This window comes from Erythranthe guttata, chromosome 10 (assembly GCF_056151865.1).
Source record: "Erythranthe guttata isolate IM_541 chromosome 10, IM_541, whole genome shotgun sequence".
Taxonomy (NCBI): Eukaryota; Viridiplantae; Streptophyta; class Magnoliopsida; order Lamiales; family Phrymaceae; genus Erythranthe; species Erythranthe guttata.
The window spans coordinates 11,136,776-11,280,954 of record NC_142542.1 but is presented as its reverse complement, the minus strand read 5'-3'; the positions used below and the strand labels follow the sequence as shown (position 1 = coordinate 11,280,954).

Here is a 144,179-nt window from a genome sequence, read left to right as displayed (position 1 = left end):
TCAAGGTGGACTGCATGGCACGTCTCGACCTCGATCTTTTTCGTTAGAAATCTTTGTGGATATGGGATTGGTTCCACCCATTCAGCTACAATGACTTGGGGCTTTATTTGAATTTCTTTCCTTTTCTCGATCTTGACATCGATAGCTTGGCACGTCTCGAACTTTTGCTTTCGAGGATCTTCCGTATTCGATGGCAATGCTCCCGCCGGACGGTTCTCTTGATTCACAACGAATTGAGCAAATTGATTCAACAAATTCCGCAGCGAGGCTTGGGTAGCGGTCATAAATTGGGCCAATATCTCATCCGTGTTTGATTTTTGGGCCAGTGGATTGTTGCCTTGATAGCTTTGTTGAGGAGGGGCTTGATTTTGGAATTTACCTTGAGGTCTTTGATATCCTTGGCCTTGTTTATTTCCTCCATATTGCCCTTGTGATCTCCACCCTTGATTTTGGAATTGACGAGGTGCGTTATTAACGTAATTGAGCGATTCCACATCTTGTTGGAATTGGAGCGTGTAGTGATTTCCACCGCAAATTTCACAACATGGAGAATCAACGGCTTGGACTTGTTGTGGTGGATTTGCTTTGATGTGTTGTAGAAGGAGTTGATTTTGTTGAGAAATTTGGGTCACTTGAGCTTGAAGGGCCGTAATTGTTGGGGATCGTGCATGTATACGCAGCGGAATTTAAATTTTTTAGATCGAACTAGTTTCGATTACATGCATAAACTAATCACATAGCCAACGTACCTTAACGCTTCCGCCATACACATGGTAATTATCGATTTTTATCATGGCATATAAATCCGAAAAATATAAAACATGCCAGTTCACATAATTTCGTAAATCATGATAACAATTAATTCACAACATCAACATGCTTGCAAATAAATCATAAATCCAAATTTACAATATATTACGAGAGGTTTCGGTTTACCTTTTGAAGCGTGGGGTTTCGACGAATCGAAACCTAAAACCGAACACGTACAAGCTGCGAATTACCAATCCTCGGGGCAGCAACTCACGGCTGGAGCAAACTGGTCCAGCAGGTGGCGGACGGCGGCGCGTGCTGCGTAACGGCGGCGCGTGCGACTTCAGCGGCGGGGCAGCGGTGTTCCTCTCCTCCAATCAGGTTTCACCTCGTATATTTTGACCCACTTGAACTACAGCACTAGATGTAAACGAGTTAGATAAACAACAAAGAATAAACGAAGGAGTAGAGAGGAGAAAACCGGCGACAAGCGGCGGCGATCGGCGGCGGCGCGGCAGGGCAGCGGCGGCCGAGAGAGCTGAGCGGCTAGGGCTGGACGGCTAGGGTTTTGGGGTGTAAAAATCTGATCTCAAACTCTTGTTTGAGGTCTATTTATACTAAGGTTTTCAACCCTTGTGGGTTTAAGTCATTGGGCTTGACCCACTGATGCATTAAGCCCATTCCCTCGTCGGCCTTGTTTCTAACAAACGATCGTTCACAAAATTATAACAAAATTATATTTGTGACGAGCTTAAAGTCCTCGTCGATACGAGTGCCTCTTCGAAATTTCCAATTTCCAAAATTGGAAACTTCCACTTCAGTGGACCTGCTAAATCGGGAAACTTCCCAATTTAGAAAGTTCACTAAATTCCGCATGTCTCTCTTTCTCTACGTTTATTCCGATTCGCAATCCACAATTACGAATATTGGATTCAATCATATCGACATCCAATCGTTCAAAGATTAACATATTAATATATGCTTGTTGTTATCAAGGATCTATATTACACGAGAAGTGTGACCCTCAATGGTTCAGGTGTATGCTAGCCGTGGGCTCACAACTCTTTGTGATTCGAACAACACATTGTTCTTATACGAACTCCTCCCAAGAGTCCGGATTAGAGTAAAACTCATTTTACCTAATCCCCGATCAAATCGGTGCCCAACGAATCAAGATTGGCGTCTAGCAACTACGCATCATGATTCCCTAGATACAAGTGAAGTGCCTGCAAGAACCTTATGATATAGTTAGCGTACAGTACGATCCCTTCGCAGCACATGTCCCGATTGAACTAGAGGCATTGGTTCACCGAGACCTCTTATAAAGTTCAATAACCGTGCGAACGTTCTAGGTATTATAAATCCGTTCGTGTGCGACTTAGGGAAACACATTTCCCTAATCACCCCACTATCAACTCTGGCCAGAGATTCCTTGGACTATAAACCGTCAGAACACACAGGACATCCATGACTACTCAAGCGCTCGAATCCCCTACTACAATGCACAGACTTCACACTAGATTTCGGATTGCACGAACGTTGGCCCTTGGAGTGGTCCGCTGTGGGACTTAGGGACAGGTCACGATACAATCGGTCCTCTAGTGAAGTCACGGTGATGTCTGGGTCTTACGGAATAATGGTGTACAACTATATCTTAGAAACCTATTACTCGATGAATGAGAACCACTTATAGATTTCTAGGGCGAGGGAGTTCAGTGAACTCATCTAGTATGAGCACCCACTCAAGTATGCCGATGTCACAACACCGAGGACTGATGAGACACATTACACATACACTAAGTGCTAGTCTCAAAAGGGAAAGACCGGTATCCTCATTATTGGCGTAACCCATTGACTAGTAACAAGGTTTAACAGTTACATTACATTGCTGAGTTATCTCACGATTCTACTAGATCAACTCACAGTAATAGAGTAACTCGTTAGGACTATATCTATGCTGCTTGCATGGGATAAGAGATATAGAATGCCAAATGAAATATTTTATTATTACGAACGAAAAACGATTGTTTTATTATAAGAAATAAGATAAAGACCACAGCCACAAGTTGGCTTCTTGGTCACCTACTCTAACAATCTCCCACTTGACCTAAAGACAACTACTCATAAATCTAAGTCCCATCGACTCTCGATGTTTCTCGTGGACTGATCCTGACAATGGCTTGGTGAAGGGATCTGCAATATTGTCCTCCGAGGTGACTTTGTCTAGCTTGACTTCACCTCTCTCTATGATCTCTCGGATCACATGGTATTTTCTCAGCACGTGCTTCGACTTCTGATGAGCTCTTGGTTCCTTAGCTTGCGCTACAGCTCCGTTGTTATCGCAGTACAGCCGTACTGGATCGCTAGCGTTTGGAAATACACCCAACTCTTGGATGAATTTCCTAATCCATGATCCTTCCTTTGAAGCATCTGATGCTGCAATATATTCAGCCTCGGTGGTGGAATCAGCCGTCGTGCCTTGTTTGGAACTCTTCCAACACACGGCACCCCCGTTGACTTTGAATATATACCCCGAGTTTGACTTCGAGTTATCCACGTCCGATTGAAAACTAGAATCCGTGAAGCCTTCTAATTTCAACTCGGTATCCCCATAGACCAAAAACAAATCTCGAGTTCTTTGCAAGTACTTGAGAATGTCCTTCACAGCCTTCCAATGGGCTGCGCCGGGGTCGGACTGATATCTGCTTATGACGCTCACAGCATACGCAATATGAGGTCGTGTACACAGCATGCCATACATTATGCTTCCTATAGCGGATGCATAAGGTGTCCTTTTCATCTCCTCGATTTCCATTTGCGTTTGAGGACGCATGGATTTCGAGAGACGAACCCCATTGGACATTGGCAAGAATCCCTTCTTGGATTCTTCCATGCTAAACCGTTTAAGAACGGTGTCTATGTACATGGATTGGGACAAGCCAAGCAATCTCCTCGATCTATCTCTATAGATCCGTATTCCCAATACGTAGGATGCTTCTCCCAAATCCTTCATCGAGAAACGTGTGGATAACCATACTTTAGTTGACTGCAACATCCCTACATCATTCCCAATGAGTAGTATGTTATGAACATAAAGTACAAGGAAAGTCACTGCACTCCCACTAACCTTCTTGTAGACACAAGGTTCCTCCGGGTTTTTCACAAATTCAAACTCTTTGATAGTTGTGTCGAACCTTTTGTTCCAACTACGGGATGCTTGTTTCAATCCATAAATGGATCGCTGGAGTTTGCAAACCTTTTGCTCATCTCCAGAAGATATGAAGCCTTCCGGCTGCGCCATGTAAATTTCTTCCTCAATGTCCCCATTAAAGAAAGCGGTCTTCACATCCATTTGCCATATCTCGTAGTCATACCACGCAGAAATGGCCAGCAAAATCCTAATGGACTTAAGCATAGCAACTGGAGAGAAGGATTCCTCATAGTCAACTCCTTGCTTTTGAGTATAACCCTTCGCTACCAATCTAGCCTTGTAGGTCGATACCTTTCCATCTACTCCAATTTTCTTCTTATAGATCCACTTGCAGCCTATGGGAACAATTCCCTCGGGTGGATCTACCAAGGTCCATACCTTGTTGGAGTACATAGAGTCCATTTCGGATTTCATGGCATTTAGCCAATGTCCCTTGTCTGTATCCGATACAGCTTCGTTGAAAGTTCTAGGATCACATCCTTGGTCAACTTCATCAACGAGGAATAACCTATCGGGCGCTCTCCGAACTCTTTCGGATCTACGCAGCGACGGTTCAGGAGGTATGTTAGTGGTTTGTTGAATTGGTTCATTATCTGATTGTTGTGCTTGAACATCAGATTGTGGTTCTCGAACTTCTTCGAGATCAACTACACTGCCCTTTCTATCCGATACAAATTCCTTCTCAAGGAACACGGCATTTCTCGAGACGAACACCTTAGCCTCGGAAACATAGTAGAATTCGTATCCCATGGAATCCTCGGGATACCCCACAAAATAGCATAGGTCGGATTTTCCATCCAACTTATCTCCCACTAGCCGCTTCACGTAAGCGGGACAACCCCATATCCTAATATGTTTAAATGTGGGTTTCTTGGAGTGCCAAAGTTCATAAGGTGTGGAGTTAACTGCTTTGGTATTAACCCTATTCAGCAAATACACGGCAGTTAGGAGTGCATGACCCCACAGGTATGCCGGTAGCTCGGTGAACCCCATCATAGATCGAACCATGTCTAACAGTGTTCGATTCCGACGTTCGGAAACTCCATTAAGTTGAGGAGTTCCAGGAGGAGTCCATTGAGACAGAATCCCATTCTCTTTAAGATAGTCTATAAACTCAGTACTTAAGTATTCGCCACCACGATCGTATCGTAGTTTCTTAATACGTCTACCGAGTTGGTTTTCTACTTGGTGTCTAAAATCTTTGAACCTTTCAAAAGTTTCAGACTTATACTTCATTAAGTACACGAAACCATACCTAGAATAATCATCGGTAAAGGTAACGAAGTAGTTAAAACCACCCCTAGCACTAACGCTTAGTTGACCACACACGTCTGAATGGATCAAATCCAAAAGACCCTCGGCCCGTTCCATCTTCCCTTTGAAGGGAGTCTTGGTCATTTTTCCTTTAAGGCAGGATACACAAGTTTGAAGTGATTTAACGTCCTCCAAGGAGAACATTCCTTCACTAACAAACTTGTTCATCCTTCTCAAGGAAATGTGACCTAGTCGAGCGTGCCAAAGTTGTGCGGGGTTAAGACTTATATCTTTTCGTTTTGCTGATATAACGTTAATTGGTATTTCACTTGGATTCAGTTCATATAAGTTGTTTATAAGTTGTCCCTTACAAATCATATTTTGTTCCTTTTGTATAATGCAAATCGAATTTCCAAAAACAAAAGTAAAACTTTCATTATCCAAAACAGGAATAGAAATAAGGTTTCGAATAAGTGACGGAACAAATAAACAATTGTTCAAAACAATGGAAAAATAGAATCCAAAACAGAAAGATAAATTGTCCCAATGGCTTCAGCAGCAACCCTTGCTCCGTTGCCCATTCTTAGGTAGGTCTCACCCACATTAAGCTTCCTACTTCTTGTCATGAGCTGCAAATCATTACAAAGATGTGAGCCACAACCAGTATCCAATACCCAAGCAGAAGATTTAACGGACAAATTAACTTCAACTAAATACGTACCCTTTTCAGAACGTTTCTGATCGAGGTAAGCCTTGCAGTTGCGTCGCCAATGGCCCTTCTTTCCACAATGATGGCAAGCGTCATCAACTTGCTTGGTGACCTTGTCATTCTTCACTCCGCTCGACACGCCCTTCTCAAGTTTCTTGCTCGGGCCGAAACTCCTTCCTTTCCTTTTCTTCTGGAAAGAACCTTTCTTTGCAGAAGGAGCAACTAGGAGAACTGATTTCTCCTTCTTGATCGTGGACTCATAGCTGACCAACATGTTCAACAACTCATCCAATGGTGGATCGAGCTTGTTCATGTTGAAGTTCACTATGAACGATTCATAAGAACTAGGAAGGGACAGTAGGATCAAATCCACCGAGAGCTCGGCCGGGAGGGTGACATCAAGGTTCACCAACTTCTCAAGGAGAGTGATCATCTTGAGACCGTGTTCGTGGACCGAAGCCCCTTCACGCAGCCTCATGGTGATCAACTCCTTGGTAGCTGAGTACCTCGATGCCCTAGTATTCTCACTGTACATGCTTTCAAGATGATGCTTGATATCATAAGCATGCACGTGAGACTCATACTTCCTCGCGAGCTCTGGCACCATGGATGCTAGCATGTAGCACCTCGCATGGAGGTCGTCCTTCTTCCATGCCTCGAAAGTGGCAGTCTCGTCAGCAGTAGCAGTCGCAGGAAGAGCAGCGGGGGGACGTTCATTGAGCACATAGAGACGCTCCTCGACTTGGAGCACAAGTTTCAGATTGCGAAGCCAATCCAAATAGTTTGGACCGGTGAGTTTGTTTTGGTCGAGGATTGAGGAAAGGGGATGTTTGGACATTGTTGCTGAGAAAATTTTAAGAAGACAATAATTAGAGTTTAGTTCGTAATAATCGTTACAATTAAAATTTTGGACTTTTATGTTTTAATTGTTCTCCCACTAATTTTATCGAATTCCACCACCCTCTAGCAGACAATCGAGAAAACTTATTTTTCTTTAATGGGCTTTAGGTCCAATAGCGCTAATGTAACCCGTAGTTAATCTATCCCGATTACATAAGCCTAAAGGTAGAGTACTATCAATCACATCACTATGTGACCCTAAAGTTCGATTTACCTCACACTTGATGATGACCTAAGTTAATCTAGCGAATATCAAAATCTTCGTGTGTCAAGTCTAGCCTACCAATATGAGATGTCATAGATCCAACTATATCAAACTAATGCAATCCCTAGTTAATCTAGCCGACCACATTAATCCAACATAATTTTATCTATGACCGTATCTCCATCTAATGTCAATTAAATTACAGCTTATCCCACAATAGCACTCCCCGCTAACACGGCTTACTGCACTATCATGAGAGGCTACACATAATTTAATTGTTGGTAGAAGGAAAGAAAAATTCAACAATTTGGTTTTTCTTTATAGCTTGATAATTATTCTTGATTAAGAATGAGGGATTTTGTTTTTAAATCTTATTAGCTCATCGGAAGTTTTCGGTTATGATCGTTTGTGATTCCTACAACTATGTTCTCTAGGTATGTGGAAACGCATATTGATCCTAAGAGAGACATACGATCATCATCGTACTTAATCACAATTATTCATCTCATGAATGAATTAATTAATACGATAAATTGCAAATATAATTAACGGACCTCCTTCATTCATAAATCATTCAAATAAGAATGAAGTCCATTAATTATTTGCTATCTAATTTGTGTTCCATTAATTAAACTAATTTAACGATTAAATTAAATAATTAATCCAACACTATTCTTTGAATTCAAATTAAATTAATGGATCAATTATCTAATTTGGGTTTAATTGATAAATAATTTCAAAAATTAAAAATCAATTAATTTTTAATATTAATTTCAGAAAATCAAATTAAATTTTTTTTTTTTGTTGTTGTGCTGACCGGACCGGTTCAGTCAGCTGAAAAACAGCAGCAAAAATCGAATTTTTCAAAAATTAAAATTTTTATATTTTCTGAAATATTCAAAATATTTAATTAATATTAAACCACCCAATTAGATAACACCAATAATTCAACAATTCAACAAATCGAAGCATGCTTTCGAAAACAATAAACACGTTGACAAATAAACGATTAACCCGTGGCTCTGATACCACTGTTGGGGATCGTGCATGTATACGCAGCGGAATTTAAAATTTTAGATCGAACTAGTTTCGATTACATGCAAAACTAATCACATAGTCAACGTACCTTAACGCTTCCGCCATACATATGGTAATTATCGATTTAATTGAAAAACGCGTAAAACCGAAAATTACGAAACATGCTTATACTTCATTTCACAAAATCGAAACATGTAATCACGTATTACTCATATTGATCCTAAGAGAGACATACAATCATCATCGTACTTAATCACAATTATTCATCTCATGAATTAATTAATTAATACGATTAATTGCAAATCTAATTAACGGACTCCCTTCATTCATAAATCATTCAAATAAGAATGAAGTCCATTAATTATTTGCCATCTAATTTGTGTTCCATTAATTAAACTAATTTAACGATTAAATTAAATAATTAATCCAACACCATTCTTTGAATTCAAATTAAATTAATGGATCAATTATCTAATTGGGTTTAATTGATAAATAATTTCAAAAATTAAAAATCAATTAACTTTAATATTAATTTCAGAAAATTCGAAAATATATATATATTTTTTTTTTTGTTGTGCTGACCGGACCGGTCGGACCGGACCGGTTCGGTCAGCTGAAAAACAGCAGCAAAAATCGATTTTTTTTCAAAATTAAAAATTTTAATATTTTCTGAAATATTCAAAATATTTAATTAATATTAAAACACCCAATTAGATAACACCAATAATTCAACAATTCAACAAATCGAAGCATGCTTTCGAAAGCGATAAACACGTTGACAAATAAACGATTAACCCGTGGCTCTGATACCACTGTTGGGGATCGTGCATGTATACGCAGCGGAGTTTAAAAATTTTATATCGAACTAGTTTCGATTACATGCATAAACTAATCACATAGTCAACGTACCTTAACGCTTCCGCCATACATATGGTAATTATCGATTTAATTGAAAAACGCGTAAAACCGAAAATTACGAAACATGCTTATACTTCATTTCACAAAATCGAAACATGTAATCACGTATTACTCATGCTCGCAAATTAATAATCATACAAACATGTTCGAATCGAATTACTAAAGTTCCGATTTAATTACCTCTTGTAGCGTGCGATTTCGACGAATCGAAATCCTAGAACGAGTCACGTACAAGCTGCTAATTACCAATCCACGGGGCTGCAACTCACGGCTGAACCAAGCTGATCCAGCAAGCGACGAACGGCAGCAGCAGCGGCGGCGCGTGGCAGCGGCAGCGGCGGAGCGTGAGCGGCGTATCGGCGCGTGCGGCGGTGCGTGGATTCGTCGGGGCAGCAGCTCCTCTCCAATTAGGTTTCACCTCGTATTTTCGACCCACTCGAACTACAGCACTAGATGTAAACGAGTTAGACAACAACAAGAATAAAACGAAGGAAACGAGAGAAGAAAAACCGGCGGTTTTCCGGCGGTGGTCGGCGGTGGCGCGCCGGTGGAGCAACGGCCGAAGAGGGGAGCGGCTAGGGCTTGAGCGGCTAGGGTTTGGTGCTGAAAATCTGATCTCAAACTCTTGTTTGAGATCTATTTATACCTAGGGTTTTCAACCCTAGCGGGCTTAAGTCATTGGGCTTGACCCACTGATGCATTAAACCCATTCCCTCGTCGGCCTCGTTTCTAATAAACGATCGTTCACAAAATTATAACAAAATTATATTTGTGACGAGCTCAAAGTCCTCGTCGATACGAGTGCCTCTTCGAAATTTCCAATTTCCAAAATTGGAAACTTCCACTTCAGTGGACTTGCTAAATCGGGAAACTTCCCAATTTAGAAAGTTCACTAAATTCCGCATTTCTCTCTTTCTCTACGTTTATTCCGATTCGCAATCCAAAATTACGAATCTTGGATTCAATCATATCGACATCCAATCGTTCAAAGATTAACACATTAATCTATGCTTGTTGTTATCAAGGATCTATATTACACGAGAAGTGTGACCCTCAATGGTTCAGGTGTATGCTAGCCGTGGGCTCACAACTCTTTGTGATTCGAACAACACATTGTTTTTATACGAACTCCTCCCAAGAGTCCCGATTAGAGTAAAACTCATTTTACCTAATCCCGATCAAATCGGTGCCCAACGAATCAAGATTGGCGTCTAGCAACTACGCATCATGATTCCCTAGATACAAATGAAGTGCCTGCAAGAACCTTATGATATAGTTAGCGTACAGTACGATCCCTTCGTAGCACATGTCCCGATTGAACTAGAGGCATTGGTTCACCGAGACCTCTTATAAAGTTCAATAACCGTGCGAACGTTCTAGGTATTATAAATCCGTTCGTATGCGACTTAGGGAAACACATTTCCCTAATCACCCCACTATTAACTCTGGCCAGAGATTCCATGGATTATAAACCGTCAGAACACACAGGACATCCATGACTACTCAAGCGCTCGAATCCCCTACTACAATGCACAGAATTCACACTAGATTTCGGATTGCACGAACGTTGGCCCTTGGAGCGGTCTGCGGTGGGACTCAGGGACAGGTCACGATACAATCGGTCCTCTAGTGAAGTCACGGTGATGTCTGGGTCTTAAGGACTAATGGTGTACAACTATATCTTAGAAACCTATTACTCGATGAATGAGAACCACTTATAGATTTCTAGGGCGAGGGAGTTCAGTGAACTCATCCAGTATGAGCACCCACTCAAGTATGCCGATGTCACAACACCGAGGACTGATGAGACTTAGTACACATACACTAAGTGCTAGTCTCAAAAGGGAAAGGCCGGTATCCTCATTATTGGCGTAACCCATCGACTAGGAACAAGGTTTAACAGTTACATTACATTGCTGAGTTATCTCACGATTCTACTAGATTAACTCACAGTAATAGAGTAACTCGTTAGGACTATATCTATGCTGCTTGCATGGGATAACAGATATAGAATGCCAAATAAGATATTTTATTATTACGAACGAAAAACGATTGTTTTATTACAAGATAAAAGGAAAGACCACAGCCACAAGTTGGCTTGTTGGTCACCTACTCCAACAGTAAACTTTCATGAAAAGGTTGAGGAGTTGAGGCCACGACGAGATAAAGTGGGGGGCTTGGGACATCGACCACTGGCGAGATCTTTCTTGTAAGGAGTTCTTGAAGAGAATTAATTGAAGCGCCTCTTGGGAAACGCCGTTTTGACGATGGGAATTACAGGTATCTAGAAAATTGGCAATGTGAAGATGGAGATCTTCACCCGCCAATCCACTAAATAGCCTGTTATTTTGGAGCATCGTCAAGAGGCCTTGCTTGATCTCAAAATTGTGCGCCTCAATGGGTGGATATTGGATGCTCGGGCGGAATCCGTCGAGAGTTGGGATTATGTAATCTTGAAGTGCCCGCGGCCTAGCTGCTGGCTGTAATGGAAGTTCAGGGGGTGGGTCTTGGATGCGAATTCCATTCGCATCGAGTAAATGACCCTGTGCGTCTCTGCGTTCTTCGTCCTCCATTATATTGTTTGCGCGTTGAAGTCTCCTAGCGGCTCGAAAAGTACGTTCGATTTCGGGATCAAACGGTTTTCTAGCAAGATCGAGTCTCCTGCGCATACACAGTACCTAAAACAAAAATAAAATAAAACAAAAATTAAATGGGTGAATCGTGAAAATTGTTCAAATCTAGAGCTAGAATAAAATAAATAATTAAAATATTCCCCGGCTACGGCGCCAAAAACTTGTTGGTTAAAATACCTACACGCAAGTGCACCTATCGTACAAGTAATATAAATGACAATTAAGTCCAGATATCGAACCCACAGGAAATATTTAATTACTTAATCCTAGATGCTAAATTCTAGCAATTATTATCAAGCCCACCCTACACAGTCGACTTTAGAGAGAATTAACTAAATTAAACTAAATTAAGGTGGTGTTTGCAAATGCTTTTGCAAACAGCTTATGAGCTTTTTTTGCCTCATAATCTATTTTTTGGTGTTTGTGGAACAAACTTCTACTTTTGCTTCTCTAAAAATAAGCTATTTTAAGCTATAATCTCAAAAGCAGGCTTGACCCAACTTTTTCGGTTGATGGCATTTCTGTAAATAAAAATAAGCTGTTTTAAATATTTTAATTCATTTTTACCCTTTTAATTAATTTAATTAATCCCCACGTTTACCCATCATTACCCTGTATTCACGTCAAAACCCTGTCACATAAAACCCTCCACCTCCACCTCCACCTCTACTCTGTTTAAGCAAGAAATTCACCGTCACAATCACAATAGGTATGAACCTTCATCTTTTTTTTTTCCGTGTTGTAGTTTAAGGATTAATAACATTAAATCTATATATTTGTGAATTACGCACCTGTGTTTTTCCTCAAATATATGTAGCAATTTGGCTTATATGATTTTGGGCTTTCTGATTTCTGTAAGAATATGGCTAAAATCTTGTTTCACTAACTTTGTGTTTTGAATATATATTTGATTTTGTTTTAATTTGAAACATTTGTCCTCATGTATTCTAACATGGGTTTTGCATATTTTTGTTTTCATGTACTTACGCAATATGTTGCAATCTTTGTGTTTAGCTATGGAAGCATGTATGAAAGGGCTTTTAGGAAGAAAGATATAATTTGCTTATCTGTAATCTACACATCAATATTAGTTTATCCAAATTATGGTCTATTTGATTATAATCATTCTTTAATATTAATCTTTAATTTTGTTTTATCAGCACAACACAGATTGTGTGTCTATGGGTTCTTCATTTAATTATTTTAACATCTCACCTACTGTTTCTGAGAATCTTTCATCGTATAACGACGAAGACTCGCATCCGATTAATGTCACTAGTCACAGAGTTCGTGTTGGTAAAAACTCTGACTCGGTCAAGGCTAATTGGGATAACAAAACTACAGAGGTATTCATTAGGCTGTGTGTCCAAGAAACCACAGCGGGAAATCGTCCTGGTAGCCACTTTAATAAAATCGGATGGGATAACCTCGTTAAAAAGTTCTCTTCAGCTACAAACCGCAACTACACAAGAATCCAACTTAAGAACAAATGGGATATAATGAAAAAAGAATGGGGTCAATGGAAAGCTATTTTACATGGTGAGTCGGGATTAGGCTGGAATCAAATAAAAGGCACCGTTGATGCAACTCCAGAGTGGTGGCATAAGAAGATACAGGTAGCTTGAATTTTAAAGAAATGTGTTTAATTTCTTTATTTTATTAAAGTAGTAATTTAAAATGTTTGGTTTGAATTTCAGGCAAATCCACTCGCAGCCAAATTTCGAGAGAGGGGTCCTTTGTGTCTATATGAGCAAGAGATGTTATTCTCGGATGTGATTGCAACTGGAACAAGTTCATGGACTCCAAGCTCTGGTATATTGCCACCCCACATGCAAGAGGAAAGAGAACAAGAATCTCAAGGTGAACCATTCGAGGATCTCGAAAGTGGATATCCGCAGTCCGAGCCTCCAATATATACACATACACCTACTGATGAAACAACCGAAATATCGACTGAAGTGCCAAGAGAAGCACCACCAACTAGTTCGATGAGAAAAAGCACTGAATTTCTTAATCGTATCCGTAAAAAGAAAATTAAGAAAGTCTCTAATGCTGACAAGATTTCAAAGTGTCTGGAAAGAATGGTTGATGCAATGGAATATGACTCATCTCGCCTTAATGGTGATACAAGGCGTCAATACAGCATACAAGAATGTCTCGAGATATTGGAGAATATGCCCGGAATTGATGAAGGTGGTCCTCTGTGGATGTATGCGACTCGCATTTTCTTAAAGCCAGCTATTCGTGAGTTGTTTTTGACCATAAAAAAAGATGAGATCCGCTTGAAGTGGCTTGAGGAACAAATGGAACGGGACATTAGACGCCGCACTACTTCAACTACATTAGTTCATGGTTCTCAAGAAAATGACCATGCATTATCTGGATGAAAGAGAACATTTGATTTAATACTCTAGAATTGGATGTTATTTTTTTTCTAATCTACTTTCTTGTTTGTTGTTGTTTGTTAAGAATTGAACTACTTTGGATGTTCATCCTATTTGGTTTGTTAAGATTTTTACGATTTATTTATTAAATGTCATGGCAGTTGAATTTATCTTTCTAAGTACTTTCTCTTATTATTGGCAGAATGGATGATACTGATGACGACTCAAACTCAAACATGGATTCTCTTTCTAAATCATCAGGTAGCCATGATTTAGATTCTTTAAGCAGTGATGAAGAAACAGAAAGTGTTATATCAACATCTAACAAAACCGGAGCTCAGGTTCTATATTCAATTTGTATCGCGGTCGTATCTTACTATCAAAACTATTTACATAAAACTCCGTGTCACAATAGAGAGTATAGCGGATGGGCTGCTTTGTTGTCTATTTTTAATGGAAATCCTCGACGTTGTAAGGAAAACTTAAGAATGAGAATAGAGACTTTCTTTCTACTTTGTAAGTTATTAGTTGATGAATATGGTCTTGTACCAATGAGAGGAGTTGCAGTTGAGGAACAGGTTGCTACATTCCTTATGCTAGTGGGTCCAAGATGTGGAAATAGGCAGTGTCAAGAAATGTTGCAAAGATCTGGATTTACAATAAGTAAATCATTTCACAGGGTCCTAAAAGCATGTACATTGATGTCCATCGACTGGGTTATTCCATTCACAGATAACTCTGTCACTCATAAGTACATTCGAACTAACAAGAGATTTTATCCTCACTTTAAGGTAATTTTCTTTGAAATAACGTTTTAAGTAAATCTTGTTCTTGTTCTTTATTTCTAAGCGACTAATATTCATTTTATTAAGGATTGTATTGGAGCAATTGATGGAACCCACATTAAGGCGGCACTTCAGAAGGAGCAACAAACTCCTTTTATTGGAAGAAAAGGAACTCCCACTCAGAATATTATGGTAGTATGTGACTTTGATATGTGTTTCACGTACGTATTTCCAGGTTGGGAGGGAAGTGCGCACGACACGCGAATATTTTATGACACTATCAGAAATCCGGAAAAAAAATTTCCAATGCCACCTCCTGGTTTGATTATTTTCAAACTCATATTTTTTTATATATTTTAGCTAATCTGTGTAGTGCATTCATTATATATGAGTCTTCTAATATTTGTGATAGGTAAGTACTATTTGGTTGATGCCGGTTATCCAAATATATCAGGATTTCTTGCACCATACAAAGGTGAGAAGTATCATCTTCCAGATTTTCAACGAGCTATTGCATATACTAATCAGTATGAAGTGTTCAATCATTTGCACTCGTCATTAAGAAGTACAATCGAACGAACATTTGGGTGCTGGAAAGGAAGATTTTATACAATAAAAGATGTGCCCGTCAATATTCCTTGGAAAGACCAAGTTGCGCTTGTCCCTGCTACAATGGCAATCCATAATTTTATTCGTAAAGTCGACGCACTAGATGAGGATTTCTTACAATATGACAATGACCCAAACTATTTGCCAAAGGACAGAAGTATTCCTCGATCTAATGCGAATTTTCATGGACCAGATTTGGGCGTCCGTGATGGTGGAATGGACAAAGTTAGAGACGATATTTGTACTTCTATTGCATTTTCTAGAATTGGATTACATATTCATTAGTGGTTAGGTGTAGTTATGTTTTTATTTTCTTATTGTTCAGATTTCAGGCTATTGTATTTGAATATATAAATTTAAATATTCCCCAACAATTATAAACTATTTGGTAGTAATCCATAATCGTATATAAAATCTAAAATAAGAACTTAGCAGAATTCATGATATATATATATATATATATATATATATATATATATATATATATATATATATATATATATATATATATATATATATATATATATATATATATATATATATATATATATATATATTCTTCCGTTGAAAAAAATAACAGAAAATTGATAATAAATGCATTAATTTATATATTTATTTGTTTATTTATCAGGGTATTTATGACATTTTATAAATAATAAGTTGAAATTTTAAGTTTGTTTGCAAACACTGCAACTTTTAAATTAACTGCTTAAAGTTGATTTTATAGGTGTTTTGCAAACACCCACAACTTTTGCAAATAAGTGATTTTTTAGAGCTTAACTCATAATCACCAACTTCTGATTTTACATAAGCATTTGCAAAAACCCCCTAAAAGGCAAGCAAAAACAAGAAAGCAATTTGAAAAAAAAAGATTTAATCAAGGTAAGCTAGCCTAGAATTTTATTCTTCCCCCTATGTGATTATTACTCCCCCAATTCCTTCAATTATGCAAGTAATTAACCCGGATTATTAACCTGAGATGCTAAATTAATCATAACCCGCTTCCGCGTGTATTATGATTCTAATACCCTAGATTCAATTGTTGTATTCCTAGGCAATTAATTCTAGAACATAGCATTAAGCACAAATCTCAATAATGGCTACCTAAGAGATTAACTATATTCCTATGTTAATACCACAGATGCTCTTCTACCACAGTTCTAATTATTAACCCAATCTTCCGATTCATGCGATTAACAATAACATAAAAGCGCATAAAGTGGCCAGTTTCATGAACTTAATAAAACAAGTAGAAGAAATAATTCGGAATTAAAACTTGCATAAAATCATAGAAAATGGTTCATAAATTCCACACAGGGTTCCAAATAAAATCCTAGAAATAAGAAAATTAGCTACTCATGATTAAAGTAAAAACGCAAATAAAATAAATCATAAACTATAAATATTTGCTTGGAGTCTTCGAATTCTTCGTCTTCGTTATTGCTTTGTTGTTCTTCAAATTGCGTAAAAGATGGATCCCCAATTGTGTGCTTGGCTTGGTCTTATATAGGGTGAAAAACTTGGGGAAGAAGACAGTTTCCTTGTGCAATTAAAATCCCTTTACCGCGCTGCCTCGTGATCTCGGACGGCCGTCCCACATTTTGAATAAAAACTCGGACGGCCGTCCGAGCTTTAAATCTTCATATTTTTGACTTTTTCACTTTTGGCCCATATTTTATCTAAAATTGCAGTTTTGACCCCATACTTTTCCAATTCTTCAATTTGTACCTAAAATACAATAAATCAACTTTTTAAGCACCAATTATCGTTAAAACACACCAAAAGCTCAAATAAAAAGGTACGATAAAGTGTAAAAATATACACTTAACCGCAACATCCTACTTGCACTTTCATCGTCGTTAAGACCCCAAATCGTATGACTTTCTCTCGGAGGAGTTGAAATTGAGTCCACAAAATAAACTTGCTCCTTCCGACTCTCGTTTCCGCCATCATCTCCTGCACTCCAAGATGCTTTCCCATGGTCCAAGATCAAAACATCAAAATTTTCATGGTTTGTAAAATCCATAAGGTCAATAGCAAAACAATCATTATTATCACATGGATTTTTATTAGCACTAAAAACATTGAATTTGATTGTTTGATCATGCACCGTCATTGTAAGATCACCAGTAACACAATCAATTAGAGTTTTCGACGTGGCTAAAAACGGTCTTCCCACAATAAGAGGTATCTCCCTATCCTCATCCATATCGAGTACAACAAAATCAATAGGGAAGATAATTTTATCAACTTTTACTAGCACATTCTCTAAAATACCTTTTGGGTAAAGACATATCCGCTAATTGAAGAGTTATAGCCATCGGTTCAATCTCACCTAACCCAAGATTTTTAAAAGTGGAATAAGGCATACGATTAATGGTAGCGCCTAAATTAATGAGTGATCTAATTTTTTTACCTCCTATAGTATAAGAAATAGTAAACTTACCTGGATCGCCGAGTTTTTGTTGAAGGGGTCGTGTAAGAATTGCACTGCATTGCTCGGTGAGTTGGATCATCTCTTTCCCTTGCAATTTCTTACCTTTCGTCACGAGGTCCTTGAGGAACTTCACCCGCTTTGGCATCTTTAGAAGTGCTTCGATGAAAGGAATATTTATGCGAATTTCCTTCAACTTGTCCAAAAAACATTGGTATTCGGCATCGAGCTTCTTCATTCGAAACTTTTGAGGATATGGAATTGGTGGGGCTCGTGCAATCACTATTGATGGTGGTTCTTCTTGAATTGATTCCTTTTCCTCAATCACCTTCGACTTCTCGATTACCGTATTTCTCTTCTCTTTTCGTGGGGCTTCGTCCAATTGCTTACCGTTCTTCAAGGTGACTACTTGGCACGTCTCGACCTCGATCTTTTTCGTTTACAATCTTTGGGGATATGGGATCGGTTCCACCCATTCGGCTATAGTGACTTGCGGCTTAATTTGAATTTCTTCTTTTTCCTCGATCTTGAAATCGATAGCTCGACACGTCTCGAACTTTTGGTTTTGAGGATCTTCTGTATTCGACGGCAATGCTCCTGCCGGACGGTTCTCTTGATTCATTGCTAATTGTGCGAATTGAGTCTTCAAATTTCGCAGCGAGGCTTGAGTAGAGGTCGTAAATTGGGCCAATATCTCATCCGTATTTGATTTTTGGGCCGGTGGATTGTTGCCTTCATAGTTTTGTTGAGGAGGGGCTTGATTTTGAAATTGACCTTGATGTCTTTGATACCCTTGGCCTTGTTGATTTGCTCCGTATTGCCCTTGTGATCTCCACCCTTGATTTTGGAATTGGCGAGGCACATTCTATACGTAGTTGAGCGATTCCACATCTTGTTGGCATTGGAGCGTGTAATGATTTCCACCGCAAATTTCACAACATGGGGAATCAACGGCTTGGACTTGTTGTGGTGGATTCGCTTTGATGTGCTGTAGGAGGAGTTGATTTTGTTGAACAATTTGGGTCATTTGAGCTTGAAGGGTCGTAATTGCATCTAACTCCAAAACTCGGGGAACTTTCTTAGCTCCACTAACCGTTCTTTCGCTTGACTTGGAAAACCGATTTTGCGCAATTTGATCCAACATAATAAATGCATCCGATATCGATTGACTCATAAAGTTACCCCCGGTTGATGCATCTAAGAAGGTTCTCGCATTCTCGTTAATTCCTTGGTAGAAGATGTGGATTTGCCGCCATTACTCTACTCCATGTGTTGGACACTGCCTCAAAAGGGTCTTAAATCTCTCCCATGCCTCGTATAATGGCTCACCTTGATCTGGGATATATTTGTTCAGATTTTTGACTTTTTCACTTTTTTCCCATATTTTCTCCAAAATTGCAATTTTGACCCTTTATTTATCCAATTCATCAGTTTGTACCTAAAATACAATAAATCAACATTTTAAGCACCAATTATCATTAAAACATACCAAAAGCTCAAATTAAAAGGTACGATTAAGTGTAAAAATATACACTTAACAACTGTCTCTACCCATTTGCTAAAATAGTCTACTGCGACTATTAAGAACTTTCTCTGTTCACTAGCGAGTGGTAAGGGTCCCACGATATCTATCCCCCATTGTATGAATGGGTGAAGTGATGTGATAATCGTCATGTCTTCGCCCGTGACAAGGATTAATGGGCCATGTTTTTGGCATTTGTCACATTTCTGGACAAATTTTATCGCATATTTTATAATTGTTGGCCAGAAGTATCCGCTTCTCAACACACGCACGATCAGAGCCCTACCCCCTTTATGTTCTCTTCTCTTGGAATTTGGGTCAGATCTATTTTCTCAAATTCCTTCATTAACGATCGCGCCTTCTCGCAGTAGCAGTACATCCTGCCGCTTTTTATTTTGAACTCGCCTTTTATCTGCTAGACCACTAACTAGGAGTCGGAGAAGAGGCTCACTCTTCTTGGGCCTGCTAATGCGGCTAATTTCATACCGTGTATTATTGCCTCTTATTTGTTGGGGATCGTGCATGTATACGCAGCGGAATTTAAAATTTTTAGATCGAACTAGTTTCGATTACATGCATAAACTAATCACATAGTCAACGTACCTTAACGCTTCCGCCATACATATGGTAATTATCGATTTAATTGAAAAACACGTAAAACCGAAAATTACGAAACATGCTTGTCCATCATTCAATAAAATCGAAACACGTAATCACATATTACTCATAATCATAAATTACAATTCATACAAACATGCTCGAATTAATTTACGAAAGTTTCGATTTATTTACCTCTTGTAGCGTGAGATTTCGACGAATCGAAACCTAGAACCAATCACGTACAAGCTGCAAATTACCAATCCTCGGGGCTGCAACTCACGGCTGGAACAAGCTGATCCAGCAAGCGACGAACGGCGGTGAGTGGCAGCAGCAGCGGCCGCGCGTGGTAGCAGCAGCGGCGGCGCGTGAGCAGCGTAGCGGCGCGTGCGGCGTTGCAGCAGCGGTACGTGGATTCGTCGGGGCAGCAGCTCCTCTCCAATTAGGTTTCACCTCGTATTTTCGACCCACTCGAACTACAGCACTAGATGTAAACGAGTTAGATAAACAACAAGTAAACGAAGGAGAAGAGAGGAGAAAACCGGCGGTGATCGGCGGTGGCGCGGCGGGGCAACAACGGCCGAAGGGATGAGCGGCTAGGGCTTGGGCGGCTAGGGTTTGGTGCAGAAAATTTGATCTCAAACTCTTGTTTGAGGTCTATTTATACTGAGGGTTTTCAACCCTAGTGGGTTTAAGTCATTGGGCTTGACCCACTAATGTATTAAGCCCATTCCCTCGTCGGCCTCGTTTCTAATAAACGATCGTTCACAAAATTATAACAAAATTATATTTGTGACGAGCTCAAAGTCCTCGTCGATACGAGTGCCTCTTCGAAATTTCCAATTTCCAAAATTGGAAACTTCCACTTCAGTGGACTTGCTAAATCGGGAAACTTCCCAATTTAGAAAGTTCACTAAATTCCGCATGTCTCTCTTTCTCTACGTTTATTCCGATTCGCAATCCACAATTACGAATCTTGGATTCAATCATATCGTCATCCAATCGTTTAAAGATTAACACATTAATCTATGCTTGTTGTTATCAAGGATCTATATTACACGAGAAGTGTGACCCTCAATGGTTCAGGTGTATGCTAGCCGTGGGCTCACAACTCTTTGTGATTCGAACAACACATTATTCTTATACGAACTCCTCCCAAGAGTCCCGATTAGAGTAAAACTCATTTTACCTAATCCCCGATCAAATCGGTGCCCAACGAATCAAGATTGGCGTCTAGCAACTGCGCATCATGATTCCCTAGATACAAGTGAAGTGCCTGCAAGAACCTTATGATATAGTTAGTGTACAGTACGATCCCTTCGCAGCATATGTCCCGATTGAACTAGAGGCATTGGTTCACCGAGACCTCTTATAAAGTTCAATGACTGTGCGAACGTTCTAGGTATTGTAAATCCGTTCGTGTGCGACTTAGGGAAACACATTTCCCTAATCACCCCACTATCAACTCTGGCCAGAGATTCCTTGGATTATAAACCGTCAGAACACACAGGACATCCATGACTACTCAAGCGCTCGAATCCCCTACTACAATGCACAGACTTCACACTAGATTTCGGATTGCACGAACGTTGGCCCTTGGAGTGGTCCGCGGTGGGACTCAGAGACAGGTCACGATACAATCGGTCCTCTAGTGAAGTCACGGTGATGTCTGGGTCTTAAGGAATAATGGTGTACAACTATATCTTAGAAACCTATTACTCGATGAATGAGAACCACTTATAGATTTCTAGGGCGAGGGAGTTCAGTGAACTCATCTAGTATGAGCACCCACTCAAGTATGCTCATTATTGGCGCAACCCATTGACTAGGAACAAGGTTTAACAGTTACATTACATTGCTGAGTTATCTCACGATTCTACTAGATCAACTCACAGTAATAGAGTAACTTGTTAGGACTATATCTATGTTGCTTGCATGGGATAAGAGATATAGAATGCCAAATGAAATATTTTATTATTACGAACGAAAAACGATTGTTTTATTATAAGAAATAGGATAAAGACCACAGCCACAAGTTGGCTTCTTGGTCACCTACTCTAACAATCTCCCACTTGACCTAAAGACAACTACTCATAAATCTAAGTCCCATCGACTCTCGATGTTTCTCGTGGACTGATCCTGACAATGGCTTGGTGAAGGGATCTGCAATATTGTCCTCCGAGGTGACTCTCTCTAGCTTGACTTCACCTCTCTCTATGATCTCTCGGATCACATGGTATTTTCTCAACACGTGCTTCGACTTCTGATGAGCTCTTGGTTTCTTAGCTTGCGCTACGGCTCCGTTGTTATCGCAGTACAACCGTACTGGATCGCTAGCGTTTGGAAATACACCCAACTCTTGGATGAATTTCCTAATCCATGATCCTTCCTTTGAAGCATCTGATGCTGCAATATATTCTGCCTCGGTGGTGGAATCAGCCGTTGTGCCTTGTTTGGAACTCTTCCAACACACGGCACCCCCGTTGACTTTGAATATATACCCCGAGTTTGACTTCGAGTCATCCACGTCCGATTGAAAACTAGAATCCGTGAAGCCTTCTAATTTCAACTCGGTATCCCCATAGACCAAAAACAAATATCGAGTTCTTCGCAAGTACTTGAGAATGTCCTTCACAGCCTTCCAATGGGCTGGGCCGGGGTCGGACTGATATCTGCTTGTGACGCTCACAGCATACGCAATATCAGGTCGTGTACACAGCATGCCATACATTATGCTTCCTATAGCGGATGCATAAGGTGTCCTTTTCATCTCCTCGATTTCCATTTGCGTTTGAGGACGCATGGATTTCGAGAGACGAACCCCATGGGACATTGGCAAGAATCCCTTCTTGGATTCTTCCATGCTAAACCGTTTAAGAACGGTGTCTATGTACATGGATTGGGACAAGCCAAGCAATCTCCTCGATCTATCTCTATAGATCCGTATTCCCAATACGTAGGATGCTTCTCCCAAATCCTTCATCGAGAAACGTGTGGATAACCATACTTTAGTTGACTGCAACATCCCTACACCCAGTGAGTAGTATGTCATCAACATAAAGTACAAGGAAAGTCATTGCACTCCCACTAACCTTCTTGTAGACACAAGGTTCCTCCGGGTTTTTCACAAATTCAAACTCTTTGATAGTTGTGTCGAACCTTTTGTTCCAACTACGGGATGCTTGTTTCAATCCATATATGGATCGCTGGAGTTTGCAAACCTTTTGCTCATCTCCAGAAGATATGAAGCCTTCCGGCTGCGCCATGTAAATTTCATCCTCAATGTCCCCATTAAGGAAAGCGGTCTTCACATCCATTTGCCATATGTCGTAGTCATACCACGCAGAGATGGCCAGCAAAATCCTAATGGACTTAAGCATAGCAACTGGAGAGAAGGTTTCCTCATAGTCAACTCCTTGCTTTTGAGTATAACCCTTCGCTACCAATCTAGCTTTGTAGGTCGATACCTTTCCATCAACTCCAATTTTCTTCTTATAGATCCACTTGCAGCCTATGGGAACGATTCCCTCGGGTGGATCTACCAAGGTCCATACCTTGTTGGAGTACATAGAGTCCATTTCGGATTTCATGGCATTAAGCCAATGTCCCTTGTCTGTATCCGATACAGCTTCTTTGAAAGTTCTAGGATCACATGCTTGGTCAACTTCATCAACGAGGAATAACCTATCGGGCGCTCTCCGAACTCTTTCGAATCTACGCAGCAACGGTTCAGGAGGTATATTAGTGGTTTGTTGAATTGGTTCATTATCTGATTGTTGTGCTTGAACTTCAGATTGTGGTTCTCGAACTTCTTCGAGATCAACTACACTGCCCTTTCTATCCGATAGAAATTCCTTCTCAAGGAACACGGCATTTCTCGAGAAGAACACCTTTGCCTCGGAAACATAGTAGAATTCGTATCCCATGGAATCCTCGGGATACCCCACAAAATAGCATAGGTCGGATTTTCCATCCAACTTATCTCCCACTAGCCGCTTCACGTAAGCGGGACAACCCCATATCCTAATATGTTTAAACGTGGGTTTCTTGGAGTGCCAAAGTTCATAAGGTGTGGAGTTAACTGCTTTGGTATTAACCCTATTCAGCAAATACACGGCAGTTAGGAGTGCGTGACCCCACAGGTATGCCGGTAGCTCGGTGAAACCCATCATAGGTCGAACCATGTCTAACAGTGTTCGATTCCGACGTTCGGAAACTCCATTAAGTTGAGGAGTTCCAGGAGGAGTCCATTGAGACAGAATCCCATTCTCTTTAAGATAGTCTATAAACTCAGTACTTAAGTATTCGCCACCACGATCGGATCGTAGTTTCTTAATACGTCTACCGAGTTAGTTTTCTACTTGGTGTCTAAAATCTTTGAACTTTTCAAAAGTTTCAGACTTATACTTCATTAAGTACACGAAACCATACCTAGAATAATCGTCGGTAAAGGTAACGAAGTAGTTAAAACCACCCCTAGCACTAACGCTTAGTGGACCACACACGTCTGAATGGATCAAATCCAAAAGACCCTCGGCTCGTTCCATCTTCCCTTTGAAGGGTGTCTTGGTCATTTTTCCTTTAAGGCAGGACACACAAGTTTGAAGTGATTTCACGTCCTCCAAGGAGAAAATTCCTTCACTTACAAACTTGTTCATCCTTCTCAAGGAAATGGGACCCAGTCGAACGTGCCAAAGTTGTGCGGGGTTAAGACTTATATCTTTTCGTTTTGCTGATATAACGTTAATACGTATTTCATTTGGATTTAGTTCATATTAGTTGTTTATAAGTTGTCCCTTACAAATCATATTTTGATCGTTTTGTATAATGCAAATCGAATTTCCAAAAACAAAAGTAAAACCTTCATTATCCAAAACAGGAATAGAAATAAGGTTTCGAATAAGTGACGGAACAAATAAACAATTGTTCAAAACAATGGAAAAACTAGAATCCAGAACAGAAAGATAAATCGTCCCAATGGCTTCAGCAGCAACCCTTGCTCCGTTGCCCATTCTTAGGCAGGTCTCACCCACATTAAGTCTCCTACTTCTTGTCATGAGCTGCAAATCATTACAAAGATGTGAGCCACAACCAGTATCCAATACCCAAGAAGAAGATTTAACGGACAAATTAACTTCTATTAAATACGTACCCTTTTCAGAACGTTTCTGATCGAGGTAAGCCTTGGAGTTGCGTCGCCAATGGCCCTTCTTTCCACAATGATGGCAAGCGTCATCAACTTGCTTGGTGACCTTGTCATTCTTCACTCCGCTCGACTCGCCCTTCTCAAGTTTCTTGCTCGGGCCGAAACTTCTTTATTTCCTTTTCTTCTGGAAAGAACCTTTCTTCACAGAAGGAGCAACTAGGAGAAGAGATTTCTCCTTCTTGATCGTGGACTCATAGCTGACCAACATGTTCAACAACTCATCCAATGGTGGATCGAGCTTGTTCATGTTGAAGTTCTCTATGAACGATTCATAGGAACTAGGAAGGGAAAGTAGGATCAAATCCACCGAGAGCTCGGCCGGGAGGGTGACATCAAGGCTCACCAACTTCTCAAGGAGAGTGATCATCTTGAGACCGTGCTCGTGGACCGAAGCCCCTTCACGCAGGCTCATGGTGATCATCTCCTTGGTAGCTGAGTACCTCGATGCCCTAGTATTCTCACTGTACATGATTTCTGTTGGAGTAGGTGACCAACAAGCCAACTTGTGGCTGTGGTCTTTCCTTTTATCTTGTAATAAAACAATCGTTTTTCGTTCATAATAATAAAATATCTTATTTGGCATTCTATATCTGTTATCCCATGCAAGCAGCATAGATATAGTCCTAACGAGTTACTCTATTACTGTGAGTTGATCTAGTAGAATCGTGAGATAACTCAGCAATGTAATGTAACTGTTAAACCTTGTTCCTAGTCGATGGGTTACGCCAATAATGAGGATACCGGCCTTTCCCTTTTGAGACTAGCACTTAGTGTATGTGTACTGCGTCTCATCAGTCCTCGGTGTTGTGACATCGGCATACTTGAGTGGGTGCTCATACTGGATGAGTTCACTGAACTCCCTCGCCCTAGAAATCTATAAGTGGTTCTCATTCATCGAGTAATAGGTTTCTAAGATATAGTTGTACACCATTAGTCCTTAAGACCCTGACATCACCGTGACTTCACTAGAGGACCGATTGTATCGTGACCTGTCCTAGAGTCCCACCGCGGACCGCTCCAAGGGCCAACGTTCGTGCAATCCGAAATCTAGTGTGAAGTCTGTGCATTGTAGTAGGGGATTCGAGCGCTTGAGTAGTCATGGATGTCCTGTGTGTTCTGACGGTTTATAATCCATGGAATCTCTGGCCAGAGTTGATAGTGGGGTGATTAGGGAAATGTGTTTCCCTAAGTCGCACACGAACGGATTTATAATACCTAGAACGTTCGCACGGTTATTGAACTTTATAAGAGGTCTCGGTGAACCAATGCCTCTAGTTCAATCGGGACATGTGCTACGAAGGGATCGTACTGTACGCTAACTATATCATAAGGTTCTTGCAGGCACTTCATTTGTATCTAGGGAATCATGATGCGTAGTTGCTAGACGCCAATCTTGATTCGTTGGGCACCGATTTGATCGGGATTAGGTAAAATGAGTTTTACTCTAATCGGGACTCTTGGGAGGAGTTCATATAAGAACAATGTGTTGTTCGAATCACAAAGAGTTGTGAGCCCACGGCTAGCATACACCTGAACCATTGAGGGTCACACTTCTCGTGTAATATAGATCCTTGATAACAACAAGCATAGATTAATGTGTTAATCTTTGAACGATTGGATGTCGATATGATTGAATCCAAGATTCGTAATTTTGGATTACGAATCGGAATAAACGTAGAGAAAGAGAGAAATGCGGAATTTAGTGAACTTTCTAAATTGGGAAGTTTCCCGATTTAGCAAGTCCCCTGAAGTAGAAGTTTCCAATTTTGGAAATTGGAAATTTCGAAGAGGCACTCGTATCGACGAGGACTTTGAGCTCGTCACAAATATAATTTTGTTATAATTTTGTGAACGATCGTTTATTAGAAACGAGGCCGACGAGGGAATGGGTTTAATGCATCAGTGGGTCAAGCCCAATGACTAAAGCCCACTAGGGTTGAAAACCCTAAGTATAAATAGACCTCAAAAAGAGTTTTGAGATCAGATTTTCAGCACCAAACCCTAGCCGCTCAAGCCCTAGCCGCTCCCCTCTTCGGCCGTTGCTCCACCGGCGCGCCACCGCCGACCACCGCCGGAAACACCGCCGGTTTTCTCCTCTTTTTCCTTCGTTTTATTCGTGTTGTTATCTAACTCGTTTACATCTAGTGCTGTAGTTCGAGTGGGTCGAAAATACAAGGTGAAACCTAATTGGAGAGGAGCTGCTGCCCCGACGAATCCACGCACCGCCGCACGCGCCGCACCGCCGCCCACGCGCCGCCGCTGCTGCTGCCACGCGCCGCCGCTGCTGCTGCCATTCGTCGCCGTTCGTTGCTTGCTGGATCAGCTTGTTCTAGCCGTGAATTGCAGCCCCGAGGATTGGTAATTTGCAGCTTGTACGTGACTCGTTCTAGGATTTCGATTCGTCGAAATCACACGCTACAAGAGGTAAATAAATCGAAACTTTCGTAAATTAATTCGAGCATGTTTTGTATGAACTATAATTTATGATTGTGAGTAATATGTGATTACGTGTTTCGATTTCATTGAATGATGAATAAGCATGTTTCGTGATTTTCGGTTTTATGTATTTTTCAATTAAATCGATAATTACCATATGTATGGCGGAAGCGTTAAGGTACGTTGACTATGTGATTAGTTTATGCATGTAATCGAAACTAGTTCGATATAAAAATTTTAAATTCCGCTGCGTATACATGCACGATCCCCAACAGTGGTATCAGAGCCACGGGTTAATCGTTTATTTGTCAACGTGTTTATCGTTTTCGAAAGCATGCTTCGATTTGTTGAATTGTTGAATTATTGGTGTTATCTAATTGGGTGTTTTAATATTAATTAAATATTTTGAATATTTCAGAAAATATTAAAATTTTTAATTTTGAAAAAATTCGATTTTTGCTGCTGTTTTTCAGCTGACCGAACCGGTCCGGTCGGACCGGTCCGGTCAGCACAACAACAACAAAAAAAAAATAAAAAATTAATTTGATTTTCTGAAATTAATATTAAAAATTAATTGATTTTTAATTTTTGAAATTATTTATCAATTAAACCCAAATTAGATAATTGATCCATTAATTTAATTTGAATTCAATGAATAGTGTTGGATTAATTATTTAATTTAATTGTTAAATTAGTTTAATTAATGGAACACAAATTAGATGGCAAATAATTAATGGGCTTCATTCTTATTTGAATGATTTATGAATGAAGGAGGTCCGTTAATTATATTTGCAATTTATCGTATTAATTAATTAATTCATGAGATGAATAATTGTGATTAAGTACGATGATGATCGTATGTCTCTCTTAGGATCAATATGCGTTTCCACATACCTAGAGAACATAGTTGTAGGAATCACAAACGATCATAACCTAAAACTTCCGATGAGCTAATAAAATTTAATAAATGAAATCCCTCATTCTTAATCAAGAATAATTATCAAGCTATAAAGAAAAACCAAATTGTTGAATTTTTCTTTCCTTCTACCAACAATTAAATTATGTGTAGCCTCTCATAATAGTGCAGTAAGCCGTGTTAGCGGGGAGTGCTATTGTGGGATAAGCTGTAATTTAATTGACATTAGATGGAGATACGGTCATAGATAAAATTATGTTGGATTAATGTGGCCGGCTAGATTAACTAGGGATTGCATTAGTTTGATATAGTTGGATCTATGACATCTCATATTGGTAGGCTAGACTTGACACACGAAGATTTTGATATTCGCTAGATTAACTTAGGTCATTATCAAGTGTGAGGTAAATCGAACTTTAGGGTCACGTAGTGATGTGATTGATAGTACTCTACCTTTAGGCTTATGTAATCGGGATAGATTAACTACGGGTTACATTAGCGCTATTGGACCTAAAGCCCATTAAAGAAAAATAAGTTTTCTCGATTGTCTGCTAGAGGGTGGTGGAATTCGATAAAATTAGTGGGACAACAATTAAAACATAAAAGTCCAAAATTTTAATTGTAACGATTAGTACGAACTAAACTCTAATTATTGTCTTCTTAAAATTTTCTCAGCAACAATGTCCAAACATCCCCTTTCCTCAATCCTCGACCAAAACAAACTCACCGGTCCAAACTATTTGGATTGGATTCGCAATCTGAAACTTGTGCTCCAAGTCGAGGAGCGTCTCTATGTGCTCAATGAACGTCCCCCCGCTGCTCTTCCTGCGACTGCTACTGCTGACGAGACTGCCACTTTCGAGGCATGGAAGAAGGACGACCTCCATGCGAGGTGCTACATGCTAGCATCCATGATGCCAGAGCTCGCGAGGAAGTATGAGTCTCACGTGCATGCTTATGATATCAAGCACCATCTTGAAAGCATGTACAGTGAGAATACTAGGGCATCGAGGTACTCAGCTACCAAGGAGTTGATCACCATGAGGCTGCGTGAAGGGGCTTCGGTCCACGAACACGGTCTCAAGATGATCACTCTCCTTGAGAAGTTGGTGAACCTTGATGTCACCCTCCCGGCCGAGCTCTCGGTGGATTTGATCCTACTGTCCCTTCCTAGTTCTTATGAATCGTTCATAGTGAACTTCAACATGAACAAGCTCGATCCACCATTGGATGAGTTGTTGAACATGTTGGTCAGCTATGAGTCCACGATCAAGAAGGAGAAATCTGTTCTCCTAGTTGCTCCTTCTGCGAAGAAAGGTTCTTTACAGAAGAAAAGGAAATAAAGGAGTTTCGGCCCGAGCAAGAAACTTGAGAAGGGCGAGTCGAGCGGAGTGAAGAATGACAAGGTCACCAAGCAAATTGATGACGCTTGCCATCATTGTGGAAAGAAGGGCCATTGGCGACGCAACTGCAAGGCTTACCTCGATCAGAAACGTTCTGAAAAGGGTACGTATTTAGTTGAAGTTAATTTGTCCGTTAAATCTTCTGCTTGGGTATTGGATACTGGTTGTGGCTCACATCTTTGTAATGATTTGCAGCTCATGACAAGAAGTAGGAGGCTTAATGTGGGTGAGACCTACCTAAGAATGGGCAACGGAGCAAGGGTTGCTGCTGAAGCCATTGGGACGATTTATCTTTCTGTTTTGGATTCTAGTTTTTCCATTGTTTTGAACAATTGTTTATTTGTTCCGTCACTTATTCGAAACCTTATTTCTATTCCTGTTTTGGATAATGAAGGTTTTACTTTTGTTTTTGGAAATTCGATTTGCATTATACAAAAGGATCAAAATGTGATTTGTAAGGGACAACTTATAAACAACTTATATGAACTAAATCCAAATGAAATGCCAATTAACGTTATATCAGCAAAACGAAAAGATATAAGTCTTAACCCCGCACAACTTTGGCACGCTCGACTAGGTCACATTTCCTTGAGAAGGATGAACAAGTTTGTTAGTGAAGGAATGTTCTCCTTGGAGGACGTTAAATCACTTCAAACTTGTGTATCCTGCCTTAAAGGAAAAATGACCAAGACTCCCTTCAAAGGGAAGATGGAACGGGCCGAGGGTCTTTTGGATTTGATCCATTCAGACGTGTGTGGTCCACTAAGCGTTAGTGCTAGGGGTGGTTTTAACTACTTCATTACCTTTACCGATGATTATTCTAGGTATGGTTTCGTGTACTTAATGAAGTATAAGTCTGAAACTTTTGAAAGGTTCAAAGATTTTAGACACCAAGTAGAAAACCAACTCGGTAGACGTATTAAGAAACTACGATCCGATCGTGGTGGCGAATACTTAAGTACTGAGTTTATAGACTATGTTAAAGAGAATGGGATTCTGTCTCAATGGACTCCTCCTGGAACTCCTCAACTTAATGGAGTTTCCGAACGTCGGAATCGAACACTGTTAGACATGGTTCGATCTATGATGGGGTTCACCGAGCTACCGGCATACCTGGGGGGTCACGCACTCCTAACTGCCGTGTATTTGCTGAATAGGGTTAATACCAAAGCAGTTAACTCCACACCTTATGAACTTTGGCACTCCAAGAAACCCACGTTTAAACATATTAGGATATGGGGTTGTCCCGCTTACGTGAAGCGGCTAGTGGGAGATAAGTTGGATGGAAAATCCGACCTATGCTATTTTGTGGGGTATCCCGAGGATTCCATGGGATACGAATTCTACTATGTTTCCGAGGCTAAGGTGTTCGTCTCGAGAAATGCCGTGTTCCTTGAGAAGGAATTTCTGTCGGATAGAAAGGGCAGTGTAGTTGATCTCGAAGAAGTTCGAGAACCACAATCTGAAGTTCAAGTACAACAATCAGATAATGAACCAATTCAACAAACCACTAACATACCTCCTGAACCGTCGCTGCGTAGATCCGAAAGAGTTCGGAGAGGGCCCGATAGGTTATTCCTCGTTGATGAAGTTGACCAAGGATGTGATCCTAGAACTTTCAACGAAGATGTATCGGATACAGACAAGGGACATTGGCTAAATGCCATGAAATCCGAAATGGACTCTATGTACTCCAACAAGGTATGGACCTTGGTAGATCCACCCGAGGGAATCGTTCCCATAGGCTGCAAGTGGATCTATAAGAAGAAAATTGGAGTAGATGGAAAGGTATCGACCTACAAGGCTAGATTGGTAGCGAAGGGTTATACTCAAAAGCTAGGAGTTGACTATGAGGAAACCTTCTCTCCAGTTGCTATGCTTAAGTCCATTAGGATTTTGCTAGCCATCTCTGCGTGGTATGACTACGAGATATGGCAAATGGATGTGAAGACCGCTTTCCTTAATGGGGACATTGAGGAATAAATTTACATGGCGCAGCCGGAAGGCTTCATATCTTCTGGAGATGAGCAAAAGGTTTGCAAACTCCAGCGATCCATGTATGGATTGAAACAAGCATCCCGTAGTTGGAACAAAAAGGTTCGACACAACTATCAAAGAGTTTGAATTTGTGAAAAACCCGGAGGAACCTTGTGTCTACAAGAAGGTTAGTGGGAGTGCAGTGACTTTTCTTGTACTTTATGTTGATGACATACTACTCATTGGGAATGATGTAGGGATGTTGCAGTCGACTAAAGTATGGTTATCCACACGTTTCTCGATGAAGGATTTGGGAGAAGCATCCTACGTATTGGGAATACGGATCTATAGAGATAGATCGAGGAGATTGCTTGGCTTGTCCCAATCCATGTACATAGACACCGTTCTTAAACGGTTTAGCATGGAAGAATCCAAGAAGGGATTCTTGCCAATGTCCCATGGGGTTCGTCTCTCGAAATCCATGCGTCCTCAAACGCAAATGGAAATCGAGGAGATGAAAAGGACACCTTATGCATCCGCTATAGGAAGCATAATGTATGGCATGCTGTGTACACGACCTGATATTGCGTATGCTGTGAGCGTCACAAGCAGATATCAGTCCGACCCCGGCCCAGCCCATTGGAAGGCTGTGAAGGACATTCTCAAGTACTTGCGAAGAACTCGAGATTTGTTTTTGGTCTATGGGGATACCGAGTTGAAATTAGAAGGCTTCACGGATTCTAGTTTTCAATCGGACGTGGATGACTCAAAGTCAAACTCGGGGTATATATTCAAAGTCAACGGAGGTGCCGTGTGTTGGAAGAGTTCCAAACAAGGCACGACGGCTGATTCCACCACCGAGGCTGAATATATTGCAGCATCAGATGCTTCAAAGGAAGGGTCATGGATTAGGAAATTCATCCAAGAGTTGGGTGTATTTCCGAACGCTAGCGATCCAGTACGGCTATACTGCGATAACAACGGAGCCGTAGCGCAAGCTAAGGAACCAAGAGCTCATCAGAAGTCGAAGCACGTGTTGAGAAAATACCATGTGATCCGAGAGATCATAGAGAGAGGTGAAGTCAAGCTAGACAGAGTCACCTCGGAGGACAATATTGCAGATCCCTTCACCAAGCCATTGTCAGGATCAGTCCACGAGAAACATCGAGAGTCGATGGGACTTAGATTTATGAGTAGTTGGCTTTAGGTAAAGTGGGAGATTGTTGGAGTAGGTGACCAACAAGCCAACTTGTGGCTGTGGTCTTTCCTTTTATCTTGTAATAAAACAATCGTTTTTCGTTCATAATAATAAAATATCTTATTTGGCATTCTATATCTGTTATCCCATGCAAGCAGCATAGATATAGTCCTAACGAGTTACTCTATTACTGTGAGTTGATCTAGTAGAATCGTGAGATAACTCAGCAATGTAATGTAACTGTTAAACCTTGTTCCTAGTCGATGGGTTACGCCAATAATGAGGATACCGGCCTTTCCCTTTTGAGACTAGCACTTAGTGTATGTGTACTGCGTCTCATCAGTCCTCGGTGTTGTGACATTGGCATACTTGAGTGGGTGCTCATACTGGATGAGTTCACTGAACTCCCTCGCCCTAGAAATCTATAAGTGGTTCTCATTCATCGAGTAATAGGTTTCTAAGATATAGTTGTACACCATTAGTCCTTAAGACCCTGACATCACCGTGACTTCACTAGAGGACCGATTGTATCGTGACCTGTCCTAGAGTCCCACCGCGGACCGCTCCAAGGGCCAACGTTCGTGCAATCCGAAATCTAGTGTGAAGTCTGTGCATTGTAGTAGGGGATTCGAGCGCTTGAGTAGTCATGGATGTCCTGTGTGTTCTGACGGTTTATAATCCATGGAATCTCTGGCCAGAGTTGATAGTGGGGTGATTAGGGAAATGTGTTTCCCTAAGTCGCACACGAACGGATTTATAATACCTAGAACGTTCGCACGGTTATTGAACTTTATAAGAGGTCTCGGTGAACCAATGCCTCTAGTTCAATCGGGACATGTGCTACGAAGGGATCGTACTGTACGCTAACTATATCATAAGGTTCTTGCAGGCACTTCATTTGTATCTAGGGAATCATGATGCGTAGTTGCTAGACGCCAATCTTGATTCGTTGGGCACCGATTTGATCGGGATTAGGTAAAATGAGTTTTACTCTAATCGGGACTCTTGGGAGGAGTTCATATAAGAACAATGTGTTGTTCGAATCACAAAGAGTTGTGAGCCCACGGCTAGCATACACCTGAACCATTGAGGGTCACACTTCTCGTGTAATATAGATCCTTGATAACAACAAGCATAGATTAATGTGTTAATCTTTGAACGATTGGATGTCGATATGATTGAATCCAAGATTCGTAATTTTGGATTACGAATCGGAATAAACGTAGAGAAAGAGAGAAATGCGGAATTTAGTGAACTTTCTAAATTGGGAAGTTTCCCGATTTAGCAAGTCCACTGAAAGTGGAAGTTTCCAATTTTGGAAATTGGAAATTTCGAAGAGGCACTCGTATCGACGAGGACTTTGAGCTCGTCACAAATATAATTTTGTTATAATTTTGTGAACGATCGTTTATTAGAAACGAGGCCGACGAGGGAATGGGTTTAATGCATCAGTGGGTCAAGCCCAATGACTTAAGCCCACTAGGGTTGAAAACCCTAAGTATAAATAGACCTCAAAAAGAGTTTTGAGATCAGATTTTCAGCACCAAACCCTAGCCGCTCAAGCCCTAGCCGCTCCCCTCTTCGGCCGTTGCTCCACCGGCGCGCCACCGCCGACCACCGCCGGAAACACCGCTGGTTTTCTCCTCTTTTTCCTTCGTTTTATTCGTGTTGTTATCTAACTCGTTTACATCTAGTGCTGTAGTTCGAGTGGGTCGAAAATACGAGGTGAAACCTAATTGGAGAGGAGCTGCTGCCCCGACGAATCCACGCACCGCCGCACGCGCCGCACCGCCGCCCACGCGCCGCCGCTGCTGCTGCCACGCGCCGCCGCTGCTGCTGCCATTTGTCGCCGTTCGTTGCTTGCTGGATCAGCTTGTTCCAGCCGTGAATTGCAGCCCCGAGGATTGGTAATTTGCAGCTTGTACGTGACTCGTTCTAGGATTTCGATTCGTCGAAATCACACGCTACAAGAGGTAAATGAATCGAAACTTTCGTAAATTAATTCGAGCATGTTTTGTATGAATTATAATTTATGATTGTGAGTAATATGTGATTACGTGTTTCGATTTCATTGAATGATGAATAAGCATGTTTCGTGATTTTCGGTTTTATGTATTTTTCAATTAAATCGATAATTACCATATGTATGGCGGAAGCGTTAAGGTACGTTGACTATGTGATTAGTTTATGCATGTAATCGAAACTAGTTCGATATAAAAATTTTAAATTCCGCTGCGTATACATGCACGATCCCCAACAATTTCAAGATGATGCTTGATATCATAAGCATGCACGTGAGACTCATACTTCCTCGCGAGCTCTGGCACCATGGATGCTAGCATGTAGCACCTCGCATGGAGGTCGTCCTTCTTCCATGCCTCGAAAGTGGCAGTCTCGTCAGCAGTAGCAGTCGCAGGAAGAGCAGCGGGGGGACGTTCATTGAGCACATAGAGACGCTCCTCGACTTGGAGCACAAGTTTCAGATTGCGAAGCCAATCCAAATAGTTTGGACGGGTGAGTTTGTTTTGGTCGAGGATTGAGGAAAGGGGATGTTTGGACATTGTTGCTGAGAAAATTTTTAAGAAGACAATAATTAGAGTTTAGTTCGTAATAATCGTTACAATTAAAATTTTGGACTTTTATGTTTTAATTGTTCTCCCACTAATTTTATCGAATTCCACCACCCTCTAGCAGACAATCGAGAAAACTTGTTTTTCTTTAATGGGCTTTAGGTCCAATAGCGCTAATGTAACCCGTAGTTAATCTATCCCGATTACATAAGCCTAAAGGTAGAGTATTATCAATCACATCACTATGTGACCCTAAAGATCGATTTACCTCACACTTGATAATGACCTAAGTTAATCTAGCGAATATCAAAATCTTCGTGTGTCAAGTCAAGCCTACCAATATCAGATGTCATAGATGCAACTATATCAAACTAATGCAATCCCTAGTTAATCTAGCCGACCACATTAATCCAATATAATTTTATCTATGACCGTATCTCCATCTAATGTCAATTAAATTACAGCTTATCCCACAATAGCACTCCCCGCTAACACGGCTTACTGTACTATTATGAGAGGCTACACATAATTTAATTGTTGGTAGAAGGAAAGAAAAATTCAACAATTTGGTTTTTCTTTATAGCTTGATAATTATTCTTGATTAAGAATGAGGGATTTTATTTATTAAATCTTATTAGCTCATCGGAAGTTTTAGGTTATGATCGTTTGTGATTCCTACAACTATGTTCTCTAGGTATGTGGAAACGCATATGGATCCTAAGAGAGACATACGATCATCATCGTACTTAATCACAATTATTCATCTCATGAATTAATTAATTAATACGATTAATTGCAAATATAATTAACGGACTCCCTTCATTCATAAATCAATCAAATAAGAATGAAGTCCATTAATTATTTGCCATTTAATTTGTGTTCCATTAATTAAAATAATTTAACGAATAAATTAAATAATTAATCCAACACTATTCTTTGAATTCAAATTAAATTAATGGATCAATTATCTAATTGGGTTTAATTGATAAATAATTTCAAAAATTAAAAATCAATTAATTTTAATATTAATATCAGAAAATAAATTTTTTTTTTTTTTTTTTTTTTTTTTGTGCTGACCGGACCGGTTCGGTCAGCTGAAAACCGAGTTTAAAAATAAATAAAATTTTATATTTTCTGAAATATTCAAAATATTTAATTAATATTAAACCACCCAATTTGATAACACCAATAATTCAACAATTCAACAAATCGAAGCATGCTTTCGAAAGCGATAAACACGTTGACAAATAAACGATTAACCCGTGGCTCTGATACCACTGTTGGGGATCGTGCATGTATACGCAGCGGAATTTAAAAATTTTAGATCGAACTAGTTTCGATTACATGCATAAACTAATCACATAGTCAACGTACCTTAACGCTTCCGCCATACATATGGTAATTATCGATTTAATTGAAAAACACATAAAACCGAAAATTACGAAACATGCTTGTTCATCATTCAATAAAATCGAAACACGTAATCACATATTACTCATAATCATAAATTACAATTCATACAAACATGCTCGAATTAATTTACGAAAGTTTCGATTTATTTACCTCTTGTAGCGTGAGATTTCGACGAATCGAAACCTAGAACCAATCACGTACAAGCTGCAAATTACCAATCCTCGGGGCTGCAACTCACGGCTGGAACAAGCTGATCCAGCAAGCGACGAACGGCGGTGAGTGGCAGCAGCAGCGGCGGCGCGTGAGCGGCGTAGCGGCGCGTGCGGCGGTGCAGCGGCGGTGCGTGGATTCGTCGGGGCAGCAGCTCCTCTCCAATTAGGTTTCACCTCGTATTTTCGACCCACTCGAACTACAACACTAGATGTAAACGAGTTAGATAAACAACAAGTAAACGAAGGAGAAGAGAGGAGAAAACCGGCGGTGATCGGCGGTGGCGCGGCGGGGCAGCAACGGCCGAAGGGATGAGCGGCTAGGGCTTGGGCGGCTAGGGTTTGGTGCAGAAAATCTGATCTCAAACTCTTGTTTGAGGTCTATTTATACTTAGGGTTTTCAACCCTAGTGGTTTAAGTCATTGGGCTTGACCCACTGATGTATTAAGCCCATTCCCTCGTCGGCCTCGTTTCTAATAAACGATCGTTCACAAAATTATAACAAAATTATATTTGTGACGAGCTCAAAGTCCTCGTCGATACGAGTACCTCTTCGAAATTTCCAATTTCCAAAATTGGAAACTTCCACTTCAGTGGACTTGCTAAATCGGGAAACTTCCCAATTTAGAAAGTTTACTAAATTCCGCATGTCTCTCTTTCTCTACGTTTATTCCGATTCGCAATCCACAATTACGAATCTTGGATTCAATCATATCGACATCCAATCGTTCAAAGATTAACATATTAATCTATGCTTGTTGTTATCAAGGATCTATATTACACGAGAAGTGTGACCCTCAGTGGTTCAGGTGTATGCTAGCCGTGGGCTCACAACTCTTTGTGATTCGAACAACACATTGTTCTTATACGAACTCCTCCCAAGAGTCCCGATTAGAGTAAAACTCATTTTACCTAATCCCCGATCAAATCGGTGCCCAACGAATCAAGATTGGAGTCTAGCAACTACGCATCATGATTCCCTAGATACAAGTGAAGTGCCTGCAAGAACCTTATGATATAGTTAGCGTACAGTACGATCCCTTCACAGCATATGTCCCGATTGAACTAGAGGCATTGGTTCACCGAGACCTCTTATAAGGTTCAATGACCGTGCGAACGTTCTAGGTATTATAAATCCGTTCGTGTGTGACTTAGGGAAACACATTTCCCTAATCACCCCACTATCAACTCTGGCCAGAGATTCCTTGGATTATAAACCGTCAGAACACACAGGACATCCATGACTACTCAAGCGCTCGAATCCCCTACTACAATGCACAGACTTCACACTAGATTTCGGATTGCACGAACGTTGGCCCTTGGAGTAGTCCGCGGTGGGACTCAGAGATAGGTCACGATACAATCGGTCCTCTAGTGAAGTCACGGTGATGTCTGGGTCTTAAGGACTAATGGTGTACAACTATATCTTAGAAATCTATTACTCGATGAATGAGAACCACTTATAGATTTCTAGGGCGAGGGAGTTCAGTGAACTCATCTAGTATGAGCACCCACTCAAGTATGCCGATGTCACAACACCGAAGACTGATGAGACGCAGTACACATACACTAAGTGCTAGTCTCAAAAGGGAAAGGCCGGTATCCTCATTATTGGCGTAACCCATCGACTAGGAACAAGGTTTAACAGTTACATTACATTGTTGAGTTATCTCACGACAAATGAAATGTTTTATTATTACGAACGAAAAACGATTGTTTTATTCCAAGGGAAAAAGAGAAAGACCACAGTCACAAGTTGGCTTGTTGGTCACCTACTCTAACATTATTCTGCCTCATTATTGAAGGCTCGGAAGGATAATTTGATTGCGTATTCCGCCACCTGGTTTTCGCCCTCTTTTTGCAATACCACTCCCGTTCCACTTCCTATTGTATTGGATGCACCATCCACGAATAGTCTCCATTATGCCTCTTCCTTGATCCTTGTGGTTTCTTGTAGGAAATCTGTCGGAGCTTGATCTTTAATTGCTAATCGCGGTTCGTATTCTATGTCAAATTGTCCTAACTCAAACGCCCACTTCACCATTCTGCCCGACACATCGATTTTCCCAAGAACTGTCTTCATAGGATGATTAGTTTGAACTACAATCGTATGGGAGATGAAATAGGGCCGTAGATTCCTTGCAGTGCTTACCAGTGCCAGCCCGATTTTCTCGATTTCGGTATAGCGACTCACGGGCCCACGCAACAGTCTACTCGCGTAATAGAATTGGGTTTGCCTCCCTTCCTTCTCTCGAATAAGCACCGAGCTCACCAAATGTTTACCCACGGATAAATATACATACAGCCTCTCCCCCGCGTTTGGTTTGGTTAAAAGCGGTAGTTGTGCGAGAAGTGCCTTCAGTTGTGCGAAAGCGACCTCGGACTCCTCGGTCCATATGATCTCGGTCCCTTTTCGCAAAATTTTAAAGAAAGGGTAACTAGTTTCCCCTGACCTTGATATAAACCTGCTTAAAGCTGTGATCCTTCCTGCAAGTGTTTGAACTTCTTTAATACTTCTTGGAGCCCTCATATCCATAACTGCTTGTACTTTCTCGCAGTTCACCTCGACTCCTCTTTCTGTCACCATATAACCAAGAAACTTGCTTATCCTAACCCGAAAGGCACATTTATTGGGATTGACCTTCATCCCATACTGTCGCAAGGAATGAAAAGTTTCTTCGAGATACCCCAAGTGTGTGCTCGCTCTCTTGCTTTTTGCTAGCATGTCATCCACATATATCTCCATGTTTCGCCCCAGCTGTGTTCTGAACATCCAGTCCACCAATCGCTGGTAAGTTGCGCCCGCATTTTTCAAGCCAAAGGGCATGACCGTGTAGCAGTAGGTGCCTGTCAATGTGATAAATCTCACCTTAGCATGATCCCCTCGATCCAGAGGGATTTGGTGGTAGCATTGGGAGGCGTCCATCATGCTTAATATCTCGCATCCAGCCGTTGAATTTACAAGCTGGTCGATGCGCGGCAAGGGGTAATAGTCTTTCAGACATGCTTTGTTCAGGTCTCTGAAGTCAATACACATCCTCCACTTCCCCTCTCCTTTTTTTACTAGAACAACATTGGACAACCAAGTAGAAAATCTTATCTCGCGAATTTGAACGCCACTTCGCAGTTTTTGAACTTCTTCGTGTATTATCCTATATTTTTCAGCTCCAAAATGCCTCTTTTTTTGATTCACTGGTTTGGACTCGGGCTTGACGTTTAACTTGTGGACAACCAAACGTCTATCGATTCCGACAAGATCACTGGGCGAGAAGGCAAACACATCCTGGTTGCACCGTAAGAAATCTACAAGTTTTTTTGCCATCATGGCATGTCCTTCCCGATTCTAGTAGTACGAGTAAGATCTCTTTCGCACAACTGTACAATCATTAGCTCATCCATAGGTCGAACATGCCCTTCTGCTTTCTCAGGATCGACTTCAGGGCGAGGTTCTTCATCCCTTCCAACTGTGTCTGCTTGCCTACAATGGATACTATCGATCGTACCGGTTCTCCTTAATGCGTCGTAATAACATCTTCTCGATGTCTCCTGGTCTCCCCGTACTTCCACAATTTGATCTCCAATCGGAAATTTTAGCTTCATGTGGTAGGTGGATACCACTGCTTGGAACAAATTCATGGAAGGTCAGTCGAGTATCATATTGTAGGTGGAAGGGACGTCTAAGACCAGGAAATTTATTGACCTGGTGGCCCACGTGGGTTCCATCCCTAGCGAGGTGGGGAGGCAAACTTCTCCAATAGCTTCCCGAGAACCCTACCAAGCTAGTCTCCACGCACTTCAGCTCAAAGTTCATATTCATTTGTTTGAAGCAACTGTAGTAAATGACGTCAACAGAGCTCCCAGTGTCAACTAGGATTCTAGCAATGTCAAAATTGGCTACCATGGCAGTGATTACTAGTGCATCAGTATGGGGCTGCTGCACCCTCTCCTCGTCTAGTGGTCGGAACATGATGGGTGGTACATGCTGCACCCTGCACTTTGGCGAGTTGCGACTCCATCTCATAGAGTTGTTTTAGATTCGTGCGGCTCATTATATCAGATGTTTTTATTTCCCCGAAGAGCTCTCCTACTGGAGGATGGTCTTTCCTCTCGTTCGGTTTTTCCCGAGCATTCTCTTGACGATTGTTATTGGGCTGCACATGTGGGACCTGCAAATTCGTTGGGGCCTGTCCCGGTTATACGAACTCGGTTAGATTCTTAGCTCTAATTTGCCTGTCTATCTCGTCCCTAGGTGCTGACACTCATTTGTGGTATGCCCATAGTCATTATGGAAACGACAGAAACTTCCTGTGGTCGGGCTCTTCTTGGGAATCTCGGAATAAGTGTGGGGCCATTTCAATTTAGGGTATATTTTATGGCCATCAGGATCTCTGCGGGCGGTGCGACCAGCGACACATAATTCTCGAACAGAGGGCCCACCCGCTTCTTGTTAGGCCCATCTCTTCTGAACGAAGAGGTTGGCCTTTGGATTTTTTCCTCTCGCCTTTCCTTTTTCCTACCATTTCCTCCTTTAGCATCACCTGCCTTGCTTTGCTCAGCTTCCTCCGCGTTCATGTATCGCTCTGCTTTTTTCAATAGGTCATTGAATGAGAGGGGGTCTTTTTTGACAGGGAGGTAAAGAAATCTCCTACTCGCAACCTCTGTGCTAGGGCATTAATCAAAACCTCCTCGAAAGTATAGGTACTTCCAATGTAGCCATTATGAAATCCTTGATGAAACTCCGCAGATATTCTCCCTCCTTCTCTTTGACCGCGAAGGGAGTCAGGGTACTCCTCTTCTGCTTTTTCGAGCTTGCGAAATGGTCGAGGAACACGGAGGTGAGCTGCTCAAAACTGCCTATCGTGGAGGGATGGAGTTGGTTGAACCATGCCTAGGCTCGACCAGCTAGAGTTGTGGTGAATACTCTGCATTTTACTCTGTCTGAAAAACAATGTAGGTCTGACGTGTTATTGAATCTACAGATGTGTTCGTAGGGATCGGTAGTCCCCAAATATTCGTGAGTGACTGGTTGAAATGAATTGAGGAGCTCTTCGTTCAGTACCTCCGCAGTGAACGGCCTTCTCGTCGCCTGAATGGGTCTTTGTGACTCCGGTGCGACGAGAGCTGCATTCAGTGACTCTCGCTCTCCAGAAGCGTCTTCTTCTGTTGCTCCGTTTGCATATTTCAGCCGCCTCTTCTTCGGTGGCAATCCTTCCTGCTCTCTCCTTTCGCGCAATGATCCACCTTGAGCGACCGCCGTAAGGAGGGACTGCAATGATGCTACGGTCAGAGTGACCATAGATACGGTTGTGGAAGCATCTGGTGTACGCAGGACATCATCCCTCTGTACGGAGGTACCTCCCTCTAGATAAACTCATGGCACATCGGGGTCGGGCGTCAGACTAACTTCCACTTCTGATTGATTAGGCTCCATGGGTGTATTCATAATTTTTTTTTTGTGTGTGTGATGGTAGTATAGTAGGAGAAAAGTAAAGGACCAAGTACTTAAAACTTGGGTATCTCAACGTTCTTATGCTAAGAGATTTCCCACGGACGACACTATTTGATTATGTTGAATCCTTGATGCTTATTTGGCTGGGTTATCCTTCAATATTAGAACCTGTAAATAAGACAAGAAAAGAAAAACCGGGCTTATGCCAGAGTTAACACTCCGACTGCCAAGTCAGAATATCTTTCTATTGTAGGAGAAAATCTTTCTATTGTAGGATGCTCGCGCTAGTAATGAGTTTTTTTTGGAATTGTGTGTTCTTACCTTTGTTTACATGGCCTTTGGCTATTTATAGAAAAAGTCTGGATTCGAATCCGGACTTTACTTCAGTTTATTCTGTCCAATCAGATTATTCCGGACCCCAAATGAGGATTTAATTGGGCTTAACCTGTCGTTTCGAGGAACAGTGTTGTAGGCTGCACATGCCAAAAGCTAAACATTTCTTGACCTCCTGACACATGAGAAGAACGGGCATTAAATGTGAAGGCGGCTGCATGAGAGTGCCTCGCTTACAAGAGGTAGTGCTATCTTCTTCGCCCAGCAAGAGTCTCCCACCTCTCGTCTTTCACCTCGCGAGCTATATAGTTGGCTAGATTCTCCATATAGGTTTGTTTGACCAGGTTTTGATTTTCTTACGAGAGTCCCCCTGTTGGGCCCTTATTGGGCCATTCTCCTTGATGGGCTGAAAGATTTGTTTTTACCGAATCAGTATTGGTATTGATATTGATTTTAGTATTAATACATTAACATTTGTATTAGTATTGGCATTGTATATTAATTACAGTATTAACGTATTATTATTATTAGTAGTAGTAGTATTGGGTCGAGTTTGAACCTATTATTTTATAACCTGTTCGTTATCTAAATTTTAATTGTGTATGATGTTTGGTTTCATTAACATCAACCCAATAACTTATAAATGACCAAATTACCCTTCTTATTTTACATAGCTTTTTCTGTCTTTTTAATATATATTTTTTTTTGTTATATATATATATATATATATATATATATATATATATATATATATATATATATATATATATGCTTTTACTTTTCGACTTTTTATTATTTTGAAAAAATATACTATTTTTTTAATTTTAATATTTTCGAAAAACATTTTGAAAAAAAATAATTAAAATATGTTTTGGGCAAATTTCACTTGGGCCTCTCAAAGAATCTTTTTTTGCACTTTCCGCCTTCAAAATACAAAAAAGAGATTGTCCCCCTTAGAAATATACAACTCGGTAAACTTTGCCCCAAATGTGTATTTTTGATCTAATTCTTGTCGGATTTTAGTAAATAGGAAGGGTAATTTTATCTTTTAAGGTGTTAAATGTCATTTAACATTCTTTTACCCCATCTTACTGATTATGAAGAACAAAGAACAAACTTTGTCGAATTTGGAAGATAGTTTCATAAAATTTGGAAGCGAATTTCATCAAATTGGGAAGAAAATTTTGTTAATTTAGGAACCCTAAGTGACTCTGAAAGGATGATTTCAGGCAAAAAAAGTAAAATGACATATCCACATTTAATTCAGCTAGACTTAGATGGAAAATATACATTTGGGGCAAAGTGCACCGAGTTGTATAAATCAAAGGGGGACAATCTCATTTTTGTATTTTGAAGGGGAAAGTGCAAAAAAAGGATTCTTTTGAGGGGGCGAAGTGCAATTACTATGCTGCTAAATACCGCCTGACTTAGACATCAAAACTCAACATCTGATGTCTTGGGGGGTAACCACTGTACTCCAATTTCATGTTCAAACTAGCACAAATAGCCCTAAATTTAAGCCTTAGCGCATCAATCATATCGGAACCGGATTCTTTTTCCGGTTCAAGAATCGGGTAACTGTGAAGCAATTCGTCCATCTGCTTGATTATTTTCTGGATTCTGGCAGACATGAAATTCGGGTCAACCCGAATCGCGGAATTCCAAACATCGACACAGCCTCTGTAAAACCCTAATTCCTCGCCGATTTCGAATCAGGTTTTCAATCCCACTTGCTGACCCTCTTCCTTTCCCGAGATTAAACCATCGGCGTAACCCTCATCATAACCATCTTTGAAATGGGTTTCTTCTAACTTTAACGAGGATTCGAATATGTCTTCAATGGAATCCATGGCAAAAGATATGATAGACGAATCGAATTCTGCTTTACCTTCAACGAAGCGATATTCATTCATCAAATATCAGTAAAACACATTCTAAAAAACAAGACAGAAAAAACAAAAATAAAATAAAGAACAACAGTACAGAACCAGAAATTAAAAATAGTTGGTCTTTTGCAACTGTAAAAAAGCCACAATAGATTCATTTTGGAAAGAAAAAAAATGATAACCCAAAATTGAAGTATTTGAAAAACAAAATAGGAAAAAGAAAGAGTAGTAAGACCATACCAATTGATTAACGGGTTTCTAAGTTTCAATAATTCGGTATGGGCATTGGTGGAGATGCGACGGCGGAGGTGGCGTCGGCGAAGGGCGGATGTGGCGTTGGTGTGGGCTCTTGGTGCGTCGGCGAAGGACGGAGGTGGCGTCGGCGAAGGGCGGATGTGGCATTGGTGTGGGCTCTTGGTGCGTCGGAGAATGGTGGAGGTGGCGGAGGTTGCGGGGGCAGGTGTTGGCAGAGGGCTTTGAGAAAGTAGCGAGAGAGTGAAAGGGTCAAGGAGATAGGCGAAATTTGGGGTTTTTGCACTTTGCACCCTCGAATTACACACTTTTAGCACTTTGCACCCTTAATTTGTAAAATTGGCAGATTGCACCTTACAAACATAATTTTCTTGGCACTTTGAACCCTAAATGACTTTTTACTTGAAAAAACTACCGGCAACTTTTTGGGAAGCAAATTTGTCATTCTTTTATTATCTCCTTCCCGAATCATTAAATATCGGTATTTGGCTTTTCTTCTTTATCAATTCTCGTCGCTTTTTTTAAATTAAGGGGTCATTACAAATAAGTTCATCAATGGGTACTTATTCATATAGTGATCCAGACAAAAAACTCTTTTACAAATAAGTCCACACATGGTCCATAATTTTGTAAAAGACTAAAATAGCCCCTCATACTTTAATATGCTCCAATTTCATCCTTAGTTTAATTTAACCTCAATTTGACCCCAAATTTCACAAATTATTTAATTTTGACCCAAACTTTTTTTTTTCAAGATTTTTTTTTGTGGCCAGATTCCGGCGTTGACTTTTCGATTTTTTTTTCTTCCGGATTTTTTCGCCAGTCTCCGGCTTTGACTTTTTTTTTTCTGTAACATTTTTTTTTCGTTTAAACAACAATATTCTGTGATTGACAGTAATATTAACTATATTACTGTTAAACATAGTAAAATTAACTAAACTACAGTTTAACACAGTAATATTGCTATATTAATCTCTAGCACAGTAATATTAATACAACAAAACTTATTATTATTGTGTAATAAAGTAATATTACTATGTTGACCGTTCAACAAATTTAAACATAATAAAAAGTCAAAATAATTAATATTACTGTGAGTGACAGTAATATTACTATAACAACAGTAATATTACCGTCAACCACAGTAACATTACAATAATAGACAGTCACATTATTACGTTACTCCGTGAATAACTCAAACAAATAAAAAAATCCAAACAAAATAATAATATTGATATGGTTGACAGCAATATTACTATAACAACAGTAATATTACCGTCAACCACAGTAATATTATTGTGTTTACAGTAATATTACAATAATAGACAGTAATATTATTACATTACTCCGTGAATAACTCAAACAAAACAAAAAACCTAAAAGAATAATAATATTGATGTTGTTGACAGTAATATTATTGTGTTTACAGTTGTTTTACTGTCAACGACAGTAATATAATTACGTTGACTTGTCAACTAATCAAACAAAATAAAAAAAAATAACAAAAAATAATAAATAATAATATTACGTTAATTACTGTCAACGGCAGAACAATTACATAAAAGTATTGTCAACGGCAATACAATTACATTAATTAACTGTCATTAACAGTATAATTACGTTAATTTACTGTCAGTGACAGCTCAATTACGGTCAACGTTTAGGAGCGGACGTAAAAAAAAAATTAAAAAAAAACACTAAAAAAGTCAACACTGGAATCCGGCGGCGGAAAAAAAGAAAGAAAAAAAAACGAAAAGTCAACGCTGGAGACTAGCATCACGCCGGAATCCGGCTGCAAAAAAAACATTAAAAAACTTAAATAAAAAAGTCAAAATTAGATTTTTGTGGTCAAAATTGGATTTTTGTGGACAAAATTGATTAAATTGGGGTTACAATTAAGAATTGGGTATAAAGGGTTGGGGGTAATATTATCATATACATGAATGTTTCATTTATTTATAATAAATATTAAAGGGATAGGCTTATTGTGAAAGAAATATAGCCCATAAACCTAAAATAATAAAGATGCTTGACTGGGGACTTATGCACAAAAACCCTTTAAATTAAACCTTTGATTTTTTTGTCTTCACAAAAAATTCACAATGACAATGCCAAAAAAAATTTGGCAATTGGTACCAATAGCCATATTGGAAAATATTTTTTCAAGAACTATTTTTTCAGAAGCTTCCTGCTCTCTGAATAAAAAATTGCAGAGTAATAATGTAAAATATAAATATAAGATAAACCGCATAAGAAGAGATTCAAAATCCATAGACACCCTATAACAAGTATTTAAATCCATAAACCTAAGCAAGAGAACACAATATCCATAAACACCCTACAAGGAACACATAATTTAAAATCCCAACTCGAAATAAATTTACTTCTTCTTAATCAATCGCAGAAACATGTTAGAATTTCCATGTAATTTTATTTTCTTTTGCTTCAAGAAAAGGGACAATATATAGAATTGCAGAATGGCACAAGAAAAAAAAAAAAAAAGCAACATTACGATGTCTAAATTCAAATGATTTGGAGAGAAGATAATAAAAGAATGACAAATTTGCCCTCCTTTCAAGTTTCCCAACAAGTTGCCATAGTTTTTTCAAGTAAAAAGTGGTTTGGGGTGCGAAGTGCCAAGCAAATTATGTTTGAAGAGTGTAATCTGCGAATTTTACAATTTAAGAGTGCAAAGTGCAAAAAATGTGTAATTCGAGAGTGCAAAGTGCCAAAAACCCGAGAAAATTAGGGCATAGGGATTTTTTCTAATTAATAAATTGCGACTTTAAAATACAAACGTCGCAAGCTTGAACTAAATTTGCGATTTTTATCTTAAAATTTGGGACTTTAAAACAAAATTTCGCAAATAATGTCGCAAAATTGCGATCTTGCAACGTTTTTAATATAAACCTCGCAATATAAATTTATTAAAAAAACTTAATTTTTATTTTCCATGGCGACGTATTAGTATATGATCGACGCACGTTTCCGACGACAATATAATTGTCGTCGCAAAAATTGGAAGGAAATATTAGCACTTAATTTTGCGACAAAATATCGCGACGAAATGTATCGTTGCAATAATTTATATAAATTTATCATTTCCAATTATTTGCGACGATTTTGTATAAAATAGTCGCAAATCATGCGACAAATATTTTTTTCGTCGCAATAAAAAAGTCGCATGAAATGCATTTTGGCCTAGTGATGCTCAATTATTGGGAATCACTTAGAGATTTCTAGGATGACGGAGTTTATTGAACTCATCTATATGAGCACCCACTTATGTATGTCGATATCACAATATGGATTACTAATGAGACGCAATACAAATGCATTAAGTGCTAGTCTCAAATGGAAAAGACCGGTATCCTCATTGACGACGTAACGCGTTGACTATGAACTTGAGTTAACAATTACATTACTCTAATTAAATTATCTCATTATTCAACTAGATCAATTAATAGGAATTAAGTAACTACAAGGATTATATCTATGGACGTGCAAGAGACAATGATATAAAATGCCGAAATTAGGTATTATCTTTGATATGAAATTAATTGGTTATTATAATAATAAATAGACCACAACCACAAGTTATCTTATTGGTCCCCTACTCTAACAACTTTTTGGCATCAAATCATCAACAATGGCGCTCAGGAACTTGTTGCATCCATTACGAGAGTTCAAGAGAATGAGATAAATTTCCACCCAATTTTGGGTGAAGGACATTTCCTTTATTAACAAAGTTACTGGTAAGTGGATATTTTCAATGTTGTGTGCTTTTGACTTTCTTTTACTTCATCTCTTTGTTGTATAACTTTGATTGCTTAACCAAGTTCTTTTATATTTTCTACTTTCTGAATTGCTACTTTTACTTCAATTGCGACTCATGTGCCTAATGTAATTTGGTCAAGACAATTACATCCATATCATTCTTGTTATGGCATATTTCTTGTCATTTATTTGAAGTTTTGTTTCTTTGGTTGCTATTAACAGTAGGTCCTTCATCAAGGGACATACATGGACCATGAAGCAAGATTATGGAGAGGTTTCTACTATTGTAAACTGTTAAGAGATGTATGTTTGAGCTTTTCGTTGTCTTTGTTGCAATTCAATTCTCGTCCTTGTAAATCTTTATGAATCGTGAGAAATAGAAATTTATATCTTACGAAAAAAAATGTCAAGTGCCCCATTACTAGTATATATATTATGTATTTAATCAAATCAATCATACACACGCCTTTTCAACACAAATTTACTTATGAAATGCCTTCAATATAAGGGATACTTTTCAGCTGCATTGGATCATCAATCATAGAAAACTATACAAAATTTCCTAAAGTTGATAAGGCATTTGTATCTTGGCCCTAACAATTCAACAACTAGAGTTAGAGCTTAACATCATACAATTCTACATCCATATAGTACAAACACAGAAAATGCACCACACACAAACATAACGTTCATATAATCATACATGCATATATACCCAACCAAAAGTAAATTAACACCATCATATCTAAATAGATAAGATGAATCCTACTAAAAAAATTTACACCTAATAATGATAAAACACAAGATAAAGTTACACGCACATGCATGGATCGTATTTATTTGTGATAATACATAAGATCCTCATTATTATCTAATATAAATTTAACCGTTGATACCAAACTTACCAAACATTACAAAACATGTCTCAAAAATTATATCTACACATGTACATCATGTGGAACTTAGTAAAACTAAAATATAAGATACATATGGAATCTTAATTGTGTAATGAACATAAGATCAATATGAACAGTTTTTTTTTCTATTTGCTAAAATACCAATTTTATTAATTTGATTGTCTGGCCACAATTCTTCTTTAGAGTGAATTGTAAAAAGAGTTTAATGGTAGTGTATCTGAATTGACAATATTGAAGTAAAAGCTTATAGATTATGATAATAATCACTAAGGTTTTTTTTTTTTTTTTTTTGAGAAGAAAAAATATTTAATTTCTTATTCATTTTAGAGATCACAATCTCTCTGATTCTCACACGAAGTTCATTCAAAATATAAGGTTCTTCTTTGAGAAAGTTATGTTGTTATTACATGAGCTGCAAGATTGCCCTCTCTGAGGAGTGTTTTGTTCTAAAATGATCAAAACTTGCTCCTACCAGTTTAATATCTTCAACAATATTGCCGTCATGGAACCTAATTCCCCTTCAATGGATGTAATAACCATGATCGAGTCTCCTTCTAAGATGAATTTTTTCTAGTTTCTTTCTCGAGAAATTTCCTGCTTTAGCTTCAACATAAGTAGGACCCAAAGGTTGATGTATGCAACAAGACCACGAGCTCAAACATTCTCCTGAGCTTGACCAAGCTATAACTCCAATTCTACATATACCATCGGCGAAATTTATAGTTGTGCATCAAAGTTCAACTTCACAAACTCCATCTCAGGGTTTGCACCATTTCTCCAATCGTCTAACCCTCATAGATTTAGATTTCAAAACTTCGGCGGTAGCAGCCCGAAGTTCATTATGATACTATGTGGCAAAGGTTGCAGTTTCCGTAGCGTCTAGTTTAATCCCTAAAAAATACTTATTATGATCCTACCAAATAGCCTAACAAAGTACAATCCAATTTTCGAACAAGTTCACCTCTGATTTATCCAATCATCCATTCCCTTGTATCTGATTTTGTCATAGTGTAGTTAAATTGGGAAATATCACTAAGAACCCATATTAGACGGGACAGAGTGCAAGAATATAATCAATGCATGACATGTTCCTCGCTATCTCCACAAAGTGTGCACCTGGTTTACCTCCATAACCTTCTTTTTCATGAGATTAGAACCAGTAGGTAGTAAGTTCCTACACGCTCGTCATAAAAACACTTTAATTTTTCCAGGAAGTTTAAATTACTAAATCCATTTCCACTCACTAGTGCAATAAGTGTTTGAACTATTTCCTTGTCGCTCGGTTATATCTCGACTCCATTGCATCGCAAGATGGTAAGCACTATGAACTGAAAAATAATCCATTCCAATTAGAGTGACATACTTATCGATCTTCTTATATTACCCAATGGAATTGACATGATTGCTTTACAATTCTGTTCGAATAATAAAGAGCGAAGTGATTACATCTTCCACCCAAACTACTAACTCTTATGTCCGGAGAATGATCTTTCCAGGAGGAAAAAATTAAAATATATTTTCCCTCGGAATCCATTTACACCCCCCCCCCCCCCCCCCCGCCCCCCCCCCCCCCCCCCCCCAACCTTTACGGATCAGCCAATACCGGTTCTCCAGCGAAGCCCTGCTTTGAGGAGATATTTAGCTCCCCATAAGGTCCTCCAAATGTATGATGGATTTGAACCCAATGATGCCCCGAGAACATCTTTATTAGGAAAATATTTGGCTTTAAAGAGTTTACACAAGAGGGTGCCCAGATTCATTATCAGACGCAACATTTGTTTAGCATGTAACACCATATTAAATGATTCTAAATCTCTGAAACCAAGGCCACCAACCTGCTTACCCTTACAAATTTCATGCCATTTTACCCAATGAATATTGTTTCCTTGTAAGTTTTCCCACCGAAACTTAGCCATATGATTATCGAGATCATTGGAGAAATAATCGGATGATGTAAAATAACTTATCGCATATGATGGAATTGCTTGAATTACTGCTTTAATTAAAATTTTCTTACCACATTTTTAAAGCCATTTATCTTTCTAACCCAGAAGGCGACCACAAACCTTCTTACGAATGTTGGCAAAACCTCTCGTTTACATTTTGCGACGATTGATGGAAGTTCAAGATATATCTCGTGGTTTCCCACCACTTTCATAGGTAGGGATAGGCGAACTCGCTCAATGACCTCCATTCTTGTACCCTTACTGAACAAGATGCTGGATTTTTGGAAATTAACAACCTGTCCCAAAGTTTCTGAATAAGTTTGAAGAATTTGCTTAATGAATTCGGCAGAATTAGAGTTCTATTTATCGGTCGTGGCGGCCGATATATCGGCCGCCATATCGGTGGCGGTCATAAACCTTTACAATATTTGTGTGGCAGTTTTAAAAATCGATTTTTTGACGGTGAGGCGGTCTGTGGCGATTCAAACCGATATATCCGGTCAAACTTCGAGTGATATATAGGAAAAATATCGGTTTGTATTTATGTTTTTATTACAAGGACAATAGGTTTTATTTTCAATTCCAGCCCATTATCTCTTTCAATCAAAACCAAAATCACCAACCCCGTAAGAAGAACTTGGCCTAAAAGAAAAAAGAAAAACACAAAACAATCCACACACCGCGGCGGCATTCTCCATCTCATTGAGGCGGCACTCGGCGTTCGGTGGAGGTGAAGATGATGATGAAGTGCATGAAATAAGAGAACTACATGATGAAGAATTTATTTCGGATGACGAAGAAACTGATGAGGATGTTGACGAAGATGAGTTCGAATTTGAACCCGATGGTGTACAAGTGTTGGAAGGATATGGAGAAGAATCGGAAATCTAAGTAGTGATCTAATGAACATAGTTTATATTTTTTGTTTTGTTTATGTTAATTATTATTTTTGAAGGACCTAATGATGTAACCATATATGTATGCAATGCAAAAGCATAATTCTGAATGCACAAAGTTTGTGTTCTATTTTGTATTTGTTAAGAATCTTTATTGTTTTATGATTTTACTATTGTTAAACTTTTGTTCTATGATTCGAATATATAAAAGATGGGGAGAGAATCATGTTTCATTTTTTCTATACGTTTTAAGTATTTACAAATAATATTTCAAAATATATTACACTAAATATAAAAACCGATTTATTTCCAATATATCTCCGATTAATCACCGCCGCGCCGATTTATCGTGTGGCGGTCCCTAACCGCCTCGAACCCGATAATCGATATTTAGAACCTTGGGCAGAATTCTCATTTGCTTTGCAGAAAATCATAGTATCATCAACAAAGAAAAGGTGCGAAACCTTTGGGGCACCTCTACACACTGAAAGGCATGATAAGTTCCCTCTTGGTTCCTCTATTTGCACCAAAGCCCTTAATGCTTCATCATCAAATTAAAAAAGATAGGGCAAAAGAGGATCACCACGAATACCCCTCTTCGGGAAAATACCACCAAACTACCTTTTAAGTGTATATTTTTACACTTAATAATACCTTTTAATTGGAGCTTTTGGTGTGTTTTAACGATAATTGGTGCTTAAAATGGTGATTATTTGTATTTTAGGTACAAATTGAAGAATTGGAAAATTATGGGGTAAAAACTGCAATTTCGGAGAAAAAGTGGGCCAAAAGTAAGAAAATAAAAAATTCGAACATTTGAAGCCCGGACGGCCGTCCGAGTTCTAGAACTAAATCTGGCGCGGCCGTCCGAGATCACGAGGACGCGCAGTGAAGGAAGTTTAATTACACAAGGAAACTGTCTTCTTATATTTTTACACCCTATATAAGGCCAAAGGAAGCACACAATTTAGATCTTATCTTTTGACACGTTTTCTAGGAGCGAGAAAGCAGAGGAACGAAGAAAAGGACTTGACGAATCTTCATCATAGTTCTCCCTTTACTTTTATTTTTCTACTTCTATGAATTTTCGTATTTTTATTATGCTTTTCGTAGAGAACATGAGTAGCTAAGTTTTTAATCTAGGATTTTATTTGAACCCTATGTGGTGATTCAAACCTATTTTTCTAATATTATGCAAGTTTAAATTCCGTGATTATTTCTTCTATTTTGATCTTATTTAGCGCATGAATCTAGCTAATTTATGTTGCTATATGTTATTGTTAGAATTCATTGACAGATCGTTTTAATAATTAGAACAGGGATAGAAGAGTCTTCGAGTAGTTTTCACCGGATGAGTGTGTTAATTGCATGTATTATCGTAGACATGCAGATAATACCTTAGGTAGCCGTTTACGAGACTTGTTATTTAATGCTTTGTTCGTAATTGGTTTGCATAGACATATAGTGAATCATTTATGAATAATAGACTCATAATACACGCGACAACGGATTATCAGTAATTGAGTGTCTCGGGTTAATAATCGGGAATCGTAACTTGCATGATTGAGATTAATTGGGTGTTGAATTATCGCATAGGGGGAAGATAAAATTCTAGGTCCGTTTTTATATTGATATTTTCTCGTGATTATTTGCTTTCTTAATTAGTTTAATTGTTTAATTGATTTGACAAACCTGCGTAGGCTGGATAAAAATCATAATTGTTAGAATTTGGTACTTAGGATTAGGTAATTTGAGTATTCCCTGTGGGATCGACATCCGACTCTCACGAGTCCACTTTTACTACTTGTTTGCGATACGTGCACTTGCGTGTTAGGTATTTAGCCCCAACAAGTTTTTGGCGCTGTTGCAGGGGAATACGGCTAAATTATTTATTTATCCTAATATTAAATTTGAGCAATTTTTCTTACTTCAGCCGTTTTATTTATTTTATTTAATTATTTTATTTGCTTATTTTATTTTTATTATTTTTGTTTTAGGTACTTTTTATGCGAAGAGGACACGAAACGAACTTGCTACCTCTTGATCCCGAAATTGAGCGAACGTTTAGGCACGCCAGAAGAAATCAACGGTTAGCTCAAATCGTTCCTGCAACAATGGAAGAAGAGATTAATCGTAGGGGAGATGACCAAGGGCGCCTACCGAATGCGGCAGGAAATATCGTCAACGAGCAAGAGCAACGTCAGCTAATTAATCCACCACCTCGTCAACGAGCATTGCATGAGTACACCGTTCCAACACTCAATGGGTTTCAATCAAGCATCCAGCAACCCCCCATTTAAGCCAACAATTTCGAAATTCGAGCGGGACTCCTTACTATGCTCCAAAACAATGGGTTGTTCAGCGGATTAGCTCATGAAGATCCACATCTCCACTTGGTCAGCTTTCTCGAAACGTGTGATTCGCATAAGATGAACGGAGTATCACCTGAAACAATGCAACTCCGTCTGTTCAAGCACTCTTTATAAGGAGCAGCCCGAGAATGGTTACAAACTCGTGCACCGCACTCCATCTCGTCTTGGCCCCAACTAGCACAACTTTTCATGAACACATACAACTCCCCAACAAAAAATGAGAGAATCCGGAGAGAAATACAAAACTTCATACAAGAAGCCGGTGAAGCGTTATTCGAGACGTGGGAGCGGTTGAAACAATTAATTCGGAGGTGCCCGAATCACGAACTTCAAGAGTGGCGCCAACTGCAAATATTCTACGATGGATTGCAAGATAACTCGAGGACCGTGCTCGACTCTGCAGCTGGAGGAATGTTCATGAGTTTGACCTACGATGAAGCATACGAACTTTTGGATCGAATCGCTAGAAATAAATACATGCGGGCATCGGATCGGTCAAATAGCGGAGCCGTTAAGACGGGAGGAATTTTGGAGTTAGACGGGGTCACCGCAATCACTGCCCAGTTAGAGAAGCTATCAAAGCAAGTAGCGGCTTTGCAGACTCAGCAAGTCCATGCAATCCAAGGTCCCGACCAGTGCGTAGAAGAAACGGAGTCTCTAAATTATGTGAATGACACCAACCGACAACAGAGGAACCCGTACTCCAACACTTATAATCCGGGATGGAAAGATCACCCTAACTTTGGATGGGGAGTAAATCAACAAGGACAAAGGCAAGCACCACCTCAAGGTCAACCTCCTAGTTATTCGCGGCCAGCTCCCGGATTCCAAAATCCGCCTCAAGCTCCACCTCAAGGTGGAGACCTCGCAAATATCTTGGCTCAATTTATGACATCTACCCAAGCCTCCATCCTAAATTTGGAAACACAGATGGGTCAATTTGCAACCCAACTAAACGTGAGGCCAGCCGGTGCATTACCGTCAAATACGGAAGATCCTCGAAAGGGCATCAACGAGCAGTGCAAAGCCGTATGTTTGAGGAATGGGAGACAATTGGAAGAAGTGATGAAGAAGGCAACAAGCAAGGATGGAGGGGAGCTACAAGAAAAAGAAGTTGAGATTCTGACAGATCCACCAGGTGAGAAAAGGGTCGTTGCGCCTAAGCCGACCCCACATGTACCTTATCCTCAACGCCAGATAAAATCAAAGAATGAGTCGTATTACAAAAGTTTTCTTGAGCAATTGAATGAATTACATATTAATATTCCTTTTACTCGAGCCCTTGAACTAATGCCTCATTGGGTCAAATTTTTGAAAGACATGGTATCGAAGAAACGGAAATTCGGTGAACATGAGATGATAGCCTTAACCGAACAATGCAGTGCCATTCTTACTCGCCCAATTCCACCAAAGCTTGGAGACCCGGGTAAGTTTACGATTCCAGTCGCTATCGGAGGTAAGTTATTTGCAAAATCTCTCACAGATTTAGGAGCGAGCATTAATCTCATGCCTTTCTCAGTGTTTCAAAGTTTGGGATTAGGAGATATAAAATTGGTATCTCTGACTTTACAGATAGCCGATAGATCACTCATATACCCAAAAGGAATAGTAGAGGATGTGTTAGTCAAAGTAGATAAATTCATCTTTCCTGCAGATTTTGTAGTTCTTGGTATGGAAGAAGATAAAGAAATTCCTTTGATTTTGGGAAGACCTCTTTTCAGAACGGGTAGAACTATAATTGATGTGTATAATCGTATTTTATCTATGTCTTTGGGGGATGAAACGATTAAATTTGATGTTTTCCGTACAATGAAGCACCCTCAAGAGGGTGATGAGTGTTTTGCTTTTGATGTGTTAGATCAATTGAATTTTGATTTTATTGAACCTTTAATTGCGGATCCGTGGAAGCATCTTTGAGTGTAGGAACATCAGTTCAGGAAGAAGCAGTGACTGAACAATTATGTTGGTTGGATTCAGCAAAGCTGATGTCAAGGCCACGCTTCGAAAGTTTGGAAATGAAACTCCCGCTATCTGCCACTTTTAAGCCTTCAGTGATCGAACCGCCGAAACTTGAGTTTAAATTTTTGCCTTCTCATTTAAAATATATGTTTCTTGGAGCTCATGATACCTTACATGTTATTATTTCTTCATCTTTGACAGGTCTACAGGAAAAGAGACTTTTGGATGTCTTGCGAGAGCACAAGCTAGCACTTGGATGGACAATTTTCGACATCAAGGGCATAAGTCCAACTTTTTGCATGCACAAGATCATATTGGAGGAGAGCCATACATCTTCAGTGGAACGGCAGAGGCGATTGAACCCCATCATGAAGGAAGTTGTGAAGAAAGAAATCATCAAGTGGTTAGACGCAGGTATTATTTTTCCTATTTCTGATAGTGCGTGGTTTAGTCCGGTACAATGTGTACCTAAGAAAGGGGGGATGACTGTTATAAAAAACGAAAAAAATGAATTAATCCCTTCTAGGACAGTAATGGGTTGGCGAATTTGCATGGATTATAGAATATTGAATAAAGCCACTCGAAAAGACCACTTCCCCTTGCCCTTTATTGATCAAATGCTTGATAGGCTAGCTTGTCAAGAATTTTATTGTTTTTTAGATGGGTATTCCGGCTATACCCAAATCGCCATAGCTCCCGAGGACCAAGACAAAACCCCTTTTACTTGTCCTTTTGGTACTTTTGCCTTCAGACGTATGCCTTTCGGTTTATGCAATGCTCCTGCTACTTTTCAACGTTGCATGATGGCAATTATTACGGACATGGTTGAATGTGGTCTTGAAATTTTTATGGACGATTTTTCTGTTTTCAGTGATACGTATGACACTTGTCTCCAAATACTGGCTAAGGTTCTTCGCAGGTGTGAAGAGACAAATTTGGTGCTCAACTGGGAAAAGTGTCATTTTATGGTGCAACAAGGGTTTGTGCTTGGACATAAGGTGTCAAGGAAAGGGTTAGAAGTCGATCGAGCCAAAATCGAGACAATCGAAAAATTACCGCCACCAATTTCAGTAAAGGGAATTCGAAGTTTTTTGGGACATGCAGGATTCTATAGGCGGTTCATCAAGGATTTTTCTAAGGTTGCCAAACCATTGTGCAATTTGTTGGAGAAGGACGTCAAATTTGACTTCAATGACGAATGCCTCAAAGCCTTCGAAAACTTGAAAACAAGGTTAGTAACTGCTTCTATTATTGTTGTGCATGATTGGGATGAACCCCTTTGAACTTATGTGTGATGCTAGTGATTATGCGGTAGGTGCCGTGTTGGGTCAAAGAAAGAATAAAAATTTTCATTCAATTTACTATGCTAGTAAAACTCTAAACGATGCACAATTAAACTATACCACTACTGAAAAAGAGTTGCTAGCAATTGTTTTTGCATTCGAAAAATTTAGATCATATCTTATAGGCACAAAGGTCATTGTCTTTACAGATCACTCGGCTTTGAAATATTTGATAGAAAAAAAAGAAGCAAAACGTAGACTTATTAGGTAGGTCTTACTGTTGCAAGAGTTTGATTTGGAAATTCGTGATCATAAGGGTAGCGAGAACCAAGTAGCCGATCATTTATCTAGGCTAGAAACGGAATTAAAAGATACAATTTGCATTAATGAAAACTTTCCGGATGAACAATTACTTGTTGTAGATAATCAAGAAGTACCATGGTATGCAGATTTTGTGAATTATTTAGTTAGCCATGTACTTCCACCTGAGCTCACTTTTCATCAACGAAAAAAGTTTTTACACGATGTGAATTTCTACTTTTGGGAAGAACCCTTTTTGTTTAGACAATGCAGCGATTTAGTCATTCGAACATGTGTACCGGAAAGCAAGCAAGGAGATATACTTTTTCATTGCCATGGCTTGGACATTGCGGGGCATTATGGAGGTGAGCGAACAACGAGAAAGGTACTTCAGTCAGGTTTCTTTTGGCCAACTATGTTTAAAGATTGCTATGATTTTGTATCAAGTTGCGATAGATGCCAGCGAGTTGGTAATATTTCTAGGCGGCACGGACTCCCATTAAATACAATGCTCGAAGTAGAGCCCTTCGATGTATGGGGAATAGATTATATGGGGCCTTCTGTCCCATCATTCAATAACCTATACATCTTAGTGGTCGTCGATTATGTATCTAAATGGGTTGAGGCGGCCGCCTTTCCTACTAATGATTCTGCAGTGGTTTGTGCTTTCTTGAAAAGACATATTTTCAATCGCTTTGGAACACCACGAGCAATTATTAGTGCTGGAGGCACTCACTTTTGCAACAAACAATTCGAGGCACTCTTGGCCAAGTATGGTGTAAGGCATAAGGTCGCATTGGCCTACCACCCACGAACGGGCAAGCCGAGGTCACGAATCGTGAAATCAAAAATATCCTCGAGAAAGTTGTGAGTCCTACTCGGAAGGATTGGTCGAGAAAATTAGATGATGCACTTTGGGCATATCGTACAGCTTACAAAACTCCACTTGGGATGACATCGTTTCGATTGATTTATGGCAAGGCGGGTCATCTACCAGTTGAATTGGAGCATAATGTGTTTTGGGCAATTAAGAAGCTAAATTTCGATCCCGAAGCATGCAAGGAGAAACGGATGATGCAACTCAACGAGCTCGATGAATTGCGATTGAATGCTTATGAAAGCAATCGTGTGTACAAAGAAAAAACCAAGCGTTGGCACGATAATAAGATATTGCATCGAGAATTTTGCAAGGGACAATTGGTACTCCTCTACAACTCCCATCTCAAGTTGTTTCCGGGAAAACTCAAGTCAAGATGGTCCGGACCGTTTACTATACTCGAAGTATTTCCGCATGGCGCAGTCAAGTTATTGGATTCTGAAACCGGAAAATATTTCAAAGTCAATGGGCAACGCCTCAAGCATTATCGGGGAGGAGAATTCAATAGCCAAGTGACTTCGGTCACGTTAGCTTGAACAAAGAAGCAGAGAAAGTCTGGCTGAAGACTGTAAACTTAGCGCTTCTCGGGAGGCAACCTGAGATTTCGTTTATCTTTCTTTTATTTTATTCGTTTTGTTAGTTTTTGTTTTTATTTTTTTATTTTTATTTTTATTTTTATTTGAAGCATGCAAACTAATGAAATAAGCAATTTTTTTATTTTCAGGGGTCAAAATGCAATTTTTGCATTCCACACGGCCGCACCAAAAAAGGCTTGAATTTCACACGGCCGTGTGAAAAATCGGAAGAGCTACTGTACAAATTTGAGTTGGGGCACGGCCGCGCGAAAAAGTAACTAAAATTTCGCACGGCAGTGTGAAAATCAGAGAATGCTACTGCCCAATTTTGGCTTGGGGCGCGGCCGTGTGGAAATTAGACTGCAATCTCACACGGTCGTGCGAGAAACAGAATGCTACTGCCCCAATTTTGCAATTCGCACAGCCGTGCAGAAAATAGTGCAAAAACTCATACGGCCGTGCGAAACAAGGCTGAAGCATATTAAAGAAGGGTCAACACAACACAATTTTCACAATTATAAATCTTCTCTCTCTCTCCCACTTCGAACCCTAGCTTCCTCTTTTCAAAATTTTCACTTTTCCTTGCAAAATTTCGCCTAAAATTCACAAAATACATACACATAACACTTAAACACTTTGGGTTTTTGTTGATTTTTGCAGGGAGGGTTCAAGAAACGTGCCAATTTCTCAAAACACTCATTCAACAAAGAACGCCCACAAGGTGTTCGACGATTTGCCCGAGTCAAGTTTGGGGGAAATTTTACACACCAATTCATCTCAAATCCCTTCCACAAGGCATTTTCGACATCATGGGAAAAAGAGGACGTGACGGAGAAGGCACCTCGAAGGGCAAGGGGAAGGGAAAGAAAGCCGACCAAGTTCCAATAACTCCCGATGACGATGCCTTTTGTGTTGAAGGCTCCAAGGCCCTCTTTGACAAGCAAACGGTGAAGAAACTCGTAACGGAGCGTGCATATACGGTCAACCTACCGCAATTTGAACCGTTGAATCAAGAATTCATGCGACGAGGGTGGCACTCAATGCTAGAACCGGCGGATTCGATCAATTTGTCCTTAGTCCGTGAGTTCTATGCCAACACCCGTATCCACCAAACTTCGGATAGGAAGACGAGCACGGTTCGAGGAAAGAGAGTAGATTGGAGTGCCAAAGCCATCAACTCCTTCTACAACACCCGACATGAGGCATTCAATTGGGAACAAATGCAACTTGAGGTAACAAAAGATCAACTCGGCGAGGTATTATGCGATGGGCCCCCAATTTGGTCCGAATAGGCAAGGCGTGCCTTACTTTCATATGTGCTAATCTCATCCCCACTCGATCGTGGACTCAAATGAACCATGAAAGGTGTGCTCTTGAATATTACATTTTAAAGGGAACACCGATCAACATTGGAGAAATCATATCCGACCGCTTTTGGATCTCCATGACCAACAACTCCAAAGGGCTCTATTTCCCTTGCCTCGTTACCGGCTTATGCAAGAAAGAAAAGGTTCCAACCAAAACGACAGATATTGACACACAAATCCGGAAGCCGATTAGTAACCTTGCGGCCCGACAATTCAAGGCACCCATCTATGGTGGCGAGCAACCCGTCGATGGCCAACGAATCGCTCCACCCGAGGGTCCAAGCACAAGTTCGGACCGCCATTTTCAAAGGCGAATGGAGCGGGAGTTGGTTATTACTCGAAATCAGTTAGCCACGGTGGAGCACAAAGTTAGCACGATCGAATCCCTTCAACGGTGGTCGGGGAAGATGCTCCAAGCTATTGTGCGCCATTTAGCGTGTGGTACCCCCGAGTGCGCCGAACCGGACCCGTTGCCCGCACCGATTCTTGAGCCGGTACCCGAGCTATTGGAGGATGAGGAGGATGGTGATGCTCATGAGTAAAGGGGAGGTGGTGAGCAACCCAGTGATGGTCCAAACGCTTAATCAGGTGTTTTCTATCCTTAAACTTTGTGCGAATCACATTGAGGGAAATGTGAATTTTAAGTTTGGGGGTGGTTAATTATTTGTTTTCTTTTGTGTGCGTTTTAATTGTGCTTTAATTGATTGTTAGTTTGCATGTTTTAGGTTTTGTTTTAGTTGTCTTTTTATTATTTGTTTTATAAAATAAAAAAAAAAACAGAAATTTTTGCTTGGGTCGATGCATCGATGAATTATGATGATGAGAGATGATCAATGTTTGATGATGAGATTACTTGTTTTATTTTGATAAGGATTAGATATTTGTGTAGCTTTTGATTCAACGGAACGTAGAAGAGAATTATTGCTAGGAATCACACCTTGTGCACTACTTTGGTTGAATGTTTTGTATTTTAAATTTGGAATTTATTTGTGCTAAATCATGCTTTGTTCGGTTTAAAAACTCACCTTAGGACATTTATGATACGAAGTATTGGGTAGTGAGTAATTTGGGATATGATTTGGGCCTTCTTTGAACCGTTTGAGCCTTTCAAGCCGACCTTTTTATCGAAATTACCCTTAGAACCTTGATTTGAGCCTCGGAGAAAAGGTGTTCTTTCTTTTAGCCAATGTGTATAAGGTAGAATAGATGGAGATTCTTGAATAATTAACCCTTGGAATTCGGTCGTATTTTTTTTATAAAAAGTCCTTCTTCGTAAAAAAAAATTAAAAAAGAATTAAAAAAAATTAAAAAAAATTAAAAAAAAAAAGAAAAAAGAAGAAGAAAAAGAGACTAGAAAGGAGAAGTAAGGACTAGTTGTTGAATTGTTTTGGAAGCTCGATCCATTGCCTTAAGAGCAAAAGTGGAGACTTTTGAACTATTAAGAATCGAGCTTATTAAAAGTCCTTAGAGGTGAATTCATTGTTTCAAACGCCTATCTTTAAATTTTTGGCGTAATCACCTAATTCATGAAGAATAGCCACATACACCCATATTTCCTACCTCGAACCAAAGAGCCTAACGATTGAAAGCTACAAAGTCCCAATGATCCCAATTGCTTAATGTTCAATATTAGTTGAGTAGAATAATTTGGTGAGTATTTGGAGTCAAATATATGCATGTAAGTATAAATTCTTTCTATCTTTAATTTGCAAATATTGGATACTTGAAGCAATTGTATGATTTGTGGTTTATGGTGATGGTGAGTGACTAAGTACCGTTGAATGTTGAGCTTGCGAATGCCTAAGAATTTTCATCATAATTACAAGTTCTGAAAACGTGAAGTTGATCAATTCATCTATGTAATGAGATGTTGTAGTCGAGTTTTGTGCTTATGAGTTGATTTTACTTGAGGACAAGCAAAAGTTCAAGTTTGGGGTGTGTTAAGTGCATATTTTTACACTTAGTAATACCTTTTAATTGGAGCTTTTGGTGTGTTTTAACGATAATTGGTGCTTAAAATGGTGATTATTTGTATTTTAGGTACAAATTGAAGAATTGAAAAATTATGGGGTAAAAACTGCAATTTTGGAGAAAAAGTGGGCCAAAAGTAAGAAACACAAAAATTTTAAGATTTGAAGCCCGGACGGCCGTCCGAGTTCTAGAACTAAATCTGGCGCGACCGTCCGAGATCACGAGGAGGTACACAAGGAAACTGCCTTCTTATATTTTTACACCCTATATAAGGCCAAAGGAAGCACACAATTTAGATCTTATCTTTTGACACGTATTCTAGGAGCGAGAAAGCGGAGCAACGAAGAAAAAGACTTGACGAATCTTCATCATAGTTCTCCCTTTACTTTTATTTTTCTACTTTTATGAATTTTCGTATTTTTATTGTGCTTTTCGTAGAGAACATGAGTAGCTAAGTTTTTAATCTAGGATTTTATTTGAACCCTATGTGGTGATTCAAACCAATTTTTCTAATATTATGCAAGTTTAAATTCCGTGATTATTTCTTCTATTTTGATCTTATTTAGCGCATGAATCTAGCTAATTTATGTTGTTATATGTTATTGTTAGAATTCATTGACAGATCGTTTTAATAATTAGAACAGGGATAGAAGAGCCTTCGAGTAGTTTTCACCGGATGAGTGTGTTAATTGCATGTATTATCGTAGACATACAGATAATACCTTAGGTAGCCGTTTACGAGACTTGTTATTTAATGCTTTGTTCATAATTGGTTTGCATAGACATATAGTCAATCGTTTATGAATAATAAACTCATAATACACGCGACAGCGGATTATGAGTAATTGAGTGTCTCGGGTTAATAATCGGGAATCGTAACTTGCATGATTGATATTAATTGGGTGTTGAATTATCGCATAGGGGGAAGATAAAATCCTAGGTCCGTTTTTATATTGCTATTTTCTCGTGATTATTTGCTTTCTTAATTAGTTTAATTGTTTAATTGATTTGACAAACCTGCGTAGGCTGGATAAAAATTATAATTGTTAGAATTTGGTACTTAGGATTAGGTAATTTGAGTATTCCCTGTGGGATCGACATCCGACTCTCACGAGTACACTTTTACTACTTGTTTGCGATACGTGCACTTGCGTGTTAGGTATTTAGCCCCAACACTACCTCCATTCAATATACACGAATATGTAATAGTTGTCACGCACATCATAATCTGACCCACAACTCGAATATTCATACCCAGTCTCAACATAGTGTTCCATAAACATACCCATTCACTGCGATCGTAACCCTTGCTCATATCTCACTTTAATGCTATATGTTCTCCCATGTTACGTTTCTATAATGAGCAACTTATCTTGAATTCATGTTAAGTCACAAGATACATTTAGATGATTGCATCTAAATGCGAACCTCGATGACTGACATGTTTTGCAACATATTCGATGTATATATTTATCGTTGTTAGAATCTAATTGGATTCTAATAAACAAGGGATGAGTAAAGACTTGTGCAACAAGTCCTTATGTACCGTGAAACACGAAAGGGAAGTCTCCTTGTTTACTCTAATTCTTTAATTTGTCATTAATTGTTTCTTTTATATAGGAAACTATCTTATTAATTAAAAAGATTTATTCTTAACTTAATGACTTGTGTAGAAGTCTTGTGAAAGAAGAATTCCTTCTTGCCATATATTACACACATACGTGTGATTTGTGAAAGAGAAAGGGATTTCTTTTATATATTGATATTTTTCTTGTTTGTCATTAATTAAGAATTATTTATTATAAGGAGTCTTCTATTAGGAATAAAAGTCAAGAATTTCTCTTACGGATTTTCATCTATTTCCATTAATTAGTATTTTGTCAATTGTGGAAATTAGATTAGATAAGGAATAAATATTTAGTTTTCTATATTATGAAATTCCTTTTCCTTCTTGACTATGACTCTTTAACCTAATTATTTTTCTTGTACAGGAAGATTCAATCACGTATAAAAGGGAAGACATCACAACGTGATTTAGTGCGGCTTTTTGGGAGAGAAAATTAATTCTCTTTTCTTTGTTGCTCTTCCGGAGTTTTTCGATCGAGAGAAGTTTTTCACATAAAATATTTTTCCTCTCGTTTTTTATTGTTCCATCGTGATACGTGATTTTCATAGAAAATATATCGGCTTCAAGGCTTTGTGGTGAAGACACCAAGATTCAAGGAGTATCACAAGTTTGCTTCTTCTATACAAAAAGAAGATCGGTTCTTCAGGAGAGGGGCTTAAACAGATCTCGGGAGGAGATCGATCCGCCAACTAAGGAATTCAGCATTGAAGGGAGTTCAACCGTGCGGAGCAAGGGACGTGCTGCAAATTGAAGATTTATAATTCAGCGTAGTATACGAGAACGGCGTCAACAAAGAGGGAGTCTTTGTATTTTGATTAAGTCCTATTATTGTATTCGTAAAACTAAAAATTAGTAAATTTTATTTGCAGGTCCCCGTGGATGTAGGGTACAATTGTATCCGAACCACATTAAAATTTGTGTCTCGTTTATTTCTGTTTTTACGAACTGCTTCACGAACTGTTGCAACACTTAACGCAACAGTAACGAAAAACTGAATCTGACACAAATAATTTATATCTGCACGAAATAAATTCTAACAATTGGCATCAAGAGCCTGTCACTAGATACACTTAGTGAGATTTTGGGATTTAATTTTTTAATTTGTTTTATGCAGATATGTTTCATCGTGAAGGAGCGTCTACAGTACGACCACCTCTCTTGGATGGATCAAATTACTCTTACTGGAAATCAAAGATGTAGATGTTCAACAAGTCAGTTGATGAACGAGCTTGGCGTGCTATTGTGACTGGTTGGACCCCGCCCATGGCTAAAGGAACGGATGGTATGCAAACGGTAAAACCAGAAGAAGCATGGACTAATGACGAGATATTACTTGCCAATTACAACTCAAGGGCGATAAACTCAATTTTCAGTGGCGTTGGTGACAATCAGTTCAAACTGATAGCATCGTGTGAATCAGCAAAAAGGGCATGGGAGATCCTACAAGTGACGTATGAAGGCACATCAACTGTTAAAACATCTAAGCTGCAGATGCTAGCCACGAGATTTGAGAGTCTTCATATGGAGGAGGACGAGACGATTGCTGATTTCCACGCTAAGCTGTGTGATATTTCAAATGAATCGTATGCACTAGGTGAACAATACTCGGAAACAAAGTTGGTAAGAAAGGCACTACGTTCATTACCAAAAAGATTCGCTTACAGAGTTGCAGCAATCGAAGAAGTGAGAGATATCAATACGCTAAATCTAGATGAACTCATGGGTAAATTGCAAACCCAAGAAATGAATTTTAGAGCAAATATTCGAGAAAAGAAAAAGGTGAAGAATGTGGCATTCCAAGCTGAAGCTTCCCATGGCATATCACAAGGCAAAACATTTCATGAGTGTGACATTGATGTTGAAGAATCCTTAGCAATTATGTCAAATAACCTCGAAAGCCTGCGTCAAAAAATTGAAAATAGAGGAAATTCCTCTCAATCACGTAAGTCTGTTAACCCTAACAAATTTAAAAAGTTTTCTAATAATGGTTATTCTGGTGATGCAAAGTCTAGGAGAATGCAATGTCGAGAGTGTGGGGGTTTTGGACATATTCAGGCCGAGTGTGCGAATACTTTGAAGAAAAACAAGATGTCACTCACCACTGTTTGGAGTGATAAAGAGGACAGTGATGAGGATGAGAACAACAAAGAAGATCAAACCACTAACTTTATGGCATTCAGTGGTACTACTTCGATGAGCAGAACCGAGGGAACTGTTGCAACAGTCTGTCCGACAGATTTCAGGTATGATGAATTATCTTTAAATAAGGACAATAGTCTGACTTCACCATTTAATTTTGCAGGTGAATCTGAGAGCAGTAGTGATGATGAAGAGCCAACCCTCGAAGAGGTGAAAGATGTATATGAAAAAATGTACCGGAAGTGGCTTGAAGTATCTGAGGTAAATAAGCGCCTTGAAAATGATAAGCATGTTCTCATAGAGGAAAATAAAGTATTGAAGGTAAGAATTTCTACTCTTGAACAAAATGTTATTTCTTCTAGTAGAGAAATAGATAGCTTGAAGGCTAAATTTGCTCAAACCCAAGATGTTATTTCTAAGTTTAATACTGGTAGAGTAACTTTGAATGAAATTTTGAACAAAAATCAGCCAAACTACTGTCGTATAGGTATAGGGGGTAACCAGCTATCTACTGGTGCATCGAAACAGAAAGAAAATCCTAAAAGAAAAATCAATTTTGTTAAGCAATCCACTGTTTCACAGACTGTTGCGACAGCTGCACCAACACAGCCATTTCAAAGAAAAGTTTTTGTTCCTACCTGTCATTTTTGTCATGTTCCTGGTCATATACGACCCAGGTGTTTTAAGTACTTGAAAATGGTTAAAAGAATAATAGCCGCTCACCACTTTCCGCTAAAATTGATCACACTTTTGTGTCGTCTCAAAAACCCAAGATAAAGGTTGATTTAGTGAATAAAACTCAACAAAAAATCTGGGTAAAGAAGTCTGATCTTAATTGTTTATCTGCCATTACTTCCTTAAACTCATGTGATGATAGTACTAACTGTTCCAACAGTTCTGGTGACAAAGCTAGTTTGGGGAATAAAAAACTTGGTAATCTGAATTGTGATAATTTGTATGCGAAAAATAAGTTTATGAATCTAATTCAGCATTCGAGAACTAAGCTTACTGATATTTGTCATCTTTTCATAAGGGGCTTGGTTGAAAAGGGGGTTGTCTCAATTGATTATGCAGCAACGGAGAATCAATTAACTGATGCTTTTGCAAAAACCCTTGATGCACAAAGATTTGATTCCTTGCGAAAATCGCTGGGAATTTATGTTGTTTAATCTGATGCAGTTGCATGAACTGTTGCAACAGTCTGTGTGTCCAGACTTGCAACTTTTCGTGGTAGGACACTGCATATGTTTTTGCATCTCATATAGGACCTGCATTAAGCATACTTCATATGATTGAGACAAATGTGAATTTGATACTTTGTGTTCTTCTAAACTTTGTGGGGTAAGAACTTCACCAATTCCCAAAATGATTACTTAAAAGGCTCCAACTAATTTATTTCTCTGAATAGTCTTGTCATGGTTGGATGTTTTTATAGGGAAAAGCTGCCTCTTTTAATGAGTGAAAGCTACTCTTGAACTACTGCTACTAATATATATATATATATATATCTACAACCATTTGGTCAGTGAATAGTTCGAAGCCTTTTTGAGTCCAGTCAGTAAATCACGTGGCCGAAAGCTCGCTACACGGCTCAATTAGAAAGCCCAGGGGACTACACATTGCACGGCCAATATAAATTATACATATGGTCAGTGAATAGTTCGAAGCCTAGTTGAGTCGAGCCAGTAAACCACTTGACCGAACACTCACTACAAGGCTCAATTAGAAAGCCCAGGGGACTACACATTGCACGACCACCATAATCTCATTCCTTTTAATTGCTATGTTTTTCATGGGAAAAAGCTACCATTAGACGTGTGTGTACGCTACCTAATAAGAGCATCTTTTTGTTTGACTTGGGATTATTAACTTTATTGGTTGCATTGGCAGTCGGATTTTTGGGGATTGCGCTTATCGTGAATGTGAAGATAAATCCCATATGTTTTGTTTGTCCATGCAGTATCTTATTCACATATGTCTCTTCACTCATGTTTATTTCTCATGTTTACTTCTTGTCTTGCATTAGGCATTATTTCAAAAAAAAAAAAAAAAAAAAAGAGAGAGAGAGAGAGAGACGGGATTTTTGGTTATGTGCCGGTTAAACTTGATCTTTTGTTGCAACCGGATCTATTGGGCCTACTACTCACATTTCCACGTTTCGTATGAAGTTTGGCAAAGTCTGTAGTCTTTGTTATTTAATGTTGGATTTGATATCATTATCCTTTGATTTTCGCATTGCAATTATCGTGTGGTATTGAGTTGTAAGTTTGTGACTTTGTGTGCACGTTATGTTTGGTGATTCTTCTCACTTACTTTCAAGATTCTCTCTTCGTGGGATCTTTTTGTTAAGTGTTTGAACAGATTGCTCGACACATCAAGATCATTAGTCCATGTTGATTTATCTATGCATGGTGATTGCCCAGAAAGGGGGAGAAAAGAACAGTAACGATGGCATGAACACAGGGGGAGTTCCGACAACTGTTGCTACAGTGCATCAGACAGTTGCTGGGCAGAAATATAGGACAAATAATAAGCATTGTGCAGAGAAGTTGTTTCTGCTACTGCATATCCTTTTATCTCGTGCTTATCTGAACGAATTATCTGCTTTTATTTTGGAACTATGGTTTATTTACGGTTTACACTATCTGCTGAACTGTTTGATAAACTGTTGCAACAGTTTACATGTGCAGATGTTATTCTGAATTTGCTAACCCTTGTTCATGCAGGTATCATATATTTAGGGGGAGTAAATATTCTGACCAATCAATGCCAAAGGGAGAGAGAGTTAGAATCCCGGTGGGATTCTAAGTCCACAACACGAAGTGGAATTCTATGGAGATGTGTATTAATACGAGAAACATATTTCCCTTAGTTATCTATCTCATTAGATAATTTGAGAAGAAATAATTTATCTCTCCATATTAACACCTGAACGTGTGTATCCAAAATAGAAGAAATTTCACTTTTTCTAATATTGTATTTATTGTCATTAATTGGTTTAGGTCTTCACAAGAATATAAAAGGAGGAGCTAATGCTTACGTTATTTGCTGAGTCTTTTATCACGTGGATGATATACCACGTCGCCTTCGAAAGTCTACCAAGCCAAGTAAGCAAGGGGAAGACTGAAGTCATTTACAAGAGAAGCTGCCTAAGGATCATTTACAGGGGGAGAAACGCATGCAGGGGGAGCTGACTCCATTATGAACCATCTGCCAAAGCCACTACTGTGGAAACAGTTGCTGAAATTGTGGCACTTGCTATTGCAGCAGTTCATGCCACTCTTGTTGCTGAAAGAGATTATGATGATGAGCTGTTCTTTTGATGCTGAGGATGATCTTTAGTTTTATTGTTTCCTTATATCCTCTATTGTTTTATTTTCAGGCATTTTATTCAGGGGGAGAAAATGATTAGAATCAATCAATGACAAAGGGGGAGATTGTTAGAATCTAATTGGATTCTAATAAACAAGGGATGAGTAAAGACTTGTGCAACAAGTCCTTATGTACCGTGAAACACAAAAGGGAAGTTTCCTTGTTTACTCTAATTCTTTAATTTGTCATTAATTGTTTCTTTTATATAAGAAACTATCTTATTAATTAAAAAGATTTATTCTTAACTTAATGACTTGTGTAGAAGTCTTGTGAAAGAAGAATTCCTTCTTGCCATATATTACACACATACGTGTGATTTTTGAAAGAGAAAGGGATTTCTTTTATATATTGATATTTTTCTTGTTTGTCATTAATTAAGAATTATTTATTATAAGGAGTCTTCTATTAGGAATAAAAGTCAAGAATTTCTCTTACGGATTCTCATCTATTTCCATTAATTAGTATTTTGTTAATTGTGGAAATTAGATTAGATAAGGAATAAATATTTAGTTTTCTATATTATGAAATTCCTTTTCCTTCTTGACTATGACTCTTTAACCTAATTATTTTTCTTGTACAGGAAGATTCAATCACGTATAAAAGGGAAGACATCACAACGTGATTTAGTGCGGCTTTTTGGGAGAGAAAATTAATTCTCTTTTCTTTGTTGCTCTTCCGGAGTTTTTCGATCGAGAGAAGTTTTTCACATAAAATATTTGTCCTCTCGTTTTTTATTGTTCCATCGTGATACGTGATTTTCATAGAAAATATATCGGCTTCAAGGCTTTGTGGTGAAGACACCAAGATTCAAGGAGTATCACAAGTTTGCTTCTTCTATACAAAAAGAAGATCGGTTCTTCAGGAGAGGGGCTTAAACAGATCTCGGGAGGAGATCGATCCGCCGACTGAGGAATTCAGCATTGAAGGGAGTTCAACCGTGCGGAGCAAGGGACGTGCTGCAAATTGAAGATTTATAATTCAGCGTAGTATACGAGAACGGCGTCAACAAAGAGGGAGTCTTTGTATTTTGATTAAGTCCTATTATTGTATTCGTAAAACTAAAAATTAGTAAATTTTATTTGCAGGTCCCCGTGGATGTAGGGTACAATTGTATCCGAACCACATTAAAATTTGTGTCTCGTTTATTTCTGTTTTTACGAACTGCTTCACGAACTGTTGCAACACTTAACGCAACAGTAACGAAAAACTGAATCTGACACAAATAATTTATATCTGCACGAAATAAATTCTAACAATCGTAATACTAAATTAATTGTGACGCTAATCAGCAAATTAATTAAAGACTATATTAAATGATATAGATTGTTCCAAGGTAAGAAAAAAGAAGTGAAGAGTGCGATTGAAAAAGCAAGGAGGATATGATTGTTTTGGTCCCCATAAAAGTATGTATTTAGCTTATGGTGAGAGATGGTGAATAAAAGAAGTATTTATCTCAAAAATATTTAAGAGTTAATAATATTGCATGAGGTATTATTAACAGTAAAGTGTAATAGATGACAAAATAATGGCATTTAATTATGTTGCATCTTAATTGGGTATATCAAGCAATTATTATTGTTCATGTTTTATATTAATATGATTTGTGATTCTTAAGAATTAGAACAATGAAATTTTCATCGATAAGCCAATTGCTATGTGCACAATGTATTACTGTTTCTTGTTGTTAGATAATAGTTAGTAAATTATTATCTCATACTTGTCTTTTCGGCAATATTTCATTCCCAATCCAATTTTTTAAAGGATGATAGTTGTTGGGCTAAAGACCTAACACACAAGTGCACGTATTGCAACAAGTAGTAAAAGTGGACTCGTAAGAGTCGGATGTCGATCTCACAGGGAATACTCAACTTATCTAATCCTAAATACCAAATTCTAACAAATATGATTTTTATCCAGTCTACGCAAGGTTGTCAATTTATTCAACTAAATAATTAAACTAATTATGAAAGCAAATAAATACGAGAAAATATCAATAAAAACGGATCTAGGAATTTATCTTCCCCCTATGCGATAATTCATCACCCGATTAAGCCTCTATCATGCAAGTTATTAACCCGAAACACTCAATGACTCATAACTCGCTGTCGCGTGTATTATGAGTCTATTTTTCATAAATGATTCACTATATGTCTATGCAAACCAATTATGAATAAAGCATTAAATAACAAGTCTCGTAAACGGCTACCTAAGGTATTATCTGTATGTCTACGATAATACATGTAATTGACACACTCATCCAGTGAAAACTACTCGAAGCTTCTTCTATCCATGCTCTAATTATTAAAACGATCTGTCGATTCAATTCTAACAATAACACATAGCAACATAAATTAGCTAGGTTCATGCGCTAAATAAGATCAGATAGAAGAAATAATCATGGAATTTAAACTTGCATAATATTAGAAAAGTATGTTCGAATCACCACATAGGGTTCCAAGAAAGTCCTAGATTAAAAGCATAGCTACTCATGTTCTCTATGAAAAACATCATAAAAATATAAAAAGACGTAGATTCAGAAAAGATAGATAAAAGAAGAATTATGATGAAGATTTGTCAGATCTCCGTCTTCGATTATCTGTTCTCTCGCTCCTCTTTCTCTAAGATTGTGTAAAAAGTTCTTCAATTCGTGCTTGGTCTTTGCCCTTAAAATAGATGTCTCAACTTTGTAGAAGAATTAGGTTTCCTTATGTGATTAAAAGTCCAAAATTACTTCCAGTATTGGTGGTAATACCTACACGCAAGTGCACTTATCGTACAAGTAATATAGTGGACTTTTAAGTCCGAATATCGATCCCATAGAGAATATTTAATTACTTAATCCTAGACGCTAAATCCTAGCAATTATTATCAAGCTCACCCTACACAGTCGAAAGATGAATAATAAACTAAATTAAAGCAAATTAAAACAATAAAAACAACGAAAGCAATTAACACGAAGATTAATCAAAGAAAACAAGCCTAGGATTTTATTCTCCTACCTATGTGATTATTAATTCCCCAATTCCTTCGATTATGCAAGTAATTAACTCGGATTATTAACCTGAGATGCTAAATTAATCATAACCCGCTTCCGCGTGTATTACGATTCTAATACTCTAGATTCAATTACTGTATTCCTACGCAATTAATTCTAGAACACATCATTAAGCATAAATCTCGATAATGGCTACGTAAGAGATTAACTATATTTCTATGTTAATTCCACAAAGGCTCTTCTACCATAGTTCTAATTATTAACCCGATCTTCCGATTCATGCGATTAACAATAACATAAAAGCACATAAGGTGATCAAGTTCATGCACTTAATAAAATAAGTAGAAGAAATAATCAGGAATATTTAAAACTTGCATAAAATCATAGAATTGGGTTCATAAATCCCACATAGGGTTCCAAATAAAATCCCAGAAATAAACAAATTAGCTACTCGTGATTAAAGCAAAAACGCAAATAAAATAAATCATAGATGATAAGTCTATGCTTGGAGTCTTCGAATTCTTCGTCTTCGTTATTGCTTCTTTGCTCTTGAAATTGCGTAAAAATTTGATCCCCAATTGTGTGCTTGACTTGGTCTTATATATGGTGGAAAACTTGGAGAAGAAGGTAGTTTCCTTGTGCAATTAGAATTCCTTTACTGCACTTCTACGCCTTCTCGGACGGCCGTCTGAGATTTTGTACTAAAACTCGGACGGCCGTCTCAATTCCAGAGACTACCTCTGTTTCTCGGACGACCGTCATAGATTTTAGTGTATTTCTCAGACGGCCGTCTGGGCTATAATTCTTCAGATTTTTGACTTCTTCACTTTTCGCCCATATTTTCTCCAAAATTGCAGTTTTGACCCCCTATTTATCCAATTCTTCAATGTGTACCTAAAACACAATAAATCAATATTTTAAGCACCAATTATCAATAAAACACACCAAAAGCTCCAATTAAAAGGTACGATTAAGTGTAAAAATATACATTTAATAGTGTTTTCGCACGACCGTCTCAAATCCCCGAAGCTTTCTGCCCAATTTCAGCAGTTGGTACGGCCGTGCCAGAAATAGGCTATTTTTCACACGGCCGTGCCAGGCCAATTTTCAGCCTCCGAATGTTTTCTTCCGTTTTTGCCCGTTTTTAACCTTTTTTCGCTCGTTTCATCCTTGGAACTCCCAAATCTTCAAATTGTTCCTAAAATACAATAAACCAATCATTAAGCACCATTAAATAAATAAAAGTATACAAAAATCTTCGTAAGAAAGTATACATTGAGTGTAAAATATACACTCAACACACCCCTAAACTTGAACTTTTGCTTGTCCTCAAGCAAAAACTAGCAACATTCAAAGCAACACTTTCAACAAATGCCCCTCATCACATAGATTAATGGTCAACTTCACTTTTTCAGAACTTGCAATTATCATGTCAATTTTCAAAAATTTGCAACGCAATTCAAAGATACTTATTCACTTACCATTGCTAAAAACCACAACCCATGCTATTGCTTCAAGTATCCCATATTTGTAAATAAAAAATGGATAAAATTTATACTTACATAATAATATTCAACTCCAAAGACTCACCAAATTTCTTTACTCGGCTAGTATCAAATAATTGAGCTATTGGGATAATTGAGACTTTTTGGCTTTCAAATGTTGGGCTTTTGGTACAAGGTAGAAAATATGGGTAAATTTGGCTACTCTTCTCCTTTCATCTCACAATTAGTCACTAAGAGTTGCACTTGACGCAATTTTTAGCTCTCGTTCTTGACTCGCGGTGTTTTCGCTAAGATTTAGCTTTTGGTATTATTGCTTCACCTTGAAGGACTTATTACCTAACTCGATTTTTTAAGGATTCAAAAGTCTCCACTTTTGCTCTTAACATGATGGTTCGAGTTTTCTTTCTCCCTCTCTCTTTTCTTCTTTTTTTTTTCTTTTTTTTTTTAACGAAGAAGAGAAAACGTAACAAATTTTCCAACCAAGCTCCAAGGGATAATTTATCAAGAAATCACCATCTAATCTATCCACTTTATTTCGGCTAAAAGAAAGAACACCATTTCTCCAAGGCTCAATCAAGGTTCAAATGATAAAAATTTAAAAGTAGGCTTGAAAGGCTCAAACGGTTCAAAGATGGCCCAAATCACTTCCCAAATTGCTCAACAATTTAATATTTCACTTTGAAAATTCCTAAGGCAAGTTTTTAAAACCGAATAGCATATGATATAGCATAAATTAACTCCACGTTTTAAAACACAAAACTTTCAACCAAAGCAAGGCATAATTCGTTATTCCTAACAATGACTCCTTCCTACGACACTTTGAATCAAAAGCTCACCAAAATTCGATCACAATCAAGATAAAGCAAGCAATTTCATCATTACACATCAACCATCTTTCATCATCATGATTCATCGAAGCATTTATCTTAACCACAATTTTTTTTTTCGAAAACAATAAAAAAAAAACAACTAAACTAAAAAATAATCATAAAGCATGCAAGCTAAAAACAACTAAAGCACAATTAACGCACATAAAAACAAGTAATTATCCACCCCCAAACTTAAAATTTACATTGCCCTCAATGTAAATAGCACGAATTTTAAGGATAGAATACACCTGACTTAGTCGTCTTGGCCATCTCCGGGCTGCTCTCCACCCTCGCCTTTATTATGCTTTTGTTGCGTTTCGCACGGCCGTGCTGGGTTTTGAATTGTTTTTGCACGGCCGTGTGAATAGGCGTATTTCACTGTGTACGATTTTGAACTACCACGGCCGTCACGAGAAAAACACTGTTTTTTCGGACGGCCGTATGAAACGTCAAAATTGGGCAGTAGCTTTTTTCGATTTCCCCACGGCCGTATGAGATTTTGGCCTTGTTTTGGGATGGCCGTGCGGGAATCAGAGTTGCGTTTTTCCTCCTGACAAATAAAAAAAAAATTGCTTAGTTCATTAGTTAGCATGCTTTTATAAAAATAAAATAATAAATAAATAAATAAATAAAACTAAAAAAACATAAAACATTAAAAATCTCGGGTTGTCTACCGAGAAGCGCTAAGTTTAAAGTCTTCAGCCGGACGTTTGCTTCTTTATTTTCAAGCAAGAGTGACCGAAGTCACTTGGCAGTCTTTACTCGCTTCCCAAAAAGGCTTGAGCCGGCTCCCTTACACTTTGAACTTTCGATCCGAATCTCGCTCATTTATCTTGATTACTTCGTAAGGGAGAATCTCTTGGACAATAAATGGTTCCGACCACTTTGATTTGCGCTTTCTTGGGACTAACCAAAGACGGGATTTGCACAAGAACACCAATTGTCCTTTTTACAATTTTCCTTTGACTTTGTCCTTCTCTCGTGGCTTGTTTGGCTCTTTAGGTGGCAACATTCTCCTCACACTTTCATCGTCGTTAACACTCACACTTTCATCGCCGTTAACACCCCAACTCTTTTGACTATCTCTTGGAGGAGTTGAGATCGAGTCCACAAAATAAACGTGCTCATTTCGGCTTCCGTTTCCGCCCATCTCCTGCACTCAAAGATGTTTTCCCATGGTCCAAGATCAAAATATCAAAATCTTCATGATTTTTAAAATCCATAAGATCAATAGCAAAACAATCATTATTATCACATGGGTTTTTGTTGGCACTAAAAACATTAAATTTGATCGTTTGATCATGCACTATCATTGTAAGATCACCACTAGCACAATCAATTAGAGTTTTCGACGTGGCTAAAAACGGTCTCCCTACAATAAGAGGTATCTCCCTATCCTCATCTATATCGAGTATAACGAAATCAACAAGGAAGATAAATTTGTTCACTTTTACTAACACATTCTCTAAAATACCTTTTGGGTAAACTAAAGACCTATCGGTTAGTTGAAGAGTTATAGCCGTCGTTTCAATCTCACCTAACCCAAGATTTTTATAAGTGGAGTAAGGCATAAAATTAATGCTAGTGCCTAAATCAATGACCGATCTAAAATTTTTACCTCCTATAGTACAAGGAATAGTGAACTTACCTGGATCGCCGAGTTTTTGTGGAAGGGGCTGTTAGATTAGGTGACCGAAGAGCCAACTAATTGTTGTGTTTTCTCATGCTACTCGTAAATAATCTATTTGGCATTCTATATCTTTGTCCCTTCCATAAGCATAGATGTAGTCATTACAGTTACTTAATTACTATAAATAGATCTAGTAGAATCGTGAGATTATTTATTTAAGTATAGTAACTGTTAAACATGGTTCCTAGTCAACGGGTTACGCCACTAATGAGGATATCGGTCTTTCCCATTCGAGACTAGCACTTAGTGTATGTGTACTGCATCTCATCAGTTAACGGGGTGGTGACATCGGCATACATAAGTGGGTGCTCATAAATTGATGAGTTCACTGAACTCTCTCAATCTAGAGATCTCTAAGTGGTTCCCAATAATCGAGTAGAGGTTTCTATGATATGGTTATACACCATTAATCCTTAAGACCCAGACATCACCGTGACTTCACTAGAGGACCAGCTGTATCGTGACCTGTCCCTGAGTTCCACCGAGGACCGCCCAAGGGCTATTGTTCGTGCAGTCCGAAATCTAGTGGGAGTTATGTGCATTGTAGTAGGGGATTCGATCGCTTGATCAGTTATGGATATCCTGTGTATTCTTGCGATTTGTAATCAATGAAGTCTGTGGCCACAGCTGAAAGTGTCATGATTAGAGAAATATGTTTCTCTAAGTCAAACACAAACGGATTATATAATCAAGAATGTCCACACAGTTATTGAACTCATAAAGAGGTCTCGATTAACAAATGCCTCTAGTTCAATCGGGATATATGTATCGAAGGGATCATACTGTACGTTAACTATATCACACAGTTCTTGCAGGGACATCATTTGTATCTAGGCAATCATGACGCGTAGTTGCTAGACGCCAATCTTGATTCGTTGGGTAGTTAAGTTGAAACTAGCTTCAACTTAATTGTAACTTTAGGGACCCGTCTTCTCGTGTCTTTGATCGATTCACGCTTCAAGGGTAAAGTATCGTTTTCCCTAATTAATATGTATATTAATTAATTTATATTAATTGAGATTAATGTATGTTAATTGATTATTGAATCACATGAATCTATATGTTCGATTATGTGTTTATGTGAATCGTTCGTTGAGCATGTTAATTATTTGATTTAATTTCGCGAGCATGCTATGATGATTTAATTCATGTCATTTAAATTAATTATATAAGCGAGCATGTTTGTCAGTGATTGGAAGCGAAAAGGTACGCAATTAATTGTAATTATTGTGCACATGTTTGTTTATATAAATTAGTTTATATAAATAAAATAAAAATTTTTGTTTTCCGCTGCGTACACGTTCCTGATCCCCAACACGGGCCGTGTAAGAATTGCACTGGATTGCTCCGTGAGTTGGATCGTCTCGTTCCCTTGCAATTTCTTTCTCTTTGTCACGAGGTCCTTGAGGAATTCCAGCCACTTTGGCATCTTTTGAAGTGCTTCGATAAAAGGGATATTTATGTGAATCTCCTTCAAATTGTCCACAAAAAATCCTTGGTATTCGGCATCGAGCTTCTTCTTTATAAACTTTTGAGGATAAGGAATTGGAGGGACTCATGAAATCACCATTGATGGTGGTTCTTCTTGAGTTGCTTTTTTTCCTCAATCACTCTCGGCTTCTCAATTACCGCGTTTCCCTTCTCTTTTCGTCGGGCTTCCTCCAATTGTCTCCCATTCCTTAAACTTACAGCATTGCACTGCTCGATATTGCTCTTTTGAGGATCTTCCGTATTCGACGGCAGTGTTCTGGACGGCCTCGTGTTTAGCTAGGTTGCAAATTGACCCATCTGTGTTTCCAAAATTTGGATGGAAGCTTGAGTTGATGTCATGAATTGTGCTAAAATATTTGCGAGATCTCCACCTTGAGGTGGAGCTTGATGGGGATTTTGGAATCCGGGAGCTGGCCTTGAATAACTAGGAGGTTGACCTTGAGGTGGTGCTTGTCTTTGTCCTTGCTGATTTCTTCCCCATCCAAAGTTGGGGTGATATTTCCATCCCAGATTATATGTGTTGGAGTACGGGTTCCTCTGTTGTCGGTTGGTGTCATTCACGTAATTTAAAGACTCCGTTTCTTCTAAGCACTAGTCGGGAGCACTGCCATCTCCATGGACTGCATGGACTTGCTGAGTCTACAGAGCTGCTACTTGCTTTGATGGCTTTTCTAACAGGGCAGTGATTGCGGTGAGTCCATCTAACTCTAAAATTCCTTCTATCTTATTGTCTCCGCTATTTGACCGGTTTGACGCCCGCAGGTACTTATTTCTAGCAATTCGCCCCAAAAGTTCGTATGCTTCGTCATAAGTCAAACTCATGAACATTCCTCAAGCTGCTGAGTCGAGCACTGTCCTCGAGTTATCTTGCAATCCACCGTATAATATTTGCAGTTGGCGCCACTCTTGAAGTCCGTGATTCGGGCATCTTCGAATTAGTTGTTTGAACCGCTCCCACGTCTCGAATAACGCTTCACCGGCTTCTTGTATGAAGTTCTGTATTTCTCTCCAGATTTTTTCAGTTTTGGTTGGGGAGTTGTATGTGTTCATGAAAAGTTGTGCTAGCTGGGGCCAGGATGAGATGGAGTGCGGTGCATGAGTTTGTAACCATTCTCGGGCTTGTAAAGAGTGCTTGAAAAGGCGGAGTTGCAGTGCTTCAGGTGATACTCCATTCATCTTATGTGAATCACACGTTTTGAGAAAGTTAACCAAGTGGAGATGCGGATCTTCATGAGCTAATCCGCAGAACAACCCATTATTTTGGAGCATAGTAAGGAGTCCCGCTCGAATTTCAATATTATTGGCTTCAATGGGGGGCTGCTGGATGCTTGATTGAAACCCACTGAGTGTCGAAATAGTGTACTCATGCAACGCTCGCCGGTGAGGTTGTGGATTAGCTTGCTGGACTTGCTCCTGCTCGTTGATGATATTTCCGTCCGCATCTAGTAAGCGTTCTTGGTCATCTCTCATGCGATTATTTTCTCCTTCCATTGTTGCGGGAACGTTTTGAGCTAACCGTTGATTTCTCCTGGCGTGCCTAAAAGTTCGCTCAATTTCGGGATCAAAAGGTAGCAAGTTCGTGTCGTGTCCTCTTCGCAAGGACCTAAAAAAAAATTAATAAAAATAAAATAATTAAATAAAATAAATAAAACGGCTAAAGTAAGAAAAATTGCTCAAATTTAATATTAGAATAAATACATAATTTAGCCGTATTCCCCGGCAACGGGGCCAAAAACTGGTTGGGCTAAATACCTAACACGGTAGTGCACGAATCGCAACAAGTAGTAAAAGTGGACTCGTAAGAGTCGGATGTCGATCCCACATGGAATACTCAAATTATCTAATCCTAAGTACCAAATTCTAGCAACTATGATTTTTATCCAACCTACGCAAGGTTGTCAATTTATTCAACTAAATAATTAAACTAATTATGAAAGCACATAAATACGAGAAAATATCAATAAAAATGGATCTAGGAATTTCTCTCCCCCCTATGCGATAATTCATCACCCGATTAAGCATTTATCATGGAAGTTACAATTCCCGATTATTAACCCGAGACACTCAATGACTCATAACCCGCTGTCGCGTGTATTATGAGTCTATTATTCATAAACGATTCACTATATGTCTATGGAAACCAATTATGAATAAAGCATTAAATAACAAGTCTCGTAAATGGCTACCTAAGGTATTATCTGTATGTCTACGAGAATACATACAATTGACACACTCATCCGGTGAAAACTACTCGAAGGCTCTTCTATCCCTGCTCTAATTATTAAAACGATCTGTCGATTCAATTCTAACAATAACAAATATCAACATAAATTAGCTAGGTTCATGCGCTAAATAAGATCAGATAAAAGAAATAATCATGGAATTTAAACTTGCATAATATTAGAAAAATAGGTTCGAATCACCACATAGGGTTCCAACAAAATCCTAGATTAAAAGCTTAGCTACTCATGTTCTCTATCAAAAACATCATAAAAATATAAAAAGACATAGATTCAGAAAAGATTGATAAAAAGAAGAATTATGATGAAGATTTGTCAGTTCTCCATCTTTGTTTCTCCGTTCTCTCGCTCCTCTTCCTTTAAGATTGTGTAAAAAGTTCTTCAATTCGTGCTTGGTCTTTGCCCTTAAATAGATGTCTCAACTTGGTATAAGAATTAGGTTTCCTTGTGTGATTAAAAGTCCAAAATTGCTTCCAGCGTGTTTTCACACGGCCGCGCGAGAATCAGTACAATTCTCACACGACCGTCTCAAATCCCCGAAGCTCTCTGCCCAATTTCAGCAGTTGGCACGGCCGTGCCAGAAATAAGCTATTTTTCACACGGACGTGCAAGGCCAATTTTCAGCCTCCGAATGTTTTCTTCCATTTTTGCCCGTTTTTAACCTTTTTTCGCTGGATTCATCGTTGGAACTCCCAAATCTTCAAATTGTACCTACAATACAATAAACCTCTCATTAAGCACCATTAAATAAATAAAAGTATACAAAAATTTTCTTAAGAAAGTATACATTGAGTGTAAAATATACACTCAACAATAGTTATTGGTTTCTCAATTCCGCTATAGATAACTCAATACTCCTGACCAACTAGGTCATAGGCACAAGGTGCTATTACAAGTCATCACATTTAGTGATTACAAAAGTAATAATATTTAAAAGTCAGGATAAAAACTGAGGAATAAGTACTTAAGATGTTCATGCAAAAACTAAAATAAAATTTTCGTCAATGTTTGTTAAATGAAAGTTTTGCTAACAAGTTATTCCAGACGAATATTTCCCTAATATGATCATGAAAAATGTTATTTCATGTGTTCATTATGAAGTTAACATTGTCCATGTAAAATTTTGGGGTGATAATCAATCAAATGGGATTGCATTTTTCTTTGTTGAGTGTAATTTTTTTTTGCGAGAAGTCTTCTCTTATTTCTCTACGAAGACCCTTCATTCATTACCTAAACAAATATAAAATATTAATACTACATAAGTTCATCCATACAAATCGTAATATTAAATTTCGGCCGAGCATGTGATTCTTGCTCACAAAATTTTTAATGCTCGTCGTTCTTTTTCACTGCATCCATATAAATCATATGTTTTTCACTAAGTGGCTCGAACTTATTTGTTTCTCTTCTTTGTGTATTATGCGGATGTTAGAGGTTGAGATGGCAATTTTGTAATATTTTCGTTATCTAATAATTTTTGGGCGAATGGCAAAGAAGCCCACCACATGGGACTTAAATGCACATTGATCCAAAAAAAAATAGTCTCTCAATTAAACACATCCCCATGTCAATAGTCTACAATACCCACCATAATATAATTCTTATCAATTCCATCCATTATGCTCTAACTTCCTTAATATTACACATTGACCCCGGAAAAAAACAAATATCTCACATTAACCCTCAAACTATTTTTTTTTTCAGAAAATAAATTTTTTTCTAAATTTTTTTTTCCGGCCAGATTCCGACAATGACTTTTTTTTTTTTTTTTGAAAACCTTTTTTTTTCCTAAAATTTTTTTCCGGCCGGTCACCGCCGATCTCCGGCGTTGAATTTTTTTTCGAATTTTTTTTTCTTAGATAAAATATTTTAATTAATATTACGGTATTGGCTACTAAATTACTGTCTCAGACGATAATATTACTGTTTGCGACAGTAATATTATGAATATTATTTTCCCGAACAGTAATATTATTAATATTATTGTCTAAGACAGTTAAATTACTGTTGGAGACAGTAATTTAGCAGCCAAGGTAGTAATATTAATTAAAATAATTTTTTTTTAAGAAAAAAACTTTAAAAAAAAAGTCAATTAACATGTAAATTACTGTCTCTGATAGTTAAATAACCGCTGGAGACAGTAATTTAGCAACGAATACAGTAATATTAATTAAAAATATTTTTTTTAAGAATAAAAAAGTCAATTAACAGTTAAATTACCGTCTCCGACAGTTAAATAACTGCTGGAGACAGTAATTTAACAACGAATACAATAATATTAATTAAAATATTAAAAAAAAAATCAATTAACAGTTAAATTACTGTCTCCGATAGTTAAATAACTGCTGGAGACAGTAATTTAGCAGCGAAGACAGTAAATACTAATTAAAATATTTTTGAAGAAAAAAAAAAGTCAATTAACAGTTAAATTACTGTCTCCGACAGTTAAATAACTGCTAGAGACAGTAATTTAGCAGCCAAGACAGTAATATCAATTAAAATATTTTTTTTAAGGAAAAACAAAATGTCAACGCCGGAGACTCGGCGGTCAACGGCAGTTGACCTACCGGAAAAAAAAAAAAAAAAAAAAAAAAAAGAAAAGTCAACGCTTGTGGTGGCGGGTCAAAATTGGGGTCACAATTGAAATTAGGGTTAAAATTGGTTAATTGATGAAATGTGGCTAAATAGGGGTGTAAATCATGAAACTGGAGTTGAATTGGGTTTCAATGAACTAGGGGTAATTTTGGTATATATAAAAGAATTTTCCTTATTTGCAAATAAGTTTGAATGAGCTGGATTTATTTGAAAGGAAAAAAAGTTGGATGTCCCTCTTTTAATTAAGTGCATTTGTCATGGGCCTATTTGGCATTTGCCCATAATTTTTTGTATAATTTCTACATAGGTGGTGTTTGCAAATGATTATTTAAAAGCAGAAGTTAGTGATTGTGAGTTAAGTCAGTTTTAAGTGCTTATTTCTAAAAGTTGGGTGTGTTTGCAAATATTCCGGAAAATGAACTTAAATAGAAAAAAGTAGGGTTAGAGGTGCTTTTAAAAACATAACTTAAAGCAGATTATTTTAAGAGAAGCAAAAGCAAAAATTGATTTTGCAAACACGTGAAAACAGATTATGAGCAAAAAAAAACTCATAATCACTTTCAAAAAGCTTTTGCCTACATCACCATAGTCGTCGATGCATAAATACTTTTGAGATTGTACATTACAGAAGTTGTTTAATATGAATATTATATTGTATACTACGATTAGTTTGCTTAAAAGCAGAACATTTACTATAAAAATGGTGGTTTATAAAAGAAAAAAATGAAAATTATTAATAAGAGCAATTCACGAACAAGAGGGAGAGAGACAAAGCGAAGTTCTTATCTTTTGTTGTTATCTAGCTGCAGCACTTGGACCATAAGCATTGATGTAAAAGATGATGTCTTTTTCCGCACTGGATATATAATTTCATAAATAAATAATTAAAAGTTTTTTAGATTGATGAGCAAGCTTATGTAAGCTTATGTTTGATGAAGACCAAAAGTTTATGTAATATAATACTTACCACACTGCTATAATCGAAGTAGTAATTTCCGAATTCGGCATCAACTCTTCCAACAAAACCAGAATCTCGAAAGTCAAATACTCTAAACTGATTAAAGTAACGGAACTGTTGATTATGAGAAAAAAAAAAATCTACTAAAAGGAACATAAACAATAGCCAAAGCAAAACCCGATCAGCAGATTTGATGCCAACCTCTCTACCGTGAATAAAACAAATTCTTACCAAAATTTGTTAGTTTGCTAGTTATGTTTGTCAAATCCTACGACCTCAAGGGATTGATTACGGAGGCTTGATACTAGGATATTCCTGAAATAAAATAAAACAAAAATTCTTTGGTAAGTCATCATAATATAGCAAAAGTGGTTTAAAAAATCTTTTGTTAAACCATATATTCCCTGTCCATAAAAAGAAGAGATATTTAATAGATTGATACGTACTACAATTTTAAGAACAAAAAAAAATCCTCCAAGTTAGGTTTCTTAGAAAATTAAAATTACCAATTGGGAGAGAGGAAGATAAAATTACCGTGTTATTCTTCTTTCGAAGGGAAGATGAAGTCTCTCTTCAGTTGAAAATCTTTTGTCACAGAAAAAAGAGGGAAATTGATGAACCTTTAAAAATAAAATCCATTGAGTATCGGTAATCCTAAAACATATATCCATTCAAAAGAAGGAGATTCAAGAGATTGATATTTTAATTAGGGTAAATAGCATTAAACCACCTGAACTTTTTAAGTTTTGCACATCACCACCTGAACAAATTTTTTTTGCAGGAGTTCATCTGTACTATATTAATTGTGCCACATTTCCCTTATTTACCTGTTTGCAGGTCAAAATGACCAGTTCTCACCCCACGTGCGTTTCGCATGACAAATACAAGGCTATTGATGTCTTTTCCCTTCCTAAAATACTCAGCTTTAATTCCTGTTGAAATTCACACATTCTCACACATTTCATTCCATCCACTCTTTATCGTTTTCTAGGGAAAATGAAATCAAAGTAATTCCAAATTACAAAAATCACAAGGGTGTTTGGTTCAGAAGAAAATGAATCAAAGTAATTCCAATTTCTTTAATTCGATTTGGTAATCAGACGAAAATGAAAAAATAAATTATTGTTGGATAATTTTTCATAAAATAATAAAACCCAAAACAAAAAAAGCACTTTCAGACCCAACCCCCTACCAAAACCCACCAATACACCTACCCACCCAAACATAAATTGAAACGGCGTCGTATACCGGGGATGGACTTGCCGTTAAATTCAAGTCATGAAGGGGCGGAATTGGGTGAAGCAGTGTGGGGATGGTGATTAGAGAAACGTGGGGATGGTGATTAGAGAAACGATAGGCTTATTATCTTCGTGTTTGCTTTCTCCGGTGCGACGGTGGTTTGGTTGGTGGTTGTTGTTGTTGTAGCAGCCACATGCTAATCCTTTTTCGGTTCCTCCTTTGGAGTGAGGCAGCGCCGGCTGGGGGCGGCGATTGGGAACTACCACCGCCGGTGGTTGGGGTGACGGTTTTTGCAGCCGCCGCCGCCGCCGCATGCTAATCTCTTTTGTTGGTTCCTCCTGTGGAGTGAGGCGGCATCGGCAGAGGTGGCGATGGGTAACTAGCACAACCAAAGAAAAGAATAAGAAGAGAGGAAGTACAGGGGAATAGAGAAATGGAGGGAAGGGGAGAATGATAGACAAATTAGAGAAATAAAGGAGAAAAATGAAGGATAAATAACGGGAATAACGGTGAAATTGAGGGAAAATTGAAGCAATTAGGGGTTTTTTAATGGAAAAGCCAACAATACCCTTGGATTTCGCATGTGCAACGCGCGTGTGTCCAGAACCGGTCATTATGACCTGAAAACGGGCAAAAAATGGCAAAGTGGCACAATTAATTGAGTACACGTGACCTCGTGCAAAAAAATATTGTTCTTCAGGTGGTGATCCGCAAAAAATTAAAAAGTTTAGGTGCTTTAATGCTATTTACCCAATTAGGGTAAATAGCATTAAAATTAATAATTGGGAGGGCAAAATTAAAATTAACAATTTTAATGCTATTTATTAAAATTAGGGTAAATGCTATTTATTAAAATTTAATGCTATTTATTAAAATTAACAATTGGGAGGGCAAAAAAGGTACCTCCTTCTTCTTCTTCTTCTTCTTCTTCTTCTTCTTCTTCTTCTTCTTCAATGGGAGATGAAGCCCCTTTTGTTCAATTGAAAATCCTTCTCCAGAGAAAAGAAAAGAGGAAAACTGTTTAATTATAAGATTGGCAGGGGCACGACATATATGAAGATTGGAAAGTCGTGGTCGTTTTTTTTTTTTTAAGGAATAACCTACGATTGGGGGGAGAGAGTTTCGAACTCTTCACCTAAGGAGAGAAAGGACAAGTCGAGACGCGTGTTGTCGTATCTAATAAAATTTTAAAAAATTAATATTTTTTCTACAACATGAATTTCGTCTTGTTGTAAGTTGTTTTAACAAGCTGCAGGAGCGGCGTGTTGAAAATTACTTTAATTTTCTATTAACAACAAGACGCCTACCAAAAATGTTGTTACTTATCGACATTGACAACACATCTTATGCGCGTGTTGTTAAAACTTGTTTTTCTTGTACTACTTATAGAAGTATGAATACATAGGAGGTTTGTTCCCTTTTTTGTATGAGCAAAAATATCATTTGCATAGGTAAATTTCTAAGGACAATTTAGTCATATTCATTAATAAATTAATTAATAGACAATGAAGACTTGTAAAGTTTATAGTATTTACAATTAACACACTTGATAGTTGTAGTAAAATCATTCATTATTAACAAATGACCAAAGTAACATGATATGACAATAATCATATAAGACGTTCTCCATAGTCAAATTTTACTTAATTTCTTAAAAAGCTCTCTGCATACAACTTAGTCATGTTCATTAATAAATTAATTAATAGACAAGGAAGACTTCTAAAGTTTATAGTATTTACAATTGACACACTTGATAGTTGTAGTAAAATCATTCATTATTACCAAATGACCAAAGTAATATCATATGACAATAATCATATCAGACGTTGTCCATAGTCAAATTATATATATATATATATATATATATATATATATATATATATATATATATATATATATATATATATATATATATATATATATATATATATATATATATATATTGTAACACCCCGCGTTTCCGATACCCGGTTTCCGTATTTTCCCTCTCGTCTCCTTTGCATGCATATGTGTTGTATGTGCGAATTTAGTTAGTTGCTTTTCAATTTGCTTTATTTGCTATTTATGTGAAATGATGTGCATTATATGTCTACATGAATATTTTTGATTTTATTCTCTAATTGCTCAACTAAAATGTATTTCATGTGTTTAATATAATTGAACACGTGAAATTATGTGATTTACGTGGATTTAGTTTTTGTAGCATAAGAATTTATTTTCTCACATTAGAAAGTTTATATGCTTAATTGATAGGAATTTACCCTCTTTAAATTGGCTAGGATTGTATGTGTTGCATGCATACACTTATTCCATGTGCATTTCCACTTGGCTTTTTATTTAGCATTTTATTTTTAGATAACTTAAATGAAATTGCCTAGAAGTCCCTCTAGATTATTTCAAGTTTCTCCTAATTGCAAAAAGACCCCTCTTCATACTTAGTCATTAAGATAGCAAGCATCCAAGACTCTATAAATACCCACCTATTCTTCACAATTCTCTACACCAAAACATCAGCCAACATTCCTCTCCCCTCTCTCCTCTCCAACCCACGACAACCCTCTCCTTCAAATAATCCCAAAGGCTTCTCTTGTTCTTCACAAAGAAGCAAGCTCTTCTCCTTCTTCTTTCCCCTCAATAATTCAGCATATACTCATAAAAGGTTTCTCTCGTCAATAACCTCCAAGAAAACAGCCCTCGTACAGCCTACAAACCCAGCCCAAAGCATCCCAAGATCATCCATTGCCAAAACTCGAAGACCTCCATGAATCCTTCGATTTCTCCTTCTCTTATCATTGATTTTCTTCAAATGGGTAAGGACCCCTTGGTCTTTACTGAAATTAAATTGCATGTTAAGTTAACCAATGTTTTTATGTTAATCTTATGTGTTTAAGTTTGGGTTTTATGACTATAGGATGATTGAGTTTAGAATCTTGAACTAGATGCTTAGATTGAAATTTACAGATTCATAGTCACGGAGTTTAAGCCTTGTTTCATAGAATATTTATTTTTATAAAAATGTAAAATTACTAGAGAATATATATCACTCTGTTATCTTGAATTTGATATAAAGTGTGTCTTATTTGGATTAAAAATGATTAAGTTGTGATTTATTTTCCGAAACTGCACAGATTATGTGTCATGAAAGAAATGCATGTTAAATCTTATCTTGTGTTACTCCGATCATAGTGATTCCTCTTGCATTATATATTAGACTTATATATGTAATCTGTGTCAAAATTTCACGGTGTTTTGAAAAGAATATAATTTTATTTGGTATTTTTGAAGTCACTGCTCTGTTTCTGGATTTTCGACAACAGAGCTGTACGGTTTTACGTATTCCTCTTAATTGGATAGATATTTTCAAAAACTGTTTTATATGGGAACTCTTAACTTCGAGGAGAGTATAACTTTAAAGTTTCAGAATTTTTGGATGCGTGATTAAAGAGAAATTAATTTTCAAAACTAAAGTACTAAAACTGCCCTATTTTCTAAAATGAATTTCTTTGAATTGATGGAATTAATTATGAGCATGTTTTAAACTCTTGATGCATAACCTTAATAGCATGAATAAACTTATAATAAATGGTTTATAATATTTAGCCTATAGAATAACTCTTGAAGAAATTAGTGACCGGGGATAAGTTAGAGTATGATTATAATATAAGGAATGATCATAAATTGTTTATAGATCTTATGTGCTATTTAGATGATCTAAAAGTTCTTGATTATTGTTACGTGTATTCGATTATATACTTGACTGAAATTATGTGGATTAGAACTTCATGTGTGATAAATGAAACATATGCTTGATTGTTGTTTAATCTTGTACACGTATCTATACATATGATAAATATATAATACATATATATCTATATACGTATTTACGCCTGCGTTGTTGTGATTATACTCCAACCCATGGCTTATGTATTATAAGTATGCTACTATATATAAATATATATATTTATGCCTACGTGGTCGTGATTATACTCCGATCCATGGCTTATGAATTATACTTATATATCTAAATTGTTGTTATGTGATCTTGCGGTAAAGGTAAAGTACCCGATGCTCTATGTGAAATATTAGATAGCTATGGCCTAGGGTGCTTTTAAATGCGATATAAGTGATATTTTAATGATACGAATGTGTGATTATGTGGTTATGTGATTATGTGACTATGATATGGTTAAAGTTGAAGAATGCCCTCCTTTGTGCTACCTTGGGTTAGGAAATGTTTATGTGTACTTATGATGTGAATGTGTTATGTTCTATATGATTTATGTGTTTAATGATTTGATTAAAGATTTGAAGTATAGTTGGTATGATACTTGTTACTTTGGTGTTGTTTATGTGAAAGTAAACATAGATAGATCATATGATTCATTATTAAGTCTAAGATGCATAAATCACGATTTTTTCAAAGTTAAAATTGTTTGGAAATTGGTTGTGGATCTAGGTGAATAAGTATGGGATACGGGGGGCTGGTATCCCGTTAGTGGTTGATAATTGGGGTCCACATAGGGGCCTGTCCACATAGGGACTGATTCACATAGGAATCGGGATTATAAACCACTAACTCGGCTATAGTAAAGTTATAGCCGTGACTATATTCCGGTTAGTGGTTGATAGTTGGGGTCTACATAGGGACCTGTCCACATAGGGACTGATTCACATAGGAATCGGGATTATAAACCACTAACTCGGCTATAGTAAAGTTATAGTCGTGACTATAGTAAAGTTATAGATCACAAGCTCCAAAATACACGGCTTATTGCTGAACTCCACGATTGTTTTTCCAAACGGGCCCAATGTTTTCTCATGCATTATTTCATGAAAAGTCTAGAAGTCTAAAAGTTGCATATTGCATATTGCATAGTAAAGTTAAAAGGGTGTTAAGTACCCTTAAATGTTAGAAGGGTGTTAAGTACCCGATTATAAAAGAAAGTTGGATGTTAAGTATCCGTGAAATGTTTAAAGTGAAAGGTTTAAAGTAACAGGTAAATGTGAGATTCATGTTAAGTGTATGAATGAATGATTGCAAGTTTATTAGATGCCTAATTTTATGTATTAAGTTTCTTATGTGGCCAATTATATGTGATATGAATGAATGATTGCAAGTTTATTATATGCCTAATTTTGTGTGTTAAGTTTCTTACGTGGCCAATTATATGTGATATGAATGAATGTCATGATATTGAGTAAATGAATATAGTTATGCCATAAAAGACTTAGATGAAAAGAACATAGACGAGGACTTTAGGACTCCCGTAGGGCGTGAGTGACAAGTTGAGAGAGGTGTGAGTATCGTCAGGCCAATGTTCTTACTGAGCCAGTGGTTAGGCTCACGCTTTATGCGAATCCCCTTTTTAGGTTCTCAATGTAATCAGAGTGGCGCAGCGGAGCGGAGTTGGAGGAATCACAAGCCTTGACGCCTTATATGTCCTCTCCGGATTTCTTATGAAATTATGTCTCCACTTTTCCCTTTTAAAAGTCCAATGTATAAAGGAGATCTTTACGAGTTCATTTTGTACTCTGATTTTGGAATCTAGTCTATTAAACCGGGGTATATAAATAAAGTTTAATTTCTTCCGCTGTATTTTGTAAACCCCGTTCATGGTTATGTATGTAGCACTCTTTATGAAAATTGTTTCTTATAAATTCGGGTTATGATTTTAAGTAAACGAAAAATACTTCCACAAATTTTAAAGTGATTTCTCAAGGTTCAAATCGTATCGAAATTTTAATAAAGACCATTTTTCCAAAGTATTTTCTAGTTAAGTAAAAGTCATGGAGGGTGTTACAAGGTGGTATCAGAGCAGTGTTTAATACATTGGATTCCTCATTACGGCTCAAGGCACATGTGATCCTCCTCCGGTTCGTCGCCAAAGTAATCAGGTACTATTTATATCTAGTTTGGACTGATCCATATACAACGATTCGTGTTAGAAAAACATGGGACTTTACAGAGGTTTGTGTTCTATAATTCATTTCATGATATATGTAGCAAAGTGATTTTAGTGGGAACTTCTCGAATTTTGAGGACAAAATTCTTTTAAGGGGGGGAGATTGTAACACCCCGCGTTTCCGATACCCGGTTTCCGTATTTTCCCTCTCGTCTCCTTTGCATGCATATGTGTTGTATGTGCGAATTTAGTTAGTTGCTTTTCAATTTGCTTTATTTGCTATTTATGTGAAATGATGTGCATTATATGTCTACATGAATATTTTTGATTTTATTCTCTAATTGCTCAACTAAAATGTATTTCATGTGTTTAATATAATTGAACACGTGAAATTATGTGATTTACGTGGATTTAGTTTTTGTAGCATAAGAATTTATTTTCTCACATTAGAAAGTTTATATGCTTAATTGATAGGAATTTACCCTCTTTAAATTGGCTAGGATTGTATGTGTTGCATGCATACACTTATTCCATGTGCATTTCCACTTGGCTTTTTATTTAGCATTTTATTTTTAGATAACTTAAATGAAATTGCCTAGAAGTCCCTCTAGATTATTTCAAGTTTCTCCTAATTGCAAAAAGACCCCTCTTCATACTTAGTCATTAAGATAGCAAGCATCCAAGACTCTATAAATACCCAGCTATTCTTCACAATTCTCTACACCAAAACATAAGCCAAAATTCCTCTCCCCTCTCTCCTCTCCAACCCACGACAACCCTCTCCTTCAAATAATCCCAAAGGCTTCTCTTGTTCTTCACAAAGAAGCAAGCTCTTCTCCTTCTTCTTTCCCCTCAATAATTCAGCATATACTCATAAAAGGTTTCTCTCGTCAATAACCTCCAAGAAAACAGCCCTCCTACAGCCTACAAACCCAGCCCAAAGCATCCCAAGATCATCCATTGCCAAAACTCGAAGACCTCCATGAATCCTTCGATTTCTCCTTCTCTTATCATTGATTTTCTTCAAATGGGTAAGGACCCCTTGGTCTTTACTGAAATTAAATTGCATGTTAAGTTAACCAATGTTTTTATGTTAATCTTATGTGTTTAAGTTTGGGTTTTATGACTATAGGATGATTGAGTTTAGAATCTTGAACTAGATGCTTAGATTGAAATTTACAGATTCATAGTCACGGAGTTTAAGCCTTGTTTCATAGAATATTTATTTTTATAAAAATGTAAAATTACTAGAGAATATAGATCACTCTGTTATCTTGAATTTGATATAAAGTGTGTCTTATTTGGATTAAAAATGATTAAGTTGTGATTTATTTTCCGAAACTGCACAGATTATGTGTCATGAAAGAAATGCATGTTAAATCTTATCTTGTGTTACTCCGATCATAGTGATTCCTCTTGCATTATATATTAGACTTATAGATGTAATCTGTGTCAAAATTTCACGGTGTTTTGAAAAGAATATAATTTTATTTGGTATTTTTGAAGTCACTGCTCTGTTTCTGGATTTTCGACAACAGAGCTGTACGGTTTTACGTATTCCTCTTAATTGGATAGATATTTTCAAAAACTGTTTTATATGGGAACTCTTAACTTCGAGGAGAGTATAACTTTAAAGTTTCAGAATTTTTGGATGCGTGATTAAAGAGAAATTAATTTTCAAAACTAAAGTACTAAAACTGCCCTATTTTCTAAAATGAATTTCTTTGAATTGATGGAATTAATTATGAGCATGTTTTAAACTCTTGATGCATAACCTTAATAGCATGAATAAACTTATAATAAATGGTTTATAATATTTAGCCTATAGAATAACTCTTGAAGAAATTAGTGACCGGGGATAAGTTAGAGTATGATTATAATATAAGGAATGATCATAAATTGTTTATAGATCTTATGTGCTATTTAGATGATCTAAAAGTTCTTGATTATTGTTACGTGTATTCGATTATATACTTGACTGAAATTATGTGGATTAGGACTTCATGTGTGATAAATGAAACATATGCTTGATTGTTGTTTAATCTTGTACACGTATCTATACATATGATAAATATATAATACATATATATCTATATACGTATTTACGCCTGCGTTGTTGTGATTATACTCCAACCCATGGCTTATGTATTATAAGTATGCTACTATATATAAATATATATATTTATGCCTACGTGGTCGTGATTATACTCCGATCCATGGCTTATGAATTATACTTATATATCTAAATTGTTGTTATGTGATCTTGCGGTAAAGGTAAAGTACCCGATGCTCTATGTGAAATATTAGATAGCTATGGCCTAGGGTGCTTTTAAATGCGATATAAGTGATATTTTAATGATACGAATGTGTGATTATGTGGTTATGTGATTATGTGACTATGATATGGTTAAAGTTGAAGAATGCCCTCCTTTGTGCTACCTTGGGTTAGGAAATGTTTATGTGTACTTATGATGTGAATGTGTTATGTTCTATATGATTTATGTGTTTAATGATTTGATTAAAGATTTGAAGTATAGTTGGTATGATACTTGTTACTTTGGTGTTGTTTATGTGAAAGTAAACATAGATAGATCATATGATTCATTATTAAGTCTAAGATGCATAAATCACGATTTTTTCAAAGTTAAAATTGTTTGGAAATTGGTTGTGGATCTAGGTGAATAAGTATGGGATACGGGGGGCTGGTATCCCGTTAGTGGTTGATAATTGGGGTCCACATAGGGGCCTGTCCACATAGGGACTGATTCACATAGGAATCGGGATTATAAACCACTAACTCGGCTATAGTAAAGTTATAGCCGTGACTATATTCCGGTTAGTGGTTGATAGTTGGGGTCTACATAGGGACCTGTCCACATAGGGACTGATTCACATAGGAATCGGGATTATAAACCACTAACTCGGCTATAGTAAAGTTATAGTCGTGACTATAGTAAAGTTATAGATCACAAGCTCCAAAATACACGGCTTATTGCTGAACTCCACGATTGTTTTTCCAAACGGGCCCAATGTTTTCTCATGCATTATTTCATGAAAAGTCTAGAAGTCTAAAAGTTGCATATTGCATATTGCATAGTAAAGTTAAAAGGGTGTTAAGTACCCTTAAATGTTAGAAGGGTGTTAAGTACCCGATTATAAAAGAAAGTTGGATGTTAAGTATCCGTGAAATGTTTAAAGTGAAAGGTTTAAAGTAACAGGTAAATGTGAGATTCATGTTAAGTGTATGAATGAATGATTGCAAGTTTATTAGATGCCTAATTTTATGTATTAAGTTTCTTATGTGGCCAATTATATGTGATATGAATGAATGATTGCAAGTTTATTATATGCCTAATTTTGTGTGTTAAGTTTCTTACGTGGCCAATTATATGTGATATGAATGAATGTCATGATATTGAGTAAATGAATATAGTTATGCCATAAAAGACTTAGATGAAAAGAACATAGACGAGGACTTTAGGACTCCCGTAGGGCGTGAGTGACAAGTTGAGAGAGGTGTGAGTATCGTCAGGCCAATGTTCTTACTGAGCCAGTGGTTAGGCTCACGCTTTATGCGAATCCCCTTTTTAGGTTCTCAATGTAATCAGAGTGGCGCAGCGGAGCGGAGTTGGAGGAATCACAAGCCTTGACGCCTTATATGTCCTCTCCGGATTTCTTATGAAATTATGTCTCCACTTTTCCCTTTTAAAAGTCCAATGTATAAAGGAGATCTTTACGAGTTCATTTTGTACTCTGATTTTGGAATCTAGTCTATTAAACCGGGGTATATAAATAAAGTTTAATTTCTTCCGCTGTATTTTGTAAACCCCGTTCATGGTTATGTATGTAGCACTCTTTATGAAAATTGTTTCTTATAAATTCGGGTTATGATTTTAAGTAAACGAAAAATACTTCCACAAATTTTAAAGTGATTTCTCAAGGTTCAAATCGTATCGAAATTTTAATAAAGACCATTTTTCCAAAGTATTTTCTAGTTAAGTAAAAGTCATGGAGGGTGTTACAAGGTGGTATCAGAGCAGTGTTTAATACACTGGATTCCTCATTACGGCTCAAGGCACATGTGATCCTCCTCTGGTTCGTCGCCAAAGTAATCAGGTACTATTTATATCTAGTTTGGACTGATCCATATACAACGATTCGTGTTAGAAAAACATGGGACTTTACAGAGGTTTGTGTTCTATAATTCATTTCATGATATATGTAGCAAAGTGATTTTAGTGGGAACTTCTCGAATTTTGAGGACAAAATTCTTTTAAGGGGGGGAGATTGTAACACCCCGCGTTTCCGATACCCGGTTTCCGTATTTTCCCTCTCGTCTCCTTTGCATGCATATGTGTTGTATGTGCGAATTTAGTTAGTTGCTTTTCAATTTGCTTTATTTGCTATTTATGTGAAATGATGTGCATTATATGTCTACATGAATATTTTTGATTTTATTCTCTAATTGCTCAACTAAAATGTATTTCATGTGTTTAATATAATTGAACACGTGAAATTATGTGATTTACGTGGATTTAGTTTTTGTAGCATAAGAATTTATTTTCTCACATTAGAAAGTTTATATGCTTAATTGATAGGAATTTACCCTCTTTAAATTGGCTAGGATTGTATGTGTTGCATGCATACACTTATTCCATGTGCATTTCCACTTGGCTTTTTATTTAGCATTTTATTTTTAGATAACTTAAATGAAATTGCCTAGAAGTCCCTCTAGATTATTTCAAGTTTCTCCTAATTGCAAAAAGACCCCTCTTCATACTTAGTCATTAAGATAGCAAGCATCCAAGACTCTATAAATACCCAGCTATTCTTCACAATTCTCTACACCAAAACATAAGCCAAAATTCCTCTCCCCTCTCTCCTCTCCAACCCACGACAACCCTCTCCTTCAAATAATCCCAAAGGCTTCTCTTGTTCTTCACAAAGAAGCAAGCTCTTCTCCTTCTTCTTTCCCCTCAATAATTCAGCATATACTCATAAAAGGTTTCTCTCGTCAATAACCTCCAAGAAAACAGCCCTCGTACAGCCTACAAACCCAGCCCAAAGCATCCCAAGATCATCCATTGCCAAAACTCGAAGACCTCCATGAATCCTTCGATTTCTCCTTCTCTTATCATTGATTTTCTTCAAATGGGTAAGGACCCCTTGGTCTTTACTGAAATTAAATTGCATGTTAAGTTAACCAATGTTTTTATGTTAATCTTATGTGTTTAAGTTTGGGTTTTATGACTATAGGATGATTGAGTTTAGAATCTTGAACTAGATGCTTAGATTGAAATTTACAGATTCATAGTCACGGAGTTTAAGCCTTGTTTCATAGAATATTTATTTTTATAAAAATGTAAAATTACTAGAGAATATAGATCACTCTGTTATCTTGAATTTGATATAAAGTGTGTCTTATTTGGATTAAAAATGATTAAGTTGTGATTTATTTTCCGAAACTGCACAGATTATGTGTCATGAAAGAAATGCATGTTAAATCTTATCTTGTGTTACTCCGATCATAGTGATTCCTCTTGCATTATATATTAGACTTATAGATGTAATCTGTGTCAAAATTTCACGGTGTTTTGAAAAGAATATAATTTTATTTGGTATTTTTGAAGTCACTGCTCTGTTTCTGGATTTTCGACAACAGAGCTGTACGGTTTTACGTATTCCTCTTAATTGGATAGATATTTTCAAAAACTGTTTTATATGGGAACTCTTAACTTCGAGGAGAGTATAACTTTAAAGTTTCAGAATTTTTGGATGCGTGATTAAAGAGAAATTAATTTTCAAAACTAAAGTACTAAAACTGCCCTATTTTCTAAAATGAATTTCTTTGAATTGATGGAATTAATTATGAGCATGTTTTAAACTCTTGATGCATAACCTTAATAGCATGAATAAACTTATAATAAATGGTTTATAATATTTAGCCTATAGAATAACTCTTGAAGAAATTAGTGACCGGGGATAAGTTAGAGTATGATTATAATATAAGGAATGATCATAAATTGTTTATAGATCTTATGTGCTATTTAGATGATCTAAAAGTTCTTGATTATTGTTACGTGTATTCGATTATATACTTGACTGAAATTATGTGGATTAGGACTTCATGTGTGATAAATGAAACATATGCTTGATTGTTGTTTAATCTTGTACACGTATCTATACATATGATAAATATATAATACATATATATCTATATACGTATTTACGCCTGCGTTGTTGTGATTATACTCCAACCCATGGCTTATGTATTATAAGTATGCTACTATATATAAATATATATATTTATGCCTACGTGGTCGTGATTATACTCCGATCCATGGCTTATGAATTATACTTATATATCTAAATTGTTGTTATGTGATCTTGCGGTAAAGGTAAAGTACCCGATGCTCTATGTGAAATATTAGATAGCTATGGCCTAGGGTGCTTTTAAATGCGATATAAGTGATATTTTAATGATACGAATGTGTGATTATGTGGTTATGTGATTATGTGACTATGATATGGTTAAAGTTGAAGAATGCCCTCCTTTGTGCTACCTTGGGTTAGGAAATGTTTATGTGTACTTTTGATGTGAATGTGTTATGTTCTATATGATTTATGTGTTTAATGATTTGATTAAAGATTTGAAGTATAGTTGGTATGATACTTGTTACTTTGGTGTTGTTTATGTGAAAGTAAACACAGATAGATCATATGATTCATTATTAAGTCTAAGATGCATAAATCACGATTTTTTCAAAGTTAAAATTGTTTGGAAATTGGTTGTGGATCTAGGTGAATAAGTATGGGATACGGGGGGCTGGTATCCCGTTAGTGGTTGATAATTGGGGTCCACATAGGGACCTGTCCACATAGGGACTGATTCACATAGGAATCGGGATTATAAACCACTAACTCGGCTATAGTAAAGTTATAGCCGTGACTATATTCCGGTTAGTGGTTGATAGTTGGGGTCTACATAGGGACCTGTCCACATAGGGACTGATTCACATAGGAATCGGGATTATAAACCACTAACTCGGCTATAGTAAAGTTATAGTCGTGACTATAGTAAAGTTATAGATCACAAGCTCCAAAATACACGGCTTATTGCTGAACTCCACGATTGTTTTTCCAAACGGGCCCAATGTTTTCTCATGCATTATTTCATGAAAAGTCTAGAAGTCTAAAAGTTGCATATTGCATATTGCATAGTAAAGTTAAAAGGGTGTTAAGTACCCTTAAATGTTAGAAGGGTGTTAAGTACCCGATTATAAAAGAAAGTTGGATGTTAAGTATCCGTGAAATGTTTAAAGTGAAAGGTTTAAAGTAACAGGTAAATGTGAGATTCATGTTAAGTGTATGAATGAATGATTGCAAGTTTATTAGATGCCTAATTTTATGTATTAAGTTTCTTATGTGGCCAATTATATGTGATATGAATGAATGATTGCAAGTTTATTATATGCCTAATTTTGTGTGTTAAGTTTCTTACGTGGCCAATTATATGTGATATGAATGAATGTCATGATATTGAGTAAATGAATATAGTTATGCCATAAAAGACTTAGATGAAAAGAACATAGACGAGGACTTTAGGACTCCCGTAGGGCGTGAGTGACAAGTTGAGAGAGGTGTGAGTATCGTCAGGCCAATGTTCTTACTGAGCCAGTGGTTAGGCTCACGCTTTATGCGAATCCCCTTTTTAGGTTCTCAATGTAATCAGAGTGGGGCAGCGGAGCGGAGTTGGAGGAATCACAAGCCTTGACGCCTTATATGTCCTCTCCGGATTTCTTATGAAATTATGTCTCCACTTTTCCCTTTTAAAAGTCCAATGTATAAAGGAGATCTTTACGAGTTCATTTTGTACTCTGATTTTGGAATCTAGTCTATTAAACCGGGGTATATAAATAAAGTTTAATTTCTTCCGCTGTATTTTGTAAACCCCGTTCATGGTTATGTATGTAGCACTCTTTATGAAAATTGTTTCTTATAAATTCGGGTTATGATTTTAAGTAAACGAAAAATACTTCCACAAATTTTAAAGTGATTTCTCAAGGTTCAAATCGTATCGAAATTTTAATAAAGACCATTTTTCCAAAGTATTTTCTATTTAAGTAAAAGTCATGGAGGGTGTTACAAGGTGGTATCAGGGCAGTGTTTAATACACTGGATTCCTCATTACGGCTCAAGGCACATGTGATCCTCCTCCGGTTCGTCGCCAAAGTAATCAGGTACTATTTATATCTAGTTTGGACTGATCCATATACAACGATTCGTGTTAGAAAAACATGGGACTTTACAGAGGTTTGTGTTCTATAATTCATTTCATGATATATGTAGCAAAGTGATTTTAGTGGGAACTTCTCGAATTTTGAGGACAAAATTCTTTTAAGGGGGGGAGATTGTAACACCCCGCGTTTCCGATACCCGGTTTCCGTATTTTCCCTCTCGTCTCCTTTGCATGCATATGTGTTGTATGTGCGAATTTAGTTAGTTGCTTTTCAATTTGCTTTATTTGCTATTTATGTGAAATGATGTGCATTATATGTCTACATGAATATTTTTGATTTTATTCTCTAATTGCTCAACTAAAATGTATTTCATGTGTTTAATATAATTGAACACGTGAAATTATGTGATTTACGTGGATTTAGTTTTTGTAGCATAAGAATTTATTTTCTCACATTAGAAAGTTTATATGCTTAATTGATAGGAATTTACCCTCTTTAAATTGGCTAGGATTGTATGTGTTGCATGCATACACTTATTCCATGTGCATTTCCACTTGGCTTTTTATTTAGCATTTTATTTTTAGATAACTTAAATGAAATTGCCTAGAAGTCCCTCTAGATTATTTCAAGTTTCTCCTAATTGCAAAAAGACCCCTCTTCATACTTAGTCATTAAGATAGCAAGCATCCAAGACTCTATAAATACCCAGCTATTCTTCACAATTCTCTACACCAAAACATAAGCCAAAATTCCTCTCCCCTCTCTCCTCTCCAACCCACGACAACCCTCTCCTTCAAATAATCCCAAAGGCTTCTCTTGTTCTTCACAAAGAAGCAAGCTCTTCTCCTTCTTCTTTCCCCTCAATAATTCAGCATATACTCATAAAAGGTTTCTCTCGTCAATAACCTCCAAGAAAACAGCCCTCGTACAGCCTACAAACCCAGCCCAAAGCATCCCAAGATCATCCATTGCCAAAACTCGAAGACCTCCATGAATCCTTCGATTTCTCCTTCTCTTATCATTGATTTTCTTCAAATGGGTAAGGACCCCTTGGTCTTTACTGAAATTAAATTGCATGTTAAGTTAACCAATGTTTTTATGTTAATCTTATGTGTTTAAGTTTGGGTTTTATGACTATAGGATGATTGAGTTTAGAATCTTGAACTAGATGCTTAGATTGAAATTTACAGATTCATAGTCACGGAGTTTAAGCCTTGTTTCATAGAATATTTATTTTTATAAAAATGTAAAATTACTAGAGAATATAGATCACTCTGTTATCTTGAATTTGATATAAAGTGTGTCTTATTTGGATTAAAAATGATTAAGTTGTGATTTATTTTCCGAAACTGCACAGATTATGTGTCATGAAAGAAATGCATGTTAAATCTTATCTTGTGTTACTCCGATCATAGTGATTCCTCTTGCATTATATATTAGACTTATAGATGTAATCTGTGTCAAAATTTCACGGTGTTTTGAAAAGAATATAATTTTATTTGGTATTTTTGAAGTCACTGCTCTGTTTCTGGATTTTCGACAACAGAGCTGTACGGTTTTACGTATTCCTCTTAATTGGATAAATATTTTCAAAAACTGTTTTATATGGGAACTCTTAACTTCGAGGAGAGTATAACTTTAAAGTTTCAGAATTTTTGGATGCGTGATTAAAGAGAAATTAATTTTCAAAACTAAAGTACTAAAACTGCCCTATTTTCTAAAATGAATTTCTTTGAATTGATGGAATTAATTATGAGCATGTTTTAAACTCTTGATGCATAACCTTAATAGCATGAATAAACTTATAATAAATGGTTTATAATATTTAGCCTATAGAATAACTCTTGAAGAAATTAGTGACCGGGGATAAGTTAGAGTATGATTATAATATAAGGAATGATCATAAATTGTTTATAGATCTTATGTGCTATTTAGATGATCTAAAAGTTCTTGATTATTGTTACGTGTATTCGATTATATACTTGACTGAAATTATGTGGATTAGGACTTCATGTGTGATAAATGAAACATATGTTTGATTGTTGTTTAATCTTGTACACGTATCTATACATATGATAAATATATAATACATATATATCTATATACGTATTTATGCCTGCGTTGTTGTGATTATACTCCAACCCATGGCTTATGTATTATAAGTATGCTACTATATATAAATATATATATTTATGCCTACGTGGTCGTGATTATACTCCGATCCATGGCTTATGAATTATACTTATATATCTAAATTGTTGTTATGTGATCTTGCAGTAAAGGTAAAGTACCCGATGCTCTATGTGAAATATTAGATAGCTATGGCCTAGGGTGCTTTTAAATGCGATATAAGTGATATTTTAATGATACGAATGTGTGATTATGTGGTTATGTGATTATGTGACTATGATATGGTTAAAGTTGAAGAATGCCCTCCTTTGTGCTACCTTGGGTTAGGAAATGTTTATGTGTACTTATGATGTGAATGTGTTATGTTCTATATGATTTATGTGTTTAATGATTTGATTAAAGATTTGAAGTATAGTTGGTATGATACTTGTTACTTTGGTGTTGTTTATGTGAAAGTAAACATAGATAGATCATATGATTCATTATTAAGTCTAAGATGCATAAATCACGATTTTTTCAAAGTTAAAAATGTTTGGAAATTGGTTGTGGATCTAGGTGAATAAGTATGGGATACGGGGAGCTGGTATCCCGTTAGTGGTTGATAATATGGGTTCACATAGGGGCCTGTCCACATAGGGACTGATTCACATAGGAATCGGGATTATAAACCACTAACTCGGCTATAGTAAAGTTATAGCCGTGACTATATTCCGGTTAGTGGTTGATAGTTGGGGTCTACATAGGGACCTGTCCACATAGGGACTGATTCACATAGGAATCGGGATTATAAACCACTAACTCGGCTATAGTAAAGTTATAGTCGTGACTATAGTAAAGTTATAGATCACAAGGTCCAAAATACACGGCTTATTGCTGAACTCCACGATTGTTTTTCCAAACGGGCCCAATGTTTTCTCATGCATTATTTCATGAAAAGTCTAGAAGTCTAAAAGTTGCATATTGCATATTGCATAGTAAAGTTAAAAGGGTGTTAAGTACCCTTAAATGATAGAAGGGTGTTAAGTACCCGATTATAAAAGAAAGTTGGATGTTAAGTATCCGTGAAATGTTTAAAGTGAAAGGTTTAAAGTAACAGGTAAATGTGAGATTCATGTTAAGTGTATGAATGAATGATTGCAAGTTTATTAGATGCCTAATTTTATGTATTAAGTTTCTTATGTGGCCAATTATATGTGATATGAATGAATGATTGCAAGTTTATTATATGCCTAATTTTGTGTGTTAAGTTTCTTACGTGGCCAATTATATGTGATATGAATGAATGTCATGATATTGAGTAAATGAATATAGTTATGCCATAAAAGACTTAGATGAAAAGAACATAGACGAGAACTTTAGGACTCCCGTAGGGCGTGAGTGACACGTTGAGAGAGGTGTGAGTATCGTCAGGCCAATGTTCTTACTGAGCCAGTGGTTAGGCTCACGCTTTATGCGAATCCCCTTTTTAGGTTCTCAATGTAATCAGAGTGGCGCAGCGGAGCGGAGTTGGAGGAATCACAAGCCTTGACCCCTTATATGTCCTCTCCGGATTTCTTATGAAATTATGTCTCCACTTTTCCCTTTTAAAAGTCCAATGTATAAAGGAGATCTTTACGAGTTCATTTTGTACTCTGATTTTGGAATCTAGTCTATTAAACCGGGGTATATAAATAAAGTTTAATTTCTTCCGCTGTATTTTGTAAACCCCGTTCATGGTTATGTATGTAGCACTCTTTATGAAAATTGTTTCTTATAAATTCGGGTTATGATTTTAAGTAAACGAAAAATACTTCCACAAATTTTAAAGTGATTTCTCAAGGTTCAAATCGTATCGAAATTTTAATAAAGACCATTTTTTCAAAGTATTTTCTAGTTAAGTAAAAGTCATGGAGGGTGTTATATATATATATATATATATATATATATATATATATATATATATATATATATATATATATATATATATATATATATATATATATATATATATATATATATATATATATATATATATATATATATTATTGAAGTTTATTTACTAGAAAATAATTTAGTGAAATTTATGCGGCTTAGATGTTATTGATAAATAAAGTTGGGGAATAAGAATAAATAAGGTAATTTAAAAGGGCTGATATGGTATTAAGGAATAGTTAAGGCAGATAATAATTCTATATATTAGACTTAAGGAGCAAGAATCTGACGTTAAATGGATAATTGTAAGACTAATTAGAATTTTAAGGAGAAGACACGTAAGAGAGGCGATGAGTCATCTTCTTACTTCACCTTCATCCGATCCAGCCATTCTTTAAAAACCCCTTAAATCGGAGTGAGAAGTCTCTCAAAAGGCGAGCTGGGCTCAGGAGCCGCTCATGGGAAGAAGGATCTCGGGATAACACCTGTTGTGATGAATTAGTCCTCCTACTCAAAGTCGTCATCAACCACTTTCCGTCTTGGATCTGAGTCAACGGCATTAGCATTTTCTTATCACTACACTGTCTGTGAAGAAAGAAGCTAGGCAACTTTCGCCGTATTGCAACTTTCTTGCTTTTAAAAGCTTGGGTCTACACCATCTCCCATCGAGTTCTCAGCAAGAAATCACAAACAAGAAATATCATCTACGAAATCATAGAAAGAAATCAAGAAGTAAGAAGAAGCTAAGATTCAATCAACGAAGAGAAGATGGTGACTTGACGACCTTTTCGGTGAAGTTTCAGCGAGCGGGGGTTTAGAATCAGAAAGCCCGCTGTACAGGCTTTAGTTCGGTGGAAATTCCTATCCGTTTGATTTGGTGACGATTGCTCGATTCGGTCAAAAATATTCAGCCTACTGTTAATTTCATAATCCGATTTGAGGTATTTTGACTTCAAGTTTTGTAGCGCCCCGCCCCGAGTAGCAGGCACCTCGTGGCGGAACACCACTCAACATGCAGTACATTCAATGGCTCCAAATGTGCTCCTCAAAATTTCGATGATCAGAACATTAAACCGCAATATCTATACCATCGTGTTTACAAAAGGAGGTTCTCTTACAAGTCGACTTCGACACCACTTACTCTATTACAAAATTCTCGATCAAAGGATTCCTATACGGAACCTCATTAGAGATACCTATCGACAAGACTTATCGGAGGCATACACGAGCTTTAACTCTTAGTATGAAAATTTAGGTATAAATCTTTCTTTTACCTTTTCTTTTACCTGCGCATTAATATCAGAAAGGAGAAACGAATAAGTCCGAATGACTTAGTGAAAAACATATGATCCATGAGTATGATGAGAATCAACAGAACATATACCGAGAGACTTTACAAGAATTTCATTAACAGAAGTGTAACATGTACAAGAGTGTAACATGTACGGCTTGAGTTCAATATTTGGTGGGGTCTCCAACCTTGTAACTCCCAACAAATAAAATCATATGACATCCTTATCCCTCCACTCCGTCCCGAGTGGCCACTCGGTCGGAAACAGGCAGGAGGCACGACCGGAACGTGCCGATCCGGCTCAGGAACGTTTAACTCCAAACGAACGTGAGTCCGAACCATCAGGAGGTACCATTCGGGAGACCAGTCATCGTCAGCCCAATACTGCCCGATCGTCTTGCCGAAATGGTCCTAGGGCCCAGCTCCCCCAAGAGCGTCCTCAAGGGTGGGGACAGTAGGTTCAAGAATCAATATTATTCCTTTTAGGAATATCAAGTCATTCATTTCAAGAATCAAGTCATTCATTCACAAGATAAGTCATGATCACGATAATCGAACATCAAGTCTCAGGATAATGAACATGTTCAGATTTCAATTCAAGTCAATGAAAGAATTGTCGTGAATATGGAATTCAAGAAGAACAATAAGTTCCATGTCAGGTTCCAAGAACGAGTATATCAATATCTCAATGAATTCAATAAACATGAGATTCAAGTTCGAGCCAACAAAATATTTATTCTCGGAAAGCATTCAAGACAAGATTTTGAGAATAAATATAGTTCAATATCGAGTCCGAGGAAAATGTTCAGGCTAAGGAATCAAATATAGGAATTAGCCGTGAACATGGCAACCAAGAGGATTGACAAGTTCAAGATTTCAAGAACAAGATCAAGGTTCCAAATTCGAGCCAAGGAAACGAATATGCTCGCATAACATTAAGGATCATATTTCAAGAAAAATATAATCAATGCATCAAAGGATTCAAGATGGAGAATATATTTGGTTCAAACAAAGGAGATATTAAGCGCAAGAAAGAAATCGGATAAGGAGTCATAGTTTCTCACCTGGAGTCCAACGCTAGTGCTATAGAAGTGTTATAGAAGCATCTTTAAGCTTAAACCTTGAGTGAGAGCTTTACTACGCTCAACACCTATGCAAATATTAGAACTAAATAAGATTCCGAACAGTAATATAGTCATACTACCATCCACTATATGACATAGTCAATTTCTTAAACATATACTAAGAATTGATTCTCGTGGCACTCTATTCAAATAATCACTGCGATCACCGTACTTATCCGAATGACCAAAACGATATATATAGTTAAAGATAACATTAGTATCTACAAGTTTACTGAAGACACTAATCCCAAATTAACAACATAACCCGTCAATAACAACCCCGAAAGATGAGTACATAAACCTGCCAGATTTTTGGATAATTTCGTTTACTGTCACAGCCCGTTTGAAAAATCATAACAAATTGTATGATTATCCAAATTGTCCAAATAATACATAAAATTAAACCTGGAAGTTTAATATACAAGTTTCATGAAGGCACATAGCCCAAATTATGATCCTAACATATCGAAAACAGTCCCGCAAGAAGATACTCAAAACTGCCCTGTTTCAGGCAGATTACTGTCATCGGATTCCGACCTCTAAAACACGTATATTAAATACTCTAATTCGATACAATTGAACACTTACTTATAGTTTACGATCTCCTCTACGAGTTTTGTGAAGGAATTATTCCCAAATTCTTACTCCAAACCCTTCGATTTTGGCTCCAAAAACAGGTGCGGCAGCAGATTTTGCTTCCCCAAAATCCCAGCGAGCAGGCTGACTTCTCACCAAACTCCGGCGACCACCGGCGGTGCAAACCATCGAGAACCACCACCAATAGAAAGGTAACATCGTAAGGTTTCTAATGATGGGACCTGATCGTCGAGATTCCACCTTTAAGGAATCCATTCAATTAATTCTTTGAAGGACCAACGGCTGAAATTCGGGTTCTGGACGGCTCGTTTTCTTTGCCCGATTCCAGCCACCACCGCTCGTCATCGCCGGTGAAATCCATCACCACAAGAGAGCTGCGTCTTGAGATTTCCAACGGCACCTCTCATATTACTCGAGTTTTGCTGTAAAATTTCTGCAATTCCAGCCCAAGAGCCGATAGAGGAAGAGAGGAATATAGAGAGAGAGAGAGAGAGAGAGAGAGAGAGAGAGAGAGAGAGAGAGAGAGAGAGAGAGAGAGAGAGAGAGAGAGAGAGAGAGAGAGAGAGAGAGAGGAAGATAGAGAGAAAGAGAGAGACGGTGAGGGAGAGAGAAGAGTTGGGGATTTCAGCCAACAATCAATATAGAGAGAGAGAGAAACGTGAAGTGATAAGAGAAGGGTTAAGGCGGTGGAATGTCATCTGCTAGAGAAAATTCCATCTGATCTTATCACTCTTATCTTATAACAAATATCATATTTAATTATTAATAAAATAATAGCTATTATTATTAAAATAATCTAATGCAAATTACGGGTTGTTACACTCTTCCCTCCTTCAAAGAATCTGGTCCCCAGATTCTCCACTATTATTCGAACATGGAAATGCAATTTCCGAAAAATTCTCTACTCGCTCATCCATTGCTTCAACTTGGTGGTCTCTCCATAATACCTTCAAGTCTTGTGATTGAGGAATTCGTTATCAAGAGGAATACACTTATGCGGGTAGTCTCTAGGAGGTTGGTGCCGAAATAGGGATCAATCCCTATTTATATGATAAGTTATTCCCAAGCTACGGTTTCTTCAAGGAAGAATATCTGAGATTGATCGAAATAGTGTTAACTTAGTCCTTCAAACCTCTACGAATTATTTCCATGACAATCAGTATCTTCCCAATCTTAGAATTGACTTGGATAACGAGTCAAACTATTATCGTAATGAATTCGAAATTACTTATTCAATTCAAATCTGAGGTAGTACTAGGAACTACTGCTCGTGAAACCTTAATATCCGCGACTTCATTAGAAATATTATCCAATTCATCGGTCTCATACTCGATGTAGCATTACTGTCGAGCAACATGCTGAATATTTATAATGTTCTAGATGTTGAAGGCCGAGATACGGTTCGTCAACCAATTAATGGGACCTGTGAGGTACATCAATTATGGGGAAACAATCGAGTTAGGGTTGTAGCTAGGAGTGCTACAAATGGTCTGATGAGAGGAATGAAAGGGATTAATAAGGGTCTGATATCGTTCGAATCTTTAAATCTCTCCCTAGTTATCCGTGTCACATTCTTCAAGAGAATGTGTTTCTTCTCCTCCGTTTCGGTCGAATCTTTGTGGTAATTAGAATTATATATCTAGTTCCACATATGCATAGCTCTTTTGACGATCTCGTGTAGACTTTGATCTTTATTCGATAAGTTGAACTTTACCGTAGCATCCCTACGATCTCCAATCACCACCCCTTGTGTTTGCTATCGTTGGTTATTCGCCGCTCATCTAGTCTTGAATTGCAAACTCGATTGACACTTTATTCCATGAACACTGCGAAATGTTTGTATTCCAGCTTGATAGATTCCCAATTATCACCATAATCTGCGTTATATGTTCTCAAGGTTCCTTCAATGTTTCCAGTCATCCACTCAAACGAGAAGTTAGTTTTGAGAACGTTTCTCGTACCAAGCTGAAATTTTGTCCCATATCGCAGATAGTTGCTTTCATAAGAACGAGATGACTCATAATCTATATCGAGATAATGTGAGTTAGCTACAAGAGATATATTTTGGATCTAAATTATCTTTTGGAGACAAGGAGGCAACTACTTTCCTGGTCCACAAAAATTCTCTTCTCATTAGTCTACATAAAGTGGAATTGAATGCACCACGATTACAATCAAAGAGGACGACGAAGCCTGATTTACTTATTGCGTCAACATGGGACAATAGAAGAGCTTGATTATAGATGGCGTTTGCAAAGAAAAGGTCTTCAAATAGTAGATCGACTAGGAAATTGTTGATGGAGGAGAGCTTTACTTCTAAAATCAAGAGTAATCGAAGATGGCAACGGTTAATACAATCTTCCGGTGGTTTCGCAACCGCATGCCTAATGATTACTTATCGTAGAGAAGTCATGACTCAGAATATTCGACAATTGAGCAGCCTTAATTTTTCATTCAATTCACTACTATTTCCAACATAGGTGAACTAGTCTAATGTCATTCTTCGACACTAAGTATGCTCTAATCGCGTTCGAAACATTATACACACTATGTCTATCAATGTCGATGGTGAATTACTTCAACCAAACTACATGACGGGCAAAACTTATTTATAGCAAGCTGATCATGAAGGACAAATTCTTGTAGTTGTCGTTCCCAACTTACAAAGAAAAGTGCAATCCTCTACGGTGTTATTGACAAAGGTGTTGTACATTAAACACCTTCTCCACATAGCACTTAGCTCTTGATATTAACCAAATAGAATTGCAAAAACTGATAATCCAATGTCAAGCTAGAGCTGACTTATCGGATACTAGGGACTCTAGAGGTGGCTCATGCAAGATTAAGAGGTAGCTCCCGCTGTGTAGCACTTTGTCCCGCAGGTTCAAGAGGTGGCTCCCACATCGTAGCAGTTTGCCCTGCATAGCACTTAGCTCCCAGTACCCTGACGATTAGAATCAAGAATTCAAAATGCTCAAGATACCTAAGAGTCAACAAACTCTATAGAATTACTAAGTCGCGATAACTACATAACCTTTTTCCGTTGAGTAAGATAATCGTCGAAACTATTCCAAGTCGAATCCATTAGATGATATAACAATAGATGCATACAACCATAGTCATATTACACGACATTGCCCAAACAAGGTCCAAACTTTTACCTTGAATTATCAATAATCATGACCTATGAGTGAGAGTGAACAAATAGAAGCGATATAAAGAAGTCGAAACACAGGGTTTCAAAGGGATAAGAAACCTCACAGAATAGGCTATCTAAATCAAAAAAGTATTAAATGAGATGAGAAATCTCAAAAAAGAACGGAACAAGGATATCGAGGCATTCAAACGAGATCAGATACCTCACTCGTGATCAATAGTGGGAAGGAAGTAAGATAGTTAAACAATATTGTATTCAAAGAATCAGAAACCTGAAAAAGTAGGTAACCGAGATGCCGAAGTATTGAAATGAGATATGGAGTTTTGAAATGAGATATGGGATTTCCATTGTGATCAATAATAACAATGGAACAATGCATGTACAAGAATTGAATTTTGAGGCCAAAAGAACAAGAACCTCAAACATAAGTAGAAAGATTCACCCGACATTAAAATAATAACAAAGGTATAGCCAAATCAAACGAGAATAGGGACCTCAAAGGTACGTGACCAAAGTCACGAGATATTCAAGAAAATTGGAACATTGAAAATGGAGTAGTATATATGGAATAAGTAAAGAAATATTCAAGGAAATAAAAAGTCTCGACAAATAGATTAGCCGAAACTATAGAGTGTTCAAAGAGATACAAAACCTCACAATCAGGTAGATGATCGAAGCAGATGATAATAGAATAAAGTAAGAATCCTCACAAGAACATTGCCAAAGTCGTGACGTATTCAAAATAATTGGAACACTAAAGATGAAGTGAACTGAATAAGAAGTCTCGGCAAATAGATAAGCCGAAACCATAGAATATTTACAAAGGATAGAAAGTGGAGATGGTAGCACAATAAGGTAAGGGGCTTCAAAACAAGAGATAATCCAAACCATGAAGAATTTGAAGGGGTACGAAACCTCATAAAATTGGTAACTAAGACTATGAGGTATTAAAATGAGATAAGAGAATCGATTACGATCAACAAATGAAATTAGACAATATAGGCCAACGAATCAAAATTGAATTCATTGGAATGATAAGGAGTGAACAAAAGAACTCCCGAATATTTGGTTCACCGTAAATCAATACTCAAAACGAGATAATATGGTTTCGATAAGGAAGTCAAGTTATGAAGTAAAATGGAATGGGACGTCTACAAGAAAAGGTGTTACCAAATTCAAGTGAAACTAGGAAACTCACTCGAGATAAACAACATCGGAGAATTGGAAGCCAACTGAAGTAACAAAAAGAACCAAGAATCTCATACTGCATCTCAGGTCGCGTATGATAGATATTTCTACGGGGTATTCCTCACTATCTATATCAGTAATAGATGCTAAAGAATTATCTCAATGCCTCTATGACTCGATTACTGCCGATCACAATTTAGCCCAAGATTCAATTCATAGCTCTACAATTCTCAAAGATCCCTTTCCATCATTGCCCGGGTATCCAACCCAAAGCTTTACCAACCCAAAGCTTTACCAACCCAAAGCTCTGATACCACCTATAGCGCCCCGCCCCGAGTAGCAGGCACCTCGTGGCGGAACACCACTCAACATGCAGTACATTCAATGACTCCAAATGTGCTCCTCAAAATTTCGATGATCAGAACATTAAACCGCAATATCTATACCATCGTGTTTACAAAAGGAGGTTCTCTTACAAGTCGACTTCGACACCACTTACTCTATTACAAAATTCTCGATCAAAGGATTCCTATACGGAACCTCATTAGAGATACCTATCGACAAGACTTATCGGAGGCATACACGAGCTTTAACTCTTAGTATGAAAATTTAGGTATAAATCTTTCTTTTACCTTTTCTTTTACCTGCGCATTAATATCAGAAAGGAGAAACGAATAAGTCCGAATGACTTAGTGAAAAACATATGATCCATGAGTATGATGAGAATCAACAGAACATATACCGAGAGACTTTACAAGAATTTCATTAACAGAAGTGTAACATGTACAAGAGTGTAACATGTACGGCTTGAGTTCAATATTTGGTGGGGTCTCCAACCTTGTAACTCCCAACAAATAAAATCATATGACATCCTTATCCCTCCACTCCGTCCCGAGTGGCCACTCGGTCGGAAACAGGCAGGAGGCACGACCGGAACGTGCCGATCCGGCTCAGGAACGTTTAACTCCAAACGAACGTGAGTCCGAACCATCAGGAGGTACCATTCGGGAGACCAGTCATCGTCAGCCCAATACTGCCCGATCGTCTTGCCGAAATGGTCCTAGGGCCCAGCTCCCCCAAGAGCGTCCTCAAGGGTGGGGACAGTAGGTTCAAGAATCAATATTATTCCTTTTAGGAATATCAAGTCATTCATTTCAAGAATCAAGTCATTCATTCACAAGATAAGTCATGATCACGATAATCGAACATCAAGTCTCAGGATAATGAACATGTTCAGATTTCAATTCAAGTCAATGAAAGAATTGTCGTGAATATGGAATTCAAGAAGAACAATAAGTTCCATGTCAGGTTCCAAGAACGAGTATATCAATATCTCAATGAATTCAATAAACATGAGATTCAAGTTCGAGCCAACAAAATATTTATTCTCGGAAAGCATTCAAGACAAGATTTTGAGAATAAATATAGTTCAATATCGAGTTCGAGGAAAATGTTCAGGCTAAGGAATCAAATATAGGAATTAGCCGTGAACATGGCAACCAAGAGGATTGACAAGTTCAAGATTTCAAGAACAAGATCAAGGTTCCAAATTCGAGCCAAGGAAACGAATATGCTCGCATAACATTAAGGATCATATTTCAAGAAAAATATAATCAATGCATCAAAGGATTCAAGATGGAGAATATATTTGGTTCAAACAAAGGAGATATTAAGCGCAAGAAAGAAATCGGATAAGGAGTCATAGTTTCTCACCTGGAGTCCAACGCTAGTGCTATAGAAGTGTTATAGAAGCATCTTTAAGCTTAAACCTTGAGTGAGAGCTTTACTACGCTCAACACCTATGCAAATATTAGAACTAAATAAGATTCCGAACAGTAATATAGTCATACTACCATCCACTATATGACATAGTCAATTTCTTAAACATATACTAAGAATTGATTCTCGTGGCACTCTATTCAAATAATCACTGCGATCACCGTACTTATCCGAATGACCAAAACGATATATATAGTTAAAGATAACATTAGTATCTACAAGTTTACTGAAGACACTAATCCCAAATTAACAACATAACCCGTCAATAACAACCCCGAAAGATGAGTACATAAACCTGCCAGATTTTTGGATAATTTCGTTTACTGTCACAGCCCGTTTGAAAAATCATAACAAATTGTATGATTATCCAAATTGTCCAAATAATACATAAAATTAAACCTGGAAGTTTAATATACAAGTTTCATGAAGGCACATAGCCCAAATTATGATCCTAACATATCGAAAACAGTCCCGCAAGAAGATACTCAAAACTGCCCTGTTTCAGGCAGATTACTGTCATCGGATTCCGACCTCTAAAACACGTATATTAAATACTCTAATTCGATACAATTGAACACTTACTTATAGTTTACGATCTCCTCTACGAGTTTTGTGAAGGAATTATTCCCAAATTCTTACTCCAAACCCTTCGATTTTGGCTCCAAAAACAGGTGCGGCAGCAGATTTTGCTTCCCCAAAATCCCAGCGAGCAGGCTGACTTCTCACCAAACTCCGGCGACCACCGGCGGTGCAAACCATCGAGAACCACCACCAATAGAAAGGTAACATCGTAAGGTTTCTAATGATGGGACCTGATCGTCGAGATTCCACCTTTAAGGAATCCATTCAATTAATTCTTTGAAGGACCAACGGCTGAAATTCGGGTTCTGGACGGCTCGTTTTCTTTGCCCGATTCCAGCCACCACCGCTCGTCATCGCCGGTGAAATCCATCACCACAAGAGAGCTGCGTCTTGAGATTTCCAACGGCACCTCTCATATTACTCGAGTTTTGCTGTAAAATTTCTGCAATTCCAGCCCAAGAGCCGATAGAGGAAGAGAGGAATATAGAGAGAGAGAGAGAGAGAGAGAGAGAGAGAGAGAGAGAGAGAGAGAGGAAGATAGAGAGAAAGAGAGAGACGGTGAGGGAGAGAGAAGAGTTGGGGATTTCAGCCAACAATCAATATAGAGAGAGAGAGAAACGTGAAGTGATAAGAGAAGGGTTAAGGCGGTGGAATGTCATCTGCTAGAGAAAATTCCATCTGATCTTATCACTCTTATCTTATAACAAATATCATATTTAATTATTAATAAAATAATAGCTATTATTATTAAAATAATCTAATGCAAATTACGGGTTGTTACAAGTTTCGATTTCGTTTCTTTATGAAAATTGTAGAATAGGCTGAATATTGTTAGAATAATTGATTTTCCACAATTTTAGAACCCTTGTTGAAACTGATTTTAACACTACGGTAGCTTCAAAGATTTTCAAAAATAAAACTTGTTGTTGTTACTCTGATTTTCGGAACACAATTTGGGAGCTTTGGAACTCGAATTTTAAAAGCGTTTCTTCTCAAATATCATAGATTTTCTGGAACATGATAATTATATGTTGAAGCTCGTTTCATATGATCGAGTCCTACAGACTTTTTGAACGGAGGAATATGGGAGTTGAAGCTGTCAATTCTGGCAGCTCGTATGATTAATCTTGTGGGGCTGTTTTATATGTATTCGAGCCATAATTTGATTTCAATGTCTTCTGTCCATTTGTAGATGAATTCGTTATGTTCGATTTGATATACTATTTGTTAAATTTGGATAACATTTAGAATTATTACGATTTTTCAAAATATACTGCCAAAAAATGGATTTTTGTAAATACCGGCAGTTTTTATTAACCTTTTCGGGGGCTGTTTTAGCTATGTTGTGCTCATAATTCGAAAATGGTTTCTTCATTAAACTCTTAGATATTGTTCTTGAATTTAATTTTGTATATCATTTGTTCTGTTTCGAGATATGTATAGCATGTTATTATTTTTCAAACAAGTGGTACCAGAAATGAATTTTCAATGTTTCGGCAGTTCTGTTACATGCTGGTTTTGGATAATTCTGCTATTTTTGTTGAGAATTTGGGATCAAAGTCTGCTCTGAACTCGTAGTATTATTTGTTAGCTTTCATTCGGCATATCATGTGAGCAATTTGGATAAACGTGGAATTTGTTATGAATTTTTGAGTAAACTGTGGCAGCATATAAGTTTTATTATTATGTTGAGAAAGTCGTCATATATGAACAAATTTTGTTGGTCTTCGTCCTGGTAACATAAACGTGATGGTTATATGTGGTAACATAAACGTGATGCTTATATGTCAAGTTTTTGATGTTAGTTACGGGGTTAGATTAAATTAGAATTGGTAAGTGAATTATTCGGCCTTAAGAACATATAAAGCTAGGACAAACGTAGAGTGTATCTTAATTTGTTTTAATAAATAATTTGGTGTCTTATAGTTTAAATATTGCATAGGTTTTGAGATCGAGGAACCGTGATCGACAAGTACTCTTGATTGGACCAAGGTGAGGGTTCTCTTGCTTGACCTTTTCTAGGAATATGATAGACTCGGGTAATTGTATCGCTCGAGTACTTGAATTTTGCTCTCTTTCATTAGATTGATCTATTCGTTGTCATTTTGATTATCGTTATTTGAAATTGATTGGATTATGTTGAGTTTGAGATTATTTGAGAAATACTATCTTATCGAGAGTTCAACTCTTTGATTTCCATTTCCTTCGAATAGTAATTATTGAGTGATCGGTATGAAATTCTTTGAAGCCGATCGTTTTCCTTCAAGTTCTATTCAATTATCTAAACTTCATATCTTGAAACATCGATCCCTCTTTGAAGCCCTTTCACTTGATCATGTTTCTCCCAAATTCTATTGTCTTTGGAATCCTGAAATAATCGAATAATATGGTCTTCTTTATATGATCGATAAAGTCCTTTTGGAACGCCTCAAGGACAATGGATATTGATGGGCCTGGGGCTGTTTGGAGGTGACCGATGGGCGGTATCGGGCCGACGGTGGGTAGTCTCTCCAACAGTACTCACATAGGTTTAGACCCGTACACAACTGGAGGTTAGTTGGGTTTCGGGCTAAACCGGCATACGTCCGGGCTTGCCACATTGCATTACAGCGTCATTCCCTGCTCGGCGAATACGGTAGTAAACGGCTACGGGAGTCACAAGGTAGGTGTATTCTTATCTCTATTGTTCGGAAAATCGATTGATCATTCTTACTATTATTCTTGAATTTCCAATCGAAATATAACCTTTAAACGCTTCTCTATTCCAATATCACCTAATGGTTCGATCATTGTACTTTCTCTCAGATCATGTCGTCACTCGTTATTCTTATATTTCACCTTAGTAAGTCTTCTATGACTTATCCCTCTACTTTATTCTGTCATATTCTCAGACACATGTGCAGCTTGAATGAATAAGAGGATTTCCCGTCCGAGTACTTACCTTGTTTATATTTGTAAAATAGTGGTTCGATTAAGTTAAGAATAATCGTTGTCTTGTATTATAAATATCAGCGTTTGAACTTATTTATGTTGTAATCTCATATGTTAGAAGCTGTTGTTATAACTATTTGAAACCTTTGTACTACCTTACTAGACGTGAGGTTGTTAATAAATAAATCGTACGTATTTTTCTGAGCTTTTTAGATTGAATTAGTATTATTCAAAAAAAAAACATAGACAGGTTCTTTCAATAGAGTAATTTGACAAACGCTTCATAGAAGGTGGGCGTCACAATAAAAAAACACTTCCTTAATAAAAATGTTATAATTAATCACACGTTGGTAAAATCATTATATAATTATTAATTATTAACAAAATTATCATAAGATGTTCTCCATAGAGTGAAATTATACTTAATTTCTTTGAAAACCTCTGGATATAAATTTAGAGTCAAATTATACTTAATTTGTTTCAAAATCTATAGATATATATTTTTTAATATGAAAAGGTATCATTCGAATAGTTACAATAATACATCAATAATGATAGAAAAAAAGGAAATTAAAATATAAAAAATACTTCCTCAATAAAAAGAAATTTTATGATTAATCACAAGTTCTATATTCGTGCAAATATGCATGACATCACTCTTCAATGAAAGAGACGAATGTATTGTTTTTTAGTGAGAGAGAAAAAATATGTGTTGCCGGAATTGGAAAGAAAAGGATAGTCGGAAACGGACAAAAAAAGTGATGTATATATATTAATATAAAAATATTATTTGAAAAATTAAACTAATCTACACATGATGATAGATAAAAAATATAAATAAGAACTTAGAATATATAAAAACAACCTTAATTTTATAATCACTTGCCTAATAAATAATATTAGGATAATACGTTCTACATTCCAGCAAAAATTGCATGAATTCACTCTTCAAGACTGAAAAAAATGAACAAATGCACAAAATATTTTCTTTGGATGTTCATATAAAAAGTTCTAACTAATATAAAAAGTTTGGTTATTGCATTGGCGACATCAGTGACATTTCATATTCCTATAACAAGTTGTTTATAGGGATTTCAGTTATTCTATTGGGTGAGAAGACTTCATTGATTGTGGACGCCAAGCAGTGATGTTCTATTGGATATTGATAGAAATATATTCAAGAAAAAATGTTAAAATGGTGGAATGGTGGATGACACCTGCTCAACTTGAATAAATACGTTTCCTAATTGAGAAATGTCTCGTGTATATGGACGTTGGCAGCAACTTTCTTTCGATCTTTTATAGAACATTATGTGAATTACTCTTACTCGAAGTGTTTACATACTTGCTTGGTTAGTTTATCACTGAAATTATACTTTTATTTATACCACTTCACCTCTTAATGTATGATGAAGGTTGATTTAATCCTATAGATATAAAATATATTCTAAAAGTTAACTAAAACAATAGAGATGTTTCTAAATAGTTCCTAAAAATTCTACATCTTAATATTTAGAATTGGAAATTTGGACCTAGCTACGATTGTTTATTTTACTTAGAATTGAACTAATCAATAATTAGTAAAAAGAATTAACTTAGTCTATGAGTATTCATTTTGTAGAATATTTTCATTCTCAGAAGATAAAATCATGTTTAGTTTATTATTTTCCCCATAGATTAAGAGCTCGTTTGGGTAAGCTTATTATAAACAATTGATAAGCTCTTACGCCTGATAAGTTGTTTTAAGAGTTGATAAGATGTTACTATTGACATCTAAATTGAGATTAAATTAGAAATTAATGACCTAAATAAATTGGTTATTAATTCGGATCTCGATTAAAATTCCATAAAAAAAAATTGGGCTTATATCAAATTTTTTAGACTAAATTACAAATTAATAACCCAAATAAATCGGTTACTAATTTGGATCTCAAATAAAAGCCCGTGATGAATTTGGGTTTTATGTCGAAGTCCACACTATATTTGGGCTTCAGAAATGTATTTTGTGAGTTAACCCAAAATAAGCACAAAATTCTGATTTATTCGGGTTAGTCATTCGGGCTTATAAAAGCTAGCCCACATGAATTTGCAAGTGTCCAAGTCCACCGGCCCAAGTTTCAAGTCAAGAAACCCTAAATCGAGCCTATAAAATGAGGTATCAAACATACACATACAAAAAATAAGGACATAAGCATCAAGCAAGGCGTACATCAAGCACTCAAAATATCTCAAGTCTCGAGCTCTTGCCACGACGAAGAACAACAACCGCGGAGGTTCTACATCTTCATCAAGGCACCATATCCACAAGACCTAAAAATCCCCAAATCGATTTCTAGATATTCATATCTACTTCCGTAAATCAACGGAGGAATCAAGCTCTCAATTCAACAACAAGCTTCGGCCCTTGGATTAAATCTAGGAGAAGAATCAGAGGAATCAACAAAGATTGTAACCCATTTCGTTTTGATTAAAATATATTTATTTGTTCCTATTTTTTCTTGTCTTGTAAATAATTTTGCAGACATTTAAATTTGAGGTTAACAAATTGGCACACCCGGTGGGACCACTTTGTCTCTCATCTCCTCTCCTACGTTGAAACACATATTCTGAGTTCAACGCGATTCAATGGCTCCAAAGAATAACCAAAACTCTTTGATCCTAAAGGCTGCTGAGATTGCCACTGCTGTTGGTTTATCATCCACCGGGGGCAAGATCGATAATACAACTACGTCAAATGGATCAAGCTCCTCAAGCTCGGAAGAGATCGACTCCAAATCTCAAGCCTTCACCACATTGCCATTCATGGTGGTTGATGCAACTTCCGTGGATGAGCAATTCGCGCACTTGACCCTAAAGTGGCTAATCTTCAAAAAATAGTCGAAGACAAAGAAAATCGCTCAACTAATGGATAAGTTGGAATAGTCAGAGTTTGGGGAGTTTAGCCCGAAGCATGAATCTTACCCGCTACGTGACGAGAAAGCAAAGCAAGTGGAAGAAGCACAGCCCAAGCCGGACTTTGTGCAAGGCGCCGCTCATTCTTCGATGTCTGTTGCCACGCTATCTGTTCAGCAATTGCAAGAGATGATTGCCAATACCATCAAAGCGCAATATGGCGGACCATCTCAAGTGTCACCCATGTACTCAAAGTCGTACACTAAGAGGATCGATGCATTGAGGATGCCAGCGGGATACCAACCCCCAAAACTTCAACAATTCGATGGAAAGGGGAACCCCAAGCAACATATTGCTCATTTCATCGAAACTTGCAACAATGCGGGGACTAACTGCGATCTCTTGGTGAAACAATTCGTAAGATCACTCAAGGGAAATGCTTTCGATTGGTATGTCGATTAGGAACCCGAATCCATCAACAGTTGGGAAGAAATGGAACATGAATTCTTGAATCGCTTCAACAGCACGCGTCGTACTGTGAGTATGATCGAGCTTACCAATGCGAAACAGTGGAAAGATGAACCGGTTGTGGATTACATCAGCCGTTGGCGTGCACTGAGTCTAAATTGCAAGGATAAGCTATCGGAAGTGTCGGCAATTGAGATGTGTATCCAACGGATGCATTGGGGGCTTCTCTACATCTTACGAGGGATTAACCCTAGAAATTTTGAAGAATTGGCTACGCGTGCCCATGATATGGAGTTGAGCATTGCGAACCATAAGAGTGCACTCCCGCTAGATGGTCAAAAAGGGGAAAGAAAGGATTTTAAGAGAAACGAAAAATTCTCTAAAACTTCTACCAAGGAGTCAATGGCCATAAAAGCAATGGGTTTGAAAATTCCTTCGAAGAATGAAGATGACAAAACCGATGAACATCGAATATCAAACAACAGACGTCGACCCACGTTGAAGGAAATACAAGAGAAAGAATACCCTTTTCCGGAATCGGACGTCTCCCATATCTTTGATGAGCTGCTGGCAAGGAAATTGATTATCTTGCCGGAACCAAAACGGCCCGAAGAAGTAGGAATGATGGATGACCCAAAGTATTCCAAATATCATCGAGTTGTTGGCCACCCCATAGAAAAATGCTTCGTGGTCAAAGAGAAGATCATGAGACTCGCGAGAGATGGCAAAATAATACTAGATACTAAACATGTTACCAACTCGAATGTTACAAGTGTCACTCCACTCTCAAGCGACACATATCCCGCATGGAACACCCAAAAATGCCCGTCTGCACATGCAAAGAAATTTTCTGCATTTCAATTTTTGGAGTTTATAACCACAATTGGTAAGGGATTTATTTCACGAGGAGGAAGTCATACACGATGAAAACCCCATTTCTACTATTGAGGATGACGGAGAATGGGTTCTAGTGACACGTCGGCAGAGACAGGGGGGACGTGTTGACAAACTTCATGTAATGCCATCACGAAACCCGCAGCCAATGAAATACATTCACCGTGCAAAATCAAACGAAGACTCAAAGATGAGTGATGATGCTTCAAGAAAATCTTACGGAAGTTCGGTTCCCAAGCACGTGACTTTGAAAGAATTCTTTCCGAAAGAGTTCTTCCTGCAAAAAAATGAAAGAGCATACGTTAATTCGGATGAGAGTGACAATCAACATTATATTCCTTGTTGTGCTACTATGACTTTCACGGACGATGACTTGTTGTTGGGATCTAAACCTCACAATCGTCAGCTGTTAATATCTTACCAAAATCCACCATGAGACAGTTGGGGATTGCTATCGAAGATTTGTCTCGCAGCCGCCTTACTATTCAAGGATTTAACCAAGAAGGCCAAAGAGCTATTGGGATGGTTCGTTTAGACCTCACAATTGAAGAGCTAGCGGCAAGTACACTATTCCATGTGATTGATGCAAGAACCTCTTATCACTTGTTATTAGGAAGGCCATGGCTTCACGAAAATGGAATTGTCCCATCTACCCTTCATCAATGCTTCAAATACCTGAGGAATGGAGAAATGATGAAGGTCAATGCTAATGCGAAGCCCTTTACTGAGGCAGAATCACACTTGGATGCCAAATTGTATCTAGAGTCAAACCTGAAGTGCGAAACAGTGATTTCAAAGATGCCGATATCTCAGTCTACTAATGGGAAGTCAGTTGGAACTCGTACCGATGAAGATCGATTGCACAGAGGACGAGAAGGTAGCCACCTCAGTTGAAGCTCCGATGAGCAAAAATGACAGAGTTGTGGGGAAGTTGAGTTTGCCAGTGTTTCGTTGCACTCCCCGGTCACCCCGGGGAAGCCAAATTTTGTTTGGTGAGTGCTCCACATTATTAGAGGATGGAAAAGAACGACCGAAGAAGCAAGAGCCAAGCCATTGCCACCTTATTCGAGAAGATTTAATCATGCATATTATCGGCTTAAGTCCTTTGGCGCATGAGCAGACACGTGATGTTGTACCCCAGTCTCAATGGCCTAGGGAGGCGTATGATCGAAAATTATATGATTTATTAGCTAAGTATGGTAACAACTTCTCTAATCCATCTCGGCTAGGCGAACTAAAACCTGAGTTGACGGGCGAAAAGATTGATGGGTTAAATAAAACACAAAGGACATTAAGAAGACAAGGTTTTCGCGTTAACCAACCCAGAGTTCGTTTGGGATTCACTCCCAATGAGCTAGTTAGAATACGCGTGTCAAGGAAAGAAGAGTGCGCTAACGTCCATCATATCACCATAGAGGGTGTTGGAAATCAAAAGAAAACCAGCGGTCGCATTTCTGCTTTTGATCGAATTGAGGCTCCTACCACCCGATCTTCTGTCTTTGAAAGACTTGACACTCATGTTGCGCGACCCTCGGTCTTTGAAAGGCTTTGTCCTTCTAATAATGTCTCGAGTGTTCACAGTAGACTTTCTACAGACACTCGTTCAGTGTTCTCACGACTGGGAAATCACAATAGGAACCAACACGGAAAAAGAGTGCGAGAGGATGAGATAGATGTGTTTGAATCAACGGATGAAGCTCAACCTTGTCAAATGCTTCGATCACGCCTACGGGACCAACCGCTCTTAGTTATTGCCATGAATGGATCAGTGAAGGTGAAACAACATGTTACCAGCCATCATGCCTTTAAAGAGAACGAAAATCGAAGCAAAGACGAAGTCGAAATTGTCGTCAGCAGCCATTATGCAAGTATCGTTGATGATCGAGAGGAAGTTTCGGAAGATGAAATACAAGAGGCCCCTGTGCAACTGGAGGATAGAGGGCAAGCTACTGTTGATGAGTTAAATGTACTGAACCAAGGCACATTAGATGACCCCCGCCCAATATTCGTGAGTGTAATTTTGAGTCCTGAAGAGGAGGGACAATATCTTGAGATATTAGGCGAATACAAAGATGTGTTTGCGTGGACATACAAAGAAATGCCCGAGCTGGATCCTAAAATTGCAATCCATCACCTTGGTATAAGAAATGGAGCGCGCCCTGTAAAACAATCGCAATGTGTACATCGTTCTGAGTTAATTCCTCGATTTGAAACCGAAGTCAACAAGCTCATAGATGTTGGATTCATTAGGGAGGTCAAGTACCCAACTTGGATCTCTAGCATTGTGCCAGTCAAGAAGAATAATGGTCAAATACGCATTTGCGTTGATTTTCGGGACTTGAACAAGGCTTGTCCTAAGGATGATTTCCCCTTACCTATCATCGAGCTCATGGTTGATGAAACGACTGGACATGAAGCATTATCTTTTACGGATGGTTCTTCCGGCTACAATCAAATTAGAATGGATCCGGAAGATGAAGACTACACGGCATTTCGCACGCCAAAGGGAATCTACTGCTACAAAGTAATGCCGTTTGGACTAAAGAATGCGGGCGCCACCTACCAACGTGCCATGCAAAACATCTTTGACGACATGCTGCACAAAAGGGTGGAGTGTTATGTCGATGACCTCATTGTCAAAACAAAGAAGAGAGGTGACCATTTGAGAGACCTTCGGATTGTATTTGAACGCTTGAGAAAATACAACTTAAAGATGAATCCTCTTAAGTGTGCTTTTGGTGTCTCTTCTGGCAAGTTTATTGGCTTCATAGTCCATCATCGTGGCATAGAGGTTGATCCCTCTAAGATAGATGCCATTCAAAAGATGCATGCGCCTAGAAATTTGAAAGGGTTGAGAAGTTTACAAGGAAACCTCGCATTCATAAGAAAGTTTATATTAAATCTCGCTGGGAGATGTCAACCATTCAATCACCTCATGAAGAAAGACGCACCTTTCGAATGGGATGAAGGATGTCAAAATGCTTTTGAAAGCATAAAGAAGTACTTATTAAATCCGCCCGTCTTAGGGAATCCTATACCCGAAAAGCCACTCATATTATACATGGCAGCTCAGGAAAGGTCCGTCGGTGCTCTTATAGCGCAAGAAAATGAAAGCAGCAAAGAGTGTGCCTTGTACTACTTGAGTAGAACTCTAACGGAGAATGAATTGAGATACTCCCCGGTGGAGAAAATTTGCTTGGCACTATTCTACGCGATTAAGAAATTGAGGCATTACTTGAAAGCATACTCCATACGACTCATTTCACGTGCCGATCCAGTCAAGTTTGTGATGTCAAAGCCAGTGCTATCTAGAAGATTAGCAAAGTGGTCTATCATGTTCAATCAATACGAGATCACGTATGTGCCTCAAAAATCTGTTAAAGGGCAGGCACTAGCTAATTTTCTAGCCTACCACCCTATTCCGGCGGAGTGAGAGTTATCCGATGACCTTCCTGATGAAGACATTTTCTTCACGGAAGTTCTTCCGGCATGGGAAATGTTCTTTGATGGGGCCGCCCGGTCTGATGGATCGAGGGCAGGAGTTGTTTTTGTGTCACCCGAGAAACAAGTTTTGACATACTCGGTGGTACTGGGCGAGCTCTGCTCCAATAATGTCGCCGAGTATCAAGCGTTGATCATTGGTCTTGAAATGGCTCTAAAAAGGAATATTATGGAGATTGAAGTTTATGGTGACTAAAAATTGGTATTCAACCAACTTTTGAAAGTAAACGAGGTTAGGAAAGAAGACCTTATTCCTTTCTATCAACACGCTTCGGACTTGGTGGCAAAATTTGAAAAGGTCGTGTTAAATCACATTCCGAGTAAAGATAATAGGATGGCCGATGCGCTAGCTAATCTAGCAACCATTTTAGCTTTGTCGGAAGGAGAGACAACAAGTGTTCATGTGTGTAATCGTTGGATTGTACCATCATTCGTTGAGGTCAGTCATGAAGACGCTAACGCTACATCAATTTCAATCAATGATGATCAAGATTGGAGAAAACCATTGATCAATTACTTGAAAAATGGAGAGTTACCCGGGGAAGTTCGTCATAAGAGGGAGGTAAGAAAAAGGGCGCCTCGTTTCATTCTTTACAAGGATACGCTTTATCGTTGGTCTTTTGAAGGCAATTACCAGCTTTATTTGTACGGTGAAGAGACGGCTGAAGCAATGATGGAAGCACATTCCGGATTTTGTGGTGCTCATCACTCCGGTCCTAAGCTACACTTTCAAATTAAAAGAATGGGCTATTATTGGCCTACGATGGTCAAAGATTTCTTGGATTATGCAAGAAGATGTGAAGCTTGTAAATTACATGCGAACTTCATACACCAACCTCCGGAGCCCTTACATCCTACAGTCGCCTCATGGCCATTTGATTCGTGGGGTCCTGACGTCGTGGGACCTATTTCTCCTAAGTCGTCCGGAGGTCACGCTTATATACTGGCAGCTACTGACTACTTCTCCAAATGGGCGGAGGTTGTTACTTTGAAAGAAGTGAAGAAAAAAATGGTGGTCGAGTTCATTCGTTCCCATCTTATCTTTAGATATGGAATACCTCGATGCATCATTACTGATAATGGAAAACCATTTTACAACAAGTTGATGGATAAATTGTGTGTGCAATTTAAGTTTAAGAAACACAACTCCTCAATGTATAATGCGGCTGCGAATGGTCTAGCAGAGGTGTTCAACAAAACTTTGTGCAATATTTTGAAGAAAGCAATTTCAAAGTCAAAGAAAGATTGGCACGAGAGGGTTGGGGAAGCTTTATGGGCGTATAGAACGACATATCGGACTGCCACTCAAGCCACTCCGTACTCCTTGGTTTATGGGGTAGAAGCTATCCTTCCACTTGAAAGTCAAATACCTTCACTTCGTATTGTTGTACAAGAAGGGCTAACCGCCGAAGATAATGCTTGTCTTAGACATGAGGAGCTAGAAGCGCTAGATGAGAAGAGATTAGAAGCTTAGCAACAACTTGAATGCTATCAAGCTCACATGTCTAAAACATTCAATAAAAAGGTCTGCCCTCGATCATTTCAAGTTGGAGATTTGGTTCTGGCAGTAAGAAGGCCAATTACCCTCACCCAATGAATGGGGAGAAAATTCACGTCTAAATGGGACGGCCCCTATGTGGTGAAGTGGGCTTACACGAGCGGCGCCTACAAGTTGGTTGACAATGATGGATTACGAATTGGCCCCAGAAATGGCAAAATCTTGAAGCGTTACTACCCTTGAAGAAACATCTACCTTCAAGGAAAAGAACATGGTGAATTGATGTTGCATGTTCGCTTGAACTACGTTATGACTTGATCCCTTTGAGGAGGGTACGTAGGCAGCTTAGACATATATTCTAAGTTCAGTCAAAACAAAACAAATTGTTCTAAGTTGTTCGCTTGAACTACGTTATGACATGATCCCTTTGAGGAGGGTACGTAGGCAGCTTAGACCCATATTCTAAGTTCAGTCAAAAAAAAAAAAAACAAATGTTCGTTGTAACTGCGAATATTCTAAGCAAGTTTGGTTAATTTTTTTTTTTAAGTTAACTGATTTTTAAGATCAAGCGAATCCAAAAATGTGCACGATGTAATCATTCAAAGTTATCATTTGCTACATAAAGATGAAAGGGGGATGCCAAGACAATAATAAGGCCTTATGAAAAGCAAGACAAAATTATATTGCATAAAAAGATGGAATGTTCTTTTACATCGAAAGATAGTAAAAAAAAAAAAAAAAAAAAAAAACTCGAAAGCACTTAAGCGAACAAATCAAAAGTTTCTAGCTCCCGTCGAGATTCTTCAAGTAGTGCTTCCATCTTCTCCAAAGCTTCCCCCTCATGGTTAGATAAGAATGGTGTATTCCCAAGACGAGAAATATTCTCTCTTTTCATAGCCACAACCTGCTGGACCTTGGCCAAATCTTCTTCGACCTTACCACGGGATGAACTTGCTGATTCTTTCTTGTTCCTCAGCTCTTTTAGTTGCTTGGTGATTTCAAGAATTTCAGCCTTCACGTTGTTCACCTTCTCGACGAGCTCATTCTCTTGCAGTTCAGCCTCGGAAAGATCTTGTTGTGCAAGCGAAAGAGACTTCTCGTGCATCTCTTGTGTCTCTCTCTGCATGAAATCCGACTTGACCTTTGTGTATTGTGAAACATCTTCGAAATACGACTTCAAGCGTTTCTCCAAGGGTGATATGTCTTTGAGAACTTTCTCGATCACTCGCTTTACCTCGAAAAGATGTTGAAATGAAGTGTTCATGATCTTTTGGGAAATCCTTTGCAAATAGAAATTCAAAAGTACTCTTTCGGCTTCACTTTTAATGATCTGAGGAGAAAACTCGGAGACCTCAACATATACCTTCTCGATTGCGGGAACGGGAGAAACTCTCTGTTGTTGTTCGTTAAAAATCCTCTCCACTGCAAGAGAAGTTATTTTTTGCCGTTTGTCTTGAGGACGTGAGGTGGCACCCGTTTCATGTAAACCCAAAAAGTTGGCCTTGTTTACTGACCCCAAACTAACTTGAGAAGTATGACGGACACCCTCTTCAAAATCGGGAAGCTAAAAAAAATGAAAGAAAATAATAACAATAATAATAAAAAAATGAATAAGGAAAAATAGGATGATTTATTTTACTGATCCGTCTAAAGGCAATGAAGAACTGGGTATGCCCTCAAAAAATGAGGAATTTGCAATGGCTAAGTCAAAAACCTTGGATGTCTCCTTCGATGGACATTGGTTGCTAGACATTCGTTCGAAGGTAAAAGCGCGGAGATGATCCCATTCCCTTCACCATGAATAGCTTCGAATGCAGGATTAGAGGCCTTGTTATCAAGAGGAATACGTCGTTTCCTAGTAGAAGTCTCCGCACTTGCGCGATGTTTCCCTTTTCCGATAGATGAAGAAACGTAAGGTTCTTTGGGGTCTTTCGCTGAAGTGCTTCGAATAGTGTGACCAAGTTTGTGTGATAACTTAGTGTTTGCTCCTAAAGAAGTTTTCCAACGTTTTGCCCACCATTCCGTATATTCTTTTGTCACCAAAGGAAAGGTAGATGTGTCACTTGAGATAATAAGCTTGGAGGATGTACCCAATAAGGTGCAAGATGTCCAAAATCGGATGAGTTTGTGCAACTCACAAGTCAGTATTTCTTTCTTCAAGTCACCCGGAATGCCTTGACATAAACCATGTTGGCGGCTAAATCTATGAGGGTTGTACGCCTCAATAATGTGTTCCGCCTCACACCGAAGTGTCAAATAGCTGGATCGCAAAACCACGAGGATATCTCTGCATTTGTTGGATAGTTTGGCACCGTCTATGACTAAAGTTTCTTGCTTGGAATACCACAAATATCGGAGCTTCGACATATTGATATTATGAAACAAGTCACGTGCATCATCGATATCAAAATGTTTAGCCATGTTCTCTCCCGCATATTTCACCATATGAGCGCCGATTATCTCGAGTTTCGAATGAAAGTGGGTCTCGAGAGTGTGTCGAATCCATGCATATAGATAGTGAATGGGGAAGATAATAGGAGACTCGCCTAAATTCTCTGATGTAGATATTTCCCTTAAGCCGCGGTAGATGCTCGCTAGTACAGGAACTGCCAACGAAAAATATTCTCCTCTAGCCATCTGACTTGAAACCTTGAAAACAGAGGCGCGTATCTTGTCAATTGATCTATGACGGAGAGCAAAACTACAAAGACAACATGCAATGAACGCGGCCAAGTAAGTTTCTTCTTTAATGTCTTCCTCGATTTTGAGCGTTGCAAATGGTATGTCGTATTCCTTGGGGCGAGATAACTTTAACGCATCGACCTTTCCACAAGGATTGCGAGAATTTTTTGGCCTAGAAGTCCTCTTTCTTGATAACCTTAAAGGAGGCTCGCTATATCTGGTTGGTCCTTTGAACCATAAGGCAATCTAATCAGAGAGTAGTACTGTTGGGTTTCGGGCACGTGTACGCAGCGGAAAACAAAAATTTAATGTGATTTAAACGACTTTAAAGCACACAAGCACATGCCCGACAAATTAAAATCAATTAATTGCGTACCTTTGCGCTTCCAGCGAAATTAAAAACAACATACATGCTAAATAATTTAACCGAATTTAAATCAATTAACATGCTCGCGTTTAAACCAATTAACATGCTTGCAAAGATTAAAACGATCACACATAATCACATAAAATCATACGATAGCAAACATGAATTCATAGTTTAAACGTAAACGAATCGAAACTAGGGTTTCGTGTATTTACCTCTTGAAGCGTGAGGTAGGAGCGTTTAGCAAGTCGAGATTGCTACGGAAACCAATCCGTACAATCGGGGCAGCAGCGGTGCAGCGGCAGCAGCGGCGAATCGGCCACGGCGGCGCGTGAGGGACACGCGCGGTCTTCCGGGGCGGCGCGTGGGGCAGCGTGTGGCTTCGGCTCGTGCGTTGCTCCTCGATTCTTCGATCTACAGTCTTCCTCCTCTCGGATTTCACCTCGTATACTTCGATCTACTAAACACGTGGCACTAGACACGTAATAGTTAGAAAAACGGAAGAAAAAGAGAAGGAAAGAGACTACCAAGCCAATCGGCCGATCAACGGCCGATTCCGGCGAAACGGCGGAGTGGGCGGCGGCGTTGGCCGTGGGAGAGAGAGGCCGAGAGAGAGAGGGGTGGACGGCTGCTAGGGTTAGGGTTTTTGTTGTATCTTTGTGCAAGACCTATAAATCAAGTATTTATATCTCTTGCATAAAACCCTAGCGGGCTTAAGTTGGACCGGGCCCAACAGCTTAAGTCCGTTAGTACTTTTACTTGCTCGTCTCTCTTAATTCAATGACCGAAAAATTGCAACGATTACATTTTCGGAACCATTATAATTTCCTCGTCATTACGAGTGCCTTTTCTCATTTTCCAACTTTCCAAAAGTGGAAACCCTAGTTCAGTGCACTTTCTAAATTTGGAAACTTCCCGATTTAGAAAGTTCACTAATACGTTCGCCTATTCTTTTCCTTTTCTTATTCTCATTCATAATTCCAAATTACGAATGTTGGATCCAATCATATTGACTTCCAATCATGCAAAGATAAACTATTTTATCTCTGACCGTTTATTCAAAGATCTCATGTGCACGAGCAGTGTGGACCTCGATGGTTCAGGTGTAAGCTAGCCGTGGGCCCACAACTCTTTGTGATCAAAACTCGTCCCTTAGAGTTACGATTAAGATGAAGCTCGTTTCACCTTAATCACCCAACGAATCAAGATAGGCGTCTAGCAACTACGCGTCATGATTCCCTAGATACAAATGAAGTGCCTGCAAGAACCTTCAGATATAGTTAACGTACAGTACGGTCCCTTCGATTCATATGTCCCGATCGAACTAGAGGCATTGGTTCATCGAGACCTCTTTATATGTTCGATGACGGTGCGATCGTTCCAAGTGTTGTAATCCTTACGTGCATGACCTAGAGAATCGAATTCTCTAATCATCACTTAGTCAGCTCTGGCCAGAGACTTAGAATGATTACAAACTTTCAGAAGACACAGGACATCCAAGACTATTCTAGCGATCGAATCCCCGACTACAATGCACAGACCTCCCACTAGATTTCGGACTCCACGAACACTGGCCCTTGGGATGGTCCTCGGTGGAACTCAGGGACAGGTCACGATACAGCTGGTCCTCTAGTGAAGTCACGGTGATGTCTAGGTCATAAGGACTAATGGTGTACAACTATACCACAGATATCTCTACTCGATTATTGGGAACCACTTAGAGATTTCTAGGGTGAGGGAGTTCAGTGAACTCGTCAACTTACGAGCACCCACTTATGCATGCCGATATCACAATACCGTTTACTGATGAGATGCAGTACACATACACTAAGTGCTAGTCTTAATGGGAAAGGCCGATATCCTCATTAGTGGCGTAACCCTTCGACTAGGAACACGTTTAACAGTTATAATACTTGAGTAAATATCTCACGATCCTAACGATCAATTACTAGTACTTGTAATAACTGTAAGGATTATATCTATGCTTGTGACAAAGGGACAAAGATATAGAATGCCAAGGTGTTTTATCATTAATACGAATAAAGGTTCGTTTATTACAATAATAAATACGAAAGACCACAGTCACATGTTGGCTTGTTGGTCACCTACTCTAACAATCTCCCACTTGACCTAAAGCCAACTACCCATAAATCGCAATCCCATCGACTCTCGATGTTTCTCATGGACCGATCTCGGTAAAGGCTTCGTGAAGGGGTCTGTAACGTTCTCTTCCGAGGTGACTCGTTCAACCTTAACTTCACCTCTATCAATGATCTCTCGGATCACGTGATACTTCCTCAGAATATGCTTCGACTTCTGATGAGATCGTGGCTCCTTAGCTTGCGCCACGGCTCCGGTGTTATCACAGTACAACGGTACTGGATCACTAGCATCAGGAATTACACCCAACTCTTGGATGAATTTCCTTATCCAAGTCCCTTCTTTTGCAGCTTCGGACGCTGCAATGTATTCCGCTTCGGTAGTTGAATCGGCCGTCGTGCTTTGCTTGGAACTCTTCCAACACACGGCACCACCATTAAGCGTGAATATAAATCCAGAGTTCGACTTCGAGTCGTCCACATCCGATTGAAAACTAGAGTCAGTAAAACCCTCTAATTTCAACTCGGCACCCCCATACACCAAAAATATATCCTTAGTTCTTCGCAAGTACTTGAGGATATCTTTCACGGCTTTCCAGTGAGCCGGGCCGGGGTTAGACTGATATCTGCTTGTGACACTCACAGCATACGCAATATCGGGTCTCGTACATAGCATGCCATACATTATGCTTCCTATGGCAGAAGTATAAGGCGTCCTTTTCATCTCCTCGATTTCACTAGGTGTTTGCGGACACATAGATTTCGAGAGACGAACCCCATGGGACATTGGCAAGAATCCCTTCTTGGATTCTTCCATGCTAAACCGTTTCATAACGGTGTCTATGTACAGGCTTTGGGATAAGCCAAGCATCTTTCTTGCTCTATCTCTATAGATGCGTATTCCTAATACGTAAGATGCTTCTCCCAAATCCTTCATTGAGAAACGTGTGGACAACCATGCTTTCGTTTGTTGCAGCATTCCTACGTCATTCCCAATGAGTAGAATGTCATCAACGTAAAGCACTAAAAATATCACTGCCCTCCCACTAACCTTCTTGTATACACAAGGTTCCTCCGGATTCTTCTCAAAATCAAACTCTTTGATAGTTGAGTCGAACCTAATGTTCCAACTACGGGATGCTTGCTTCAATCCATAAATGGATCGCTGGAGCTTGCAAACCTTTTGCTCACTTCCAGAAGATATGAAGCCTTCCGGCTGCGCCATGTAAATTTCTTCCTCAATGTCTCCATTAAGGAGGCGGTCTTCACATCCATTTGCCATATCTCGTAGTCGTACCACGCAGCTATGGCCAGCAAAATCCTAATGGACTTCAGCATCGCGACTGGCGAAAAGGTTTCCTCATAGTCAACACCTTGCCTTTGAGTGTATCCTTTTGCTACCAATCTAGCCTTATAGGTCGATACCTTTCCATCAACTCCAATTTTCTTCTTATAGATCCACTTGCAGCCTATAGGAACAATTCCTTTGGGTGGATCTACCAAGGTCCATACCTTGTTGGAGTACATGGAGTCCATTTCGGATTTCATGGCAGTTAGCCAATGTCCCATGTCCGCATCCGATACGGCCTCATTGTATGTTCTTGGATCTTGTCCAAGATCAACATGATCTTCATCATTTTCGAGGAGGAATAACCTATCCGGCATTTTCCGAACTCTTTCGGATCTACGTACCGTAGGTTCAGGAGGTATATTAGTGGTTTGTTGTATTGGTTCGATTACTTGTTCTTGCGTTTGAACTTCACTTTGTGGTTCTTGAACTACTTCAAGTTCTATCATGCTGCCCTTTCTATCGGATAGAAACTCCCTTTCCAAAAAGGTGGCATTTCTCGAAACAAACGTCTTTGCTTCTTTGACATAGTAGAACTCGTATCCCATCGAGTCTTCGGGATACCCCACAAAATAGCACAAGTCGGATTTACTATCCAACTTATCTCCCACTAATCGCTTCACATAAGCGGGACAACCCCATATCCTAATATGTTTGTAGTTGGGTTTCCGGGAATGCCAAAGTTCATAAGGTGTGGATTTAACTGCTTTGGTGTTAACTCTATTCAGCAAATACGCGGCAGTACGAAGTGCATGACCCCACAAGTATGCCGGTAAGTTTGTGAACCCCATCATTGATCGAACCATATCTAATAAAGTTCGATTCCGACGTTCGGAGACTCCATTAAGTTGAGGAGTTCCCGGTGGAGTCCATTGGGATTGGATCCCATTCTCTTTTAGATAGTCAATGAACTCGATGCTCAAGTATTCTCCACCACGATCGGATCGCAGCTTCTTAATACTTCGTCCGAGTTGCTTTTCTACTTCGTGTCTAAAATCTTTGAACCTTTCAAATGTTTCAGACTTGTACTTCATCAAGTACACATACCCATACCTAGAATAATCGTCGGTAAAGGTAGCGAAGTAGTTATATCCACCCTTCGCACTAACACTTAGTGAACCACATACGTCTGTATGGATCAAATCCAAAAGACCCTCGGCTCGTTCCATTATCCCTTTGTAGGGTGACTTGGTCATTTTCCCTTTAAGGCAGGATTCACAAGTTTGTATTGATTTCACGTTCTCCAAAGAGAACAATCCTTCACTGACAAAATCGTTCATCCTTCTTAAAGAGACATGACCTAATCTAGCGTGCCAAAGTTGTGCGGGGTTTTGATCTATCTCCTTACGTTTTGCTGATATAACATTAATAGGTATTTCATTTGGATTTAGTTCATACAAGTTGTTTAATAGTCGTCCTTTGCAAATTAAATTCTCATTCTTTTGTATAATGCAAATCGAATTTCCAAAAACAAAAGTAAAACCTTCAATGTCTAATACAGGAATAGAAATAAGGTTTTTAATGAGCGACGGAACAAATAAACAATCGTTCAAAACAATAGGAAAACTAGAATCCAAAACATTTAAGTAAATTGTGCCAATGGCTTCAGCAGCAACTCTTGCTCCATTCCCCATCCTTAGGTAGGTCTCACCCGCTCTAAGTCTTCGACTTCTTGTCATTAGCTGCAAATCATTGCACAAATGTGAGCCACAGCCCGTATCCAATACCCAAGAAGAAGAGTTGACAGACAAATTTACGTCAATGAAATACGTACCCATTTCAGAACCTTTCTGCTTTAGGTAAGCCTTGCAGTTGCGGCGCCAATGTCCTTTCTTTCCACAGTGATGGCAAGCATCATCAACTTGCTTACCATCCTTTGCTTTGGGGCCCCCACTACCATCACCCACCTCGAACTTGCTGTTTGGGAAGGGAACTCTTTCCTTTCTCTTCTTTTGGAAAGAACTCTTCTTTCCAGAAGTAGCAGCAATGAGAACAGACTTCTCTTTCTTAATGGTGGACTCGAAGCTGACCAACATGTTCATTAACTCATCCAAGGGAGGATCTAGTTTGTTCATGTTGAAGTTCACTATGAACGATTCATAGGAACTAGGAAGGGACAACAGGATCAAATCCAACGAGAGCTCGGCCGGGAGGGTGACATCAAGATTCACTAGCTTTTCAAGGAGAGTGATCATTTTGAGACAGTGCTCGTGGACCGAAGTCCCTTCGCGCAGTCTCGCTGTGATCAACTCCTTTGTAGCAGCGTACCTCGATGCCCTAATATTCTCACTATACATGCTATCGAGATGAGCCTTTATATCGAAAGCATGCATGTGAGACTCATATTTCCTCGCAAGCGCGGGCTCCATGGCGGCTATCATATAGCACCTAGCATGAGTGTCATCTTTCTTCCAAACTTCATAAGTTTCCTTTTCAGCATCAGTTGCTGTGGCAGGTATAGTGGCGGGAAGCCTCTCGTTCAAAACATAGAGACGCCCCTCAACAGTTAGCACAAGCTTAAGACTACGCAACCAATCTAGGTAATTAGGGCCATTGAGTTTATTGTCGAGGATTGACATTATGGGATTCTTAGACATGATTATCTGAGACATATAGAGAAGAGGATTATTAGAGATTCGCGTTAAATGATTGTTACAATTAAATGTTTGGACTTATGTTATTTAATTGTTCTCCCACTAATTTTATCGAGTTCCACTTCCCTCTAGTAGACAAACGAGAAAACTGATTTTTCTTAATGGGCTTTAGGTCCAATAGACAAATATAACCCGTAGTTAATCTAGCCCGATTATATTTGCCCAAAGGTAGATCACAATCAATCATATCCACAATATGACCCTAAATTAATTTTCCTCACACTTGATAATGACCTAAGTTAATCTCGCGAATATCAAAATCGTCGTGTGTCAAGTCTAACCTACCAATCAAAGATGCTCATAGAACTTGATTATGCCAAACTAATGCAGTCCCTAGTTAATCTAGCCGACCACGTTAATCCAACATAACCCTTTTCTATGGCTACCTTCATCAATATGTCAATTGAATTACAGCTTACTCTACCATAGCACTCCCCGCTAACACGGCTTACTGCACTACAGCAAAGGGCTACACATAATCCAACCGTTGGCAGAAGGAAAGAAATAACTCAACAGATTGGGTTTTTCTTTATAGCTTGAAATGATTCTCAATTAGATTAAGAATGAGGGGTTTTATTAAAAGTTTTTTATCTCATCAGAAGGTTCGGATTGGTCTATGTGATTCCTACATCTATGTTCTCTAAAGGTATATGGAAACGCATATTGTCCTAAGAGGAACATACGACCTAATTATATAATTAATTACATTAATTAATTATCGGGTTTTTCAAAATAATTATAGAACCTCAACTAGCATAAATCATTCAAATAATGTTGAGGTACTACTAATTAAGTTGAACTATAATCAATATTATATATGTGTTCTATTAATTGAAATCAATTTAACAATTTAAATCAATTAATTAATCTAACACCTATTTACTAAAATAGATGATTGTCGATCCAATTATCTAATTGGGATTAATTGAAAATAATTTTCCAAAAATTAAAATCAATTTGTTTTAAGTTTAATTTTAGAAATCTGAAATAAAAATTTTTTTTTTTTATTTATTTTCAGTGAGCCGGTTCGGCCCAACCGGTCTGACCGGTTCGGACCGAAGCGGTCCGGTTCTGTCCGGTCCAGCTGACCCAAATCAGTGGGCCGGGTCAGTCGGACCGGGAACCGGTCTGACCGACCCATATCCACGTGGATTCGGTCAACTAAATCGCACACAACCATCGAACCGGCCGGTCCGACCGGTTCGATCCGAACAATTAAAAACCGACGTTTTAAAAATAATTTCAGATCCGATTTTCCAATTTTAAACAATTTTAAAGCTGGAAAAATTCTAAACAATATTTCAAAAATATTTTAAACTTACGACAACTCCCAATTACATAATACGACAATCACTACTTTAATAAATCGAACATGCATAAAATCATAGCATATTAAACGACGCAATTAATTCCGCAACGAGCTCTGATACCACTGTTGGGTTTCGGGCACGTGTACGCAGCGGAAAACAAAAATTTAATGTGATTTAAACGACTTTAAAGCACACAAGCACATGCCCGACAAATTAAAATCAATTAATTGCGTACCTTTGCGCTTCCAGCGAAATTAAAAACAACATACATGCTAAATAATTTAACCGAATTTAAATCAATTAACATGCTCGCGTTTAAACCAATTAACATGCTTGCAAAGATTAAAACGATTACACATAATCACATAAAATCATACGATAGCAAACATGAATTCATAGTTTAAACGTAAACGAATCGAAACTAGGGTTTCGTGTATTTACCTCTTGAAGCGTGAGGTAGGAGCGTTTAGCAAGTCGAGATTGCTACGGAAACCAATCCGTACAATCGGGGCAGCAGCGGTGCAGCGGCAGCAGCGGCGAATCGGCCACGGCGGCGCGTGAGGGACACGCGCGGTCTTCCGGGGCGGCGCGTGGGGCAGCGTGCGGCTTCGGCTCGTGCGTTGCTCCTCGATTCTTCGATCTACAGTCTTCCTCCTCTCGGATTTCACCTCGTATACTTCGATCTACTAAACACGTGGCACTAGACACGTAATAGTTAGAAAAACGGAAGAAAAAGAGAAGGAAAGAGACTACCAAGCCAATCGGCCGATCAACGGCCGATTCCGGCGAAACGGCGGAGTGGGCGGCGGCGTTGGCCGTGGGAGAGAGAGGCCGAGAGAGAGAGGGGTGGACGGCTGCTAGGGTTAGAGTTTTTGTTGTATCTTTGTGCAAGACCTATAAATCAAGTATTTATATGTCTTGCATAAAACCCTAGCGGGCTTAAGTTGGACCGGGCCCAACAGCTTAAGTCCGTTAGTACTTTTACTTGCTCGTCTCTCTTAATTCAATGACCGAAAAATTGCAACGATTACATTTTCGGAACCATTATAATTTCCTCGTCATTACGAGTGCCTTTTCTCATTTTCCAACTTTCCAAAAGTGGAAACCCTAGTTCAGTGCACTTTCTAAATTTGGAAACTTCCCGATTTAGAAAGTTCACTAATACGTTCGCCTATTCTTTTCCTTTTCTTATTCTCATTCATAATTCCAAATTACGAATGTTGGATCCAATAATATTGACTTCCAATTATGCAAAGATAAACTATTTTATCTCTGACCGTTTATTCAAAGATCTCATGTGCACGAGCAGTGTGACCCTCGATGGTTCAGGTGTAAGCTAGCCGTGGGCCCACAACTCTTTGTGGTCAAAACTCGTCCCTTAGAGTTACGATTAAGATGAAGCTCGTTTCACCTTAATCACCCAACGAATCAAGATAGGCGTCTAGCAACTACGCGTCATGATTCCCTAGATACAAATGAAGTGCCTGCAAGAACCTTCAGATATAGTTAACGTACAGTACGGTCCCTTCGATTCATATGTCCCGATCGAACTAGAGGCATTGGTTCATCGAGACCTCTTTATATGTTCGATGACGGTGCGATCGTTCCAAGTGTTGTAATCCTTACGTGCATGATCTAGAGAATCGAATTCTCTAATCATCACTTAGTCAGCTCTGGCCAGAGACTTAGAATGATTACAAACTTTCAGAACACACAGGACATCCAAGACTATTCTAGCGATCGAATCCCCGACTACAATGCACAGACCTCCCACTAGATTTCGGACTGCACGAACACTGGCCCTTGGGATGGTCCTCGGTGGAACTCAGGGACAGGTCACGATACAGCTGGTCCTCTAGTGAAGTCACGGTGATGTCTAGGTCATAAGGACTAATGGTGTACAACTATACCATAGATATCTCTACTCGATTATTGGGAACCACTTAGAGATTTCTAGGGTGAGGGAGTTCAGTGAACTCGTCAACTTACGAGCACCCACTTATGCATGCCGATATCACAATACCGTTTACTGATGAGATGCAGTACACATACACTAAGTGCTAGTCTTAATGGGAAAGGCCGATATCCTCATTAGTGGCGTAACCCTTCGACTAGGAACACGTTTAACAGTTATAATACTTGAGTAAATATCTCACGATCCTAACGATCAATTACTAGTACTTGTAATAACTGTAAGGACTATATCTATGCTTGTGACAAAGGGACAAAGATATAGAATGCCAAGGTGTTTTATCATTAATACGAATGAAGGTTTGTTTATTACAATAATAAATACGAAAGACCACAGTCACATGTTGGCTTGTTGGTCACCTACTCTAACAAGTACGCCACTGAAATCCTTTGAAAGTCAGTGGTACGCCATGAATAAGTATTTGCAACCTACGAGGTAAGGAAGTTCCACGAGAGTCATTATTGAGGAGCTATTTCGCTGAAGGAACCACTTCGTCGTAGAAGTCTCCATGAATGGGCAGCCCGCATAGTCCGCGTATGTCCCATAGGGAGATCGATAATTCTCCATTGGTCGTGTGCAACGTGTTCGTAGAAGGGCACCATAGTTCAAGGAAAGCTCGGAGAACCTTTTTTTTTTGCAAACGTACGTGAATAGCGAGGCATGAACGGGTGCATATATCTTGGCTTGGCGAAGGGTGTCCGCATAATGGCCTAGCACGTCTTCTATCCACTCCCAATAGCTGACGTGAAAAGACACCTCTCCGAAGTTGGACGGTGGGATCTTCCACGAGCCTCGCTTGAATGAGAAAAGACGATGTGGGAGTATAAAATCCATGCGTTTAGCCTTTTCGTCGTGAAGCGAGGACCTCAGCAGCAAGACTCGTGAGCGGGAAGAAGAGCCGGAACGAGAGTCAATTGTTTCCATAGTAGCCTCCTCGGACCAATTGGAGAGGTGCATGGATTTTTCGATAGATTGTGACTGGGAAGACGGGCATTTTGAAGCCGGTTCATGAACGCGTAAGGTTGTACCTTTGATTTTGAAGTTGTCCTTATCATTGCGAATAACAATGCATGTGAAAGGTTCATCTCGATCTTCGATGTACATCTCCACGAGTTCCCTAAAGATTATCAAAAAAAAAAAAAAGATCAGAAGCAAGAAGCAGGAAGGGGAATGATAATACAATTCTACTAGAAGAAAGTTTGAATGCAAATTCAGAAAAAAAACGGCAATTTGGATTTTTTTTCTTTCATCGAGTCAAATTCACAAACACGCTGCGTGCATTGCTCTGCAAGATAATTGTTCGTGTTAACTTGGGACAAAGTTTACCGTTTGATCAAGCAAAATACTACGAGAAGAAATGAAGAGATTGCTACTGCTTATGCAATACGTGAATGAAGAATAAAGGCTACAACTAAGGCTCCTTTTATATTTTTCTCCCGAATTATTGATCAAGAACGCAATAAAGATTGCTAAGGAAATTTCACAAGGCAAAGATTTCTTTTCTTCATAGAAATCTCTATATTCGGAGAGAGAGGTTTACGTTCCAAAGGAAATTTCCAAGTTTAAGAAAAAAAAAATATTGGGAGTTCGTTTGGGTTCTACTGTCCGCCGCTTCAGTAATTTGGAAGAAGATGTCTTAGATAGTCATATGTTTGGCATACAAAAACCTCAATGGTGGGGCCCACAATAAATTCTTTAAAAAAAATAGTAAATAAAAAAAGGATGGGAAAAGGATGTTTGCTGCGTGTTTGATGCTACTGCTATCCCATATTGTCCATGTGGGTTCCTTCGACCCTACACCCGGTGATAAACACCGGGTGGGTCTTCAGCTGCCACGTGTCCTTTTTTTTTATTTTTCTAAAACCCCTAAAGATAAACCCCAGTGAAGAATATATTATAAAATAAAAAAAAGATACACGTGGCAGCAGAAGACCCACCCGGTATTTATCACCGGATGTAGGGTCGAACAAATCGTCCAAGTGGGCGATTAAAGGTTTTGTGGATAATTCTCATATTAAGAATCTACAAATTGCGATTGAGCTCCTCAATTAAAAGAAGATGGAATTTCCAATCAATTCCCCAAAGTGAAGGCCCAAATTAAATCCTATAAGTTGGGTTTAATAATTAAAAAAAATTAAAAAATAAATAAAAAATAATGATAATAATAATAATAATAATAATAATAATAATAATATAACAACAACAACAACAACAACAACAACAACAACAACAACAACAACAACAACAACAACAACAACAACAACAACAACAACAACAACAACAACAACAACAACAACAACAACAACAACAACAACAACAACAACAACAACAACAACAACAACAACAACAACAACAACAACAACAACAACAACAACAACAACAACAACAACAACAACAACAACAACAACAACAACAACAACAACAACAACAACAACAACAACAACAACAACAACAACAACAACAACAACAACAACAACAACAACAACAACAACAACAACAACAACAACAACAACAACAACAACAACAACAACAACAACAACAACAACAACAACAACAACAACAACAACAACAACAACAACAACAACAACAACAACAACAACAACAACAACAACAACAACAACAACAACAACAACAACAACAACAACAACAACAACAACAACAACAACAACAACAACAACAACAACAACAACAACAACAACAACAACAACAACAACAACAACAACAACAACAACAACAACAACAACAACAACAACAACAACAACAACAACAACAACAACAACAACAACAACAACAACAACAACAACAACAACAACAACAACAACAACAACAACAACAACAACAACAACAACAACAACAACAACAACAACAACAACAACAACAACAACAACAACAACAACAACAACAACAACAACAACAACAACAACAACAACAACAACAACAATAATGATGATGATACTTCAAGTCTCGTCTTCCACAGGGATTCGACATATTCTTCGACGAGTCTTGAAGTGGGGGCATTTGTTGACATCTAAATTGAGATTAAATTACAAATTAATGACCTAAAGAATTGGTTATTAATTCGGATCTCGATTAAAAGTCCATAAAAAATTTGGGCTTATATCAAATTTTTGAGATTAAATTACAAATTAATAACCCAAATAAATCGGTTACTAATTTGGATCTCAAATCAATGCCCGTGATGAATTTGGGTTTTATGTCGAAGTCCATATATATATTTGGCTTCAGAAATGTGTTATGTGACTTAACCCAAAATAAGCACTAAATTCTTATTTATTCGGGTTAGTCATTCGGGCTTATAAAAGCTAGCCCACATGAATTTGCAAGTGTCCAAGTCCACAGGCCCTAGTTTCAAGTCAAGAAACCCTGAATCGAGCCTATAAAACGAGGTATCAAACATACACATACGAAAAAAGAAGGACATAAGCATCAAGCAAGGCGTACATCAAGCACTCGAAAGATCTCAAGTCTCGAGCTCTTGCCACGACGAAGAACAACAACCGCGGAGGTTCTACATCTTCATCAAGGCACCATATCCACAAGACCTAGAAATCCCCAAATCGATTTCTAAATATTCATATCTACTTTCGCAAATCAACGGAGGAATCAAGCTCTCAATTCAAGAACAAGCTTCGGCCCTTGGATTATATCTAGGAGAAGAATCAGAGGAATCGACAAAGATTGAATCCCATTTTGTTTTGATTAAAATATATTTATTTGTTCCTATTTTTTCTTGTCTTGTAATTTATTTTGCAGACATTTAAATTTGAGGTTAACAGTTACGTCTGATTTTTTTAACTAATTTTTAAAGTATTTGATAATGAGCTAATAATCGATTTTTACTAATTATAAAATCTTAAATAAAAAGATGGGGTAGAGCTTAGTTGTATATTTCTAAAAAGATCTTAAATGCTCTATAACAGCTTATTCAAAAAAATATCATTTTATAAAAAAAATACCTAACAATTTCGAAAAACTTATAAGCTCTTTAACATCTTAGAAGCTCTTTTTAACACCCTCTTAGGGCCCGTTTGGCTAACCTTACTATAAACAACCGATAAGTTCTTATATTAGATAGGATGTTTTAAGAGCTGATAAGTTGTTACATATTATTTTTTGAATTAATTTTTAAAATGATTGGATACTGATTTTATCTGCGATTTTTACTCATTATAAGATCTTAAATAAAAATGTGGGGTATATGCAATTTTTAAAAAAATATTTAATTTGCTCTCCAACAACTTATTTTTTCTAATTTGTTTTTTAATTTAGCAAACACTTTAGAAGAGATTATAAGCTTCAAAATATATAAGTTATTTTTGACATTTTATAAGCTTAAGCCAAACACCCGTTTGCGGGATAATTACAGTTTTGGTCCCCCAAGTTTGCACGTTTTTCACTTTTGGTCCCCCATTTACCGCCGTCAACAAAATACACACTAATGTTATCACATTTTAACACATTTGGTCCCTCCGTCTGTTTGACCGTCAAGAAGTAACGGTCAACTGTTGAATTAGGGCTGAATTTGTGATTTTTCATAGATAAAAATTGCACTCAGACCCCTGCATTCTTTTAAAATATTCTAAAAATCCCTAAAATTTTATTCAACCATAATTTAACCTCAATTTCATCATTTATTCAATTTCGACAAACGACCCCGATTTTTACCAGCATTTCCGCTGACGGTTGACCGACGTTGGTTTTTTTTTTTACTTTGTTTTTTGGCATTGACTTTTTTATTTAATATAATTTTGACGCCGTTCACCGACATTATATTCTAGGTTAACAATGTTGACTTTTTTTAGTTTTCTTGATTTTTTATGAACTTTTTTCTTGCGACATTTTTTTTTCCTAATCAACACAATTACCGTAGAACACAATAATAATACTATATTAATATCTAGTATCATAATATTAAAATTACAAACTTCAAATAAAGTTTTTATCTAAAATTCTAGGGCCTAACTACGATTTAAAAAAATTCTAAAATCCATAATTTACTCCCCTCAATTTATTCTTCGTGGAACCGCAAGTGCATCCCAAATTTCTTCCCAAAAAAATATGAAGAAGATGAATTAGGCATGTGCGGAGTAATTTGGAATGAGATAACCACTCTAGTAAACGATTTTTGGGGCTAACACCGGCCGTTAATTTTTATCTTTTTTTTTTTGTCTTAAAATTTTTCCGTTATTGAGATGCGTTGACTTTTTCCTTTTTTATTTATTTTGACTTTTTTTTATGATATTTTTTTTTGCCGATTATCAGCTTTGAATTTTTTTTAAAGTATATTTTTCCATTACTCAACAATTTAAATAAAAATAAAATAAAAATCAAGAGAAAAATATCAACGATGTTAACCCGGCATTCAACATCGGTTAACAGCGGCAAAAAAAATCAATCGAAAAAAGAGTCAACCGAGTTATAAAGAAAGTCAAGGTCCGATTACCCAAGTTTGAAAAATCGGGGTCATTGGTTAAAATTGGTTA

At 37.9% G+C, this 144,179-nt stretch overlaps 4 protein-coding genes, 8 long non-coding RNA genes and 2 pseudogenes across 13 annotated transcripts; 10 read left to right on the top strand and 4 right to left on the bottom strand.

Annotated features, from left to right (window-relative positions):
- Nucleotides 1-12,784: 12,784 nt before the first annotated feature.
- On the top strand, nucleotides 12,785-14,152 carry LOC105953711 (L10-interacting MYB domain-containing protein-like). The gene is made up of 2 exons (XM_012977399.2): nucleotides 12,785-13,234; nucleotides 13,316-14,152. The coding sequence occupies exons 1-2, from the start codon at nucleotides 12,800-12,802 to the stop codon at nucleotides 14,003-14,005; spliced, it is 1,125 nt and encodes a 374-aa protein (XP_012832853.2). The 5' UTR covers nucleotides 12,785-12,799; the 3' UTR covers nucleotides 14,006-14,152.
- A 24-nt stretch (nucleotides 14,153-14,176) lies between these two features.
- Nucleotides 14,177-15,681, top strand: LOC148767510 (uncharacterized). The gene is made up of 3 exons (XM_088824647.1): nucleotides 14,177-14,793; nucleotides 14,875-15,022; nucleotides 15,200-15,681. The coding sequence occupies exons 1-3, from the start codon at nucleotides 14,206-14,208 to the stop codon at nucleotides 15,679-15,681; spliced, it is 1,218 nt and encodes a 405-aa protein (XP_088680773.1). The 5' UTR covers nucleotides 14,177-14,205.
- Nucleotides 15,682-44,282: 28,601 nt separating this feature from the next.
- Nucleotides 44,283-45,451, bottom strand: LOC148767509 (uncharacterized; annotated as a pseudogene). Its single transcript, XR_016034075.1, has 2 exons — nucleotides 45,186-45,451; nucleotides 44,283-44,947 (listed from the first exon to the last, which is right to left on the bottom strand). The product of XR_016034075.1 is annotated as an uncharacterized LOC148767509 (transcript).
- A 10,584-nt stretch (nucleotides 45,452-56,035) lies between these two features.
- Nucleotides 56,036-57,022, top strand: LOC105965727 (uncharacterized). Its single transcript, XM_088824646.1, has one exon. It carries the CDS (start codon nucleotides 56,036-56,038, stop codon nucleotides 57,020-57,022), a length of 987 nt encoding a protein of 328 aa, XP_088680772.1.
- A 9,242-nt stretch (nucleotides 57,023-66,264) lies between these two features.
- On the top strand, nucleotides 66,265-70,526 carry LOC148767508 (uncharacterized). The gene is made up of 4 exons (XM_088824645.1): nucleotides 66,265-67,827; nucleotides 69,627-69,826; nucleotides 69,930-69,949; nucleotides 70,441-70,526. The coding sequence occupies exons 1-4, from the start codon at nucleotides 66,265-66,267 to the stop codon at nucleotides 70,524-70,526; spliced, it is 1,869 nt and encodes a 622-aa protein (XP_088680771.1).
- A 15,584-nt stretch (nucleotides 70,527-86,110) lies between these two features.
- Nucleotides 86,111-87,218, bottom strand: LOC148767507 (uncharacterized). The gene is made up of 3 exons (XR_016033793.1): nucleotides 87,061-87,218; nucleotides 86,726-86,777; nucleotides 86,111-86,536 (listed from the first exon to the last, which is right to left on the bottom strand). It is a non-coding gene; the product is annotated as an uncharacterized LOC148767507 (long non-coding RNA).
- A 1,440-nt stretch (nucleotides 87,219-88,658) lies between these two features.
- Nucleotides 88,659-91,815, top strand: LOC148767506 (uncharacterized). Its single transcript, XR_016033756.1, has 2 exons — nucleotides 88,659-88,967; nucleotides 91,528-91,815. It is a non-coding gene; the product is annotated as an uncharacterized LOC148767506 (long non-coding RNA).
- A 964-nt stretch (nucleotides 91,816-92,779) lies between these two features.
- On the top strand, nucleotides 92,780-95,939 carry LOC105950839 (uncharacterized). Its single transcript, XR_001172236.2, has 2 exons — nucleotides 92,780-93,091; nucleotides 95,652-95,939. It is a non-coding gene; the product is annotated as an uncharacterized LOC105950839 (long non-coding RNA).
- A 965-nt stretch (nucleotides 95,940-96,904) lies between these two features.
- On the top strand, nucleotides 96,905-99,994 carry LOC105964331 (uncharacterized). Its single transcript, XR_016033757.1, has 2 exons — nucleotides 96,905-97,215; nucleotides 99,776-99,994. It is a non-coding gene; the product is annotated as an uncharacterized LOC105964331 (long non-coding RNA).
- A 1,034-nt stretch (nucleotides 99,995-101,028) lies between these two features.
- Nucleotides 101,029-104,253, top strand: LOC148767505 (uncharacterized). Its single transcript, XR_016033755.1, has 2 exons — nucleotides 101,029-101,339; nucleotides 103,900-104,253. It is a non-coding gene; the product is annotated as an uncharacterized LOC148767505 (long non-coding RNA).
- Nucleotides 104,254-105,050: 797 nt separating this feature from the next.
- On the top strand, nucleotides 105,051-117,197 carry LOC148767502 (uncharacterized). Its single transcript, XR_016033792.1, has 3 exons — nucleotides 105,051-105,282; nucleotides 116,002-116,484; nucleotides 116,565-117,197. It is a non-coding gene; the product is annotated as an uncharacterized LOC148767502 (long non-coding RNA).
- LOC148767504 (uncharacterized) lies at nucleotides 106,695-108,053 on the bottom strand. The gene is made up of 2 exons (XR_016033791.1): nucleotides 107,345-108,053; nucleotides 106,695-106,782 (listed from the first exon to the last, which is right to left on the bottom strand). It is a non-coding gene; the product is annotated as an uncharacterized LOC148767504 (long non-coding RNA).
- Nucleotides 112,096-114,660, bottom strand: LOC148767503 (uncharacterized). The gene is made up of 2 exons (XR_016033790.1): nucleotides 114,060-114,660; nucleotides 112,096-113,497 (listed from the first exon to the last, which is right to left on the bottom strand). It is a non-coding gene; the product is annotated as an uncharacterized LOC148767503 (long non-coding RNA).
- A 4,948-nt stretch (nucleotides 117,198-122,145) lies between the features above and the next one.
- LOC148767501 (uncharacterized) lies at nucleotides 122,146-124,941 on the top strand (annotated as a pseudogene).
- Nucleotides 124,942-144,179: the final 19,238 nt, after the last annotated feature.

What these genes read in the sequence shown, in the direction of transcription:
- LOC105953711 (XM_012977399.2), top strand. Translation starts at nt 12,800, where the DNA reads ATGGGTTCTTCATTTAATTATTTTAACATCTCACCTACTGTTTCTGAG. An exon ending in GGTGGCATAAGAAGATACAG is followed by an intron (nt 13,235 to 13,315) that starts GTAGCTTGAATT and finishes TTTGAATTTCAG; the next exon opens with GCAAATCCACTCGCAGCCAA.
- LOC148767508 (XM_088824645.1), top strand. Translation starts at nt 66,265, where the DNA reads ATGTTCAACAAGTCAGTTGATGAACGAGCTTGGCGTGCTATTGTGACT. An exon ending in GCTTTTATTTTGGAACTATG is followed by an intron (nt 69,827 to 69,929) that starts GTTTATTTACGG and finishes TTGTTCATGCAG; the next exon opens with GTATCATATATTTAGGGGGA. An exon ending in GTATCATATATTTAGGGGGA is followed by an intron (nt 69,950 to 70,440) that starts GTAAATATTCTG and finishes CTGTGGAAACAG; the next exon opens with TTGCTGAAATTGTGGCACTT.
- LOC105965727 (XM_088824646.1), top strand. Translation starts at nt 56,036, where the DNA reads ATGGGTCAATTTGCAACCCAACTAAACGTGAGGCCAGCCGGTGCATTA.
- LOC148767510 (XM_088824647.1), top strand. Translation starts at nt 14,206, where the DNA reads ATGGATGATACTGATGACGACTCAAACTCAAACATGGATTCTCTTTCT. An exon ending in GATTTTATCCTCACTTTAAG is followed by an intron (nt 14,794 to 14,874) that starts GTAATTTTCTTT and finishes CATTTTATTAAG; the next exon opens with GATTGTATTGGAGCAATTGA. An exon ending in TTTCACGTACGTATTTCCAG is followed by an intron (nt 15,023 to 15,199) that starts GTTGGGAGGGAA and finishes TATTTGTGATAG; the next exon opens with GTAAGTACTATTTGGTTGAT.